We start from the raw sequence: 137,390 nt of genomic DNA, 5'->3' as shown, positions 1-137,390 counted from the left end.
TAGGAGTAAATTTAACATTCCCAATGACGTGGATGTGGCCTACTGCCATGAGAGCGATATTGAACTCCACCGAGGGCATGGTATAGCTTTCTTTCCTTTGATGTCCATTCTAGAAGGTGGGGTCAGGTTCCCCGTGGATCCCCTCTTAATAAACACACTCACTTACTACGGGCTTTGCCCGGACCAACTTCCCCCCAACTTTTACCGGGTAGTTAGTTGTGTCAGTAAGTTGAACCACACCTTTAACTTACAGTTAGACCACCATGACATTAACCAAATGTATAGGCTCTGTGGGAGCAAAGCCACCGGTTATTACCTAAAGACAAGGGATGCACGGGTACGGCTGATATCATGCCTACCTGATTCGAACAGGAACTCCGCCAATGAGTTCGTTAGGGTGAGCGGCAATTGGTTTGCCGGGGAGTTTCCTTGCCCCCTTAAGCCGCGTGAAGTGGGTTCGTTCCATCCCCTTCATATAACTGCTTTCTTTCGCCTCTCATTTTCTTCCTCTCGGTAAAAAGAATTTTTATGATTAGAGACTAATGCGTCATTTGATCTTTTGCAGACGGCAAAGTGTTTGTGCAGGACCTCAGAGTCGTCCACGCCAAAGACTTAAACTTCGTCCTCCGCTCTGAGATATACGTGCATTGGGACGGGCAACTCCGGGCTTCGCATTTGATTCTCGGTGTGGATCCGGTTTATTCTACTTGGCAGCCGTTCAAGCAGGCACTGATAGTTGACAGCCCCCTGCTGTCGTATATAGACGTTCGGTACGTGAACTTTTTACCGCCGAGTCTTACAACCGGGGAAGCGAGGGAATTTGGCCGGCGGCTTACTTGCGCAGACGAGCTAGCCCCTTTGAGAGACGAATCCGCGGAAAAAGCATCCCGGCGCCTCAGGGAGTTAGCCCACGAAGCCGTACAGCAAGACCAAGCGCAAGAGCAGCCAATCCCCGAGAATCCTGCTGCCGTGAACCAACAACAAGTGATAGAAGCGGCTGCCCTTTTAGCCAGAGCTGCCCGGCCTAAGGGAAAGATGGTATCTAGAAAAGTGCTGTCGGTAGAACGGTTTGTGCCCGGTGCCCGACAATCCAATCAGCCCCCTCCTCCCGAGGGCCGGGGTCAAGTGCCGCAGCCTTCACCCCCATCGCAGGCCGGACGTGCCCGGAAGAAGCAAAAGGTCACCGATCAACCTTCCACTTGCCCGGTCGAGGTCGCTGCCCAGACTCCTCCCCGTCCAACAGGTGGCATTGTTATCCGTGAGCCGCCGACTGAAGCCGGCACGGGGGGCGCGTCCTCCTCCCAAGTGGCTCCTGCGTGGGAGCCGAAGATCCTTCTGGACGGCAAACCATTGCCGTCAACCGCCTGCATTCGGATGTGGGATAAAGGCGAGGGCGGCCGTATTGCCCAATCTTTGGCCGAAGCTCTCCAACTTCCCGAGGATGTGCATGCTTTCGAGGATGGATCCGAGGAGTCGGTAGGGCGCCGGTTAGAGTGGCACGCCATTGCGGTAATTTTTTTTTTGTCTTTCTAGTTCTTCATACAGGTTTCCTTTTGCCTTTTTTCTAACTTTTGTCCTTGCTAGGCTGCCCAAATGGCCCACATTGTGGCTGCTCGGGCACGGGAGCTTGCTGAGGAGAGCGAGCGCGAGAAGGAGGCGCGCGAGGCGGCGGTGAAAACGGCTAAGGAAAAACTGAAGGCCGCCGAGTCTGCTGAGAAGAAGGCTGCAGCTGCCGAGAAGAACCGGTCCCTGGCCGAGAAAAGGTGTGCAGAGCTCCTAACCCAGCAGAATGAGACGGAGCTTAAGCTAGCCCAAGCCATCAGCCTAAACACCTCCAATGCCGAGGAGATAGCTGACCTTAGGGCAGGCTTGGCAGCCGCGGAGCAGAAATGGTATGATGTCGGCTTTGCTGATGCCGAAAACTCTGTAGAACCGGTGGTTGCTCGGGCTAGGAATATGGGCTTTGAGGCCGGGTGGTTTGCCGCCCTTCAGGCAATGGGTGTTCCTGAGGATTCGCATCTGAGAGACCCCGGCCAAATCCCATTCCCGAGCCCCGCCCCTGCTGCTCAGGGTACCCCGGTGGCGATTGACGAGGAAGAGACAGCCAGTATGAGGGAGCTGGTTGAGCAAATCGATGCTCACGCTGAGCCTGAGGAAATGGAAGCCACCAGTATCCCGACTGTGCAGGAGCTTCTCGGTGAGGCCCCGCCTTTTTCTTTGGCCGGCCAGCAGGAAGTGATACCGCCGAACCAACCTCCCCGCTAATTTTGCTTTTATTTTGCTTGTTCATTTTTATTTTATTGGTTTTACTTGCTCACGTCACCGAGATGCGGTGACCGAACATTTGTTTTATCTCGTTGGTTTTATTTGCCTATGTCACCGGGATGTGGTGACCGAACAATTGCTCTACTTTAATTAGAAGTCCGTTTTCTTTTTCCGTTTGAATTTGTCGAATGAAATTATCTCTGTTCGTGTTTTTGCTTGAACCACGCCAGTGCTATGGCTGCTTAATGTAATGGTACCCCCCGAGAACCTTTTACGCGGCGCTTAGCGTATTTTGAGAGCGCTTTTTGACTTAGTATTTGAAAAAAAAAAGGTCGGGTTAGGCTTTGGCTGAACCGGGAATCGAGCCGAGGGCCAGGTTTTTGTACTTAGAGAATTATTTGTAGGTTTCCACCTGCTCGGCGATAGTGATCGATCCGAGGATCAGGTTTCTGTCCTTAGAGAATTCTGTAGGTTTCCGCCTGCTCGGCGATAGTGATCGAACCGAGGATCAGGTTTCTGTCCTTAGATTATTATCTGTAGGTTTCCACCTGCTCGGCGATAGTGATCGAACCGAGGATCAGGTTTCTGTCCTTAGATTATTATCTGTAGGTTTCCACCTGCTTGGCGATAGTGATCGAACCGAGGATCAGGTTTCTGTCCTTAGATTATTATTTGTAGGTTTCCACCTGCTCGGCGATAGTGATCGAACCGAGGATCAGGTTTCTGTCCTTAGATTATTATCTGTAGGTTTCCACCTGCTCGGCGATAGTGATCGAACCGAGGATCAGGTTTCTGTCCTTGGATTATTATTTGTAGGTTTCCACCTGCTCGGCGATAGTGATCGAACCGAGGATCAGGTTTCTGTCCTTAGATTATTATCTGTAGGTTTCCACCTGCTCGGCGATAGTGATCGAACCGAGGATCAGGTTTCTGTCCTTAGATTATTATTTGTAGGTTTCCACCTGCTCGGCGATTTTGATCGAGCCGAGAGTCAGGCTTCTGTCTTTAGATTTGATGGTGATTCTTCCGGCGCACGGCTAAGGAATGATAAATAGCTTGTACAAAAGGATTCATCATGCTCTTAATTTCAATAGGATACAAGTAATGGCTTACACCGATGATTATGCGTAGAACTTCTTCAAGTTGTTGGCGTTCCATGGTCGGGGGAGTGGCCTCTCATCAAGGTCTTCCAAGTAGTAGGCCCCTGCACCCGCAATAGCTGTGACTCTGTATGGTCCTTCCCAACTCTGAGCGAGCTTCCCTGCAGTCAAGTCCCGCATGTTCCCCACTACCCTTCTTAATACTAGTTCCCCGGCAATGAACTCCCTGCTCTTTACATTTCGGTTGTACCTTTGGGCCAGCTTCTGTTGATACTCGGCAAGACGTATGGTCGCAGCCTCCCTGCATTCTTCTAGCCAATCCAAATGCTCCATCATCAGGTCGGCGTTCTGTACGGGGTCAAACCCGGCGACCCGTGCACTGCATAAGCTCACCTCGGTTGGTATGACTGCTTCCGAGCCGTAAGTCAGGGAGAACGGGGTTTCACCCGTGGATCTCCTAGGGGTCGTGCGGTACGCCCATAATACACTGGGTAACTCTTCCGCCCATCTTCCCTTTGCTCCGTCCAACCTTCTTTTGAGCCCGTTCAAGATAGTCTTGTTTACCGCTTCAGCTTGGCCGTTGCTTTGTGGGTATGCCGGGGTTGAATACTTGTTTTTGATGCCAAGCTTACTACAAAAGCTCCGGAAAGCATTGCTGTCGAACTGCAGCCCATTGTCTGATACTAGCGAATTCGGCACCCCAAACCGTGTAACTATGTTTTTCCATACAAATTTTTTCACGTCAGAATCCCGGATATTAGCCAAGGCCTCTGCTTCAGCCCACTTTGTGAAGTAATCTACAGCCACCAATACAAAACGGCGGTTCCCCGTTGCCCGGGGGAAAGGCCCAAGGATGTCGAGCCCCCACTGTGCAAATGGCCACGGGCTGCTGACAGGATTTAGCTGTCCTGCAGGTTGATGGATCATTGGGGCGTGCTTTTGACATTGTTCGCAACTTCGTACGTATTCGGCGGCATCCTTCTGCATCTGTGGCCACCAAAACCCCTGTGTCATTGCTCGGTGTGCCAAAGATCGTCCCCCGGCATGCCCGCCGCACACTCCCTCATGCAGCTCGGTCAGAAGCTCTTTGACCCTGTCTGGATGTAGGCACAAGAGGTAAGGGCCTGCAAAGGATCTTCGGTACAATTTCCGGTCTGAAGACAGCCAGTATCTGGGAGCCATTCGCCGAACCTTGTTGGCCTCGGCCTCATTCTCCGGAACTTTATCCTCGGCAAGGAAGTCTATGATCGGGCTCATCCAACTTGGACCAGCTACTGCCACCTGCGCAATCTCTACTCCGGCTTGGTCGGGAACATTCTTCACCTGGATGCTTGGCTCCTTTACAAGTTCTACCGTGATGAGCCTTGGCGTATCCTCGGTAGCCGATGAGGCTAACGTGGCAAGAGAGTCAGCGTGCTTGTTTTGTGACCGGGCTACCTGGGATATCTTTACCGTTCCAAACTGACCGATAATCTGCTTTGCCGCGCCGAGATAAGCTTTCATTCTGGGGTCCCGGGCTTCGAAGTCCCCAGTGATCTGATAAACCACCAGTCGAGAATCAGAGTAGATCTCTATGTCCTTTGCGCCCATATGTAATACTGCCCTTAATCCGGCCAACATGGCTTCGTATTCGGCTTCGTTGTTCGAGGCTTTGAACCCCAGTCTGAGGGAGTGTTCCAGTCGTATACCCTCCGGGGTGACAATGACAATACCAGCCCCGGCCCCCATAGCATTCGATGCACCGTCCACAAATAACCTCCATGGGCGAATCTCCGTACTACAGATTATCTTGCCTTCATCCTTGGGTGTAAACTCTGCGATGAAGTCAGCCAGAACCTGTCCCTTCACCGAGCTTCTAGGCCGGTATCTTATGTCGAACGATCCCAACCGAGTCCCCCACTTGGCAATCCGCCCTGTGAAGTCTGATCTCTTCAATAGTGACTGCAACGGATACTCGGTGAGGACGAACACTGTGTGTGCCTGGAAGTAATGTGGCAACTTTCTCGTGGCGTGCACCAGAGCCAAAACTAACTTCTCGAGAGGCAAGTACCTTGTCTCGGCATCGACCAAGGTTTTGCTCACGTAATACACCGGCATCTGCACTCCCCGGTCCCTTAGCAACACAGCACTTACAGCATGGTCGGTGACAGCGAGATACATAAACAGATCCTCTCCGGGATCCGGGGCCGTCAACCTCGGCGCCTTTGCCAAATATTCCTTTAGCTCTCGAAAGGCTTCATCGCAGCTCTCGTCCCATCGAAACCCCTTCCACTTTTTCAGAAGCTGATAAAAAGGCCGGCAACGGTCGGCAGACTTGGAGATGAATCTGTTCAGGGCCGCTAGCATTCCAGTGAGCACTTGCACCTATTTGGGATTGCTTGGTGGTTTGAGGCGGTTTACGGCTTCTATCTGGTCGGGGTTAGCTTCTATACCCCGAGTAGAGATCAGATACCCCAGGAACTTACCAGCCCCCACTCCGAAAGTGCACTTTTCGGCATTCAAGCGCAATTTATACCGACGTAATATCTCAAACACTCCCCGGAGATCTTCGGTGTGCTGCGACTCAATTCTGCTTTTCACCACCATATCATCGATATAAACTTCAACCGTGCATCCAATTTTTTCTCGGAACATTCTCGTCATCATTCTCTGATACGTAGCCCCGGCGTTCTTTAATCCGAACGGCATGACCTCGTAGTGATAATTTGCATTCGGGGAGATAAACGCAGTCTTTTCTCGGTCTTCGGGCGCCAAGGCAATTTGGTGGTAGCCCTGGAAGGCATCCAGGAAGCTCATCCTCGGATGCCCGTACGTTGCATCTACTAGCTGGTCGATCTTGGGCATCGGGAATGGGTCCTTGGGACATGCCTTGTTCAAGTCTGTGAAATCCACACAAACTCTCCATTTCCCGTTCTTCTTCTTCACCACGACAGTGTTTGCCAACCACTTCGGGAAGAATATCTCCTTTATGGCTCCGGCATCCTTCAGCCGCTGTACCTCCAGGTTTACTGCCTCGACGTGTTCCCTCGACGCTCTTCTCGGTTTCTGCTTCTTTGGGGGGAATAATGGATCCACGTTGAGTCTGTGGACAATGAACTCGGGATCTACGCCGGGCACTTCATACGGGCTCCACGCAAAAACGTCCACGTTTTGCAATAAGAACAGCAACATATCTACCCTTTCCCGGTCGTTCATGCTTGTACCTATCTGGAAATACTTGTCAGCATCTGGGAGAATCCTTACCTTCAGCACCTCCTCGGCAACGTCCGCCCCAGCTTCCCCCTGGGGTTTCTGTAATTGCTATGAATTTTCTTTCTCGTTCTCCTCGGTTTGACCGAGCTGTTCGTTCTCCCTCCGGACCGCGGCGACGAGGCACTGCCTCGCCACCTGTTGATTCCCCCTCACCACGGCAACTCCATTCTCGGTAGGAAATTTCACTTTTACGTGAAGGGTGGACGGGACAGCCCCCATTGCGTGAATCCACGGCCTTCCCAGGATTGCGGTGTACGGTGCGAATGATCGGACCACTATAAATGTAACCATAACTGTCTTGCCTTCCATGTTTACTGGGAGAGAGATCTGCCCCTCGGGAATTACAACCCTCCCATCAAACGAGACCAACGGCGTGTCATACTTCGCCAAATCCTGGCTCTTTAACCCTAGCCCTTCAAAGAGATCCGGGTACATGACGTCGGCTCCGCTTCCTTGATCAATCATTACCCTCTTCACCAGGAATCCGCCTATCCGGGCTGTCACCACCAAAGCATCGTCGTGGGGTTGGACCGTCCCCTCGAAATCATCTTCTCCGAACGAGATGGTCGGCCGTCCATCTTTTTTCTTCTTCTTGGATGATTCTCCTTCCGCGCAGGCTACAGTCAGTATCCTTTTAGCCGCTGCTGCCCTTCTTGGTGCGGCATGGATGACTTCGATTACCCCCAGGGGTGGTGGAAGGGGATTCCTTTTCTGTTGGGATCCCTGCCCGGTTTCTCGGTTAACGGAATCTGTTACAAACTCTTTTAAGTACCCGGCCCTTGCTAGCTGTCCGAGATGATCTTTTAATACCCGGCACTGTTCAGTCGTGTGCCCCTTGTCTCTGTGATAGGTGCAGTATAAGTTTTGGTTCCTCCGAGATGGGTCGCCCCCCATTTTGTTCGGCCACCTGAAGAATGGCTCGTCTTTGATCCGTTCCAGGATCTTGTGCACTGGCTCTTTAAACACCACATTGACCCCGTCGATCTGCCCCTCTGGTCCCTGCATTCTGAAGTCTCGTTTCGGTTTTGCCGGCAAAACGTTTTGCCGAGATCTCCCTACTAAAGGAGCTTTCCCCCTGCTTTGCAACCGGTCATCTTCCAGGCGTTTGTACTCCTCTATGCGTCTCATCAGTTGCCTCATGTCCTCGGGGGGTCTTCTCGTCAGTGACTCCCGTAATTCAGAATCCTCAGGGAGTCCCATTCTGAAGGTGCTTGCCGCAATTTTCTCGTTTCCTCCACCGATCTCGTTATAGAGTTCCCAGTATCGGTTGGCATAACTCCGAAGGGTTTCCCCAACCCTCATCTTCATGGAAAGTAGTGCGTCAACCGGCTGTTGCACCCGGCTACATGTCACGAACCTGCTGCCGAATTCCTGAATCAGCTCGGCAAAGCTGTGTATGGAGCCCTTCCGCAGACCATTGAACCATCTTAGCGCCGTGGAACCGAGACTAGAGGGAAAAACCTTACACATTAATGCATCGTTGTGCGCATGCAACGACATCATGTGGATGTAATGGCTAACATGCTCCACGGGGTCTGTCTTTCCCTCATACGAATTGAATGGTGGTCGTGTGAATCTGCTCGGCATAGGAGCCCGTTCAATTTCATCGGAAAACGGTGATCGGGCAGCCATCCGTAGAGCCCGGCTCATTGCGTCCATGGAGGCATTGTGGTGTAGTCGTTCTTCCGGTGATTCTGATCCTTGGTGATCATAACCGTGCGACCGTGAGCGGTTCCGCCGATTGTGTGGTTCCCGTGATTGCCGGTGCGACTCTTGGGAGCGCGACCGGTCTCGGGACCGATGCGTATTAGACCGGCTGGAGGCCTCACCCTGGTTTTTCCTTTGCTGGGAGTTGCGATTCCTTTCATCTCGCCGAACCCTTGCTTCCAGCTCTAGGTCCATTACCAGTCTGCGTAACCGTTCCAGCTCTCGGTCCCTTTCGTCATGCCGCCGATGCGCCGAGACGTCCGAAACCGTCCAGTGTGTCTGAGCCGATCCTTCTCCTTGTCCGGACCCTTCCTCCCTTCTTGAGTGCTCCCTATCTTCCCGCCTTTTTTGCCTTCTCTCCCTCCATGTTGACCCCCGAGAAGATCCCATGGAGCCGCTTGGTGCACGCTCCTCAGACATCCTCCTCGTTTGAGTCTCAGTCGAACCACAGCTTTGTAGGAGGGCCCCACGGTGGGCGCCAATTGTAAGAACCAAGTACGAGGCCTATGGGCCTTGGATTACTATGGGCTCACAATCTATTTGTAGTGGGCTTGAAGGTTTCCTACTATGGGTCGTTCTCGGCAGAGACTCAAAGCAACGCCCAGTTTGATGTTCACTCTGTCACTCTTTTCTCTCCAAGTTTCTGAACCCCTTCCTCTCCCATCTTTCTTCTATTTATAGCCTAGGTTAGTGGGACGATCGTGATTACAGCCACCGTTTGTGCTATTGAAGGTCCAATATCATTTGATTTAAGTGGATGTTTAGGTGAGAGGGCGGTGCTGCATTTATGATCTTGGAACTTGATTCCATCTGGACCGATAATGCTCGGCAGCTCCGTCTCCCGTGCATACCACATTTTCCCGGGAATGACTCACGTACATGACCGGGAACGTTTGACCGAGTCCACCTTGGAACTTAATACCCTACACTTGTTTGTTATTTATGAATTCCCGGGAATGGCGTAGGACGACTGGACCTTTCGGCTGGGCCTGTGGCCAAAACTAGTACGGGACAAGGCCCAGGGCCTGTATGGGCCTGGGATCACCGTACTGTACAATTGGGGCAGGGCCCGGGGTCTGTTTGGGCCTAAGATCTCGGTGCCGTACAAGGATGTATCTTTACTTGTAAAAATATTAATTAAGCTCATATAAATAGATAAAAAAAATAATGTTTTTAAGAATTAAAATGCTAAAACTATTACCATTTTTATAAAATAAAAAAATTAAAAAAATTATCTTCTTTTAATGTATAACTGACTGTGGGGCCCAATAATTTAAGGGCCAAGCCCAGTTGCTCCTGGAAGATCCGAAGGCCCAATCCGAGGAGAGCTGTGGCCCAAGCTCTACAATACAGAGCCCAAAACAGTTTTTGGGAGGCAGCCGAGGACAGTTTAGTCCTCGGCAGATCCAGAATCCCATCGGAATACAGGGGCAAAACTGGTATAGGGACGAATTTGTGAGGAGATCCAAAATATCTTGGGGAAGTTATCCTTACTACCCTTCCAGATAAGACCCAGCGCCTGACGGAGCCGTACCCTGCAGCTTTACCAAACCATCCCCAACAATTCTGGGATTGGACTGATGGGACAAATGTCAGTTTTTGTAAAGATTGACCCTACACGTGGACGAAGGACAACGAATGCAAGCTAGTATAAAATAAGAAAGTAAGTAAATCTGAAAGGGAGCCCATCCCACCTCAAAAGAGAGAGACTACATGGGGAAGAACCTCTCAACGACTCCGGACTTCACTGAAGAAAGTCCATCGTGGGGTAACCGGGAGAAGGCCTCAATAGTCTTCGGATCAACTCCGAGGAGATCCATGCCATAGGGCGCGACACCTTAGGGCTTAAATGTTCAAACCCAACTCCTTTTTTTACATGAATTCCTCTAAAGCCATGACCGGGCATCGCCCCTTGACCAGCGGCTAGCTTTTCAAGCCCACTCTCTACAAATCATATTGTGAGGGACCTTTATTGTGTGAGCCCAAAAAATGTTAGTGGGCCGCAAAGGAATCGTGTCCTTACACTGACTATTGGTTTTATTCATGCGAGAGTTTTAGATTATAGAACTCATAGTGTTCCACACATAGAAGCTAGAAAATCACTTACTTTCTCTCTCAACAAAACAAAATTGAAATCTGTAAATAAAAATAAAAATCTCAAACCTCATTTCTTTGGGTACATATTGCTGGAAATTTTGCCACTCTCTCCATTTAAAGCATAAAAGTAATTCAAGCTTCTTTGTAGCTACATTGGACCTTCTTTTTTGTTCCTTTCAAGTTTGGCTTAGCTTCAAATTTCTATTAAAACTCTCTCTCTCTATCTCGTTTTTATAGGAGATCTTTTACTTTGTGTTTGTTTTACCCTTGGTAGTGGTAGGAGATAAAGAAAGAGACCAATGTTTTATCCTGATAAAATATATTTATTCAGTCACTCTTGTTTAGCTTAGCTTTAAGCTTTTATATGGTCCATATTTATTATATTGTTCATCATTTACTGTTTTTGACATAGCCCATTCAGCCATTCATAGTTTGGGGGTGATGTAGCATGAGTTTTTATGGTGGTGAAAAAAAAAAAAATATATATATATATATATATATATAATATAGTAGTTGTTGACAAATTTAAAAATTGATTTTGTGAAAAAAATCAATTAAATATAACATTTTAAGAAAGATTAAGTAACTATATTATTAATTTAAAAATAGATGTTAGAAAACTTGAATAAAACAAATTAATTCATAATTTTTCATCTAATTAAACAAGAAAGTAGAATAATTTTATATATATATATATATATATATATATCAATTTAGTTATTGTCTTAAGCCCCAAAATACATGAAGCCGGCCTAGCCCTATTTTTAAAATTTTGGGGTTAAAGTCAACATTGCAAACATGATTCAAATGTTTAAATTTCAGGTGGGATATAAGTTGCATAGACCAACTCCCAAAATACATGAAGTTGTGTTATAAAGTACTCTTGGATGTTTTTGAAGAAATTGAAGAAGAGATGTGCAAGGATGGAAGATTATCTACTGTGTTTGTAGAGAGGGAAAATTCCCGACCTATCACAAGTTGACACGTCACATTACCAAGTCCACAAAATATAGCCAATTACAGAGCACCATGTATTGCTGCTAGGTTTTGCTATCACTATTCAGAAGCCAATAGAAATTTGCCAAGTGTCATGCAAGAACCAATCACGCATCAGCGCACGTGTAAGCGATGACTCAAGCAGTCTAACACGTGTAAGCGATGACACAAGCGAACCAATCAAGCTGTGACATGTGTTACCAATCAAGTTCCGCCACGTGTCGCTCACCCACCCCAAAACTCCTATAAATAGAAGCCTTCCTAAGACATTTAGGGGGACCAAGATTCAGAAGTGAAAAAACTCTGTTGGAATCAAGCCCTAAAGCCTCCAGCAACTTCAAGAACTTCAATCCCAAAATTGGAGAACATTCAAAGCAGAATCATCCAAACCATCTGCCTAGATCCAAAAGTTTGCGGGAATCAAGCTCAAAGGTCCGAAAACATCATCAAATCACAAATCAGTGAAGCTCTACGGATTCAAGCCTCCAAAGCCCCGAAGAACTTCCACCACAAACCCTCAAATACGAAGAACATTCGAAGAGGAATCATCCAAATCATCTTCGTAGATCTCAAAGTTAACTGGAATCAAGCTCAAAAGCCTCCAGAAACCTCAAGAAATCACAAATCAGTGAAACTCAACGGATTCAAGCCTCTAAAGCCCCGAAGAACTTGCACCACAAACCTTCGAAAACGAAGAACACACGAAGAACACGAAGAACGTGAAGAACAAAGGATTTCCAATAAGCTCATAGCCAGAGATTCATTGTAATTCTGTTTCAAAGATCTTCAATCCATTCTTCAGCCAAATCAAAGTACATTGGGTGTTCAAATCAAAATCACATTACTACAAATCCTTTTAAGAAGATCGAATCAGAGGATAACTTTTTTGTAATTACAGAGAATTGTACCACACAATCATAAATACAAATTCACATTTGTGAAACTATTTTACTTGTTTGATTTATTTCAAACTAGAAATTTAGTCGCTTACAGTGTTTACTACGCAAAAGTTGCAGTAAAACACTATTAATTCACTTGAAACCACTCTATTTTTTCCCATTAATTCTCATTTTATAGTTATCAATATTTTATATGTTAATGTAACTAGATGAAAAAACTTGTTCAAGCCTACTTTGAAGAAGTCGTATGGTTGAAAGAAAAATATATTCCCACAGTGGAGGAATATATGAGTAATGCACTAATATCTTGTGGTTACCTCACGCTTAGCACCATATCTTTTATTGTCATGGGAGATATCGCGACCAAGGAAGCATTAGAATGGGTCATCAAGGAGCCAAAGATTGTTAGAGCAGCATCAATCATATGCAGGCTAATGGATGATGTTGTTTCCAATGAGGTACATTTAGCACATGTTATATAGCACACATATTATTAGTGGATCTCATTGAGCATTGTGACTAAAATCAATGACCTTAATTATTCTATATTATTTTTTTTAAAAAAAAAAACTTGAGAAAAATCGTTAAGTCACATTTGTGCTACACCTTAAAATAATTAGTCTTGTCACAATTGAGTTTTTTGTTATTATTATAAATCCCAAATCAACCCAATATATGTCTAATGTGGGACTCAACACACACCTGCACAATACATAATCAATATCCAATCAATTCGGGGCATCACAATTTTCGTCCAATTAAAAAAATCCTCCTACATGCAATATGTACAAAAATTATAAATAAAAAAAATACAGAGAATATACAAATTCACTTGTAATAACTATGTTCTTTCTTTTTTCAGTATTTTTACTTCAACAGTGTATATGAGAGACTAGTTCAGTACTACAAGGAATTAGATCCACATCTACAGATTTATGACATGGTTCAAATTTTGTTTTTGAATCTAGTAAATAATAGTGTATATATTGTTAGGTCTTAAATAACGCGGTATTAGATACACCTATAAATTTTTACTATATAAAGCAAGAAATTGATTCATTTCAAATAGATCCACAAATCCATTTAGGCCTAACAAAAAATGACACTCATTACATATTTTGGGAATTTATTTTTTTACAGTTTGAGCAAGAGAGAGGGCACGTTGTCTTGGGCATCGAGGGTTACATGAAGCAATATGGTGTCTCAAAGCAAGGGGCACATGACGAATTTCGAAAGCAAATCATGAATGCATGGAAGGATAAAAACAAAGAGTGTAACACCCCATAATTTTGATACTAATTTAATTCTTATACGTAAATTAAAAAGGAGGCCTACAATTAAATGGATTTAATTGATTTGGGCCTAAGATATAAAAAATAAGATAAATGTTATGGTATATAAAGCCCAAGTGAGGTGGTATAAGTAAATATATAGGTCTTGATAAGCTTTTAAAAATTCTAACCTTTTATCTTAAGTTACATGTGTATATACATAAGAAGGTTACTTTTGTTTTAGCCGCAACACACAATTAAGGTTTTCTTTTCTTCTATGCGGCTGTGTGTGGAAACCTGCCGGTATAATTTTCTCATGCTCTAAATTTAAGAAGTTTGAATATTCAATAGCTAGCAATTGACATGAACCTAGACTATCATTATATTAATAGAAAAATGGCTCCTATAATTTTTATTATATTAGATTAGGAATGGTCAATATGGCTATATGTCAAGAAAGGGTACTCCATAGACTTTGAAATTGTACCTTATAGAGTAATAGGCTTGGACCTTATCAATTCAAGTTTGTCACCATGTGAAAGGGAAAAGGTTGCTTTATGGTTGATATTTATCTTCTTATCATCCTTCTAGTGATGTGTATTCAACTCTAAATTATTGTAGAAGGCAGCAATGCTTTTCAAGCCTAGAATATCTTGTTAGCCCCTATAATGTAGGAATAAGAAATTATATATTATTAAGTTAACCAATTTGCCATGCACGCACTACCATTGTTCAGAAAATTGACTAGCAATATCTTATGTTTTGTGGCATCAAGGGATTTATGGTGGTAGCTATAGGCGGACACTATAATTAGAATAGTTGTGAAAATTTTGGAAACCTAATTGACAAGTTCAGGAATTAAATGGGGCATTTCAATGCTCCCATTATCAATTTAATAACTGCAATCCCAAGTAGTGATAGCCATGAAATCAATAGCGAAGCCCACTGACAAAGCTGAAATGTATTTCAAAGAAACTAGACACCTCCGTAGGCCTTAATGATGATAGGTTAAACTATTTAAGTGTGAAAACTGATTTTAAGTGGGAAATTGTGTATTGATAGACCTATCTTTGGTGTAGCTAGGTTCTAATTCTACTAATTTTTTGTGATTTAAGGGAGGTTGGTTTCATATTTTTGTAACTAAGAGGTAAGTGGTGTTTACTAATTATTTTAGGGATTTTCTCAAAATAGTGTTGATTATTAAACTATTCTATATCAAAGAAATATGTTGATATTCTATAAATATATTGATATCCTATATATGTTTGATGTACATATTGACTATTCGTTTTATGAAAAACTTGTGGGACAACCTAAACTTATTTAAACTTGTATGTGTGAATATACCTTTATATTGTTGAGAATTATGAATGGATTATGTTTGTGAGCATATTGAATATGTTTTGAAAACCTATGACAAGTCGTGATTAGAAGTTCAGTATGGTATTTAGTCCTTAGTAAGGGACAATCATATTGCAGCTAGTCCTTAGCAAGGGACGGTCCCAGAAAAGAAGACAGCGCACATTTGATAGCTCCTTAGCAAGGGAGTATACTATTGAGGATCCAAAAAGGAAGCTCCTTAACAAGGAAGTGCACCTTTAGATTCCAAAGGAGTCATCCTTAAGAAAAGGGATGAAAATGAGGTTCTAATCCTAAAAGGGGACATCACAACCTTGTCAGCGGGGCTTAAACGTTGACCACGAGAAAATCCTAGGAGATTGTTTATATGATAGTATTGATATATATATTATGATGGCTCACAATATAAAGATATTTTTTTTATATGAAATATTTGATGATAAAATATTGATGAGTTACAAGTTATGAATTTGTTATAAGAGTTATTTATTTGAAAGGTTTGTTTCCACACCCCAATATTAGTGAATTCTACTTATTGAGTTATCTCACCCTCCTTTATTTTCCCTTACAGATACATTAGAGGGATTATTGGAGTAAAGATTCTTGGAAGACAACAGTTACGAATTATTTTGTAGGACTGAGGATTTTATTATTATTTTTATTGGTATTAAACATTGTATTGGAGAGTTATTTTGAGGATATTTTATTTTAGGTAGATTAGAGCTCTGACATTTGTGATGAGATTTTAGGTTGCTAGTTGCTTTTATTTAATATTTTTTTATGGATTATTTAGATTGAATAGACTATTATTATTTATGATTTTGGGGCATTACAAAGAGTGTATTAGACCTATTGAAGTGCCAGTACCTCTCCTTACACGTGTTGTCAATCTTGCACGAGTTATGGATTTACTCTACAAGGTTGAAGATGCATACACATCTTGGAGGAGTTATCACCTCAATGCTTGTTGATCCAGTACCAGTTTGAAGATATTGATGCCAGTGCTCATTATGAGCACAAAATTATAACTAAGTTGGTTCCTTAAATAAAGATTTGATAAATTGTCCTACGAAGTCAATATAAAATAAATGTGTAAGTGTCTAGACTGAAATTTTTACTTGAACTCCAAATTACTCTAAAAATTAGGAGCCCAATGTTTTTTCAGAGTAAATATTGTTTCAATAGGTGATTAATGGGTGAGAATTATTTCTACATTACCTTTCTCATACGGTTCCATTTTGTAGAACTCTGCTTTGTTAATCCGCAATAATTAATATATGTTTCTTGTGTATGTGTTCTAACAATGAACAAATTATTCAATGCGACAACGCACTCTTTCTATTCCACATTTAATATTTATCTTTTTTTTTTTTTTGGCAGTTTTAAACTTTTTTTTTATTTAGTTTATATTTGAGCTCTGAATTTCAATTGTAGATATTGAAAATCCCAAAAACCAAAGGTAATAAAAAAAAAAGTTATTTATTCACTTAATCATTATTCTAATAGCTCCTCACAATGTGGATTTAAACTCTCCGCACTAAGTGAGGCCTAAATTATGACATTTTTAATTTTTGAGTAGGAGGTAGAATAGAGACAAGATTCAACTGAACATCATTACTTCACTGGATCAAAAGTAGATGAAATATCAGGGAAAAAAAGTTGATGAAAATGAATCATTGAAGAAATTAAGGTGATTCCGTCACTAAAAACTACGTTCACAATATTTCATTGATTCTTGTAATCTTTTTAACATTAAGCACGTGATTTTTTTTTTTTTTTTTTTTTAATTTGGTAATGAACTAAACATGTGAATCTGGTCATGAAAATTGGAAATTTGACTAACTAGCTAATTGACAAGTACAAAAGTCATCAATACCAGCGAAGTGAATCATGAAGCATTGATAACAACAATTACCAAACTTAATTAGAAATGTAATGTATCCGAAGCACATGCACATTTATTTTTGAGATAGATATAATTTTACTTTAGTCTAATCTAAATGTATATATATATATATATATATATATATATGAAACTCCCTCCAAGAGACTTAAACCCTACCCTTGCCGCTTACACCCTGCAAGCACTTATACTTGTGGAGTGATCACCGCACTAAGGGTGCGCAATGGTGTAGCACATATACATTGACACTTAGAGATTGATCAATATGATTGAATGGGCGGTGCTATGTATAGTTTAGGGGTTCAAATTAACCCTTGAGCTGGCAATTGTATAACCCATAAGTTTTGCTCACATGCTTCAGGAAAGTCAGAAAATACAACTATATCGTTATCGTTAAAAAATTGTCCATGCAAGGAGCAAGGTTCCATTATTTAGAAGTACAAGCCTCGGTTGTAAATATAAGTACATATAAGCGCATAAGCTTTTTCCTTCATGCTAGAGTTTGAAGGACAAGAGGCATCCATTAAAGGCTTAAGCCAACTGCTCCTTATCTACACCCCCAAAATGCTGTGAGTCACCTGTGGAAGTGTACATAAACATGTCATCTCTGATTTTCATTGCGAGGCCATCTGTCGTTTTGTGCATGGGTTTTTGTCTATGTACATGTATAGGGCCATGACCTTTCAATTTGTGAGTAAAAATCTTCCAAGTTCCATGTCGACCACAATTTTATTGCCATAAGTTACATATGCTCACATAATTCTAAAATGTCAGAAAAATATGGTTATAAAGCTTTATTGTTGTGGACCATGCTGTGGTTAATGCAAGATACCTATTAAGGTGGATGATAAAAATTTCAAGAGAGAGAAAATGACTTCTTCTTCTTTTTTTCTTTTTTTCTTTTTTTTTTTTTTTAAGGAAAAGAAATTAAAGAGAGATTGAAACTCATAAGAATATTATTACCATTTATTTTTGTCGTTAACTTGATATAGTTGTTCTGATTACCAGATGAAAATTAGGTTACAGTTTTCCTTTCTTTTCCAATATTAATATTGAGGCAAATTAAGCTTGAGTTTGACGGGTTCTGAGTGGGAGGAAAATACAACTTGATAATCTGAAAGGAAAATATTGTGGGAAGGTAATTAATTAGAGCAAAAAAAAAAAAAAATCCATGCAAGGAGGTTCTAAGTACGTGCCTCAGTTATAACTTATAAATATCAGTGCATATAAGCGCATAGCTCTTTCATTCATGCTAATGTTTAAAGATTTTAAATTCTATAAGAATGTGGTGTAAAACTAAAATTTTATACCCTCCAATCCAAACATGTCATAACATTATCTTATCACATATTAAAAAATAAGCACAACCACATTTAATCAATTCTAATATCCATCTAAAAATCCAACTCCACCATGTTATCTTGACAACTCATATCAAGATTAGCTTAGATTGCAACTCAAATTTTAATTCACTTATCAAGTAATCAATGGACCATACGCTATGGGTTGGGTCAAACTGACTCAATTACTAACACTTAGAAATCAAATTGATCATCTTGACAAGAACTTTCTTAGATTTTTATTTTTTATTTATAATAATGGGAGAAAAATATTTATTCTGAATGTGAAATTGCACATGTACCTGTCATCTCCCACTTGCTCAGTATGTCCTTTTGTGCATGGTTTTGTCCACTTACATGTAGGGATTTGACATTTCAATTTGTGAGAAAAACACATAAGAAACATGGGCATATAATTCTAGATAAGAGAGAATGGCTTTTGTGAACTATTATTTTACACGTAAGAGCATCCACAACAGATGTGGCAAAAATTATGTCTTTTTGCCACACTAAAGACCTACTTTATTATTCAGCAAAAAAAAAAAAAACCTACTTTATTATTTTACCACATCTCATTTATCAGATGTTTTATATTCAATTCTATACATTAAAATAATATTTACTACACATTAAAATAATATATTATCCCCTCCCCCATTATCATCAACAACAGCAACAACATCAACGGCACAACACCGACAGCCACCACTGGCCATCACCCCCACAGCCCACCACCACTGCCACTGTCACCACCCATAGCCCACAGCCCACCACCACCCAGATCAACTGAACCACCACCTGCCACCTACAATTTAAAAAACAAACACAAATACCCACCATCACCACCACTACAACCCACCTCTACTGCAAACCAACCACCACAATTACTCACCAATATCAGATCAACCCAAATTACAGCAAAAAAAGAAAAAAAAAAAAAAAAACCCCACAACCAGAGAGAGGCAAAGTGAAAGGCGGACAGAAAGGAGAGGGAAGAGGGTGAGATCGACGGCGGCCTCGGGGTGAGATTGGCCAGTGAGTGAGATCGGCGAGATTGAGCGTGGCTGAGCGATATTGACGACGGCTGGGCGAGATCGGCGGTGGCGGCTTCAGAGGGTGAGAGAGATCGATGCGCATTTCCAAGAAGCTGTCCTCCAAGCCCTCGCCGGCGGAGCGTGCTGTCGTCGTCGAAGCTACGCTGTCGTCGCTATCAGTGAACATCCCGGACTGGTCGAAGATCCTGAGAGATGAGTACAAAGATAATACAGGGAGAAGAGAGAGGGAACCGGTGAGAGAGAAGAGAAAAGAAAAAAATGAAGAGAGAGGAGAGAGAAAAGAGAATAAAAAACTATAAAAAAATTTTGCAACATCTATCCATACCGTCTCATATTTAAGACGGTACTGTAGCCGTGTTGCATAATTTTTGGGATTTAGAATATCTGATAAACCTTCATTTTTGTGTTTGGTGTGGCAAATGTGCCAAATATTTGGCATTTGGCACATCTACCACATCTGATGTGAATGCTCTTAGGTGAGCTAGGAAGCTTATCTAATTTGCATTCTATATAGAGGTAATTAATTAATTAGCACAAAAAAATGGTCTATGAAGGGGAGGTTCTAATTACGTGCCGCGGCTGCATATATAAGTACCTAAGCGCATGATCTCTTTCATTCATGCTAGTGGTGTTTGAACTTTGTAGGACAAGAGGCACACATTAATAAGGCTTAAGTTAAGCCTCTGCTCCATTTCCAAACATTATGGGGAGACCATTTCCTCTCTTATTCTAATGGCTTACGTGAAAAATTATCATTAATTAAGTACATATGTAATATAGGCTTGATAACAGTTGTTTGTGTTTTTGGATAAAATAATAAGATAAGGTATGTAACCAAGACAAACTGTTTTGCATCTAAAAAATGAAGACGTTAAAAGTGACAAATTACTGATTGTAGAGTAAAAAAAATGAATCAAACTCAAGACTCTCTTGTTTTATTACCATGTTAATTTACCCATCATCTAAAAAGTTTAAGCTATTAGCAATAATTATGTAATACCCGAAAGAAAGAAAAAAAATTAAAAGGAGGGTATTTAAGTAATTTTCTTTTGTGGGGCCAATTTTATAATTTATAATTATAATGGAGTTTTTAGAAAATGAAGTTGAAACCCTAGCTATATATAAGTTTATTAAGTCAACGTACATGGAGAGATATTTTGAGAGAGAAGACTACCCAAAGGACTGAAGTAGAGAAGGATTAACTATACCCTTGAATTAAGTTTGATCAAATTTAGAATTTATGTGGTATTAGAGTTTTATTTATTTATTTATTTATTTATATATGGATATTTTGGCCAAGAAGTGAAATTATTTAAATATCTAATGAATTTTACGATCTGAACGAAAGAAGGGATAGAGAAAACATATGATCAGGAAGAAGTGAAACTATTTAAATATCTAATGAATTTTACTATCTGAACGAAAAAAGGGATAGAGAAAACATATGGTCAGGAGGTGGCGTAAAATAATGTTTCCATAAAAGATATTCTTTTCCTACGCCACTATTGCGTTAAGTATGGATGGATATCCAGAAAATTAGGCACGGTCATGGTGGTCCATTTCTACATAGTTTTTGCATTCAAAGGTTGTACTTTTGGTGAATAGGAAAGTCGATGCAGCAGCAGCATCATATTGATGATGTAAGTGTGTCGGTATAGATGAGGGCTAAAACAAGAAACAAGCCGCCTTACACTTCTTTTTATTATTATATTTTTTTTTAAGGTGATGTTAACGAGTGCTTTAAAAGTAATCATTAATAATCTGTTTTAAGAAAATTTTATTACCACTTTTATAAAAAATAAAAAAAATTATAAAAATATTAATTATTTTTTTATTTTTCATAAAAATTTTATTTAAATAAATTATTAATCAGTATTTTAAAAACATTGGTTAATATTTTTCTTTTTTTTATTTATTTTGATAAGAGTGAACAGAGAGTCAATGAAATCTGACAAGTCATAAATTATAGTGAAAAATAATAATAATAATAATGGCTGTTTTCCGTAAGGCACATGGCCTAGCTTGTACTTGGCGTTGTCTTTTCATCTCAAAAGATGATAATGGTGGCAGATGACAGAAAAAAAAAAAAAAAAAAAAAAAAAAAAAAAAAACGTGTATCACGTGTTGATCTTCTTTTACAAGTGATTTTTTTTAAAGGGAGACCTATAGAATAGCATAATGGTAGAAGTCACTTGTAAAAGAAGAGCAACACGTGGACTCTTCTACATATACACGTTTTTTTTATCTGCCACCTGCCACCATTATCATCTTTTGAGATGAGCTCTTCTTTTACAAGTGACTTTTTTTGAAGGGAGACCTATAGAATAGCATACGGGTAAAAGTCACTTGTAAAAGAAGAGCAACACGTAGACTCTTCTTCGTATACACGTTTTTTTTTTCTGCCACCTGCCACCATTATCATCTTTTGAGATGAAGGCAACTCCAAGTACAAGCTAGGTCATGTGCCTTACGGAAAAACAGCCATTATTTTTTTTTTCACTATAATTTATTACTTGTCAGACTTCATCAACTCCCTGTTCACACTTACCAAAACCAATAAACAAAATATAATAATAAAAAGAAGTTTAAGGCTGCTTGTTTCATCTATACGGACACACTTACATCATCAATATGACGCTGCTGCTGCATCGACTTTCCTATTCACCAAAAGTACAACTTTTGAAGGCAAACACTATGTAAAACCGGACCACCGTGACCATATCTAATTTTGTGCATATCCATCCATACTTAACGCAATAGTGGCATAGGCAAAGAATATCTATTAACGAAACAGTACAGATACCGAGAATATATTTTAATCCCTTCTTATGTTCAAATCGTAAAATTCATTACATATTTAAATAGTTTCACTTCTTGGCCAAAATATTCACATTAAAAAAAAAAAATTTCAATTAATGTATGCCTTTAAGTCATCTATTTTTAAAAATATTTTTTTAGAAATTAAAAAAATTATCAATACTTTTTTAATTTCTAATTTTTTTTCAAAAATGATTAATTATTGTGTGTCCTTAGGGCACACATTAGCAAAATTCAAAATTCAAAAAAAAAAAAAAAAAAAAACTCTAATACCATATAAATTCTAAATTTGACCAAAGAACAAGATTTCTTAAACTTTTACATTAAGGGTGTAGTCAATACTTCTCTACTTCGTCCTTTGGGTAGTTTTCTTTCTCAAAATATCTCTCAATGTACGTTGACTTAATAAACTTATATATAACTAGGGTTTCAACCTCATTTTCTAAAAATTCCCTTATAATTATAAATTATAAAATTGGCCCCCACAAAAGAAAATTACTTAAATACCCTCCTTTAAATTTGTTTTTTTTTCTTTTAGGTATTAGAAATTCTAACATCTTTACATTCAAATTCCTATACTAACTTAGTTTAGTATGAAATTCATGTAAACCATCTTCACATATATCATTCAGATGACATCAGAAAGGAGAAAACTACGATTCTCAACTCAAAGATAGAAGAGAAAAGGAGAGGAGCTGTCACTAATATATGTTTGTTCATTTTTCTTTTAGTCCAAGAAAAATTGAAAAAATCTCTTCCAAATTTCATATCGACCACAATTTTATTGCCATAAGTTTTGCTCACATGCTTCTAGAAAATTAGAAAATACAAAAGTCAATTGTATCATTATAAAGCTTTATAGTTGTGGTTAATTAATACAAGGTACCTACTTAAAGGTTGAAAAAAAAAATCAACCTTCATTAAAAGTTCCAAAATAACACCAAAGATAATCTATTTAAAAAAAAAAAATGAAGGAATGCATTCTCAAATAGACTTATCAAACGTAACCAAAGTGCATGCCTCAGCTATATCTATAAATACCTAAGCACATAAGCTCTTCCTCTCATGCCAGTCTTTTGAAGGACAAGAAGCATACATTAATTAAAGCTTTTGCTAATTGCACCATTTCAACACTAAGTTGTTCTCTCACCTCCCAAAATGTCTCACCAAATTTCCATGGCTACTGCTCAAACCCAAAATCCAGATGCTAAGGTACATCGTCGCTCAGCAAATTATCGTCCAAGCTTATGGGGAGACCATTTCCTCTCTTATTCTAATAAATCCGAGGTATATATGTCTTCCACCTGACATGTTAGGCTACATAATAAAATTAATATTCTAATATAAATTGCGGTTCATTTCATAGCCAATATTCAAATGTCATGGTCTTAAAATACATCATCTTTAAATGACAAAAGATGCTTATAAACAGTGGTAACATGTTAATTTTTTATTTCGATTTCCAACTTTAGGAAACCATTGATTACTCGGAGCAAGTCCAAGGGTTGAGGGAAGAAGTGCAAAGGATGTTGATGGCTCCCATCGATAATCTTCTAGAAAAGTTGGAGTTGATTGATGCAATCCAACGCTTAGGAGTGTCCTACCATTTTGAAGGTGAGATTGATGAAGTATTACAACAAATTCACAAGTATCATTATACGTGTGATGTCCAAGAAAGTGATGATGCTCTTTACACCGTTGCACTTCATTTTCGATTACTTAGACAACAAGGTTATAACATTCTAAGTGGTAAGCACTCTTTTGGTTGGTTATTTGTTTATTTAAGAAAACTTACTTTATGTTTGGATTGAGGGAGATGAGAGAAGGGAGCAGGTGATTGGAATTTGCTAAATTTTAATATATTCTGGCTTCCTTAAATCCTTCCCCTCTATTCTCCCCACCTCTCCCTCCATCTCTTTTCATTCCAAACATATCCTTAAACAAGCTAAAAGTTAATTTTTGTGATCAAGCATTCACTTCCATCATTATTTCATATCATCTACTAATGGCTCATGCTTGTCTTGTGCTGGGTGGTAAAGTAGATATCTTCAACAAATTCAAAGATAATATGGGAAACTTCAAGGAATCACTTACTAACGATGTGAAAGGAATGTTAAGCTTTTATGAAGCTACACATATGAGGGTGCATGGAGAAGATATACTTGATGAAGCACATAAGTTTACAACCACTCACCTTGAATCAATGGTGATTAATTTCAGCCCTCCTCTTGCCACACAAGTGAGCCATGCTTTAAATCGACCCATTCGAAAGTGCTTGCCAAGGGTAAGGCTAGGCAATACTTTTCTATCTACCAAGAAAATGCTTCACATAATAAAATTCTACTAAACTTTGCAAAATTGGATTTTAACATGTTGCAAAAACAACACCAGAAGGAACTTAGCCATATCTCAAGGTAAGTTCATTAACTAATTAGACATCATTTGACCAGCCAGTTTTTGTTGAAATTGTAATTTAGGTGGTGGAAAGGTATAGATGTTGCGACAAACCTATCCTTTGCACGAGATAGGGTGGTGGAGTTATACTTCTGGATTTTGGGAGTGTACTTTGAACCCCAATACTCTCTTGCTCGGAGGATACTTACCAAAACAATTTGCATGGCATCAATCATAGATGACATTTATGATGTATATGGCACACATGAAGAACTCGAGCTCTTCACAGACGCAATTAAAAGGTTTAATGCAAGCATATAGGATCATCTTCATCTCCATTTGAAATTGATTGATATCATGATTCAAATTAAACATTATAAATCTAAAGATGTATCCAATACGACATCACTTAAAATTTTAAATGATGGAGTACTCTATGCACTATCAAATTAAAAAAATAAAATCGTAACCATGAAATGGATTTTCTCAATTTCTATTAGAATGGAGAATATCATTTTTCAAGGTCATATCTTTACCAATAAGGATGTATCTTTACTTGTAAAAATATTAATTAAGCCCATATTAACCAATAGATGAAAAATAATGTTTTTAAAAATTAAAACACTAAAACTATTACCACTTTTATAAAAGAAATTATCTTCTTTTAATGTATAACTGACTATTGGTTTTATTCATGTGAAAGTTTTAGAGTATAGAACTCATAGTGTTCCACACACAAAAGCTAGAAAATCACTTACTCTCTCTTTCTCCGTCAACAAAACAAAATTGAAATCTGCAAATCATATAAAAAATAAATAAAAATAAAATAAAATAAAAAAATCTCAAACCTCATTTTTTTGGGTACATATTGCTGGAAATTTTGCCACTCTCTCCATTTAAAGAATAAAAAGTAATTTAAGCTTCTTCGTAGCTACATTGGACCTTCTTTTTTTGTTCCTTTCAGGTTTGGCTCAGCTTCAAATCTCTCTCTCTCTCTCTCTCTCTCTCTCTTTCCTTGTTTTTATAGGAGATCTTTTACTTTGTGTTTGTTTTACCCTTGGTAGTGGTAGGAGATAAAGAAAGAGACCAATGTTTTATCTTGATAAAATAAATTTATTCAGTCACTCTTGTTTAGCTTAGCTTTAAGCTTTTACATAGTCCATATTTATTATGCTGTTCATCATTCACTGTTTTTGACATAGCCCATTCAACCATTCGTAGTTTTGGGGTTGATGTAGCATGAGTTTCATAGTAGTTGTTGACAAATTTAAAAATTAATTTTGTGAAAAAAATCAATTAAATATAACATTTTAAGAAAGATTAAGTGATTTAACTATATTATTAATTTAAAAATAGATGTTAGAAAAGTTGAGTAAAACAATTAATTCATAATTTTTCATCTAATTAAACAATCAAGTAGAATATATATGTATATGTATATATATATATATATATATCAATTTAGTTATTGTCTTAAACCCCAAAATACATGAAGTCGGCCCTGCCCTATTTTTAACATTTTGGGGTATAAGTCAACATTGCAAACATGATTCAAACGTTTAAATTGCAGGTGTGATATAAGTTGCATAGACCAACTCCCAAAATACATGAAGTTGTGTTATAAAGTACTCTTGGATGTTTTTGAAGAAATTGAAGAAGAGAAGTGCAAGGATGGAAGACTTTACTGTGTTTACTATGCAAAAGTTGCAGTAAGACACTATTAATTCACTTGAAACCGCTCTATTTTTTTCCCATTAATTCTCATTTTATAGTTATCAATATTTTATATGTTAATGTAACTAGATGAAAAAACTTGTTCAAGCCTACTTTGAAGAAGCCGTATGGTTGAAAGAAAAATATATTCCCACAATGGAGGAATATATGAGTAATGCACTAATATCTTGTGGTTACCTCACGCTTAGCACCATATCTTTTATTGGCATGGGAGATATCGTGACCAAGGCAGCATTGGAATGGGTCATCAAGGAGCCAAAGATTGTTAGAGCAGCATCAATCATAAACAGGCTAATGGATGATATTGTTTCCAATGAGGTACATTTAGCAAATGTTATATAGCACACATATTATTAGTGGATCTTATTGAGCATTGTGACTAAAATCAAGGGACGTTAATTATTCTATATTAAAAAAAAAAAAAACTTGAGAAAAATCATTAAGTCACATTTGTGCTGCACCTTAAAATAATTAGTCTAGTCACAATTGAGTTTTTTATTATTATTATAAATTCCAGATTAACCCAATATATATGTCTAATGTGGGACTCAACACATACCTACACAACACATGATTAATATTCAATCAATTCTGGGCATCACAGTTTTAGTCCAATTAAAAGATCCTCCTACATGCAGTATGTACAAAAATTATAAAAATATATAGAGAATATACAAAGTCACTCGTAATAACTACCTTCTTTCTTTTTTCAGTATTTTTACTTCAACAGTGTATAAGAGACTAGTTCAATACTACAAGGGAATTAGATCCACATCTACAAATTTATGACATAGTTCAAATTTTGTTTTTGAATCTAGTAAATAATAGTGTACATATTGTTAGGTCTTAAATAACGTGGTATTAGATACACCTGTAAATTTTTACTATTTAAAGCAAGAAATTGATTCATTTCAAATAGATCCACAAATCCATTTAGGCCTAACAAAAAATGACACTCATTACATATTTTGGGAATTTATTTTTTTACAGTTTGAGCAAGAGAGAGGGCACGTTGTCTCGGGCATCGAGTGTTACATGAGGCAATATGGTGTCTCAAAGCAAGAGGTACATGACGAATTTCGAAAGCAAATCGTGAATGCATGGAAGGATATAAACAAAGAGTGTTTTAGACCTACTGAAGTGCCAGAACCTCTCCTTACACGTGTTGTCAATCTTGCACGAGTTATGGATTTACTCTACAAGGATGAAGATGCATACACACATCTTGGAGGAGTGATGGTAGAGGGTATCACCTCAATGCTTGTTGATCCAGTACCAGTTTGAAGATATTGATGCCAGTGCTCATTATGAGCACAAAATTATAACTAAGTTGGTTCCTTAAATAAAGATTTGATAAACTGTCCTACGAAGTTAATATAAAATGAATGTGTAAGTGTCTAGAGTGAAAATTTTACTTGAACTCCAAATTACTCTAAAAATTAGGAGCCCAATGTTTTTTTAGAATAAATATTGTTTCAATAGGTGATTAATGTGTGAGAATTATTTCTACATTACTTTTCTCATATGGTTCCATTTTGTAGAACTCTGCTTTGTTAATCCGCAATAATTAATATATGTTTCTTGTGCATGTGTTCTAACAATGAACAAATTATTCAATGCGACGATGCACTCTGTCTCTTCTATATATTAATATTTATCGTTTTTTTTATTTGCAATTTTAAACTTGTTTTTATTTAGTTTATATTTGAGCTCTGAATTTCAATAAGCAATTTAGAAAAAATAAGGATTAATTCTTTTAATTGTAGATATTGAAAATCCCAAAAACCTGAGGTGATAACAAAAGAAGTTATTTTATTCACTTATTCATTATTCTAATAGCTCCTCACAAATGTAGATTTAAACTCTCTGCACCATGAGCGGCTCTAGGTACAACCCAGGGGGTTCAAATGTACTCCATGAGCTGGGCCAAAAAATAATTTTATATATAATTTTCTAATTTTTTTTTATTTGAACCCTCTTAAAATAAAATTTTGAACACCTTGGGTTTATATTTTTTTAAACCCAGCTAAAATAAACTTGAATATTATCATCTTGACAAAAAATAAAAAAATAAAAAATAACTCATAACAAATCAATTTGATCTAAAATATTGGGTGGGCGAATAGTAAGCCTAACAACAAAAGTATATTTTTTCATCTTAAATCTTAAAAAAAAAAAAAAAAAAATCCATGTAGATCTTAACAAATTTGAAATAAGCTAATACATAAAATTGTATTGTATTTAGATCTCGCTTGGAGTTCACTTTATAACAATAATCAATATGTTTATTATATTTAAAAACGATAGATGATTTCCAAGATTTAATATTAGTAACAATAATTAGTATTTTCATTATAATAATAAACAATATATAATGAACTTATATTTTATCTTATATGAAAAACGATATGTTTACAGCACTTTCATAACAAATCCTAAGTGACAAATTATTACTGGTTACTATATGTTGGCAAAATAGTAATTTCAGTAGTAAGTTTAAATTAGAACTTATAACAACTTATCACCAAAAATTTGTTAGGAAAGTGTTGTAAAACTATTGTGGAGATAACACTTCTCATATTTTATTATCTTGTTAGTACGTATTATGGACAAATTTATAATAAAGAAATCATGTAAATCACAAGATTAATTTCTTTTTACCCAAAATGCATCTTCTTACTGACCCCCTAAAAATATATCCTGGAGCCGCCACTGCTCCACACTAAGTGAGACCTAAATTATGAAATTTTTAATTTTTGAGTAGGAGGTAGAATAGAGACAAGATTCAACTCAACATCATTGCTTTGACATAATAATGAAATATTAGGGAAAAAAGGTAGATGAAAAGGAATCATTGAAGAAATTAACGTGATTCAGTCACTAAAAACTACGTACGTTCACAACATTTCATTGTTTCATGTAATCTTTTTAACATTAAGCATGAGACTTCTTTTTTATTTTTATTTTTTGTTAATGATATAAACATGTGAATCTGGTCATAAAAATTGGAAATTTGACTAACTAGCTAATAAACAAGTACAAAAGTCATCAATGGCGAAGTGAATCATGAAGCATTGATAACAACACTTTCCAAACTAAATTAGAAATGTAACGTATCCATAGCAAATGTACATTTATTTTTGAGATAGATAGAATTTTACTTTAGTCTAAACTAAGTGTATATGTTTATAAAGCTCCCTCTAGAAGACTTAAACTCTGCCCTTACTCCTCACACCCTACAAATACTTATACTTGTGGAGTGACCACCACACCAAGGGTGCACAATGGTGTAGCACATGTACATTGACACTTAGAGATTGATCGATATGATTGAATGGGCGGTACTATGTATTGTTTAGGGGTTCAAATGAACCGTTGGGCTGGCAATTGTTTTTTAAAACATATAATTTATTTATTTAATTTTATTTAACCCTCATAAAATAAAAATTTTAACATCTTGGCCCTAATTTTTTTTTTTTAAGCCTAATTGAAATAAGCTTAAATTATATGATCTTCTTAATAATATTTTGGTCTTTTTAAATGCAAAATAAAAATTTCAACAACAAATCAATTTTATCTAAATTTTGGAGGGTAAAAAATAGTTAGCCTAACAATAAAATTAGAAATTTTTTCATCTTAAAATTTAGAAAAAACTCATTTAAATCTTAACAAATTTTAAATAAACTAATGAAAAATTCTTAATTTACATTGTATTATTGTAAGGACACGATTCGTATCGAACCACAACAGTGTTGGGTTCGCAAGTAAAAAGGCCCAAACAATATCATTTGTAGAGCGTGGATTTGAAAGGATAGGTCTTGGTCGCCAAACGGTGGATTTTACGTGATATCCATACATGGTTAAGTCGTCTTCGCCTTAGGAGTCTTTCTCCTGAAGGCGGGCTGGGAGGCTCTGGTTTTTGGCCATTTTTCCCAACCCCTTCTATGAATTACTTACCTTTCCTTTTATACTAGCCTGTGTTTTTTATCCTTCGTCCATGTGTAGGATCGACATTCCAAGACTGATACTTGTCCCATCAGCCCATACCCGGAGTGGTTGGAGGTGGTTGAAAAATGTGGAGAGTATGACTTTGTCAGGTGCAGAGTATTGAATGGCAGTAAGGGCAGCTTTCCCTGGTCGTTACACTTTCCAGCATACCCTTTTCTATTGGCACAAATATTTTAGATTTTTTCCAAATTGTTTCTATACCATTTTTGCCATTTCTTCCGGGGAGGCTTCGGACATGCCGAGGACTGAATCGTCCTCGGCTGTATCCCAAGGCTATTTTGTTCTTGTGTTTCCGAGCCTGGGCCATAACCTTTCTCGGCTTGGGCCTCTGGGCTCCAACGAATAAATGGAGCTGGCCCAAAAAATCGTTGGGCCCCTCAAAACCCTGCTGTCCGACCTCTTGGTTGGAGAGGAGGGTTTTGGTAATACCAAGCTTTTATTATGGCTCGTATAACTCAGCTTTTCATTTAATGCTGGCGTTTCTTTATCTGCCTGGGAAATGTACCGGTCTACGAGACATTCTTCTGCACTCATTTACCAGGCGTTCCTACCGTTTGGTTATCCAAAAAATGTGCTTTTAATGACTTACCATTACGAGACTATTTAAATTCGACGATTTTGCTGACGATGTGGGGTAGCGGAACGAGTATATTCTCGTTTACAGATTTTTTGGAAATCTGGACGAATTAAATACCTTCCGCTCCACCCTTCACATAAGAAAGAAGGCAAGAGTTTATTTCTTTTGTACAGAGTCCCTTTTAACCCTTCTGAAGTCTGAAACCTTTAGCTTCCTCCAGAATTTACTTTATTCACTAGTTGTATCCTAGCTCGTGATACACTCGAGATAAGCGCAAATAATGAAAGAACCATGCCCCTCCCAGAAACTCCACATTCTTACAAAGTTTAAAATGGCTCAGTCAGGGCAAGGACGGCGGAGACTCAAAATCCTTTTTACCCTCCTCTCAGCCAAAATCTGAAGCAGGGGCTCGTCACGTCAAACATTCGGCGTGACTGAGCTGGGGTCACCCATTATCAGTACCAGCCGCTCTCTCATGAGCATAACTAACATGACACCAGTGTGTTAGGAGTCAAGACTGAGGCAGGGACTAAGTGCCCCTGCTTCTTCCTCTCTTCATTCGCTGGTGTCTCCTTTTGCCTCTCTTTCTTCTTCTTTCCACCACCAGATTCATCCTGGTGCTTTTCCTTCTCCCTCTTTTGCTCCTCTTTCTTTCTTTTCATCTCCTCCCTCTTCTTCTCCTCCTTCTTTTCATTCATCTCCTCCATCTTCTTCTGAAGAAGGTCCTTCTCTCAATATGGGCGCTACTGAGGCAGAGTTTCGAAGGACTTCGGAGACGAGTTTAAAAAGGCATCTGACTGTTTATTTGTCTGCATTATTGTTGTTTGTTTTTTTTTTATTATTGTTTTGGTGATCCACCTTTTGTATAGGCTTGTTTAAACCCTTCTTTGTACGTTGTAATATCTCTTTATATTAATAAAAGTTGTTATTGCTTTATTTCACACACTCTATCTCTTCATTCCTGAAATAGTTATGCCGTGAATAGACATACTATCTTGTGAATTCTTCTTATTTTTACACTTTGACCGATGTCTAAGACCAAAATCCCAGCTAATGAAAAGATCTTACTCCGTGTTTATAAACACTATCCGACTTAATACTATTGAATCGAATTAGTGATACTTAGGGTTGAAACCCCTATTAAGAAGAAAAAGAAAGGAACATTATGTGAACTTATTAAGGCGGCCTGGCACAATATTGCCGACCCTAGAGCATAATACTCAGGGCCGAAAACCCTTATCAAAGAAAAATGCACTATTATGAACTTACGAGTGCCGTTCGGCGCAATAATACAGACTTGAACTAAGGACAATTAGGGTCAAAATTCTTGCTAAGGAAAAGATGTTATTACGACTTTAATAGAATTGTTTGGCATAACAATGCCAACCTGCGAAAACAACACTTACCCCAAAATAGCTGAGACGACAACTGAATGCTCGGTGCGGTGTAGGAAGTAATCATCCGAAGACATACAACCCACAAAATGAACAGCCCCTCCAGGTTGCCGAGTAGTGGGGCGTTTCACCATCTTCTTAACAACTTTAACAGTTTTAACCTTTTATGGTATTTGAGCCGAGGATTGAATAACTTAGAATTTTTGTTAAGTAACCGACCTTACAAAATTCAGTTTTTCTTCCCAAACTCAGTTTTCTCATCCAAGTAGTTGGTTTCCCCATAGGTTTGAGTCCTAGGACCATGTAATACATTGATTCTGTCCAAAACCTAATTTTGATATTGATAAGTAGTTGGTTTCCCCATAGGTTTGAGTCCAAGGACCATGCAATACCTTGGTTCTGTCCAAAACTCAGCTTTCTCATCCAAGTAGTTGGTTTCCCCATAGGTTTGAGTCCGAGGACCATGCAATACCTTGGTTCTGTCCAAAACTCAGTTTTCTCATCCAAGTAGTTGGTTTCCCCATAGGTTTGAGTCCGAGGACCATGCAATACCTTGGTTCTGTCCAAAACTCAGTTTTCTCATCCAAGTAGTTGGTTTCCCCATAGGTTTGAGTCCGAGGACCATGCAATACCTTGGTTCTGTCCAAAACTCAGTTTCTCATCCAAGTAGTTGGTTTCCCCATAGGTTTGAGTCCGAGGACCATACAATACCTTGGTTCTGTCCAAAACTCAGTTTTCTCATCAAAGTAGTTGGTTTCCCCATAGGTTTGAGTCCGAGGACCATGCAATACCTTGGTTCTGTCCAAAACTCAGTTTTCTCATCCAAGTAGTTGGTTTCCCCATAGGTTTGAGTCCGAGGACCATGCAATACCTTGGTTCTGTCCAAAACTCAGTTTTCTCATCCAAGTAGTTGGTTTCCCCATAGGTTTGAGTCCGAGGACCATACAATACCTTGGTTCTGTCCAAAACTCAGTTTTCTCATCCAAGTAGTTAGTTTCCCCATAGGTTTGAGTTCGAGGACCATACAATACCTTGGTTCTGTCTAAAACTCAGTTTTCTCATCCAAGTAGTTGGTTTCCCCATAGGTTTGAGTCCGAGGACCATGCAATACCTTGGTTCTGTCCAAAACTAAGTTTTTTTTGGAGTGGGATCTTGGCTTTAGGGGAATTATCTCCTCGGCCAAGCCCCTAGAACCATCCATGCAATTGACGCTACTAAACGTAGTCCCTAATCAAGAACCATAGCTCCTAGCAGAACTTTACACTAGAACTCTATAACCAACTGTTAGAAATGACAAGAGAACTCTCTCGACCTACCGCCTATGCCAACACACAAGCCTTCCCCACAGACGGCGCCAATTGTAAGGACACGATTCATATCGAACCACAACAGTGTTGGGTTCGCACGTAAAAAGGCCCAAACAATATCATTTGTAGAGCGTGGGTTTGAAAGGCTAGGCCTTGGTCGCCAAACAGTGGGTTTTACGTGATATCCATACATGGTTAAGTCGCCTTCGCTTTAGGAGTCTTTCTCTTGGAGGCGGGCTGGGAGGCTCTGGTTTTTGGCCATTTTTCCCAGCCCCTTCTATGAATTACTTACCTTTCCTTTTATACTAGCCTGTATTTTTTATCCTTCGTCCACGTGTAGGATCGACATTCCAAGACTGATACTTGTCCCATCAGCCCATACCCGGAGTGGTTGGGGGTGATTGAAAAAGGTGGGGAGTATGGCTTTGTCAGGTGCAGAGTATTGAATGGCAGTAAGGGCAGCTTTCCCTGGTCGTTACACTTTCCAGCATACCCTTTTCTATTGGCACAAATATTTTAGATTTTTTCCAAATTGTTTCTATACCATTTTTGCCCTTTCTTCCGGGGAGGCTTCGGACATGCCGAGGACTGAATCGTCCTCGGCTGTATCCTAAGGCTATTTTGTTCTTGTGTTTCCGAGCCTAGGCCATAACCTTCCTCGGCTTGGGCCTCTGGGCTCCAACGAATAAATGGAGCTGGCCCAAAAAATCGTTGGGCCCCACAATTATCAATGTAAAATTTACAGTGCCTCTAAACAAATATGTATAACTTTGTACACTTTTATGCAAATGTGTATAATATTGTACACTTTTTGCAAATGTGTAAAAAATTGTACACATTTATTTAATCTATAATGTAAATCTTACATTGATAGTATAATGTAAACATATAATTGTCCTAAACTGATATGATTAATTTAATTTTTAGTAACAATAATCAGTATAGTCATTGTATAAAGAAACAATATGCTTAATGAACTTGTAGTTTATCTCTTATTCTCTTGCTAGTACATTCTATGGAGAAATTTGTAATAAGAAAACCACATAGACTGTAAAATTTTTATATCTTTAACCTAAGTTTCATTTTCTTACTGGCCCCCTTAGGAAAAAAAAAAAAAAAAAATCCTAAAATCACTATCGGTTGATAAATGAAACCTAGTGTTTAATCGAACTCTTCACTTTCAAAAATGTAAAACATGTGTTTATATCATCTACTAATGGTTAGTGCATGTCTTGTGTGGGGGTGGTAAAGTAGATGTCTTCAATAAATTCAATGACAATATGAGAAACTTCAAGGAATCTCTTATTAAAGATGTGCGAGGAATGTTAAGCTTGTATGAAGCCATATGATGGTGCGTGGAGAAGATATGCTTGATGAAACACTTGAGTTTACTACCACTCACGTCGAATCAATGGTGATTAATTTAAGCCCTCCTCTTGCCATACAAGTAAGTCGTGCCTTAAATCGGCCTATTTGAAAAACCTTGCCAAGTGTAGAGGCAAGACATTACTTTTCTATCTACCAAGAAATTGCTTCACATAATGAAGTTCTACTAAACTTGGAAAAATTGGATTTTAACATGTTGCAAATTAAAAAATAAAAAAATAAAAAAAGATTTTAACATGTTGCAAAAACAACACAAGAAGGATCATAGCCATATTTCAAGGTAAGTTCATTAGCTATATCTCACTATGTTGGTGTTGTAATTAAGCTTTTTGTTGTGAAATTTTAAAGTATTCACAAGTGTACAAATTGTACCTAAATATAGTTTGACAAGAACGAGGTTGAACCCACAGTGACTTGTATGAACGTAGGAAAATTAATCAAATCTTAACCAAATTAATCCTAATCTAGTTTAATAAAAATTGATTGTTTTGAAATTAAATAAAGCTAAGCAAATAATTAAACTAAGCAAAATATATAATACAAAAGTAGTAAAGAGTGTAAACAATCTAAAGAAATTAATTAAGGTTTTATTTTTTTTTTTTTGAAAACGCCTCAAAACTTTCATTCATTAAAATTGAAGGGAGTCAACATACAATGCCTCCAAGGCTGGTGGAGGAGAATCCTCTAACCAAACTACATCTTCAACAATATTTTTTGCATAACGTGCTAAGGAGTGTGCTGCACCATTTGCATTTCTATTTACCAGTTTGACTTCTACCCACAGTAAACCAGCCATCAAACATTGAATATCATCAAAAATATGACCAAGCCGAGACAGATTTGTAGCAGTGGACCTCAGTGAATTCAGCACCTGCGCACTATCTCCTTCAATCACTAGCTCTGAAAAACCAATATCAATGGCAAATTCAAGAGCTCTGCGGCAAGCAAGTACTTCGGCTTCAGTGCTGTCCAGTACCTGTTGCTCCTTGGCGGACATGGCACCCATCACTTCACCTCTTTCATTGCGAATAATAGCTCCTATACCAGAACACTTGAGGTCAGGGAAAATGGCTGCATCAAAGTTAAGTTTAAACCTTGAATTCGGTGGAGGACACCATCTGCTCACTGTGCTGGTTCTGCTAGCTATTGTTAGCTGTTCTTGTGCTTGTCGAAACTCCGTTAGAAGATCAAATGCTCTTTTGTTCAGTTGGGTTGGTGACTGAAGCTTGCCTCCATGTGAAATCCTGTTCCGTTGGGACCATATGAGCCAGGCCTGAACTAAAAATAGCTCCAGTTCTTCCCTGGTCAGCCGGCCTTGCATCTCTTCAAATAATTGCATTGAGTCTTGTTGACCTCCAGCACACTTTTGTAGCTTCACAAGGCTGCTAGCCCACACATCCCTCGCCTTGTAAGTCATATCAACATAATTTATGATCATTAATTTTTCTCAATTATTGCATGATAATCTAGAAATCAATCTTGCTATCATGGAAAATATTCTCATTAAAATTCTTATTTAAAAAATCTCTTTTTTGCTTCCTATATATAAAATCAAATCATCAATTGTATCTGTAGCTAAACAAATCACAAAAGATATCAAATTTTATAATCAAGCAATAATAAACCAAGCATTCAATTTATTAAGATAAATCCAAAATCATGAGAAAGCATGATTGAACTCATATTAAGAATCATATCTTAGTTGATTGTAATGAAGCAAGAACAATTTAAATCATTAAAGAACAACTATTTTGGGAAAAATCAAATCACATAAATAAAATTGATAATCCTTAAGAAGGTTTCATCCTCAACTTTAATTAAAACTTTAGCTACTCATGGTAGCTGAAATAAAACACAAAAAATAAATATTGAACATTAAACTAGACAATTAAACTGCTAGCTAGAATGAAAGAGAAAAATTACAGTGCTAGCATAGAGAAAGGGTGAAGAAAAAAGCCACATGCGGCTCCTGCGTTTTAGCCTTCGCGGTCCTCTGTTTCAGCTTTCTTCTAGCCTGCGTTTCAGCTCTCCTCTAGCCGCCCCCAATATTTCTTATTTCCCTCTATTTATACTAAGACCTAAAAGCTCATTATCAAAACCAACGTGGCCCAAAAGTAAGTACTCCCTAAGTAGGTGTTATGGTGAACAAATCAAGAGGCCCACAACAACAATACAATTACTGATTTGGACCCTAAAGCCCACCACGTTGACTGTGCAAGAATTGTTTGATTTGAGTTTTGTTTCCTTGCACACTTCATCCACGTTGGATTGAATCTTGGGCTTCTTTTTCTTTTTTTCTTTCTTTGTTTTCGTCTTCTCTTGAATTCACGCTTGGGCTGGATCTTTACTTTAGGCTGAATATTTCCTTCGTGCTTCACATCTGGGTCATAAGTTAGCTTGACAATTGGCCTGGTGTCACTTTGTATGTAAAGTCTTTATTACCTATAAATCAAATACAACTTATAATCAGTCACAAATTAGTATAAAAGTGCAGCTAAATATGTAAATATGAGAGTATTTTATGTATTTTATTGTATATATTTTATGATCATCACTTTCATAAGACATGATTTGACTAGACAATTTTTGTTGAAATTATAATTTAGGTTGTGTAAGGGTATAGATATTGGGACAAACCTATCTTTTGCACAAGAAAGCTGGTGGAGTTATACTTTTAGATTTTGGGAGTGTACTTTGAATCCCAATACTCTCTTGCTAGGAGGATACTAACTAAAACAATTTGCATGACATCAATTATAGATGACATATATGATGTACGTGACACGCATGAAGAACTCGAGCTCTTCACAGATGCAATTAAAAAGTTTAGTAAAAGCATATATGATTCTCTTCATTTGAAATGGATTCATGTCACGGTTCATAAATATTATAAATTTAAAGATGTATTCAGTGCCATGTCATTTAAAATTTTCATTGATGTGGCATTCTATATATACTGCCAGATCAAGAAAATAAATTATTAACTATGACAAAGATTCTCTCAATTTCAAGTTAACTGGGGAATATCATGTTTTTATATTTGGGAGGGGGGAGAGGGGATCGTGGGGTTAAAGTCAACATTACACACTTCATTCCAACGTTTAAATTATAGGTGGGATATCAATTGCATTGACCAACTCAGAGATTACATGAAGTTGTGTTATAAAGCAGTCTTGGATGGTTTTGAAGAAATTGAGGAAAAGATGTGCAAAGAAGCTATGCAAAAGTTGCGGTATGACACTATTAATTCACTTGAAACCATTTTTTCTCCATACATGTTCATTTTATAGTCATTATATTTTATGTTTTAATGTAACTAGATGAAAAAACTTGTTAAAGCCTACTTTGAAGAAGCCGTATGGTTGAAAGAAAAATATATTCCCACAATGGAGGAATATATGAGTAATGCACTAATATTCTATTGTTACCCCATGCTTGGCACCAAATCTTTTGTTGGCATGGGAGATATCGTGACCAAGGAAATGTTGGAGTGGGTCTTCCAGGAGCCAAAGATTGTTAGCATCAATCATAAACAGGCTAATGGATGACATTGTTTCCAATGAGGTATGTTAGTGTATCATACTCTCTGATATCACAAATGTTATTTAGCATGTATTGTTAGTGGATCTTATTGAGCACATGTTAGCTCTTGATTGTGACTAAAATCAAGGAACATTAATTATTGACTCGAAGAAAATAGCTAGTCATTTCTGTGTTGTACTCTAAAAAGAATAGTCTAATCACAATTGGAGCCTTTTGTAGTTGTTAATGAATCTCATATTAACCCAATATAAGCGTGATGTGGGACTCAACAAAACCCTATACAGTGCAGAATTTTATTCCAGTTAAGAGATTCTTCACATACAGTCTTGTCACTGCCACATGTACTGAAATTATGTGTGTGTTTGGGTTCGACTTTATGTGCGTTGCGTTGCGTTTCTGTTTTTTTTTTTTTTTTTTTTTTTCACGCGTTTTCATTTGGAGTATTGCGGTTACTGTTCAATGAACAGTAACCGCAATTGTTGACTTTCTGCAGTGAACAGTGCACATATGCACTGTTCACGGACCCACAAACTCCACTTTTTATCAACTTTTTCATTAAAAATGGGTCCTACGGTACTATTTACACATTTAAAAATTATTTAGCTACAGTGTTTTCAGTTTTAAGTTTTCAGTTTCAGCAAAATAAGTTCTATCCAAACAGACCCTATATATAATATAGAAGATGTACAAATTCAGTCAAAATAATTATCTTCTTTCTTTTCCCAGTATCTTTACTTTAACAAGGTATATGAGACATTAGTTTAGTACTGCAAGGAATATGATCCTTGTCTATGGACTTATTTCATGGTTCAATTTTTACTTTATTGAATCTAATAGTGTATAGAGTGTAGTGTATTTTAAAATTTTAAAAAACATGTTATTAGATACCCCTTTAATTTATACTATTTAAAACATGAAATGGATTCATTTCGGACCCACAAATCCATTTGGGCATAGAAAAAATGACACTCATTATATATTTTGGAATTTATTTTTTTTACCGTTTGAGCAAAACAGAGAGCACGTTATCTTAGGCATCTAATACTACAAGAAGCAATATAATGTCTCAAAGCAAGAGGTGCATGCCGAATTTCAGAAACAAACTGTGAATGCATGGAAGGATATAAACAAAGAGTGCATTAGACCTACTAAAGTGCCAGTACCTTTCCTCACACATGTTGTCAATTTCGCACGAGTCATGGATCTACTTTACAAAGATGAATATGCACACACAACTTGGAGGAATGATGGTAGAGTGTGTCACTTTAATGCTTGTTGATCCAGTATCAATTTGAAGATATTGATGCAATGTCTCAATATGACTTAAAAATTATAACTAAGTTGGTTCCTTAAATAAAGGTTTGATGTCCTACCAACTCAATAATAAAATAAATGTGTGACTAGAGTGAATCACAAATTTATGTGAGCTCCAAATTACTCTTAAAATTAGGAGCTCAATGCTTTTAAACTTTTAAGTGTTCCATGGATTATATATGTATGTGTTGGCACTTTAAAAAAGGTATAGTTTCAATAAGTGATTAACTTACGAGTATTATTTCTACATTACTTTTCACTTGTGCATGTGTTCTAACGGTGAAGAGATTATTCAATGTGCCAAGGCTCTCTCTTCCACATATTTATATCTATATTTACTTTTGTTTGTAGTTTTAGCTTTGTTTTTATGGGTGAGGTTTGGGTCCAGTGTTCAGTTGCACTAGACCCGTTGAGATTATAACACGTGTTCACTTTTAAATATATGTCATCATCTTAATGGGTCTAGTACATACCCTGTTTTTATTTACTTTTATTTTAAGCTCAATATGAATATGCAATCTAGTTTTTTTTTTTTTTTTTTAAAGGACTAATACTTAAAATGGGAAGTATCGCTAATCCCTAAAGCATGATAAAAAGTATGAATTTAATCACAAATCCTTGTTTTAATACTCCCTGACACGTGGGTATAAGCTTCACTCACTAAGTGAGACCTAATATGCGAAATTTTTAATTTTTAAACGAGAGGTAAAATAGAGACAAGATTCAAACTCAGTATCATTGCTTTGATACAATGATAAAGTGAAATATCCTGGGAAAAAGAAGTAGATGGAAATGGAATTGAATAAATTAATGTGATTTGGTCATTAAAACCTAACACCAAATTTGGGAGATTGATACTACTGACAATATAGAAAAATGGCAATACAGGTTGCAATTAGTGAACGATGATATTTAGCCAAAATGATTTAATTCCAAAGAATATAAATTTCTTTAGCATCCCTTGACATCCACCCTCTGAACTTCATGTAACTAACAAGAGAAAGTGAATAAGAAAGCGTTCTCCATGCATCAAGAAAATGAGATCTCATATGTTGAATAAGTATTCAACTCAAACGAATATTATGAAAATGGTTCTCAAACCACAAACCTGCCTAAACAGCACCAATAGATGAAACTAAGGGTCCGTTTGAGAGTTTATAAATGAATGAAATGGAATGATCATTAATTGAATGGAATGGAATGATCATTAAAGAAAGGGAATGGAATGGAATGGATTTAGTAAGGAAAGGAATGGAATGAAATGAAATTTAAAAATCTTGTTTGGATGTTATAAAATAAATGAATGGAAAGGAATGTAAAGTAAGTAACACCGTTTAGAAGTGACATTGGAAGGAAAGGAATAGAATCATTTTATAATAACATTACTATTGTACCCCTCATTTTAAAGAACATAAAAAATAATCAATGAGAACTTATAATTGTTTTGAAATGTTTAGTATTTAGTGGATGATGTGAAACTAGTTAGCCACAATTGGGTCTGTGTTAGATTATTGAATTACAATATAGTTTTGTCAAGGTGAATAAAAATAATCACGCTAATTAATAATTTAACAAATGAAGATAATGGCATGAAAATTTGACAATGGCACAATTTCTTTATTTCGATTTGAAAATTCCTTTTAGGGGCTGCTAGTTTTAGATTGAATCTTTCTTGGCTGGTGTGCTTTACAATAGATTTGATAATTTAATACATCTCCATCTCCATCTCCCAATTTCTTTAAAGAAAAAAGAAAATTTTATTGTAGCTAAAAAACAAGTTATGTATATTTCTATGTTGTAAAGCAATTCACGCATCACATGTTTATTCTCAACAAAATAAATATTGTCTAACAATGCAAACAAATATCTTAAAAAAAAAAAAAAAAAAAAAAAAAACTCCGGTAATTAGTCTTGCCAAAACAAAACAAAATAACATAATCCATTCCAAAACTAAGGTTGGCCAAAAAATCCGACACTTTTTTAATTTTTAGGCCTAGACATTAGTGTCAATAAGACACATTTGCACTCATGATCTGGGTAACCAAAGAACATCTCCTTATATGTTGGATTTTCCATCAAAAATATGTAGACCTCAGTCTTTGATATTGGATCTAAGTCCAATAGGCCCAAAGCTGCGTCAACTTCTGCTCCATATGACTTTGAAAAGAACTTTGTCATAACCTCAGTCGCCCTATCAATTGCCTTTGATACATTATCAAATGACTGAGAAATTACATTTCCGAGCTCATCATCTTCAACCAGTCGTGTAACAACCCAAGGAAAAGCACTAGCCACATTTGCGCTATACCTCAAAAGGACTAGTCACAATTAAAACTCCTTGTAGTTGTTAATAAAACCCAGTTCAACCCAGTAAATACCCGATATGGGACTCATTACACACCCACACACATCATACAATCAATCAAATTGGGGCATTGCAAGTCGTCTTTTCTTGCTTTTAGAAGACATTGCATCTTGTGATGACACTCGAGAACGTGCAACATTAATTTCTGGTGACCTTTGATCATCTTCCACTTCAAAGTTCTCCAAAGAAACTTCATTTTGAGATATCAAATTATCAATCTCATCAATAGTGGTCGATGCAACATACCTAGCACATTTCTCTTTTGCAGTTTCAGCATGATCACCTTTTACTCTATCTTTAGCCCAAAGTTGTGCCATCTCAGAGTAGTTGGGTATAGGTGTTGTCATCTACTTTTTGGCTGCAGGTTTAGACTGTTACAAACCAACAACAGATATAATTATGAAATACAAAATTAAACTCACAAAAAATGGTAATTTACCGTTATGAGTGGCTCCCAAACTTCTGGTTCAGCTGTCCACATATTTAAAGAATCATTACATCCAAAACTACTCAATCCATCTTTAAATATGTCATAGCATTCATGAAAATTCTTCTTCAGTATCTTTTGTCGATTTTTCACCTTATCCTTGTTAATTTCCATGTCAAATTTTTCAACCAACTCTTTCACTATGTCATCATATGCCTTAGAGGTAAAAGTTCCATTAACTCTACCACCTATGATCACCTGATGTAAAAAAGCATCCACTAAAGCATCATCCATAACACTACTTCATTGTACTTCTTTGTTTGGATCTCCACCATTCTTTTTTTATATCTTACCCATACTATAATTAATAGAACAAAAAGCACATGTAAAATATTGTGTAAATATTAATATTAATTATCAAAAGATAGAGAGCAATATCAAAATGAAAAGAGAAATTTGCATAACATTTAGGTCTAAGTAATTGAAACATAGCATATTCTTAAACGACATGACAACAATAAACCCAAAAGCTATCACATTTGGACATAGTTTTGCCACATGGCTAATGCTATAGAATCTCTTATAATATCTCATTGCCTAGCATCCTCATCATCTTCTCTTAGAGTAGGGGCTACACGTTCACGATGAGAATGCAAAACCTCTTCATCAACTTCAACAATAAGACTTTCATCAGGATTGACACTCATTAAATAATTATGAAGTATGCAATATGCTAAAATGATTTCATTTTGGGTGTCAACACAATAATTAGGCTCTGTAATACTTGCTATGATAGAAAATCTCTTTTTAAGTACACCAAATGCTCTTTTAATAGCAGTGCGCAATGACGCATGTCGCAAATTAAACAATTCTTTAACATTTTCAGGAGGACGAATAGAGTACTCTTTTAAATGATAACGCACTCCCCTATAAGGTGCAATCAGACGATTTCTATTCATGTATCCCGCATCAACAAGATAATATTTACCTAATAAACAATAACAACCATTAATTATATACTACAAATTTTTTAATTATAAAGAATACACCCTAATACGTATTTGAATTAAATTTACCCTGTGGGATTTTCAAGTTGTCGTTTCTAGTTAAAGTATTCTTTATTATTCTTGAATTTGAAGCAGTTTCTTCCCAACCTGGTAATACGTATGTAAATTTTAAATCAAATGAGCATGCCGCCAACACATTTTGTGTTGTGTAACCCTTTCTACCCCGATATCTTGGTACATCCTCATTTGAAACTTTGACACGAATATGTGTTCTATCAAGTGCCCCAATACAATCCTGAGATTAATATTATCTGATTATCTCTCAAAAACATTTACCTTAAAATATATTTGTATTAAAATACTATCAAATATAAATTATATGCATGATATATTTACCTTAAAATATGGGTTGAACCTACTACTTTGTAGTATTTCAAGTGGCACTTGAGTTCCATCAGGTTGTCAAAGGAATTGATCCTCTAACATAATTATTGATCTTAACACGTTATGAAAATGGCGACTAATGGTCTCACTGGAACGACAAAAAAAGGACATTGTACAAGTCATCTGATTATGTGCTAGCATGTGAAGAAACTTGCCAACTTGCTCTTCAACCGTGGCACGCTGTGTGTCTTGAAGATCATCGTCTTTCCGCAAAATGTCACACAAACCTTGAAAAGCTTGTGGACCCATGCGTATTACATCATAGCATTTTTCACTATTCCTAAGTCGAGACATTAGTTCATCGTGAACTTTTTGTCTTTCTATGGTTGATTGTGCAGGAATGTGGGAAACACGACTTCTTTTTAGTTGTTGCCTTTGATGGATAATGTAACACAAATAACGGCATGTAGCATGAACCAAGACTAGTTTCCGCATAAAGTTCGAAAAAATTATGGTCTTAAGTACCTCATCATTGAAGTCCATCTAAGTAAAAAAATAGTTATGTTATTAGTCCAACTTAGAAAATAATGGGTACATGTTCTAAAAAATAGTTACGTTATTAGCCTAACTAATTATGAGTTAGGATTTTAGTTCGGGGTGGCAAGGTTACAAGATAAGATTGAAAACGAAATTAATCTAAAAAATATTAGTTTGCATCAATAAATAAAAAACTATATAATAAAAAAATAAAAAAAAATAAAGATAATTAATTCATATTAAATAAAAATTAATTGAAGACATTAATCAGTGTATTTATTTACAATTCAAGAAATTAATCAATGTACTCAAAATAAACTATGAGATTAACTCAATGAAAAAGTGTAAAAAATATAACAACATATTTGAAAAGTTGTATAATGACTCGTTGGGCCAATGGCTACGGACCTACTGCTTTGAGCTGAAGTGGTGAGAAAATTTTAAACTTGGTTTTGTAGAAGATTTTAACATTCATCCCATTGCATGTTAACGTTGAAGTGACATGTTGTGTGCTCTTTGATTGCTGGCATTATGAGTGTTGGACATATATTGGCTTAAACTAAATTCATTAACCTGAGAGGAATATCATCTAACAAAAACCCTCTCTCTAATCCTCACCCTCGCCTAATGAAAATATGGCTGACTTAAAAATACTCTGTTTCTTGACCAAAAAACAGAGCATATCTCCTAACATGAAAGGCAAATAACACTATTTGGATAGCCCCGAACTTATGTAAAATTTGTAAACTAACTAAAACCTTTCCTCTCTTACTCACTAACATGTTATGCTTATATCTTTATCAGCAACAATTATTTTAATTATGCTTTGAAGTCTAGCCCACAAAACTCTTGCCAGCACATTAAATTCTAAAAACAATATACGTACTATTGAGTCTCCATGATTATGCCACGTCTAGAGTCCTCGACAAAAACAAAATAAACGGTGACTAATTTATAGTACCATAATCAAAAAAAAAAAAAAAAATCCCTTCCAACAACTTCGGTTTCCACACGCTCTAAAATAATTTCTATCTTCCAAAGACTTGATAAAGAATAGATCTTCCTACACCACTGACAATGCCAACAAAAATGCAATATTAATGACATGATTTATGAGCACTACCAATGCTTATAAACACTCAACTTTCGTTCTCTCTTTTCTTTTTTGGTTTTGTCCATTTGTTACCCAACTGAAATCTTTCAAGTGTCAGTTGTCTTTCTTCCATGTAACGTATCCTTTCCTGTATGGATTTTTTAAGCATAGTTTCGAGCTTTAAAGAATGGGTATGAGCTTTGTATCGGTTGTAGCAATGAAGGTACGGCAATGAGTTCGTATTTACATCAATCTCAATCCACAATCCCAAGACATCAATGTATACATTGGCATAACATGTTTCTACGGGTTTTTATTTTATTTTTTTTTTAATGAATCATTCTCAATCCACAATCCCAAGACATCCACCCTATCTTGTTTTCTATCAAGTCCAAACACATGCACACAGAATCAATTATTCATTGGGGAACGAGGTGTGGAGAAGAATCAATGATTCATTGGAACACTTAAAAGCAATAGCAAATTGAATTTTAAGTGTCAGACCAAAAATAAGATTATCCAATAAGTTGTATACATTGGCATAACGTGTTTCTACAGGCTTTGAATTTTTTTTAATGAATCAATCTCAATCCACAATCCCAAGACATTAATGAAAAATATTTCCTCACACAAACCCACAACATATTCTTTGAATAACCTTCTCCTAATGTAGAACTCTCCTTGTAAGAATACTGCTTTGAGCCAAAGCAATATAACCCGTAGAAACAGTGATACATTCCTCAAATTTGTTCATAAATTTGGAGAAGATTGTTCACGAAACAAAGATAGAAAATATATGACAAGACATGAAGTAGGAAGCAAACATAACAGAACCGGTAGAAACATAAGAAAAAGAAAGACTTACTTGTGAGCAGTAACCAAAACTTGCAGCAGTCAAAGAATAAACAGCAGTAGCTTCAATGGTGTCTCACGAAACAGCAATAGCTTCACTTTGCAGCAAATAGGCAATAACGTGTAGCTATGTTTTTTTTCTTACGGCTGATTGAGAAAAGAATGGTTGATATTAAAGGGGTATTTAGGGGTTTTAACAAAAATTTCATTAAACCTAAACCTATTCCCTTCCATTCCTCCCAATTTTGAGAGGAACAAAAATTTGAGGTTTGGAGGGAAAAGGGAGGAATGAGCATTCCCTCCTAACCATTCCATTCCCTCCTACTTAAACTCCCAGACAAGGGAATGGATTTTCCATTCCCTCCATTAAAACTCCCAAATAAGAGGAGGGAAGAATATTTTAAAAATATTCCTTTTTTTCCATTTAATTCCATTCCATTCCCTCCTTCCAAATGGACCCTAAAACCCAGAATGATTATCTGCTTAGGATATCCACTAAATTTATAGCTCTTAGGTACCAAAAGAAGAACCGTGAAAGCACATGTTTGGATAAAAACAGAAAGAAAGATACGTGCACCACACACTTCAAGGATTGTGTAATTTATCGTGATTATCCATGAACAACCCCTACATGAAAATTGCCCAAAGTTCTTCGTGGCCATAGTCACTCAGTGAATATCATCTTCTTCACAGAACTTGGTGTACTTATCTGCATCCATCAAGCTCTTCAATTCACCCCTATCGCTCACCTCAACCTTAATTATCCATCCTTTGTCATATGGGCTTGAGTTAATCCACATCAAGACAGATACATCAGAAATAATCATAATAGAAATGAAGGAAAAAACATATTCTTGATGGCAGAAAATATGTCAAACTTCACCAATTAAAGGAAACTGGAATTGTGAATGAATTTTTTAACACAATGAAGGTGGTTAACCAAGATTTTCAGTGACATATAAATGTATTCAGATGACTACCCGTATCAACCTTAAGCTGAATAAGTTTAGTAGCATGAGAGTTTCCCTTATATGATCTATTCTGCTCTTGATTGTTCCAAATATTGGCTACTAGGGACATTGCGTAACAACTTGCATACTAGAAGGAACTATATATAACTATAGGCCATTTAAGGTGGTAAGGTGAAATAGAAAAAGAAGGATTTTTTTTAGGGGAGGCAATTAAAAAATAATAATTAAAGAAGAAAATGAAGAAGGAAACTTGACTTAGAAGCCCTACCCAAAAGAAAGGGAAAGAAGAACCATGAAAAAGCGCCATGGGGACAATGCGGGGCAAGATGAAGACAACAAAGAGAAATAGTAAATATGCCCAGCTTTAATAGCTAGCACATAATTCAGGAGGCAAAACTTGCTCATAGTCAGACCTCTCTGAATTCAGAGCATTCAAACAGAGACAAAATTTGAGCCTCTGACATGTTTCATTTAAGCATAGATGTCAAAAGTTGAAGATTGGACACGGTTCAAATCAGTTCATAACCACCACTCCCCAAAATCTTAACTTTTTAAGTGCATTAGCACAAAATTCAATTTTGAAATTGGAAAACCAGATTCCTTTTGTTTTAATAGATATTTTTTAGTTATCTTAAAATATTATCAAAACCACTTTTTGCAAGTTCTAAGATTACGAATATTGAACATTAGCTACATTAAATAAAGCCAAACTAGGTATTTATCAGAACCACCAATTAACTGTTAGTAATTTATCACAAGAGAAATTAAGAAAACCAGAAATGAAAGGCAGAAAACTTAATTGTAAGATTAGTAACATTTTAGGGGCAGTGGTAACTAGCACAAACATGGAGAAAACTAGTGTCGGATTGACCTACCACAAGCAATTGCAGCCCAGTGGTACCTCCTCCCCTTAATGGGAAGGCTATCGATAGGAAAAAGGCATGGGCACTTGCATGTACAATAAACGAACAGAACATCAGGTATCACAACCTTAAGAAATGCAAAAGGAAGTTCAAATTGGCTGGCACTGTACTGAAACTCTAGTGTAGCTCCTAGTCTTAGATGATCCACAATATTGAGACATTCAGTTTCAGTCAACCATGAAAAAGAAAATATGGTTATCTTTTCTCTCCTGTTCCATTCTGACTTGTTAATCTAGACCCCCAAAAAAAAAAAAAAAAAAAACAAAAACAAAAACAAAAAACAAAAAACAAAAAAAAATAAATAAATAAAACAAAAACGAGAACGAAAAACATACAGGACTGAAACTCGAATTAGAAAAGGAGACTCACCGTACCAAGGGAGTCGTTGAGCTCTTCGTTTACTTCAAGCACTTTCCCTGAAATGGGAGAATTAATATCATTAGTAACCTTGACACTTTCGACCACACCAATGCTGCTGCCCTGTGATACTGGAGCTCCCACATATGGTAATTCAACGTAGACAACATCACCTAAATGATTGTGAGCATGGTTGGTTATACCAACGGTAGTAGAATTCCCCTCAGCTTTCACCCATTCATGAGAGTCAAGATACTTAAGATAGTTCATAACTGCATGTAAAATGGAGAAAGCAGATCAATTTTCTAATAATCCATGAAAAATCACATCTCAACAATTATTTTTTTGAAAGACAAGAATAACTTATTTTAAAAAAGAAAGCATAAAGTAGCCAGAAGAATTACGCCAAAAAAGCAGAAGCTATGTACAGCAAGAAAGAGGCTCTAAAAACATGGGAATGTAGTCACTAGATGTGAATCCCTAAGCATGAGACCAATCAAAGAAAGTGCCTACAAATGAGACAATGAGCCTGTCCCCCGTACTCTCCAAATCCTCAAACGTATGCTTGTTTCATTCCCTCTGGATAGTCCATGTCAAGCATAATGGCACCAAGTTCCAAATACCTGAGGAAAGCTTCCCCAACCAATTGCACCTCTCAAATGAAAGGTCAACACTCTCTCAGGTAAAACCCACGAGATGCCAAAAGATCTCAAAGCAAAACTCCACAATTGGTACACAACCTTGCAGTGAACCAAAAAGTGATCCAGTGCCTCCCCATTACACCAACACACACAACACCACTCCACTATAGTAAAGCCTCTTCCCCTTAAGTGATTCTATATATAGAAATGAAAAGATATCACTGCATACTGCAAAATCAATGAACTAGATTATCATTTGTTTGGGAGAACCATCTTTATTCCATATGGATATATCAATTAGAAATTTGATCAGATAACTTCATATGAGAAAACAGAACTCGAATAAAAGAATTGAGAGAGAGAGAGAGAGAGAGAGAGAGAGAGAGAGAGAGAGAGAGAGAGATGAGAAATGCACTGACAAATTAAGAATTTGGTGTGTTAAGCTTGCAGAAGCATTTATAACCCTTATACAGCTATAAAATTCCTTCTCTGTTCTTAGAAATTATCTTTAAAAATGAGCCACTTGTATCTTAGTCCCATGACATTTATTTTTTGATGAGTAGTCCCATGACAATTTTAAATCTCAAAGAAGTGTGTTCAATAAGTCAAATAATAATCTTGGTATTAGTGTGTTCAGCAATCAAATTACGTTTGAGATATCACAAATCCTTATTTAATTAAACAAATATGCACCCCACTTTTCACCACTGTAGCACCACAGATTATCGTCCAACTGACAACTACTTCCAATCAAACACACCTGGACTTCATTTTTCAACCTGGAGATGTTGGCTTGTTGGCAAGGAAAGTTTGGGAGGCATCGGAATTCTACCATTTGGATGGTTGTGTCGCATTGTTTGATGTGGTGCATTTGGAGGGAGAGGAATAACCAGCATTTTGAGGATTTAGAGAGATCAGTTTCAGATCTTAAACTCTTCTTCCTTAAGACTCTTCTGGATTGGGTTACAGTGTTTGGCTTTCGTTTTTTTTCTTCAGTCCATGGTTTCATGGACTTTTGTACTTTATGCACTTGATTTGTTTTTGTCCTTGATGTATACTTCCTATATACTCAAGTGGCTCCCCTCTTCTTTTAATATATTCTTATTACTTATCAAAAAAAAAAATTCAACAAATTATATGTGACAGACAATGGCTTAGGTTTCATTTTCATTATAAAGAAAGAAAAAATTATAGGAATAATTGACCTAAGATTAATCACAATTCCAGCACAACAAGAAACTGACCACACTATAAAAAGTATAGATTTCACATACACAGAATATATTGATTTATGAATGCCCAAATTAAAGAATCCATTGACCTCAGCAGTGATTTAAAAAAAAACTTGGTAAATATGATACCAATAACAAAAACAAGCCAAGCCAATTTCCAAAAACAAAGTACTCTGATCAAACAATCATAGATCACCCATTTTAACTAACTAATATATAAATGAGAGATCCAAATCCAAATCTCAGATTTTCTAATTAATATATAAATATAAATAAATAAATAAAGAACAACCCATCAAAGCAAAGTCTGATATATACCAGAAGAAAACCTGTGGAACACTGAGACCTTGAGGTATGAGGCAACCCTTGAAGCACACAACAACCTTGAAGCTATGTTGGAAACTTCGAAGTTTAAACAAAAAAACCCTGCCTTTTTTTGTTCTCTCCCTCAACACACAAAACACACTACAAAAAAAATTTGTTTCTCTTATAAATTATAAAAATACTTAGTGGGGTTTGGACAGTTGGTGGGGGTGTTCCAAAATTCCAATCACTATATTGTTAAGCCACAGGCAAGAAGAATTTTGGAGACTGTTGAGAATTTTGGGTTGTTTAGAATGTTCAATAAGGATGGGGAGACCATCGTCATCGCCCTCAATATGTGCAACTCTTCAATTCTGAGTCAGGACATCCTTTGCCTCAGAAAAACTTTCACTTTGGCTTTGGGCTAAAGTTGATGTTGGGGAACCCGTAACTGCAAGATGGTAGTATATCATTCAATTTGATGGAACAGACGATATAAGAGGCAATGCCCTTGTAAACAGACACAAACATACAGAGACTTGCTAAGATCTACTCCTAATGACGGCAGTCGCAATTCCTCTAATACAACCCTAAAATTCAAAAATCACAAAATCAAAAAGAATAATAAAAAAATAAAGCCGATTAAACTAAATGGTAAATGAACTAAATTAACCCCAGAAACCCTCATACAAAACCATCTAGCCGAACCCAACTGCATGATAAACCCATAATATTATTCCTTTAACTGCTAGTAATTTATCATGAGAGCAATTGAGAAAACAAGAAATGAAAGGCAGAAAACTTAATTGTAACATTTGTCATGTATTAGGGGCAATGGTACCTAGCACAAGCATGGAGAAAACTAGTGTTGGATTGACCTACCACAAGCATTTGAAGCCCAGTGGTACCTCTTCCCCTTAATGGGAAAGCTATAGATAAGCAGAGGGTTTTGATAAAAAGAAGATAGGTGTTGGATTGAGCTACTTGCATTGGAGAGAGAGAGAGAGAGAGAGACAAGGGGTGGGGGAGGAAATAACAGGCTATCAGAAAGCAACCGTGTTTCAATGGTTCAACACGTGAAGAAAAGAACCTCCAAAAGAATAAATGATGAGAGAGAGAGAGAGAGAGAGAGAGTCAGCTTAATGTGGTAAGTAAAGCTTGTTGACTGACTCTACAAGCTTTTATTGTGAAAGAAAAAGAAAGGCTCAGGAGCACTTGTGGTTGGATTCTCATGCAAAATAAACAAACAGAACATCAGGTATCACATCCTTAACAAATGCAAAAGCAAGTTAAGATTGGCTGGCAATGTACTGAAACTCTAGTGTAGCTTCTAGATGATTGGCAATATAGAGACATTCAGTTTCAGTCAACCATGAAAAAGAAAATATGGTTATCTTTTCTCTCGGTCAACCATGACAAAGCAAATATGGTTAGCTTTTCTCTCCAGTTCCAATCTATAAATTTACTTGTGGATCCAGACCGCCAAAAAAAAAATCTACAAAACATAAGGCACTGAAATTCAAATGAGAAAAGGAGACTCACCAGACCGGGGGAGTCATTGAGCTCTTAGTTTACTTCAACCACTTTCCAAAATATGGGACAATAAATATCACTAGTCGCATTGAAACATTCAACCACAACAAAGCTGCTGCCCTGTGATACAGGAGCCCCCACTTCTAGTGTTTCAACACAGACAACATCACCTAAATAATCCTGAGCATGGTTGGTTATGCCAACAGTAGCAGAATTCCCCTCAACGTTAATCCACTCATGAGAGTCAAGATACTTAAGATCCTTCACAACTGCATGTAAAATGCAGAAGAAAAGTATAAGCACGATAGGTAGGTCAATTTTCAAAGAATCCAAGAAAGATATGATATCCACAATTCCCAAAATCAATATTAAATAAAGTGATTCTGTAACTAGAAATGAAAAGATATTGCTGAATGCTGCAAAATCAATGAACTAGATTATCATTTATATGGGAGAACCATCTATATTCTATATGGATATATCGATTAGAAATTTGATTGGATAACTTCATATGAGAAAACAAAACTTCAATAAAAAAATTGAGAGAGAGGGCTGAGTAGTGCACTGACAAATGAAGAATGTTGCTAGTTGAGCTTGCCGAAGCATTCAAAACCCTTTAACATTTTCTTTACAATACTCTTGATACCCCACATGCTGTTGGAGCATCATAAATAATAGTAGTTTATGGTTACATTTTCATTAAATAAGCTGTTTTTTCATATAAGCAAATACTTGAACTAAGATGGAGAGGTCCTTGAAATAAGAGTATGACCACCTAAAAAATAACAGCCTATTGTCTTTACATAAGTTTATCCAAACACTCGTGTGTGCAAATGATGAAGTGAGATGAACCAAATTGTAAGCACACTGTACAACCTGAGCATCCATATAGTATTAATAAACTATCAATCAAGACAAATATCCAAAAATCATTATTTTTTAATATATTAAGATACAATCATCTACCAATAAAAATAAAAGACACGAAACACTATTATTTTTTAATACAATCATCTATGAAAAGGGAACTCAATCATCTATGATTGAATCAAAACTAAATGTCGAAACTATATCCTTTTCAATGTATAACTTGAAAGATTTCGTCAAAAAAATTATTTTCCCTACCCACTCCCACTACCGACACTATGTAAACTTTTCCTAACTTTACCATTTTTTTTCTGTCACTTGTCCCTATTATTGCCCAACTACCAGTCAATAAAGAACAAACAGATAAACACTACAGTAATATATTCTCTAATCTCTACAAACTTTGCTCTCTCTCTATCTCTCTTATCTATATAATATAAGAGAGAGAGTCACAAAGCCAAAAAAAAAAAAAAAAACGCAGATTTAATTCACAATCAACAACTCAGTTCATCACTCATCAATAAACACCACAAGTCCACAAGAACAGGTTGTTAGATTCTGAGATTCACAAATATTATATTAGGATAGATTAAATGAAGCTGGGCTGGGCAGATCGAGCAACCGGCGGCAAGATAGGTCTCGCGTGGGCGTGGCAACGGTGGCGGCGTGAGGCGTGGCAGTTTCCCGTTAGGGTATGCTACGGGAAGCAGTGGCGGTGTGAGGCGTGAGCGGCAGCGTGGGTCCCTCTCACGTGGTGTCTGTCTCACCTCTCTTTTCTTTTCTTTTTTTTCCTTCGTTTTTGCTTGTTCCGTTTGCTCCTTTTGCGGGGTTTTAATTTTTAATTTTTTTTTTATGCCCTATTTGTTTCAGTATTAATATTTTTTGGAAAATAGGTCATTTTCCAGAGAACATTTCCAACGTGATTTCTGATGTTTTTGTATACAAAACGTTTGACAATAATTACAGTGACGTATAATTGAATAATGGCTACCATTGAAGATCTGGATAGGTAATTGAAATCAAGAACCTTACCGTGGGAATACTGCAAGGAAGAGTTGTTGACCGTGAGAGACAGATAGAGAGAGATCCGTGAAAACTAAAAAGAGGAGAGACCAGAGGGGGAGAGACAGTGAGAATATGAGAGGAGAGAAAAAGCCAAGAGAAGGGAGAAGTGACAGCTTATCATGAGACTGCGAGACAGAGGCGCCAAAATAGTTGTTTCCCGCGGCTACAGAAGGTAAAGAAAAAAATAATATTTATAAGAGATGTGATGATTGAAGATTGTTTTTCAAAAAAAAAAAAATTTGGAAAACATCTTAGAAAATATGTCTTATTTTTATTAAGATTTTTTATTGATTAAAGATAATTTTTTATTAATTAGTTTTTTTATGTTACTAAATACTGAAAAATGTAAAAAATTACCTAGATAGTTTTTCAAGAAAACAAACAGAGCATTACAGTATTTTTTTTTTTTTTAGACTTACATGTGCTCTCGGGGTCACTCACAAACTGGCAGGTCCCACACACTGTGAGGCCTGCCTAAGTGTGAGACACCCGACGTATACGCCGGGTACAACATATAATTTTCGATGCTCTTGACAGGGCTGACCGGCTGGAAAAGAGGCCCAAGTCTTGTGAGAGACCCTCTGCCTATTGTGGGACCCATGAGTGTTCATGTATTTTACTCAAATATTTTCAGCACTGAAAATTCTCAAAAAGAGGCTTTTTCTTCTACATCAATCTCTGAAAGCATGAAACAAAGTGAATATGAGACTAATTTTCCACCATTGACAGAGCCTTCAAGATCTTCGTCAACCCATTTGAGTAAGCTACCCCATTTCCATGCTTCAATCTCTCTCTCTCTCTCTCTCTCTCTCTCTCTCTCTAGATAGATAGATAGATATATAAACTTTTCTTTTTCCTTTTCCTGACAGCTCTACCAAAGAGTATATCAGACAACAAAGAAGAAAGGAGCAGAGAATAAGAAGAATGAGAAGAGGAGTACAACGACACTACAAATAAGCTAAGCTACAAGTCTACTTAGAAGAGCAGCTAAACGGCATGTAGTCTTGGTTGATTATTTAACTCAGATTATGTCACACGTATTGTAACTAACTCTCACACGTGTTGTAACTAACTCCATTAGCTCCTTCTCTCTTTTCTGTTATTCTTTCAGTTATTCCGTTGCTCTCTGTTTTGGGTATTTGATTTCAGAGATGTATATAAGCTTGATGTATGTACAGATTCATTCAATATAAGAATTAGAGAAAGTTTCTTATCTCTTCTCTCAATTTCTCTCTCTGTTCTTCCTGTGTGTTTACACATTTGTTTCTTCCTTTATTTCTATTTTGTTACATGGTATCAGAGCTCGAGCCTTCTTCAATGGCGTCGAATACTCAAGCTACTCAGGCTACTCAGATTTTCTCATCTCAACGAGAACTGACTCCGATGGAGGATCCACGAAGTCCATTTTTCTTGCATCATGGTGAAACACCAGGTGCGATTCTGGTTACTCAACCATTAACAGAGGATAATTTTCCTATGTGGTCCAGAGCAATGAGAATGGCTTTGGATGCCAAGAGTAAGCTTGGATTCATTGATGGTACTGTTAATGCATCAATGGCGATCACACCGTTAGAGAAGCAAGCCTAGTCCAAATGCAATTCAATGATCTCCTCTTGGATCTTGAATTCCGTTTCTCCCAACCTCACTGCCAGTGTAATTTACAGAGACACTGCATTCGAAGTGTGGAATACTCTCAAGAAACGATTTTCTCAAGCAAATGGACCTAGGATCTCTCAACTTCAAAAACAAATCTCCACTATGATGCAAGGTGCTGCTACTGTCACTGGTTTCTTCACTGATCTTCAAGCTGCCTGGGATCAATTATTGAATTTCAGGCCTTCACCTTGTTGTTCATGTGGAAAGTGCACCTGTGGTGTGAATGATAGGATCACAACCTTTCAGCATCAAGATTCTCTCATGCAATTCTTGAACGGGTTGAATGATTCCTATTCTCAAGTGAAAACACAAATACTCATGATGGAGCCTAGTCCTTCCATTGATAAGGCATTTTCTCTGGTGATTCAAGAGGAAAGGCAAAGGTATTCAGGATTTTCTACTGGTCCTTCTATTGAATCAACTGCCCTTACAGTCAAGAATCAAGGATTCAATCAAGGGATTCCATATCCAGGATACAACAAGAGCACTAAAGGAATCAATGCAAAAGGGAAGCCTGTGTGTAGTCACTGTGGCAAGCTTGGACATGTTGTAGAAAAATGCTACAAATTGGTAGGATATCCTCCAGGTTACAAGCAGAAGGGTAGAGTGGCCATGGCCAATCAGGTCTTGACTGAAGATGATCAAGGAATTTCTAACAATTCTGGCAATCAACAGGTCAATTCATTTCCCTTTACTTTAGAGCAATATCAACAGTTAATCTCAATGCTCAGCTCTCATCATGCATCCACATCTGGTGCTGCCAATGATGCATTGCACTCAGCTAATTCTGCTCTTTCAGGTAATTTGTGTAATACTTGGTCAGATTGTGTTTCCTTAGACTTGCAACATTCAGTTTTTGCTGTTAATCCTGTCAATAAGAATGCCTATGGTACTAATGTTTGGATCCTTGATACCGGAGCCACAGACCACATAGTGCATTCCTTATCTTTGTTTACACACATCACTAGCTCCATTTCCACATTTGTTCAATTACCTAATGGTGAAAGGATCACAGTTACACATGTAGGTACAATTCAGGTTACTTCAACTTTAAAACTTGAAAATGTGTTGTGTGTTCCCTCTTTCACCTTCAACCTGATTTCTGTTAGCCAATTAACCAAAACACTTTCATTTTGTTTCATTTTTCTGTCAAATTTTTGCTTTATACAGGACGTTACTTGTTGGAAAACGATTGGAGTGGGTGAATTACATGACAATCTGTATCTGCTGCACACTGCATCTTCTTACAAATCTGTTTCAGAAGATTCTTCAACTCTTGAGTCTGTTTTGCAATCTTTTGTCAATTCTGTATCTGGTTCAATATCCATTCCTAGAGTTAGCAAGTCTTATCTTTGGCACATGAGGTTAGGACATGCCTCTGATAATAAGTTTCAGGCCTTACACAGTCATATACCTGATGTACAAAATTTTCATAGCAATAAAAATTGTGTTTTTTGTCCAATTGCAAAACAGAAAAGGCTTCCATTTCCCTTTCTTAATCATGTTTCAAATGCTACTTTTGATTTGATCCATTGTGATGTTTGGGGACCATTTGCCAAGCTCACTCATGATGGATTCAGATTCTTTCTTACCATTGTGGATGATGCCACAAGATCCACTTGGATTTATCTTATGAAATCAAAGGCTGAGACTAGACCTTTGCTGATTTCTTTCTATAACATGATCAATACTCAATTTCATGCAAATATCAAGACCATTAGAACTGATAATGCCCCTGAATTTTTCTTAAAAGACTTTTATGCAAGTAAAGGTATCATTCACCAACATTCATCTGTTGCCACTCCACAACAAAATTCAGTTGTGGAGAGGAAACACCAGCACATTTTAAGCATTGCAAGGGCATTAAAATTTCAATCTAATGTTCCTATTTGCTATTGGGGTGACTGTGTATTGACTGCTGCTTATATAATCAATAGGTTACCCTCCAAACTTCTGAACCAGAAAACTCCCTTTGAAAAACTCTATGGAAAGCCTCCTTCCTTTCTTCATTTAAAGGTATTTGGCTGTCTTTGCTTTGCCTCTACCTTATCCCACAACAGATCCAAATTTGATCCTAGATCATCCCCTTGTGTCTTCCTTGGTTACCCGTTTGGAGTTAAGGGTTACAAATTACTTGATTTGACTACCAAGAGGATTTTCATATCCAGAGATGTTCATTTCCTTGAGACTGTTTTTCCTTTCATTTCACAGCCTCATTCTTATTCTCCAAACACTAATATCCCTTTATCTCACCTTTTTCCTTCAGTGGCTGAACCACCTACCTCTTTCTTTGATTTTGAAACCTCTGGCACTTCTTCTTATGTCCCACAGGTTCCTCTCACTGATGCTATTCCCAATCATGATGTTCCTTTAGCTCCTTTACCTACTGATATCTCAGTTTTAGCTCCTGCAGATTCACTTGTTCCCAATACTGCAACCTTACCTGTTGAAGATTCTACAGAATTACATGTTACAAATTCTGCAGATCCTTCATCTTCTCAATCTATCCAACCTATCATTCCTTCTACTCTTCCATCCTCTATTCCCTTAAGAAAGTCATCCAGACTCTCCAAACCACCTGCATACTTAACAGATTTTAAATGCAGCACAGTTGTTACTGATAATCCACCTTCCCTTCCTGCCAATAAGTCAGGTATCCTCTTTCCCTTGTCTCATTATCTTAATTCTTCAAAATTATCCTCCAATTATGCACATTTCTGCTCCCTCATCTCTGCCATACCTGAACCTACATCTTACCATGAGGCAATCAAAGATTCTAATTGGCAGGATGCTATGGCATCTGAAATTGCTGCTTTGGAGGCTAATCAAACCTGGTCCATTACACCTTTACCTCCTCATAAAAGGGCCATTGGGTGCAAATGGGTCTATAGAGTCAAATACAATGCTGATGGCTCCTTGGACAGATACAAAGCCAGGCTTGTTGCCAAAGGTTTCACTCAACAAGCTGGCTTAGACTTCACTGATACTTTCTCACCTGTTGCTAAGCTCACTACTGTCAAAACTCTTCTTGCCATTTCTGCTGTGAGAGGTTGGCATTTGGTTCAACTTGATGTGAACAATGCTTTTCTTAATGGTGATCTCCATGAAGAAGTCTATATGCAGTTACCTCAAGGATTTCACAGCAAGGGGGAGAACCTAGTTTGCAAGCTTAACAAGTCTTTGTATGGTCTCAAGCAAGCATCAAGGCAGTGGTACTCCAAGTTCTCTTCAATCATTTTAAAATATGGTTTCAAGCAATCCAAATCAGATTACTCCTTGTTTACTAAGAAGTGCAATCAGACTTTCATAGCATTACTTGTTTATGTTGATGACATTCTAATTGCAAGTAATGATGTCCAAGCAGTTGAAGATCTTAAAACTTCTTTGAATCAGGAATTCAAGTTGAAAGACCTTGGTAATTTGAAATACTTTCTTGGTCTTGAGGTTGCTAGATCAGAGAAAGGAATTTCATTATGTCAAAGGAAGTATGCATTAGGTGTTCTCAAAGATGCTGGAATGACAGGTTGCAAACCCAGCAAAGTACCAATGGAACAAAACTTAAAGCTAAGCAAATTTCAAGGAGAATTGTTGACTGATCCGGGTGTTTATAGGAGATTAGTTGGAAGACTGCTTTATCTAACCATAACAAGACCAGATATTACCTATTCAGTTCATAAACTAAGCCAATTCATGGCTAAGCCTAGAAAGCCACATCTTGATGCAGCCTACAAGGTGTTGCAATACATTAAAGGATGCCCTGGCCAAGGCATTCTACTATCATCAAAATCAGATTTGCATTTGAAGGCTTACACGGATGCAGATTGGGCCTCTTGTGTAGATACCAGAAGGTCTACTACTGGATTTTGTGTGTTTTTAGGAGACTCATTGATCTCATGGAAGTCTAAGAAACAATCCATAGTTTCTAGATCCTCAGCTGAAGCTGAATATAGGGCAATGGCCTTAAGTGTTTGTGAAATGACTTGGCTGTTGGCTTTGTTAAAGGATTTTGAAGTTGATCATCCACAACCGGGCATGCTTTTCTGTGATAACCAGGCAGCAATCTATATTGGTGAGAACCCTGTCTTCCATGAACGTACAAAACACATAGAAGTAGACTGCCACTTGGTTAGAGACAAGGTACAAGAAAAGGTGATTCGTTTATTCTTCACTCCCACACATACACAACTAGCAGATCTATTTACCAAGGCATTATACAGTCAGCAGCTGAAGTTCTTAATTTCCAAGATGAATGTATTAAACATACATCATTCTGAGTCTCATCTTGAGGGGGAGTATCAGACAACAAAGAAGAAAGGAGCAGAGAATAAGAAGAATGAGAAGAGGAGTGCAACGACACTACAAATAAGCTAAGCTACAAGTCTACTTAGAAGAGCAGCTAAACGGCATGTAGTCTTGGTTGATTATTTAACTCAGATTATGTCACACGTATTGTAACTAACTCTCACACGTGTTGTAACTAACTCCATTAGCTCCTTCTCTCTTTTCTGTTATTCTTTCAGTTATTCCGTTGCTCTCTGTTTTGGGTATTTGATTTCAGAGATGTATATAAGCTTGATGTATGTACAGATTCATTCAATATAAGAATTAGAGAAAGTTTCTTATCTCTTCTCTCAATTTCTCTCTCTGTTCTTCCTGTGTGTTTACACATTTGTTTCTTCCTTTATTTCTATTTTGTTACAGAGTACTTTGCCAGAACCTGTAGTGGTAAGATTTCCTCTCTTATGCTCCATTACAAATGTGGTAAGATTTCCTTTTTCATGCTCCTTTACAAATATGGTAAGATTTCGTTTCATGCTCCGTTACAGATTTTTTTTTTTTTTTTTTTTTTTATGAGAGATAAAATTTCATTAGTACATAAGTTGAGAAAGATATCATTCTTTTCTTCTTCTTTTTTTATAAGTATTTATTTAGGTAGATATATGATTGATTTTTTTTTTTTTTTTTTTGGGGGTAGGAATATATGATTGATTTTGATATGCCTATTACAGTTAACATAACTTTTTTTTTAATAAAACTAGTTAACATCACTGATGCTTCAATAATTACTCTATGACACCATATTGGAAACAAATTACACATTCTTATCTTGCATGGAGATAAAACATTTACCTTAGCTTACGTCTCCTCTCCTCTCTGTAGGAGCCCTTCCTCTCGTTTTAACGAGCTCTCCCTCCCCTAGATAAATTCTAAGGGTATTTTCTCTTTTTCTTTTCTCTTTTCTTTGTTTCATTCTTTCTGTCACTAGTGCTCATGGCGGACGATGTGATTAATGGGTTGGAAAATATGAAGCTAATAGTGGATGAAGAAGAAGTAATTGAGATAACAAAAGAAGAATGTACGTTTTTAGACCCCTTAAAAACACAACTAGATTAACTTAGTTAATTAGCCAAGGGATTATTTGGTCAAATTATCAGATCTAGGTTAACACAAATATATCATATCATTGTAAAGTGCGGAAAATAAATAACACAAAAGTATGATAACCTAAGAAAACTAAATCAGTAAAAAACCTGGGGAGGATCTAACCTAACTATCCTCAAAATAAAACAGATCCACTATGAAAGAATTGAAGTTTACACAATAGCAACTTAGACCACTAACATCCTATTGCTACCTCGAGTAAGAAACTTACTACTATGATCACGTGACAACTCCGAGTCTACGGACTACTTCTTTCTTGTATTCACAGCAAGTACAAACACTTCTGCTTGTATATCTTTAAACTCTTGAAACAGCAATTGAAACGATCATCAAGCTTTAGACATCAATCTAAATCTTGATAACCTTAAGAGCATCTCCAACAGTCTCTCTAAATTTTTGCCTAATTTTTACCTGTTTGGAGAATGAACAGTGACATTAGCTTTTAGCTACCCACTTTTTCAAATACACTTTTCAACAGATTCTCTATCTCATTCTCTATCTCATTTAAATATTATTTCATCATTTATTGTTTATTCTTTTTTTAATCATCATTTATTCTTTTTTTAACAACTATATTTTTCAATAAGAATTGCTATGTTCACAACATTTTACGTAATACTTTCACAACAAAATTTATGTGGAAAGTTATTACTAGTTCTAATTTAAACCCACCACTGAAATTATTTTTTTACTCGCCAATATTAACTAATAAAAATCTGTTACTTAAAATTTATTGAGAAAATATTGTAAAAATATTGTGGTAGTATTTTTCAATTAGGATTTTTTTTTTCCTTTTATCTCTTTTTTTCCTCCACACGTTTCTTTTCTTTTCTTTTTTCCTCTTTTTTTCTCCTCCACACCTTTCCCTTATCTCTAATCTTCTCTAGCACTTTCTCTGGAGCACCTTTTTTTTTTCTTTTCTTTTCTTTTCTTCTCTAGCAGCGGCTGGAGCACTTTTCTTCTCTAGCAGCACTTCGGCTGGAACACTAGGAGCACTTTTCTTTTTTTCTTTTCTTCTCTAGCAGCACTTCGGCTGGAGCTCTCTCTCACACATGAAGATCGTCCGCTTGTCCTTCTCCCACCACCGCATATCCTCCTCCCCACCGAGGCTCAGATGGGTCAGTTTTTTTTTTTTGGTTCTTATTTGATTAGTTTTAAAATTGTGATTTGAGTTTGTATTTTGATTGAGACTGAGTTTAGAGATGTTTGAGAGAAAAGATCAAGAATAGTTCTGTTGTTACCGTTGTGATTATTGAGTGAAAATTAAAAATTTTAATCGGTTGTGATTATTGAGATTGAATTAATTATTTTGCTCATGAATAGGTCTCTCTCTTTTCTTTTTCTTTTTTTTTTCTTTTACTTTTTTTCTGATTTCATTTGGTTTATGAGAAAAATTGTTTTCATGTTTGGATTGTATTCTGCGTTTTGTAGCCGTTGAGATAAAGAAGAGAGAAAGAGAGTGAGGAAGAAAGAGAAAGGGAGGAAAGAGAAAAAAATATTTTTTTAATTCAACCGGTATTAGTTTAATGAGAAATAATCTTTGCAAAAGCTACAGTGATTGCTACAGTGCTCTCCAGGCCTGGAGAGCTATTGTAGCAAATCTAAAAAAAAAAATGGAGATGCCGAGGCTATTGGACTTCATTTTGGGCGTGAATAGTGGCTTTTTTCTCCAAAATTTAGAGATGCCTAGCCCTGTTGGAGATGCTCTAAGTGTGTATGAAGGTAAACACCTCTAAATCTCACAAGAGATTCACACACATAGCATAAAGAGCAACCTAAAAACGTGGTTACGGTTTTCCCTTTTATTCTTAAGGCAAAACATAAAACTTTACACGTCATATAGGCTTGGACTGAGTTGGAAAAATTATGTAGAAAAACAATCTGCATAAGTTTCGATCAATCGAGTCTAATTCTCGATCGATCGAGCTAGGCAAATTTACATAGTAAATCTTGCAGTACACTCAATTCCAACTTTACACAAACATACTTTAAGCAAGTCTAAAACAAGACTAAAACGTTTTGATCATGGTTTGCCAACATTATAAAATGAAGTTCTAATACATTTAGACCTAAAGTCTTAGAACCCAACAAACTCCCCCTTTGACAATCCGTGACAAAACTCAAAGTTTACAAGAAACAGCCCATTACAAAAACATTGCCCAACACAACAAATTCAACCTAACTACTATCTATCAGTTGCAAATGTAGACAGCAGCACGACTAAATCAACCTGTATATTCCTGAAACATTCAACAAACGCATAAACGCATGTGTGAAAAATACAAGTAAAACAGAATAATTTCTTGATTTCACATAACATAAAAAATAAAGACATATATTATAAATAACTCATAAATATAAATCAATAAACAATGTAAAACAAGAAACATATATAATCAAAGTATCTCCCCTTATCATGGACAACTCAAACAAAAGCAAAAATACATCATGAGCCAAAAACATAGATACAAAATGAAGTACCTAGATACAATGTAAGGCTCCACAGCTCCAAAACAACAAAAATCTCCCCCTAACAGCAAAATCTCCTCTCCAAATGTACTCCCTCTTTTTGTGATGAATTGCCAAAGGGCAATCATGACTCATCAGCAAAAGGAGGTGGCGGAGGTGATCGTCGAAGACTCGCCAAATCTACTCGCAATGACTGAAGCTCGGCAAGCACATCCACCAAAAGTTGACCATGAGCCGCCGGAATGGTCATGACAGTCTTCAACATACGACAAATGCTCAAATCATCCAAAGTAGAAGGTGGAGGAGCAGCAACAACAATCGGATCCATATACGCCTCAGTAGAAGGATCACCTGTAGAAGAGGGAGGAGGATTTCCTATTTGCTCTAGTCTTCCTAGACATGATGCTAAGGATGGAAAGGACAGACATAAAAGAGACAAAGAAGAAAAAAAACAAAGAAAAACCAAGGGCAGACTTTACCCACATACACGATGGGGGTCTTTCAATTGCCATTGAGATTATGTGATAAATTTAATGTCTTGTGTGCAAAGTTTTGGTGGGGCCAAGCTGGTAGTGAGAGGAAGATTCACTGGGAAAGCTGGAGTTTCTTATCTAGGCCTAAGAAAGAGGGTGGAATGGGCTTTCGCGACTTGAGGAGCTTCAACCTTGCTATGCTTGCTAAGCAAGGCTAGAGACTATTACAAGACCAAGACTCAATCTTGTTCCAATGCCTTAAATCTCGATACTTCCCACAATGCCATTTCCTTGATGTTGTGGAGTCACAACACTGCTCTTATACTTGGAAAAGTATAATGGTAGCAATGTCGATGTTGAAGCAAGGATGTTGCTGGAGGGTGGGTAATGACTCATTAATTAGAGTAAAATTGGATAAATGGATACCCAACCACCCTTCTAACAGAGTGGTGTATCCATCTCGTGGAGGATGAGGATTGGAGGGTTGATGAGCTTATTGATCCGGACCTTAATTGGTGGAATAGAGAACTCATCATATCAAGATTCCATGGAGAAGACGCTGAGGCGATTTGCAGGATTCCATTGAGCCATAGACAGGTATCGAACTCTATTTTCTGGTTGCATACTAAGGATGGAGTGTATTCTTGTAAATCTGGGTATCAGGTGGCAAGGCAATTGTTGAGACAGAATGGCTGGACAGAGTGCTCTTCTGGTCCTAGTGGTCAGCGAGTCTGGTCGAAATTATAGCGCCTTAGAGTCCCTAATAAAATCAAGGTGTTTGGGTGGTGAGCTTGCCTGGAAATCCTTCCAACCCATGTGAATCTAGCTAAAAGAAGAATCATACCTGACAACATGTGTCACTGCTGTAGACGATGCCCTGGAACAGGTGTGCATATGCTGTGGGAGTGTGGTGCTGCCAAGACATGTGGGTGGGGAGTTTGATCAGGATTCAAAAAATTCCCAATGGCCAGAGTGACACTTTGCAGCTGTTTAAGGAGCTTATGGACAGGCTTTTAAGGTCGGAGTTTGAGCTCTTTCTAGTGCAGGCTTGGCTTATATGGAATCAAAGAAACACTATGATCCATGGTGGGAGCTTCAAGGAACCAGGCTGGCTTAACAAGAGAGCAATGGAGTTCCTGGAGGAGTTTCATAATTCTCAAGTGCAGCTATCTATTTCAACACCCACATTGTCGAGTATCAACTGGCAACCCCCTCCAGTTTCTGTGTATAAAGTGAATTTTGATGCTGTTGTTTTTTCTAAGTTGAACTGTTCAGGTTTTGGTGCAATTATTCGGAATGACAGAGGGGAGGTGATGGCAGCTATGTCAGTCAAAGGGCCACCTGTCACTTGCAGTGAGGAGGCAGAAATTCTTGCTTGTAGGAAGGCATTGGAGTTCTCAGTTGATGCAGGTTTCTCAAGCGTAATTATTGACGGAGATAACGAAACTGTGATGCGGGCTGTTTCTTCATCGTCTTGGACTCACTCTTGGCTGGGCAACATTTATGAAGATGTTAAATGGCTTATGTGTAGCATGCAGGTGGTCTCTGTCAATAGTGTAAAGAGGGGGGGAAATGAGGTAGCTAATGTACTAGCTAGACATGCTAAGAATATTGTTGATGAGGTGTTTTGGATAGAAGAATCCCCTCCCCCAGCTGTTACTGCTTTGTACCATGACTCTATTAATATTTAATGAATAATACATCACTGAGGTGGCTTCAAAAAAAAAAAAAAAAAAAAAAAAAAACAAATTACTTATAACAAATGTATTAAAAATGAATTACCCCTAAATGTAAGACTATATACAAATATCCCTTCAATTTCTAAAACACCAATTATTTTTTATTTTTTATTTTTTTTGGGGAAACTTTGGGGATTATCATAAATTTTACAGTTGACATTTTCACCGTCCCCATTTTGTAAATTAAAAAAAAATTATTGAATTACACTTCTTCTTCTTCTTCTTATATGCATGTGTGTGATTTTACTTTCATTCTTACTATACATCAAAATTCTGAAGTGAAATGGTAGTTTTTTTTTTCTTCCTCTTGATAAAGTTTTGTTTGGAAATGCACATGTTTGTAACTCAAATTTAGCCCACTTTCATATCATTGTCCACCATATTGATCTATATTTCTATTCATATCAAACCAAAATGCATATCTAAAAAAAAAATTCATAATACATCTTTCTTTAAATGCATATTGGTAATTATTGATTAACTTATCTTGTGCTCACCACACTAGGTAAATTGTTGCTTTGCTTTCTATTTTAAATTGAAAGTTGTGTATTTCTCTCTATTTACTACAGGAAAAAGGTACAGTAACACTTGAGTACGAAATTTTAGACACTGGTGAAAATGTTTGTCATGGTACCTTGAGTGGGGATTTTGTATCATTTATTCGATATGATACTATTGAAAATGCACAAATGAGCCGAAGTTTTCTCCAAAGACTTGGCATGGATGAATTTGTTAATCCTCTCATGGTTATTAGTAGTAAACCCAACGTTTGGCTAGTGGTGCCGAAAATAGATTACACGTTAGACCAATTTAAAATGAAAAATACCCGGATTTGGTCTCGTGATGATCTATTTCTATTGGATGATAAGTACAAGATCATTGTCAGGTATGAAAATAGATAATTAATTATTTTCTTGATCTCTGTAAAATTACCATGTGATATAATGATTATTGGTCACTTTTTTTTTTTTTAATTTCATATTTGAAGGGACATTATTGTTGGTGCTATTCAATTGGTGAATCAAGGATATAGTATGAGAGAACTAACGATTCGAGACATTGCTATTATTAATGGCTGTGCCAAATTGATGAGAATCTCAAATAAACTTGGAGTGAGTAAGCTAAGGGACCAATTATATAATATATTGAAAGAATTATTGGGAGATGATCGTGACAATGAGGAGTTGCAAGATTTCCACAGTCTTACGAACGGAAAGCAATTGTCAGATAAAAAATTGATCAGAATGCCAATGTAAGTACTCATTTACATTTAAACCCGTTTGGCTTCGTATATAGTACTGTATTTTCTTGAAAATATTTTTCTTATTTTTCAATATTTGGTACACTGAAAATCATAGTCAACAAAAACATTTTTAGGATTAATTGAAAACACCAATAAAATCTTAGAAAATGGTAATAAATTTTTTTTAAACAGTGATCTTTTATCTTCGTGTTGTAAAATTTTTCAACCAAACAAAATCAACTAAAACTCTTCTTACACTTGAGAATAACATATTTTCCTCATAAAATTTTAGTTGAAAACTTTTTTTGAAGGGAAATATTTTATGTTGAAACAAATAGTTTTTCTTTATGTGCATAAAATTATGTATTCAATGTCTAAGTCAATTTCTTTTCTGATTATTTTTACCTTTTACTTTCTAAAGGTGCCAATTCTTTCATTTGATAAATCATCCGATATTGTTGACGTCTCAAGAGAGATTGCAATTCCCAGTATTATTACTTCAGTTGCTAAATTATGAGGAAAAATCGTCAAATTGGAAAGCTAACTATGATGCTCGATATGGAGAGCTAGAAGATGCGAAAGTGAAACGACTTAAGAAAGATAAAAAATATAAGGTGGTGTATAGTGACCAAACGGGGGAAGTTAATTACATTGCAACAAAAGTTGAGAAAGATAAAGCATATAAGAAAGCGTACTGCCACGAGAACAGAGTTTACCCAAATAAAGCATCCAGCCAGATTACTTTCTCTCGGAATGTCATAATACACATTAACGATGATAGAGAATATGTATGTGTTCTAATATATCAATCTTTTTTTATTCATTATTAAATGCACGTTAGTTGATTACCCTTTAACTTTCTTTCATCAGTTTCTTTTGTAGAAGTCATATGTTGGTTAATATTACATGTGGGGCAAAATTTGCCAAAAAGTGAAAATTCTGAAAAATTTTAGCTGGACAGCACGCGTTCAAACTTATTTAGTTAGTTAGACTGTTTTTGAAAGTCGAGTTTGGCAAACTCGACTTTGGGCTGGAATAAAGACATAATAGTGACGTTTTTTTTAGTGGCGTTTGTTAGAAACGCCACTATAGGTTCCCTATAGTGGCGTTTTCTATAAACGCTGCTATAGCCACTAAAAAACGCCACTATAGTGTCTGTTTTCCAGCCCAAAGTCGAGTTTGCCAAACTCGACTTTTAAAAACAGTCTAACTTACTAAATAACTTTGAACATGTGCCGCGCGTCTAATTTTTTTCCAAGAATAGTCTGTTTGGCAATTTTTTCCTACATGTGGCAATGACAGTGAGAGAAGTTCTTCAATTTTTTTTTTTTTTTTGTTAACTAAATGCATATTATGTGAGTGTCCTTTAACTTTCTTTCAGCAAGTTCTTTTGTAGAAGTCATATGATAGAATAATATTTCATGTGTCAGTGAGGGTGAGAGAAGAAGTTCTTAAATTTTTTTTTTTTTTTTTTTTTTGTTTGCTTATGACAAAAGTAGATAGAATACTTATCAAATTTCCAAGAGATGTCCAGGTTGATTTGGGTGCGTGTGGAAGGGTTATAATAAGACTTTATTTGGGAGTTCATAAAGGAATGAAATGGAATGATCATAAAGGAATGATTTATACTTGGACTATTTTTAGTAATAATATTTTTTTATCATTTTTTAATGCATGTTTATCACTTTATAAATACTATACATTGAAGTTTGCTTATATTGTTACAGAGAACTTGTGAGGATGTTGGGAAAAAGTTGAAGAATTTCTTCCCAGATTTGTGGACGAGATTGTTCTCACTTATGATTTGTGAGGGAATAGATGTTTGGGATCAGCGCAAGTAAGTGTTCTTTTAATTAATTGTAAGAAACATGATTCAATATTTGTAGATTTGTATGTGTATCAAAAGTGTTTTGTAATGTATATGGTCTCTTGAAGAATACCTTCATAGGAGATAGATAAATGTACCCACTGTTGAAAGAACAAAATTAATAAGGTGTTAAATCCATCAGATTGAGTTATGAGATATTCTTTAATAAAAAGCATTTGTTTTCTTGTACTAATTAATTGATAATTGTTTATTAATATATTAGTGAGAAGTATGGAGGAGATCTTCTCAGCCATTGGAGAGCTACTTTGAAGCTTTGTATCTTGGAAAATGATGATTTGGCAACAGAGCATTTCTTGAAAATTTGCAGATCATTTTTCTCCCTTATAGGTATGGTAGTTCATCTCTTGATGATACTTTGTGGTGTGTGTGCCATGTAAAACATCATCTTTGAAGTGCGAAAGATGCAATGACATTTAAGTAATCTTTTTAACCCAAAATGGCCTACTGGGAAAATGACAAAATTAGGAAGGACAAAGCCATGAAACAAGTTATTATAGAAAACAAACAGAATTGAGTTTATTATGGTTTGCTTGATTAATCTTCCTTCACCAGGTGTTTGAAGTTTGAACTTATAGGACAAATAGTAAAAGCGAGAAGTAGAATCTATCTATATCTATGCATTTTGGCGTATGAATTCCTTGAGGTCAGTTTGCATTGATTATTCAAACTCTATCTATATCTATATGACAGTTATGAAGGCTGATGAAGTCGTAGCCCTTTCAAGTCTTGTGAACACGATCAATGAACAAATTAAGGTAAGTTCATCCCATTGACTACTGAAGCTCAAATTATGGGTCTAGATTTAACGTTGTTTCATATGGGCCAACTCATTTTGCATAGCAATTTCTCATCTAGCATATGATTGGTCCACCTTCCCTCTATGAGAAGCATCAAACCATATCATGCCAAATACATCCTATTAATTCTTATTCCAAAAGCCTTCTATTAATTTCTTCTTGTATCAAAGTCAAAATCTTCCATCAAGCATACTCATCTCTTATTTTTGGTACCAGTCATATCCTACATTAATTAGATCAGCTCTAGCAAAATGCCATTGATAGAATACAAATGAACAATCCAGTCAACCACCAGTGGAACTCCACTAAACAAAATTGACCCTGTCATTCACCGTTGGAAGAGTTGAGTATTAGTGTTCTTCCTTATTGCAGACAGTGGAATTAAAGTTTTTCCAAGACAAATTCAAATACAGAAAATTGGAGGGGATATTCAAAGATGACAATTTCTGCAGCACATCCACAAAGTTAGCGGAGAATAGTTGTACAAATTGCATCAATTTTTTAATGAGGTAACTATGATTGGTAAATTGTTTCTTGCCTATACACGCTCATATACCACTCATAATAATAATATCTGTAAAATATTTCAGGTTTTTAGAGTTCATAGCACGTCTTCTAGACTCCTATTCATTATCTCCTCATGACAATGTAAAAGAAATGTTTGAAGTTACCTATCGCAGCATATTAGAGGACGATCCAGACTCGGAAAGTCTAAAGAAACACACAGTATGCTTCCATCAAAATTCTATTCCTATCTGTCCTCTTTCCTTGTGTACCTCTCTAGCATTTGTCTTATAATTTTATATATATTGACTTTGCAGAATTTACTTGAAAATGTTCCTAGTAATGAAGAATTCAAGTCATTGCTAGGCAATCCTAAGAACAAAGAAGATTTTGATCGTGTACATGTTGTAGCATTATCCCTTAAGACTTTGACATATCGTTGGAAGAAGTTATCGGTAAGTCCTACTTTATTGTAATAAGCATTAATTCTGTGCAGTGTCCTGTCTCTTTTTTTTTTTTTTTTTTTTTTTACAACATAAAAAGCGTTTGATCTGCTAATAGCGGCATAAGAACAGCATTATACTGGCATTTGCTTCAATTTAAGTGTATATATGTGTAAAATTATTTTATCTCTACAATTTACGAGCACTTATTATTTAGGTGATTTGTGTTTTAACAGTAGTATCGATGTTTCACTTTTAAAATAAATGAAACTAGAGAATAAATAATTTTTTGAGAAATTACATTTTCCAAACACATCAACCCATTTAATAATCCACTTAATATGGGTAAATCTCCCAATCTTAAAACAGTTAAAAGCCTAAAATGTAAAACCTAACATGCAAAAAAAAAAAAAAAGCTAACCAGCCGTCACTTTCTCCACTTCTTGCATCTAACGGAAACTTTTCTCCTTCATCTTCTTGGGCATTTTCTCAACTACCAAACAGACAAAATCTAAACCCCTTTCTTCGAACACACCACAAAACCTCACTCACTCACACAGAAAGAAGGAAATCATAGAATGAAAATCGTTGGCAAATCATTGGACTATGATTCGGATTCCATGACGTCAAAAGCGACATTGGAGGGATCCAAAACGTCGTGCTCTGATTCAGACACTCAAATCTGCTTACGAATCTGTAATTACTCTATATTTTTCTTAATTTTTTTACTAATCCTATGTTTGGTTGCCGAGAAAATTTAGGGGAAATGGAAAAATCGTTAGATTAGGTTTTGTTTGGCGGTTGTGTATTTGCTATTATGCTCTGTTTTAGGGCACAATTTGTACTGAGGAAAACTATTTTCTGGGAAAATTTGAAATTGTTTTGATTGAAAATTTTACGTGGTTTGCACATTTTAGATCAAGATAGATAGATTTGAGAATATTTCCTCAATTCTTATGATATAGTTTTTTTAACTTATGCTCTGTTTGGTTGCCAAGAAGAGTTAGGAGAAAAGAAAATCTGCAAGTTAGATTCAGTTTCGGTGTTCTTATTTTTGTTCTACTAGCTTTGGTTGTTTTGAGAGAAAGGTGAATTAGTTTTGCCTAGAAAAAAAAAACTCATATGATTTGTGTAGTACTGAGAAATTTTATAATATGAATTTTATAATTGCTTAAATGGGTGGGTAGTGGATTATTTAAATTTTTTTAAATGGATAATAAATTGTTAATTATAGACCCGACTCATTTATGACCCAACCCAAAAGCTACCCATCCTGTCCAATTGCCACCCCTAGTTGTAGTATATTGTAGGTTTAATAACAATAATGCAATTGTTATAATGCATGTTTAATAGTTAATGTGATTGTTGTTTACTCAACTATAACTAATATAATGTTCTGATGCAGAATGAGAAGAATGCTAACAAAAAGCAAGGTGCTGGAGGTGGGATTGTTGCTACTACAAGTGCTGTTGCTGAAACTGAAACAATTGCAGGGGCTGGAGAAGCAAGGGTTGTTGGTGCAAGTTCTGGAGATTCAATGGTTGCTGCTACAAGTGTTGGAGATTCAATGGTTGCTGCAAGTTCTGGAGATTCAACGGTTTCTGCTACAAGTGTTGGAGATTCAACAGTTGGTGATGGTACTAACAGTCAATGTGTGGTGGTGCCGGAAAAGGCCATTCAAAGGGTGCAGTCCAAGGAGAAGAAGAAGAAGAAGAAGAAACCTTAATTTGAGCACATATAACTAGGCATTAACAATAATATGTTTTATGTAATCCACATACATTTGGTAGTGATAATTCTGGAGCTTTAAGTGATATAGATTCTGTAACTAAAGATAATTCTAGAATTATTTTTTTGTCCTGAATATAATTCTGCAGCTTTATGTGCTGCTTGTTTGCAAATTGCATATTTAGGTTATATATCTGCCTATTGCTAGAGTGAAATACATCAATAGCATGGGCAACTCTTATGGGAATGCCTATTTTGTTAGACTTGAAAATATAAGTCATTGCAGAGTGAAATACTTATTATGTCAAAGCTTGATAAAGAATTTTTTAGAAACAATTCTGGAATTTAGATTATGTACAGTGTTGTTGTTGTTTGCCTTAATAACTGGGATTTAGATTATATAAAATGCAGCTGTGTGTTGTTTACCTACCTTAATCATTGGTGGTGTTGTTGATATAGATTTTGTAGGTGGTGGTAACCAATGTTTATCAAAGTTAATAATAAGCTAAATTGTCTGGTAAACCAAAAGCTAACATAAAAAGGTTACATTTTTTTTATACACCAAAAGATAACTTAAAGCTACATTTTCTGAGACACTCGTACATTACTATCATTGACATCAATATCCAAAGAGTTACATCAAGGTAGCATCATATAGGCTGCTTTTGTTTTGTCAGCATACATAAACACACCAAAACAAACTACAAAAAAAATCCAAGACCCTATTGATGCTAGCTTCAGTTTCTTCACAACTCCTTTGTATAGAGCTTCAATTTATCTCATTGCTTCATATTTTACATCTTCATCCTTCTTCATCGCTTCTAACCTCGCTTCTTCTCTCACAAACCTTTCATCAAGTAAGTAATTTATCTCGGAATCTTCATCAAAGAGGTATGTCCGTGGAATCTTCATCTAGTCGTGAGATCTCCACAAAGAGGTATGTCCACAGAATCTTCACAAAGAGGTATGTCCACGGAATCTTCATCAAGTAAGTTACTCCAATCTCTCTTCAAGTCGTGAGATCTCTGCCCTAGATCATTTTATGGATTTTAGCTCCTTGGAAATAACTTTGACCGCCTGTTTACCTGTTTTGGATCCTTGTCCCCCCACAGAATTAAAAGTACAAATTTCCAAAGTACAACAATCTATTTTGGCAGCTCAGGTTAGCATCTTCATCTGAGCACTGCTATCATTAGTGTTCATAATTTTGACATATGATATATCCATCTCTACTTAGGAATCTTTTGAAACAATGCAAGCAAACATGTTTATTGCTTTAGATAAGCTGTTTGCTCTACACAATGCCAAGCTGCTTGAATGGCGATAAATTAAAGCTTTCTTTGTGTATTATCTATCAATCTTTATGATCTACATTTTCACTAGCACAAAGCAAAGGCCAAATTTGCCAAATAACACAATTTTAGCAAAATTTTAGGAAAAAAATCACCCCAATAAAGTTATTTAGTTATGTAGCACATTTTTGGAACTTGAATTCCAACTCAAAATGGAGTTTGGCAAACTCAAAGTTCCAAGTAGTATGAGTTCGATTGCTTGGCGCACTATGCGAGTTGCTTGGAACTCGAGTTTGACATACAAAATCGAGTTCTAAAAATGTGCTGCATAACTAAATAACTTTGTCTGGATGCATTTCTCCTAAAATTTTGTTAAAATTGTGTTATTTGGAAAATTTGGCCCAAAGCAAACACGCAAAGTCAAAACTTGGCTATATAACTGTATCTCTACTAGTCTTATACCTTTTTTTTATTTGGAAACCAATATTACCTTAAAATTAACTAATTTTTATTTTTTAAGGGCTTTGTGCTACAATCGTCATAGAAATTGACAAGTGATAATATCAAATGAAAATCATGGATAATAAATTTGTTCAGGTCACTCTTTGTGCTTATTGCCTTAGTTCAAATTATTCATGACATATGCACATACATGTATGTTGAAATGAAGAATCATGACCTGAGAAAACACGAAATCATTGCTCCACACAAACTGGAAATGAGGGAGAGACCAAGTTCAAGTTTTCAATTTGGGTAATTTCAATCTAAGTGTTTTTTAGGACTGGGATATGGAATTGAGGGAGTGAGCCAAGAAGATGAGAGGGACTGAAGGAATCGAGAGACTGGAGAGGAACTAATAAATTACTACTTCTGTAGCAGATGAAAGCAAGAGATTGACAAATGAGGGTCAAATGATGTTTTAAGAGATTAAGATGTGGGTCATTCAGTCATTTGATTATTGTAGTGAGTCTAAATTAGCTAACTAAATGGTGGGATGTAAATTTTGCAGAAATAATAGTTTAGGGGGATTAAGTATAAATTCTCATTGTTGTGTAACCATCATACTTGTGATGCACCAACACTTGTTGTACTTGGTGTAGGTGTCTGCTGAAGTTCTGACCATTGATAAGATAATGTATCCCACATTATAACAAACAAGACAATATATACATATGCATCAAGAAATTAAACATAACATAGAGAACAAAACTTTTACACTCAAATTCAACCAAATCTCAGCATCATCATCATCACAAACACAAATACAAACATAATCGCTACAACAATCCCTTTTTCCCAACCATAGAAAAGTGGAAGTGAAAAGTGGTATAATTAGTGAAGCAAAGTTTGTGTAATATCACCAGTATTAATAGAACTTTCTTTCATTAAGAATTTCTTTTGTGTATTTTGCTTGAATGTTGTGAGGTTTTTTTTTTTTTTTTTTTTTTTTTTTTTTTTTTTTTTTTTTTTTTTTTTTTTTTTTAGTGTTGGGAAACTAATTATAAATTATTTGATAAGATATTTTTCTTCCAAAGTTTAAAATTTATTATTTTGAAAATTTTCTGTACTAAAAATTCTCAACAAATTTCTCATCAAGTTTCAATGGCTGCTACCCAATCCCAAAATTCAAATGCTACCGTACTTCATGGCTCAACAAATTATTGTCCTACCTTTGGGGAGAATTTCCTCACTTATTCTAATGACTCCAAGGTATATGTCTCCCACCTCACATTTCAAACCATATAATAACACTATTTTTCTAATATAATAAATTCATTCATTTCATATTCTATATTCAAATCTCCTAGCCTTATATATCATCATTAAATGACAATTACCAATTAACTTAATTAATAAAATCTCTAATGGTTGAATAAGAGATTTAGGATTCAATTCCAATTTACACTAAAAACCGATTGATATCTTAGTCTGATATTTTTTTTAAAAAAAAAGGTTATATATTCTTAGCAATAAACCATCTTTTGGTTGGTTTTGTTTTTATTTACTTTAATTTTAAGGGTGTTCTCAATTTGAATTCACAATTCAGTTAAAAAAACAAGGATGTGTATTCCAATTAAAATAACAAGAATTAATTTTTGAAATGGAAGGTAGCGCCAATCCCAAAAGCTTAAGGTGGTAAAAAAGTATAAATTTAAGAATGGGAGGTAGCACCAACTTCATTCAATATCTCTTTTATTAGATGTGAATTTTGACAAATTCACCATTAGATTACATTTTTTTCATATATTTTCCATGCTTGCAAAAATTTCAAAAGATAAAAAATTAATAACTATGTCATTAAATGATCGTTTAAATTGCAAATTATTGTTGTATAAAATTATACATAAAAAGTAAGTTTATAGATCATATAGTAAATAACATCCAATTGGCGTAAAAATTGACATGTGTATTAAAAGTGTAAAAAACATGTAATCCAACGATTAAAATTTCAAAATATATAGCAATGTTAATTTCTTTTAGTGAAGTTGTAGCCTTAAACAATTAAGTTGGTAGCCAAATTTTGTCATAAATTTAATCACCAACCATTGTTTGGATTGGTTGAAAATAGAGAGGATGGAAAAGATAGAGAAGAAAATCGAGGAGAAAATTCCATCTGCCCTTATTTGGTTGAGTTTAAAACAGGGAGGAAAGAAAATGGTGGCACCTGGTAATTTTAATCCAGGCCCACCAAAATGTATTGCTCCGAATTGGAGAGAAAACGTAGAAAATGAGAGAAGAAACCCAAATGGTAAAGTGAAATATCCTAAGAAAAAAAAAGTAGATGGAAATGGAATAATTGAATAAATTAATGTGATTTGGTCATTAAAACCTAACACCAAATTTGGGAGAATGATACCACTGACAAGACAGTAAAATGGAAATACAGGTTGCAATCAGTGAACGATAATATTTAGCCATAATGATTTAATTCCAAAGAACATAAATTTCTTTAGCATCCCTTGACATCCACCCTCTGAATTTCCATGTAACTGACAAGAGAAAGTGAATAAGAAAGCGTTCTCCATGCATCAAGAAAATGAGATCCCAAATGTTGAATAAGTATTCAACTCAAACGAATATTATGAAAATGGTTCTCAAACCACAAACCTGCCTAAGCAGCACCAACAGATGAAACTAAAACCCAGATATCCACTAAATTTATAGCTCTTAGGCAACAAAAGAAGAACCGTGAAAGCACATGTTTGGATAAAAATAGAAAGAAAGATATGTGCACCACGCACTTTGAGGATTGTGTAATTTATCGTGATTATCCATGGACAACCCCTACATGAAAAATGCTCAGAGTTCTTCGTGACCAGTCACTCAGTGACTTCCATCTTCTTCTTCACAGAACTTGGTGTACTTATCTGCATCCATCAAGCTGTTCAATTCACCACTGTTGCTCACCTCAACCTTAATTATCCATCCTTTGTCATATGGGCTTGAGTTAATCTACATCAAGATAGCTACATCAGAAATAAGCATAAACGAAATGAAGGAAGAAACATATTCTTGATGGCAAAAAAGACGTCAAACTTCACCAATTAAAGGAAATTGGAAATGTGAATGAATTTTTTAACACAATGAAGATGTTTAACCTACATTTTCAGAGACCTATAAATTTATTCAGATGGCTACCAGTATCAACCTTAAGCTCAATAAGTTTAGTAGCGTGAGAGTTGCCCTTATGGTCTATTCTGCTCTTGATTTTTCCAAATATTGGCTACTCGGGGACATTGCCTAAAACCTTGCATACTAGGACTAGAAGGAACTATATATAACTATAGGCCATTTAAGGTAAGGTGAAATAGAAAAGGAGGATTTTTTTGGGGGAGGCAATTAAAAAATAATATATAAAAGAAGAGAAGAAGAACGAAACTTGACTCAGAAGCCCTACCCAAAAGAGAGGGAAAGAAGTACCATGCAACAGTTGACAAAGAGAGCCATGGAGACAAGTCATGCAGGGCAAGATGAAGACAAAATGAGCAATGGTAAATTGCCTTCAGGTTGCAAGCACACAAGTCAGGAGGCAAAATTTGGTCACGGTCAGACCTCTCTGAATCCAGAGCATTCAAACAAACAGAGACAAAGATTGAGCCTCACACAAGTTTCATTGAAGCATTTATGTCAAGAGATGAAGATTGGACCCAGTTCAAATCACTTCATAACAACTCCCACCCCCCAGCCCCCTCTCCCCTTACCCCCAAAAATAGCTTAAGTGCATTAGCTTAAAATTCAATTTTGAAATGTGAAAACCAGATTTTTTTTAGAATATCGTCTATCAAAACAACTTTTAGCAAGTTCTTAGATTATGAAAGGGCCACACAAGATATTTTATCAGAACCATGAAATTAACTGCTAGTAATCTTTCACAAGAGCATTTGAGGAAACCAGAAATGAAAAGAAGAAAACTTAATTGTAAGATTAGTAACATTTTAAGGGCAGTGATACCTAGCACAAGCATGGAGAAAATTAGTGTTAAACCTACCACAAGCATTTGCACCCAGTGGTACCTCTTCCCCTTGATGGGAGAGCCATGGATAAGAGGAGGGTTTTGATAAATAGAAGATAGGTGTTGGATTGAGCTACTTGCATTGAATATATATATATATATATATATATAGAGAGAGAGAGAGAGAGAGAGAGTAACAGGCCTTCAGAAAGCTTGGGCTTGAAGCCGAGATAAATAAAGATGGCTGGGTTTCAAAGTTTCAACACATGCTAAGAAATGAAGAACCTCCAAAAGGTTAAAAGATGAGAGAGAGATAAAGAGAGTCAGCTTTATGTGGCTAGTAAAGCTTCATGACTGACTCTACAATCTTTGATTTGGGGAAAAAAAAAAGCTCAAGAACACTTGTGCTTGGAATCTCATGTGCAATAAACGAACATACCATCAGGTATCACATCCTTAACAAATGCAAAAGCAAGTTCAGATTGGCTGGCAATGTACTGAAACTCTAGCGTAGCTTCTAGATGATTGACAACATTGAGACATTCAGTTTCAGTGAACCATTAAAAAGAAAATATAGTTATCTTTTCTCAACTGTTCCAATCTATGAATTTACTTGAGTTGATCCAGACCAAAAGAGACACTACATAACATAAGGCACCGAAACTCAAATTAGAAAAGGACACTCACCAGACCAGGGGAGGTATTGAGCTCTTCGTTTACTTCAACTACTTTCCCTGAAACGGGAGAATTAATATCACTAGTAGCCTTAACACTTTCAACCGCACCAAAGCTGCTGCCATGTGATACAGGAGCCCCCACCTCTGGTAATTCAACATAGACAACATCTCCTAAATGATCCTGAGCATGGTCAGTTATACCAACGGTGGCAGAATTCCCCTCAACTTTCACCCACTCATGAGAGTCCAGATACTTAAGATCCTTCACAACTGCATGTAAATTGGAGAAGAAATGTATAAGCACAATAGGCAGGACAATTTTCTACAAATCCAAGAAAGATCTGATCTCCACAATTTCCAAAATCAATATTAACTAAAGTGATTCTATATCTAGAAATGAAAAGATTTTGCTGAATAATACAAAATCAATGAACTAAATTACCATTTATAGGGGAGAACTATCTTTATTCTATATGGATATATCAATTAGGAAATTTGATTGGACAACTTTATATGAGAAAGTAAAACTTCGATAAAAGAATTGAGAGAGAGAGAGAGAGAGAGAGAGAGAGAGGGTGAGCGAGCAGAGCAATGCTCTGACAAATCAAGAACGTTGCTTATTGAGCTTGCAGAAGCATTCAAAATCCTTTTTCATTTTCTTTACAATATTCTTGACACCCCACATGCTGTTTGGTTGTCATAAATAATAGTAGTTTGTGGTAACATTATCATTAAATAAGCTGCTTTTTCATGAGTAAATACTCGAATCGAGATGGAGTGATCCTTGAAATCAGTATGACCACCATAAAAAAATAACAGCCTATTGGCTGTACATAACTTTGTACAAACTCTTTCGTGTGCAAATGATGAACCATAGTACTAGCATACCGTTCAAACTGAGCATAATGTATTAATAAAATTAAAAAGAGGACAACTTTTAATTTTATTGATTTTTTTTGATAGGTAATTAGAAAACTTATATTAAAGAGGAAAAAAAAGAAAAGAGAAGTACAAGATGTTCATGATGATGAACAACAACACAACACAACAGCAATAAAACAGCAACACAGCACAACACTACACAACACAATAGCAAGAGAGAAGTCAGGAAACTAAGCTAAGGGAAGGCATAAACTCAGAGAGGGAAGAACACTCAGTAAAACCCCAACACTGAGACCACTCCATTAGACTGCGTTGGCATAAAATCTTTAACTCCTCCAATGTTTTCTCTTTATCTTCAAAAGATCGACGATTTCGCTCCAGCCACACAATCCACATTAAGCACCCTGGAACCAAGTTCCAAATTTCCGAATTATGCTTCCCAAGCCATTGATGCCAACTAGATAACAAACCCACCACCGAACCCGGCATAACCCAATGAATACCAAAAGCCTGAAGCATGAAAGCCCATAGGGAATGTATAATAGGACAATGAAGAAGAAGGTGGTCTACCGACTCTCCATCAGAGCAACACATACAACACCAATTAGCTAGAGGACGACCCTTAAGCATTAGGTTATCCAAAGTGAGGATCCGACCATGGGCAGCAGTCCAAAGAAAAAAAGCCACGCGCTTAGGAATCTTTGGTTTCCAAACACCCTTCCAAGGAAATAAAGAATTCGAGGCACCCCGAATCTCATGGTAGTAAGATCGGGTGTCGAACTTCCCATCCCCTTTCAGCCCCCAGCAAAGAGTATCTCTCCTATCACCTCGAGGAATACGAGGATGGATAAGCTGAAAAAGAGAGTAAGAAGCAGCCAACTCCCAATCTTCAAACGCTCTATAAAACCTTAAATTCCACACTCTAACAGAACCCCCTTCTGGAGCCCACAAAACCTCAGAGATGCAAGCATCCTTAACTGCTGAACATGCATAAAGCACAGGATAGCGATCTTTTAAAGAATTCTCACCAATCCACCTATCATGCCAAAAGCGGATACGAGTACCATTTTAATTTTATTGATAACTGATAAGTTACACAAATTCAGTGGGTCTACTCTTAAACCCACAACCTTAACCTCCGTCATGACCTTACAAGGGGAGGAGGTGTCATTTGGGCTAAAGTTCTTTGGGCCAAAAGAAAATATGACACCTACTTTAGTGCAGGAAAAAATAATTACGTTTTGAGAATAGCTGAAAGTATACAATAAAAAAAAAAAAAAATGCTGCAAGTTCCACTTTTTCTTGGTGAGGACCATTTAGATTTAGAGGAACAGAGGAATCGGTGAAAGAGTTGAAATGGGGCAAAGCTTATTATCAGAAAAATTACAGTTTTTCAGTTTTCACAACAATTTGTACAGGAAATTTCAACTATGATTTTAATATAGATGATCATAACAACAACAACAATAATAGGAAGATTATAACAATATGCAAACATATAGTTCTGTTCACTGTTTGTGCGACAAAATCTATCAAGTACAATGCATGCCAATAGAAAATCATTCATTACTAATAAACAAAAAATGTATTGATTACGAAAATATTATTTAAGATGAAGATTTCAGATTTATTACATCATTTTGGACACCCTTTAATGTTGAAACTTATTAAAAACTAGTCAATATATTTCTCCACAGACAAGCCAAGTTAACTTTCTGAATTTGGTAGTATTTCATAATCATCCTCCTCTTTTCTTACAAAAATAGTGTGCGGAACCCTAAAATATTGTCCATATCAATTGTTAATAAACAATAACCCAATAAAGTGCATTACTTGAAGTTGAAGGTAATTAAAATTATTTGATTTGAAATCCCATTCCATTTCTTGGTAGTCATATTATACAAGATTCTAAGCCAACCAAACTTGTCAACTGGCTTTTATATGAATAAAAGGATATCTATGCCGGAAATAAAGATTGCAGCTTAAATTCTGTCTGGAAAATCTCACCATTCAACAATGGTAAAGAGTAAACAATTGCCTCATTAACGACAAATAAAACTCTCTTATAAGTTCTAATGGTACACCTAAAGGTTATTCTATGTGCTTCTCTATTCTTGTACTGGTCTATGATTGTGAATGTGAAATCATGCAACAATGTGAAAATGACCAGAATGCATTAATTTGTCACAAATTGTAAGTCCAAATAACTCCATATTGGAACCACAGTGTCCACCACTGTAGCACAGATCATCGTCCAAACTGACAGCAACTACTTCAAAACAATCAGACTTGGGTTTGAATTTTCAACAAATTATAAGTGACAGACAACGGTTTAGATTTCATTTTCATTAATATAGATATATATATATAGAAATAATTGGCCTAACATTAATCACAATTCCAGCACAACAAAAAACTGACCACACTATAAAAAGTATAGCTTTCAGAGAGAGAGAGAGAGTATATTGATATATGAATGCCAAGATTCAAGATCACATTGATCTCTGCAGTAATTAAGTCCAAAACGTTGAAAATATGAGACCAATGACAACGACAAACAAACCCCATTTCCAAAAACCAATCTTCTGATCAAAGAATCATAGATCAACCATTTTAACTAACACACACATAAACGAGAGATCCAAATCCACATCTGCCTTTATGATTGATACATACATATAAAAGGCAAATAAAGAATAACCCATCAAAGTAAAGTCTGATATATACCAGAAGCAAAGCCTCTGTGGAACACTGAGATCCTGAGGTATGAGGCAGCCCTTGAAGCCCACAACAACCTTGAAGCCATGTTTGAAACTTTGAAGTTTGAACCCAAAAACACAAAACCCTGCTTTTTCTCTCTCTCCCTCAACAAACGCAGACACACAGTCACACACTACACTAACTTTTTTGTTTCTCTTATAATAATACTTGGTGGGGTTTAAGGGGTTGGTGGGGGTGTTCCAAACTTCAACTCACTATTTTTTTTTTTTTTTTTTTTTTGTTTCTCTTTATATATTTTTGGTTGTTGGTATCTCAAATGATAACTAAAACATAGAAGGCCAAAATGTGGGACAAAATTGAGAATGGAAAATAGTTTAAGGTGGTGGGTCAATGTGTCAACAAACCCATTAGGCAGAAGTTGGTGAGTGGCCCTGTGGTGGCTTTTGATGGCGATGTCACGTGGTATAATCACAGTTTAATGGAATTTTCAAGGTACCTATGTTCTATTGAGCCAAGTTTTATAAGATAAGCAATTTCTCTATCATTTCATTTAGAGTTTTTTTTATATATAAAATTTAGAATTTTTTTTTTCCTTTTTTAAAGTTAGGTGCATTAGAATTTTAAAATTAAAACTATGACCTTTGTTATGTGATGATTGATTTTTTGTGTTTATAAATTGAATTAATTGAAAATTTATATTTAATGTGATTTTATTGGTTGAATCAATTGGAACTTGAATTTAAATATATTTTAAATATTACCTATTTTGTAAAATTTCAACATAAGATTTGGACCATTTTTCTTTGATTCTTCAATAAAATGGTTCCAAACTCTTCATAAAAAATATGAGATAAAACCCAAGGGCGGCCCAACATAATTTGGGGCCTAAGGCGAAAAATTTATGCGGGGCCTTTAATATATAAATATTAATTAAACATAATTATTTAATACTAATCAAATTAAGGTTAATTTGATACATTAAATACATAAATAATACCAACTAGACTAATGTTAATTTCATATAGAGAATTGAATATCATAGTTGAATTATAAATATTAATAATAAAAAAATAAAAATATATTGCGATTAAAAATAGATAATTTATTTTGGATATAAGACGATGCATAGTTCAATAAAGTTATAATCTAATTTTTAATTTTATATTTTGATTTTAAGAAAGAGAGATAGATAGATATTATTTGGTGTGTGGCTTTGTAAGATATTAGTTTACAAAAATCAAAGTCTCAAACTATTAGGGGAGATTAATCTATAATTGATGATTTAACACATTTGCAACATCTTTTTGAAATATTTTAGGGTTTCAATTGAGTTAAGGTTCTATTAGTCTCGTAATTTAAGAGTATTAATAGAAATGAAAAAGAAAAATGGGCTAATTAAAAGTACTATAAAATGTTTAAAATATAATGTGACATTATCTCTCATTGATGAACTTCATCAATTTAACTAATAAATGTTTATATCAATTTTTTGCGATTAATAATATGACAATTTGTAAGCCAATAATAAAATTTGTAGTATCCTTAACATCACTAATAAAAAAAATGTACAACCTTTAAAAAATATATATAGTTTTATAAATATTTGCGTTTTTAACTATGGAAAGTGTGGCCTTTTTTCCTAAAAAAATTTTTGTTTTTTGGTGGGGCCTTAGGCCTAGGCCTTAAGCCGGCCCTGAATTAGAACCAATATATCACTTTCCATACTAACTCTTTTGTTATTTGAAAAATCAATACTCATTTCAAAGGTAATTCCTAAATAATGTTCCTTCCAAGAGTTGAAGTGGAAAAACCAAAATGGAACTAAGAGAAAGAGAATAATTATTAATTCACTTTTTCCTTTAAATAGGAATGTTAATGAATAGAGTTAAAACTAATGCTAAATTCTCAAATTAGTTCATTATCTTACAGTTAGTATTAGACAATGATCAAGTTGGTCTCCAATCTAGGTCAAGTTGATCGCAACAAAGTGATAGATTATTGATTTGTTTCACAAGCTAAGCACATCCTTTATGCTAGACTCCATGGTTAAAAATATATATTTTTTATAATTTTTTTTAACAAATGTACATTATACATTTTTCATTATACTTATATAAAAATACTTTAATTTAACTGAAATTTTAATAGTCTTTATCAATATATATATATATATATATTTTTTTTTTTTGAGAAGAGTATTTATCAATATTTTAATTATTTATTATGTCAATTTTTTTTTTTATAAATAAATAAATTCACTAAAAGCAACAAAAGCACAGAAACTCTATAGTGGCAAACACATGGTACAAAAAGCACACATGTTTAGAGCATCCGTAGCAAATGTTGCAAAAATTATGCCATTTTACCACACCAAATACCTACTTTATTATTTTACCACATCATTTTACAACATCTCATTTATTAGATGTTTTATAATTCAATCCTATACATTAAAATAATATTTAGTACACATTAAAATAATATATTATCCCCTCCCCATTATCATCAACAACAACCCACACCGCAAATCAACTGCCACAGCCCACAACCACTGGCCACCCCCACAGATCAACCACCGACCACCAATATCAGCCACTGCTACAAAAAAAAAAAAAAAAAAAAAAAAAAAAAAAAACTCAAACAAACACTACAACCAATATCAGCCCCTACACCAAAAATTAAAACAAACAACCACCAAAAAAGAGAGAGATCAGCGAGAACGGAGCAACGTGACGATCGGCGATGACGATGGCGATGATCAGAGTGGCCTCGCCCATGCCGCTTGCGCCAAAATACCCATGAACACCAACCAATCTTAACACCAATTCAGCCCAAGCCAAAATACCCATCACCCGCAACCGATTCAACCCAAGCCCCAACCGATTCAAGCCACGACTCCACCACTGAAACACCAACTGCCACCGGAACTGAAACCCAAACGACTGAAGAGGGAGAGACAACTAAAACCCAAAACCGGTCTCAAACACAATCTCCACAATGACCAATACTTAAAACCGATCTCCACCGTGACCCAAACCCGATAGCCCCACAGCCCACCACCATTGCCACTGTCACCGCCCATAGCCCACAGCCCACCACCACCATCAAATCAACCCAAATTGCTGGAGCGTGGGTGAGATCGAGCGTGGCAGAGCGCGCTGTCGTCGTCGGAGTTACGTCGTCGTCGCTGTCGGTGAATATCCCGGACTGGTCGAAGAGAGAGGGAATTGGTACAGGGAGAAGAGAGAGGGAACCGGAGAGTGAGAGAGAAGAGAAAAGAAAAAATGAAGAGAGAGGAGAGAGAAAAGAGAATATAAAACAATATAATTTTTGCAACATTTATCCGTACCGTTGCAAATTTGTAACGGTACTGTAGCCATGTTGTATAATTTTTTAGATTTGGCACATCTCATAAAGCATCATTTTTGTGTTTGGTGTGGCAAATGTGCCAAATATTTGGCATTTGGCACATTTGCCACACCTGCTGTGGATGCTCTAACCAAAAACCTATCTAGCACGTAGTCACACTGGCTTGACCTCATCCAATCTCTAACAAAATTATAGATATATTTGTTTTTGAGAAAAAAATTATAGATATATTTTAAGGTAAATTTCACTAACATACTCTGAGGTTTGAGTTAATGTCAATCAAGTTCAAGACTTTTCAAAATTAGTCAATTTAGTCCCTAAAACCAACTTAGTTTCTAAAACAGTTAGTTATTTTTTCACAACTATTTTAGGGACTAAATTGGTTTTAGGGACCAAATTGGTTAGTTTTGAAAAGTTTTGGACTTAATTGGAATTAACCCAAACCTCAGGAGGTGTAAATGGAATTTACCCTATATTTTAAATTAGAGCACCAACGGCAAAAGTATATCTTCTCTGCAAGTTGCAACCAATACATAAAAGGACACCCATTAAAAAAAAAAAGTTATATTTTCATTTACAAATTAAGTTAACATTCTTTTTCTCAAAAAAAATAAGAAGTTAACATTCTCTCTATCTCATTTTATTTCACTTTTGGAGTGAAATCTTCATGAATTGCTCTCTCTCTCTCTCTCTCTCTGAGTAAGAAATTTTTTCAATCGAAGATTCAGCAAGTAAAAGACTAATCAAAACTACAAAAACAACAAAGTCATCAGTCGTAATCTAGCTAAACACTTCGGAAAAAAACTCATCAACTCCAAGCCTCCAGCTAGCTAAAGTGCTTAACACTAATTAGAACTTAATTAAGCAACTTTCAAATACAACATAAGGCTTTATTCTAAATTTAGTTTCTAACTGCTACAAATATTGAATCATGCTGAACCTAAATAAGTATCTTCATAGCGGGTTAAGTATCATTTATAACAAAGAGTTATGACTCTTGATGAAAGGGTGTGACACATTTGGTGCAAAAGTGCCACTCTTGAAGAGGGGTTACAACTTTAGGTTGTAACTATAAGGATGAATGCAAGCATCAAACGTTCTGAAAAATGCTATTTTGATACATAAAAAAGTTACTTTATCTATTTTAATACACAATTTTACAATACATCTTAAATCACATCTTCTATTATTTTACCATTTTATTTAAATATTATTTCTTTCTTCTTTTTTAATTCTTTTTTTTTTTGAAGTCCCAACGGTCATACAAGAGAGAGAGAGAGACTTTGAGTAAATGTCCAACTAGTCAGTTAGTGACAGAAGAGAGAGAAAAGTTTGAATAAAAAAAAATATTTATAGCACATTTTTCCGCACAATTCTTGGAACATTATTGTAGCAAATGCCATATTTATTTAGCATTTAATACATCTCATGAAAGTGATTTTTTGTGTTTGGTAGGCTAAATACTAAAAATTTAGTATCCAGTGCTCTAACCTTTCATGAAATGATGGATAGTGCTATAAATAGCACATTACACATTGCTGTTAGATAATCAATTTTTTAGTGGTATTTTCAAGAACAATACACAAGAAAATATCCCTCTCTCTGTCTTTTCCACAATTTCTATTAGTGCATTTTGATTGCAGATATTGTGTGTTTTGTTTTTGTAACAAACACCACTGTGTAATAAAGAAAACCTAACAAGTTGCTTGAATAACAATGAATGTACTAGCTAATAATCTTATGCCGCTGTGCGATGTATAGAAATTTTTGTGAAGTGTATGTATATAATTAATATGTAATTGATAATATTAATAAATGAATATTTAAACAAGAAAATTTGTAGAAAAGAGTAAATGTAGTATTGGATTACTTTAATAAGAACTTTCAAAGGTGATGTTGCAAAAAATTCCAAGAAAAAATATAATGTGTTGTGTACATGAATTTTATTGGTTGCTTTGAGGGAACTCAAAGCTTCTTAATTTAAGAAATTGACTTTTTCGAGGGAGTCCAAACCTCCAAAATAAAAACTCTCAAAAATAATATTTTTTAGCTTGTTTATTGTTAAATATCAATCCATATAATTTATGGTCTTACAAGATAAAGCTAATATTTAAAAAAAATTTGTTAATAAATGCCCTAAGGGCAATGTTAAGGTGCATTAAATATTTAATTAAATAATATTTTTATACATTTTTCAAAAAATAAAGTTTAGGGTGGTAAAGTGTAACCTTGGCTATAGTTTAGGGTGGTAAAGTGTAATTTTCCCAAACTGTTTAGAATTTGTGCATGCAAGTTAATGAATCATTAACAAGTGTATTTTCTTCTTTGAAAAATATGCATTATAGTTCATAATTGAGCATTTATTAATCTTTAACTTGTGCCCTTTAGGCACTTGTTAACAAGCCTTATATTTAAATTCAAAAGAAACCTAAGTTTTATCTACTACAATTCAAAATAAAAAAAATAAAAAACTAATCTAACAATTTATCCCACCATATCAATTAACCCAAACTAATAACAAAAACACAATTTTAAAATGATAAAAAGGCATAAGATAAAAAGCACATACCATCAACTGCTTCCATTGAATAAATTAGTTGATCCAGATCCTATAAACAACACTGCTTTTGAATCAGCCTTCTCAAGTCCAATCCATTATAATCATTTACGGGTTCTAACCAGGGAGCATGCAAATCCTAAAAACGCATAGTTTCTCCCTCAAAAATTACTTGTCTTCCATTTCACTAGTAGATTATGGTAGTATAATTTGACTTTCTAAACCTATGGAACAAATTAAAATAAACTAGAAATTGGAAAAGGAAGAATGAGTGATCCATACATATTTAATGATTATATTATGAGGTCGCTTTCATAATACATTCTTCATCAAAACTCAAAAGCACCATATAGAAGAGTTCCTAGATCCTATAAGTTCAATGGTTCTATTCTATTGGTATTTTACTTTTTAGTCAACTTTATATCTCCTATAAAGTAATGAAAACTTTGGTTTGCCTTAATTCAGCATAAAATCCAGTAGTATAAAATATTTGGGATCCTTGCTCTGTCATGATGTAGCAAAAATATTTGTAAGTAATAAATTAAGCTGAAACTGAAAGAGTTCGTCTTAACCTACAAAACAGCAAGGCTGTTTCAAGAACTATATCCGCTACACTCTACAGTAAAGCAATGCAAGAATGCAATGTTGATTGCTATCTAACAGCAGTATTTAACAAGTAGAAAGGTTTTTACAGGTTTTAACTTTATCTCTTTATCTAAATGAAAACTTTCATTGAAATACAAATAGATGGCCATAATGTTTGGGGAACCTGCTGGCTACAGAACTGTAATACCTATTTCTTTGATCTAAACCTAAAAACAAGCATCCATCAAAGAGGCAAAGCAGTTTTCATATTCTTGTGAATTGTTCTAATTACAGTAGTAGCCTGCTCAATCTGTTCTTGGCTTGAACATGCCGAGAGGAGTACTTTAGCAGTGCCTCCATCAGGATAACAACCAGAATCAATCATTTCTTCAAAAATTTCAAAGCACCTTTTGTATAGTTTCTTTCTTGAATATGCTCCAAGCCGAGAAGTCCAAGTAATCACATCAGGTTTCAAACTCTTTGTGGGAAGTGACTGAAAAAGCTCTTCCATTCTGTCCAAAAACCCTGCACGTCCATATACATTTATTAAGATGTTATATGTGCTGATATCAGCTACATATGGTCCTTTATCCATTGCAGCTAAAACTTCCTCCATCTTTCCAAATTGGCCTAACCGGCCATACAGGTTCATCATGCTGTTAAACACAAATGTGTCAGGTTCAAGCCCGGATTTTTGCATTTGGTTCACAATGTCTTCACATTTAGCAACATTGCCAGTTCTGGAGTAGGCGGATAAAAGTAGCATGTGGGATTTCATGGTTGGACTTATCCCCAGTCGCACCATCTCTTCAAATACAGCTTGTGCATCTAAACGGATAGAAAGAGGAGTTATTTAAACAGGGACAAATAAACATGATGGAAGGATGAGAATGCTAAGGCAAATATAGCATAAGAAACATATCAGCACTGAATGAAATAGGCTTTGGTCAGAAGACTCAGAAAGGTGAAGTTGTCATTAAGCAGTTGTTTTAACTTCATCTTAACTCCATCTGTGGTGCTCATAAATTATAACTAAAATGTGGAGAATTTGGACAGGAATGGAACAATATGTAAGTAGAATTGTAGGCAAGAATGTTAAGTGGTAAAACAGAACACCTTGGAAGATAGATGTTAGAAATTGCCTTAGATGCAACATTTTTTAATCTTCTAGCCTCTCTAATTAGTAATCCCCTAACATCCCTCCCTACCCACTCTCTTTTTCTTTTTCTTTTTTCATCTCTTTGTATGTCATTAGATCCCAAGTCTTTGGTATGATGCCAAAAGACTTAACTAGATATTATAGTAAAGATTCTACTGTAAGGTTTTTGTATATTTTCTCATAAGACAGCCTAAACATGTATTTGAGTTAGCATAGTAAAAGAGGTTTGTGACATCCAAAATGTCCCATGACAATGGAATCAGTTCATCATCTTTACGTCATAATTCCTTTACGAATATTCAAATGAGCTACAAAATGCAGAACAAAGTAATAATAAAATAAAAATGAAAAACTAACCATCAAAACAATTTATTTTTATAATTTTATTTTGTGCCTCCAAAATACGCAGCATTTTTGCTGCATACGATTGTCCAAATACTGCAATATTCAATCCTTATATTATAATTATATACTAGTAAAAACAAAATCAACAAAAAGAACAACTCCATCTATGGAAATACAAGCATGTACTGAGTTTTTACACTAGGTATATATTTTCATTTCTTGGTAGTTAGTTAATTTTGTTGGATATATTTATGAATCATATAATGGTCAAATATAACATAATATAATGTTGAAAAGAATAAAATAGCATACTGTCAATGAGAATTCAAATTGAGTAGGTTTTTTTTTTTTTTTTTTTCAAAAAGGTGTCTATTGGTCTATAAATAGAGATACAAAAAGAGAGTTTAAGGCTTTTCTTTTTCCTCTCATATTGTTTTACTTTCTTATTTGTTACTTTTAAGAAGACAACTGTTTAGTGCAAGTGTGCAACCTTAATTGTTCTTGTGTTAGGCATTGTATCCTAGAGGTAGTAGTTAGATCTATCAGCTTTCATAAATTATAAATAAAAAAGGAAAGTCAGATTAGATTATGACAGATCTTAATAAGTATTGAGGACAGATATCATAGATATCGGCAACAACCCACAAGCATGCAAATTGATTTTTGGCAGTTAATCTAGGTAAAAAATAAATGCTGATCAATTTCTTAATATTAAGTATTTACCCTCATGAAGACCAGCTCTCCCATATGCATCTACCATGATATTGAATGAAGCTCTATCTGGTTCACACCCCATGTGCTGCATGAGTGAAAAGATTTCGGCTGCCCCATAAGGAAAACCTGCACGACTGGTGGGAGAAAGAAAGTCAAAGAAATTTATGTGCACCTCAAAACTATTTCTAGGAAATTTTACTTTAACGGCAGCTATAGCAATTTCTAGTTGTCCATTCTATAGCAAGGATGAAAACATATGGTTTGAGCATTTCCAATTGCCTTCTTCTATCATTGGAATGAGCCAAAAAGGCAATACATGATCCTTTTTTGGAAAACGTTTTCCACAGTTATCTCCAGTTAACCCTTTGAAACACCGTTTCCAGACAATTTGGAATACTATTTTCTGACTAAAGTGAATTACAAGATTAGCTGGCCATAGACTCCCTAAAGAAATTATAGTCAACAAATTTTTTCATTAATGGATTTGATGCGTTTAACGTGGCATATAAATTAGTCTATTTCTTTTTTATCACTAAATGTTTAGAATAGTCCTTTTTTAAAATTAAAATAAAAAAACCTTTGGTGAATTTTACAGAAAGAACATCACACACCAAAATGTCTGATTTGGGCCAATAATTTCCTTATGAATCTTCCTATTTGATTGTGTCTCCCTATGTCACATCTTAAAGAAAATTGTTTTACTTACTCATAATGAATGCTACTTGGTCCCAACCAAGTATTGCATCAATTTTTCTCATTTCTTAATCTGCATTTCAGTGTAAAACCAGTATGACTGTCCATGTTCCAATTCTCATTATAACTGTTACAGTAACAACAGTACCAACTGTTATTCCAATCTGTGCATGCCTGGTATGCCATCCATCATTGGATAGCTATTATTCTCAAAAGCTCAATAGCCCATATATCCTCCTAGACCATCAGAACAACATTGCCAAGTGCCGCATATCCTACTAGACCATCAGAGCAACATTGCCAAGTGCCGCAGACTCATCAACTCGTGTCTTTCTAGTTTTCCTTCATAATGGACCTTCTTGGTCTTAGTTGTAGTCTCAGATATGCCGCAACCCTCTCAATAAAACAATTTTTAGTTTTGATTTTGTTTTTATTTTTGGGTTCCACAATAGTTCAAGAAAGATGAGTAACCTCACTGAAGCATTTAATGACACCGCGTTGGACCACACACCTTACCTGTAACAGCAGCACAAAAAGCTACAGAGAGCCAATTGTTTCTAAATTCTTAAGAGTTTCTTTATCTCACATGTTTGTTGAAATTCAAGATGCTACCCTCACTGCAGCTTAAATCTATATTTTAATTTAAAATTGGTAAAACTTCTATTGATGTTCTAATACTTAAAAAATAACTTGTTATCAAATTTCTACTTTTGATTAAGATTCTTATATTGAATCCTTCCCATGGAGCTTCATCATTAAAGTTTTCAAACTAGGAATCCAAAGGCTATTTTATTCACTCCATTCCACGTTTTACTCCACCAATAGTGGAGAAATGCAGGTTCCTATCACACCTTGGCATTTTGAAATTAGGTCATTCATACTCCAAGGTTCACCTTTGTTAGGTATATATGTACATGACCGGACAAGTTTTTACTGAAATCTTGGATATCAATAGAGTCGCTAGCTTTATATGGCTAAAAATAAAATAGGTCCTTTTATGTCTCATTGTCTTCTAGCATGCCATTAAATCTTATACAATCTGAAGGGTGGGGCCCTAAGTTACATTGTTTTTCATTTCATTCCCACAGTATGTTAATGACTTCAGTAGATGCACATAGTTGGATAATTTAATGTCCCCAACAGGGCATGTTATTAGGGAGTGGGTCAACAATATATATCAAGTTCAATTCAAACTCACAATTCTCCTCAAATGCAATCTTGCCCACGATCCCCAACATGATGGGGGCATTACATATGCAAAATAGAAGGATTTACCAAGGGGATTCCAAGGATTTGAACTGAAGACCTCAAAGGCAAATAGGCTTTGATATCTTATAACAACTAGGAGAACATTTCTAGAAATTTCATATTATAGCAACTGAGCCAAACATGTTTTTGAAGCTTGACACACTCTTAATGCACCTTTTATCCTTTAAATCTAAATTGGATGCATTAATATACGCAATGCTATCACGGCATGATTTGCAATTATGGCCTCCTTTCCAACTAATTATTACCACTCTAGTGATCAAAAGTCATATTGATTACACCCTTTTTCCATCACTAAACTTTCTCTATGGCTCCACAATAATAAAGACAAAAATTCCAAACTTAACTCCCAACTAAGCCAAAGTTAAAAAAAAAATAATAATAAAATAAAATTGTTCCCCATTTGCCACAACACTTCAAAACAACCAAACCAAATAATTAATGATTTTGATATATTATTAAAAATATATCCTTCATAATAATAAACCTGATAACTATAGTAAAATAATTGAAAGTCACATATTTGTGGAACATCAAGTTAAAAGATATTTACCTGTAAGCCTCCATGAGGGCATTATAAGCATACACATCTGGCTCATGTCCAGCTTCTTGCAGCTGCTCAAATATTTCTTCTGCTTTCTCACAATTTCCCTCTCTAGCAAATGCATTCACCAAAGCAGTATATGTGCAGATATTAGGTTTACACTTTTGACTTCTCATTTCATCAAACATCTTCAGGGCCATATAGGATTTATTTCCCTGCATAAACATCATTTTGAGGAGGGAAAACACCGATAAAAAGATTAGGGGAAACAATGGAAGTAAGTTATTTCAATTGGAGATTGTCTTGATTGATTTCCAATGACAACCTCAATTGAAAGGATTGGGAAGAATACAAGCAAAGTATTTAGAAGGTAATGCATACATTACTATAATAAGGTGCGATAATCTGATTAAGTTGTCAAAATGGTGGAATATGCTTCCTATATAAAACAGAGAGAGACAAATCCACTTCAATCATTTTAAGCACTCTTCTTCTGTTAAACATGCTCATAAGTAAAGAACCAAAGCAAACAAAAAAATATCGCACTAAAGAAATTTTCATTTTGAAAATTTTAAAAATAGTGGGATGACCAAATAATATTTTAAAGTTAAAATGGAAAATTCTTCATATAAGAAAATCCAATATTCATGGATCATTATAGTTGGCACTAGTAGCCTCCCAAATAGAATGGTGCAATCATTCTAGTTATGTTGCTTGAGTGTTAATTCTTAAGGAATGAGTTTCCCTTGCAGGTTGAAGGAGTTACAACTTGGACAAGTTGAAACTGAACTGGTCTAGGTCCAGCCAGACCAGTTCAATCACTTTCATTTAGTAAATGTGGTCAATGGAACTTGCACAAAGGTAGTACCCAACCTAGATTCTAGCCCAAGCTTGAGTTGAGCAACTCAACCCATGCTAGGATCATGTTTTCTTTTGGTTGGCTTCATATGTACCAAACCCAAAGCAGCTGCAACCTAATACCAGGTGTCTTCCCTAAGTTATTGACAGCATTGATGACATTCTCTAAAGAATCTGAAGCATCACTTTCCCTATTGGAGTTGTCAACATTAAATACCAAAACACATTTCAATTTGAGTCAAAAAATATATTTGAAAACTTGATACTTAACTGTCCAATCGAACTGAATTGAGGGAAACGGCATCTAGGGTGATAAAGAATATCAAAAAATAAGAGATTAGAATTGATGATGAATAAATACTTTTAAATAAAAAAATAAATAGATGATGAGTAAAATTGAAAACACCTTTCCATATAAGTTGATCAACAATGTGTAAGTATCAACAGATGGTTCGCAGCAATCTTTCTTCATTCTTTGGAAGATCTCTTCTGCTTTTTGAGGGTTTCCTCCCTTCATTAATCCATCAATAAAAGCATTGTAGACAACTGCACCTGAATACATTTAAAGATATTTCTGCATAAATTCACATTCTATATAGTCTAGGTGTAGGCATATCAATTGTGTCCATTGAAAACAGCAGAATGTAATCTAATACATTCAAATAAATTACCCAGGAGTCAGGACCTAATTGCAAAAGAAAGTGAGTAAATCAAGTAAACATACAACAGAATGACAGGGTTTGGCAGTGTGCCTAGCCAGCATAAGATCACAATTATTCTCTTACATGATCTCTCAAAACCCATAAAGGAATGTCTATGATTTTTATCGAATTCAAATCAATGTCCCCCGCAGACAAATGCCTAAAAGACATGGCATGAAGTAGTTAGAACTCTCTTATGACAATGATATTACCTCTATTAATTGAGCTCTGTCAAAAAGGAGGAAGCCCTGCCCCCAAGCAACTCAACTCAACAAAATGAGTTGAAGAACTTGAAGGTAGTGCACAAGTATACAGTACACCCTTGGTGAATTGATATACTTTTTTTGACAAGAGAATAGGTATACCGTACATAAGACATAATTCACAAGAATCCCTCCCATATTGCATTGCAAAACTTGGGAAGGTAGAATCCATACATATAAGAAAACGCTCTTCTACTTAGCGTACACTTTTGGAGTCACTGGTTATATCTACTTATGAAAACGGAAGGCCTAATAACAGGGAGTTCACTTAGCAGAACTTTTCTCAAAGAAAAGTGACCACCTTGTATATTTTGTAATCTAGCCATACATTTCAATGGAATTTTGCCCCTTTCTATGCAATAAAGGCATTGGGCATACTTCTTAATTTCTCTCATTGTTACTAATTTTAATAATTTACTATAACTCAAGAAGGACATAAAAATTTAATAAAGGAACTTTTTAATCTTTCTTTTTGAGTGTAGGGGAACAGACTCTTGGTCAACCTATAATTCCAGAGTAACAAGCCAGGTCCAATGGGTGATTAAGTTACTAGTCATAGTCTCAAAATCATGTGGTTTAAATCTTGTAATAATGTACTTCTTGGCCTTTTGGTTAATATGAATAGTAGTTGTAATATTCATGACTGAAATTCCATTAAGAATTTTAGGTTTTTTCTTCATGTATAGGGTATCCACCAAATATATTATTTATATAGTATTAAGAATACAACTGTTAAACATACATCAAACAAATATTTTGAGCACCCAATACACTGATATGATGTTAAACAACTTTACTGAATAGTTTTGATTAGAAACAATAAGCATATTCAAGTATCAGTGCATCACAGATAAGATTTAAACTGGACATGATATTCCTGAGGAATTTCAGAGATTTTAAGGATATTTACTCCTTTGAGTGTACTTTATAGTTGAAGTAGTTATGATGCAAGTTTTTTGTATGCAAAGTTATTAAAGATATTGATTATGAACTCATTAATTAAATTCTCAAAGTTCTTGACAATTTACAAAACCATCTCTCCTAAAAAATAAACAGCTATAAGTCGATACAGAAACATACTTGGGGGAAGACCATATTTTCGCATTTCAGAAAATACAGCTTCAGCTTTCCCTAGTAGCCCAGATTTGCAGTAGGCCTTTAGAAGAAGGGCATAAGTGTCTTCAGTGGGGATGCACCGGCTTTCAATAAGTTCTAAATATGCAGATTCTGCATCCTTACACAGTGATTTCTGCCCATAAGCATCTATAAGCAAATTGTAGCACATTACATCTGGTTTGAAGGAGCTCTTGTGCAAGATCCATTCACATATCTGAACATGAGTTAATTATTTTAAAGTTAAAAATGTCAATGAATAAGCCAAATGTCATTTAATGTAATTTAGCTATGGATAGGAAGAAACAGAAAGGGCATGCCCAGTTGTATTATGACAATTGAATTGCTAAAATTTTATTTCATTTGGTATCTTATGTCTTATGCAAGTATTCAGTTGGAAAAACATGAAGATTTCAATGTGGATTTAGCTTGACAATACCCACCTAGAATAAAGAGCTAAGAGATATCAACTAAAATGACAGTTCTGAACTTGAAAGAAATATTATCAACTTGTTTCTGTATCAGTTTGAAGAATGGAAATACTTAGGCTTTTAAAATTCAACCACATCCAAACCAAAAGAAGGGGGGGGGGGGTGGTGAAGAAATCAACCACGCAAATGTGTTTTTGAGTATTTTGTTACCAATTTTAAAAAGTAAGGGAAGAGGTACTACTTTCTCACCAACACAATCGAGTCCCACTTTTTATTTAGCCGAAGCTGAACAACTACATTGATGATATCATCCCATGTGGTATAAGTGGCAGGGAGAGTATCAAGAGAACGCCAAAGTTGATTGGGATCCAGGTCATTCAGGGAAAAGTCCAAAATTTGCTGAGCAATGGGACTCAGTACTGGAAAAATTCCATCAACAAAACCGGATCCATATTTCCATCCTCGTCCTCTTAAAGAACCACCTATACAAAGACAACGAAGACCTTAATACTTCAACATATATCATGAATCAAATAAAGTTGAGTTTAAAGTTTTGTATTACATCGTTTCCTAGACAACTTCTTTGGTTCAAAGCTTCTCCATTTGCCATCTTTGTCAATATAAAATCCTTCATGCTTGCGCTTCTCAACAGATTCACCACTTAAATTTTTGTCAATATGAAGCTCTTCACGTTTGCTCTTCTCAACAACCTCACCACTTAAATTTTTCTCAATATAGAGCCCTTCAGGTTTGCTCTTCTCAACAGCCTCACCACTTAAATTCTTGGCTTCACATCTGAAACCACTCCTATAGCTTCTTGGTTCTACGAATATATATTTAAGTGTGCAATCAATAATCGACCTATAAAAGTTCAGCCAAGATTAATACAAGTGATCACCATTCCTCAAAATCTCCCAACATGTTCCTCATAATGTATACCTTTCATCAAAAGCCATTAACTAAGAGGAGGCAACGACAGTGCAACCATATAAAGAATGGTCTATGCTGTACAAACTGAATTGGAAAAGGTTGTGAAACCTCTTTCAAACTAAAAGGCAAACATGTGGTATGAGACACTATAAAACATGGTTCAAGTCTCTTAGGCAGCATTTTGGGGCTACTACCAAGGGTATTCCTCTCTATAATTACCAAGTGTGTGCAATCTCCCATCTCACACACCTAGTCAGGTGCTCAAAGAGCCTTGGACACTCATGTTAGCCAAAACAAAAAACCCTATAAGATCCACAAATAGATAGAGTACACATCACTTATTAATTGTTTTGAGAAATCAAAGTAAAAGGCTGCTAAAAAAACAAAAAACCAAACCTGAAGTAACACATAAACGTATGACCAAGGTAATTAAAGAAGATAAATTCTTGAAATTTTATATTTTGTGTGCTGGATTTTGTGACTATTATGAGAACCCAATTCCTGAAACAAAGCAAAATGCTATTAAACTTAACAAAAACAATGCAATACATAACCAAAGTTCCCATTAAGTCAGTATTGTGTACCTCTCAGTGTGTGATGAAATTATAAAGCTTACATGGACTAAGCACAAAACCCACTAAGCAAATGCCATAAAAAAAAAAAAACACATTTCCCAGAACAGAGCAAATGCCATAAAAACCAACAGACTAACATGACAAACAAACAGCAAACTGCGCAGAAAGAATGAGTGAAGACGGAGAACTAAGAATACATTACGAAAAAGCGGAAACAGAATGCATGGAGACTGTACTGAGAGAAGAGGGAAGGATTAGAGTCTTACATGAATGCATGGAAGAGTAGTTTCCAGCTGGTTAATGTGTGTGAGCCTTAGCGCATTACAAACCAGAAAGATATATGTAACTGATAATGTACGGAAACAAAACAAAAACAAATTCAAAATATCTTACGCATGTAGACAACATGGGACAATTATGATCTATTCTAGTTTTGCCTTTTTTAATATTAAGAAAATTAATGTAACGTTTATCATAATAACACTTAAATTTTTTAGGTAAATTGCAAAATCCGTTTAGAATTATTTGGATTTTATACTTTAAAATTTGAAAAACCGTTAATTTAAGCCGATAAGTAGTGACATGTTATTATTATTATATTTTTTTTGGGGTCAAAATCAGTTCTAAAAGCGATGCCGTTTCAAAGAAAAAGGCACTGTGAAGTGAACCATCCAGGTTTTATGACGACACCGTTTTGGATGCAACTCAATTCCTAAATCATTCAACTCACTCAAAAGTCTAATCGACAAAATCCAAAGAAGGAAACCCACGAACCCTTACCTGCTGAAGGACCCAACGAACCCAGCCCATGCAGCTCAAAATCCAACCCAGCCCCCAGAATGTGGATCTGCCACAGCAGTCTTCTAGTTTTTACTATTACGAGAGTTTTGCTAAAGGAACCAATTTTTTTTTTTTTTTTTTTTTTTAGAGGGGTGCAACACGAGGACTTACCTGGAACCAAATTTTATAGTATAAAATCCAGTTTTTTAAGTTTCTCAAAAAAAAAAAAAAAAAATCCAGTTTTTTAAATGTTAGGACATAAAATTAAAATAAACTTTAAACTTTAGAGATATACTTTACAATTTACTCTAATTTTTTTTTATAGATAAATAATTGGAGAGAAAGAGGTGGGTCTAAACGATTACACAAAAAATATTATTATTGAACTTTCAATTGAGCCATATAATACTTTAATTTATTGAATGAGGGGAAAAAAGTTTCATGTTTGGACAGGAATAGAGCCAGAACTTTGAGTTAAGGGAGGCGACTCTAACCTCTAGCTTGGCGGATTCTTAGCTGCTGAGGGGTTTTTTTTTTTTTTTTTTTTTGATGTTTGTGTCTACTAGTTAAAGACAAAATTATTCTGTTTAAAACTTTTTAAAGGGCCAGTTGTTTGTTTAAATGAAATTAGTTAATTGGACTTAATTTTTTTTTTAGCTTTGCTATTAGTGATTTTTGTTGTTGCATAAATGTTTTTGGGCTAGTATATATTGTTTTAATGGCCTTTAAATTAAGGAAAATGCTAGAGGTATATTGCTAATGTAGTAAGTGATTATTAATAAGTAAAAAAGTGATGTAAGTAATATGCTTAGATGCAAATCAATAAGAATTTGTACCTCAACAATTTGTAAAAATGTTGTAAATAAGTTTGTAACTGTAACATTACTCTAAAAAGAATCAATGATATTGTTAAGGAGGGAAAAATGTAATTTTATAAAATAAAATTGCTAAAATTAATGCATAAATATATACTAATATATATATATATATACACATTTTAAATTGAGGGGGGGCCATTGCCCCCTATGGTCAATGTATGCCTCCGTCCCTGTGTCTGGACAATTTTTTTTTTCTTATAGCATGCAAGTAGGAGAAATTTAAATCCAAATTCCTTTCTAGAGGAGTGAGAACAATATCCAAGAAATCTTCGGTTAAGAGAATAAGAGTGTGTTATGGTACATAAATTTTAGGGATGGCCATAGATCGGGTTTGAGTCAGGTATACCCAAAACTGACCCAAACATTTTAACTATGGATATCCAATTCTAATATCCAATTAGCACCCATATCCGAAATATATTATCTATGAATATCCATACCCAATCCAAACCCTTTTTTTTGGCTTTTTTTTTTTTTTTAAGTGATGGAAATTTAAATTGACACTTTAAAAAATGATAGTAATTTTAACCCCCTCCTTAAAATATTCATAAATAAATAAATAAACCCTCCATTTTTACATTACTTTTACTTAGTTGTATCATAGGGACAAATTAACAATAACCCATTAATAACTCTTATGTGGGGCTAGGGCTGTGCATGGGTCGAGTTGAGGAGTTTTTTCAACCTAACCCACCATGGTTTGTTAAAAAAAATTCAATCCAACTCAACCCAGCCCAACTCACGTGGATCGGGTTGAGTCGAGTTGGCCAGTTTTTTTTAATAATAATAATAATTATTATTATTATTATTATAAAATTGAACATTAAAATAACACCATTACAAATAAGAGCAAATTTATAACCAAATAATCATAAGCATAACACCAAACAAACACAAACTATATGAGGAGAACTTAGGATTTGGGTTTTATTTAGGAAGAAGGGAAAAAAAATAAATAACAAAATTGTATAATATATATTTTTAATTTTAATATATATTAAATATAGGTGGGTCGGGTCAAGTTAGGCAAATTTGTGAATCTTATGACCCAACCCAACCCATTGTTAAACAAAATTCATAACTCAACCCAACCCACCAACCCTTTAAAAACTGATCCAACCCGACGGGTTGGGTTGGATTAGGTCGGTTTTGGTGGGTTCGTTACAAACCTCTATGTGGGGCAAATATTGTCTAAAAAGGTTTCATTGTTTGTTTAAAACATTTGATTAACCATCTATTTTACATTGACATTTAAAATTTCTAAGCTATAAACAGAAATTCTAATTAAAGTGTCTAACAAACTAATTTAAACCTTCTAAATATGCACAAATGATCAAATAAGTTAAGGAAATAAAAAATACATGATTGATGCAATCTTGCAAATAACTTCAATATGCATCTTATAGGAAGGTTGATATGCACAAACAAAATCAATTAGTAATTAATAGGAAGATTGATATAATATGTTCTTATTTAACATATTTGTGTTATTAAATTTTTCTAATAGATTATTGATAAAATTACATTTTTCTAATGTTATTAAAGTTTTGTATTTGTTTTTACAAATATAAGTGATGGATTTACTTATATTTACTTCTTCTTTAGGCTATTCAAAATGTATAGAAGATGAATTGTTTGTAAGGAGCACTATAAACAAATTTCACCCACACATTACAATATATTTCCTTGGGAAACAAAAGAATTACAAAATTTAAATATTTTCAAATAACAAATATAAATAACTTAATTTAAAAAATCTAATAAATTGTATCAACTATACTTTGTTAAAAAGTAATCACATTATTTTAAGAAGAGTTCGAGACTAAAACACTTATAAGTCTCATCTACTATTTTTATTTTTCATTTAATAAAAAACAAATCATCAAATTTTATGTGTATCATGTTGGTCTATGACTAGTATAAGGATAAAAGCTAGCTATTACACAAGCACTATTACAACGTGTGTTCAACTTACGATTTTAGTTCAAAAAAATGTGTACCTTAAATATAATAAGATTTAAACCTTTGAAGTCTATAATGTTGATATTATTCTTCCTCCCACATCCCTTGAGCATATAAGATATGAACACAGTTTGTACAAATTCCCTAATATCTTTTTATTTGATATGAATTTTGACAAATTCACCATTAGATTACATTTTCTTATTATATCTTCTATTCTTGCAAAATTTCAATAAGATCAAGGATCAATAAATATATCATCAATCAAATATATAAATTTTATGTTTTTGTAGTCTTAAATTAGGCATAAAAAATAAGTTTATGAATCGAATGGTAAATAACATAATATTTGAACGAAATTTGACATGCATGTTAAGAACATAAACAACATGTAATCCAATAGTTAAATTTTTTTAATATGTAGTCATGTTAAAATTTTCAATAGTATAAGTCCTTTTTTTAATTAAATTCAATTTTGAAATATTTATTTCGATATTTTTATATATAATGGTACTGGTATTTTATATTGATTTTAATGTAATAAAATATCACCACATGATTAAACAATTAGATAGAGATATACACTGTGATAATCCTGCGACAAAAATTTCATAAAATATTCAATCATTTGTGAATAAAAGATTATAACTCATCAAATTAAAAAATAAAAATTTTCTTTCTTAGAGTGCGTTTGGGAAGCGCGTTTTGCGCTTCCCAGATGCGTGTTTACGTTTCAGAAATTTTTTTTTTTTTTTTTTTTTTGTCAAGCCGTATCTTTTTTACTTTTCTTATGTGAACAGTGCTTTTATGCACTGTTTATGGATCCTACAAAATACATTTTTCAGCAACTTTTTCATTAAAAATGGGTCCCACGATACTATTCACACATTTAAAAATTATTTTGCTACAGTGTTTTTCAGTTTTTCAGTTTCAATTTTCAGTTTTCAGCTGTATCCAAACGGACCCTTAATGTGAGACTCACTTTTCATATTTCTCTATCAAAGGGAAGTTTCTGCTCACCGTCCATGATAGAGCTTTTGCCATAACTGTTGGTAAAAAATACAAGAAAAAAACAAAACAAAATAAGAAAGCAGCATTTGTTACATGAAAAAAGGCTACACATTGATTCATGTAACAAATGCTGCTTTCTCATTTGACCAACTGCAAAAGGAGTTGGTCATAAGGGTGATAATGACTTGAATAATTTGGAAGCTAGCATTCAGAGAATTTTTTTTGTCGGAGTTCTCATATGCTTTTTAGACCGTTTGGTAACAATTTATTTAGCTAAAATTGAAATTTTTTTATTGAAAGTACTCTAGATAAAACTAATAAAAAGTACTTAAAATAGTATAATGAGACTCATAAATAATATCAAATGTGCAATGAACTCATAAATACTAATAAAAATAAACTAAATAGTCAAAAAAACTGACTTTTTAAGCCAATACCAACCACACACTTAATTAATTAATTTTAATTTTTTTGCCAAAATAATTGAATAACCCCATTATACGAATTCTGTTACATGTACCCATAATATCAGTAGGCAGTAGCTTTAGCCTAGTCAATGGTAGAGAATTTAAGATTCAAGAATGTAATAATGTAGTTGGTGCTTTAGCCGAAGAGGCAGAACAGAACACCATGGGTAGCAGGAGTTTGGTGGGCGTTGATTATCTTATTCTCACAGTAAATGTTTAGTATACAACGTCCGTTCATATCATTCATTTTATATTTTTTTAAATGTAGATATATAAAAATATAAATTAAACATAAAATTATGGAATTTTTTTTTATAGAATTAATGTACAACAGTGCCGTGTCAACTATTGCTTTACTTCCAAAGAAAAAAAAGAATATTGGAATAGATTTGATTAAATTTAGGCTCCATTTATTTTGACAAAAATGTTCTCATTTTCTAAAAAACTAGCTTTTATTTATTTATTAGTATTTGGTTGTAACCTTGCAAATGAGATAAAAAAACATTTGTAGTGAAATCTATTTATAGTGGTGTGTTGAGTATGTAACATTTTAGAAGACATTTTTCACTCTAAAATGGAGGAAAATGTTTTACACTCTATAAGACTTATTAATAATTATCCACTAAATTACAATTTGTTCAGCCAAACACCAAAATATTTGAGTGTACTGGCTTCCTTTTAAGTTTTTGAGCTATTCATGGGCCAACTTGTTGGTTGTTGCCCTTGCTAGTATAAGTATTAGGCTGAAAAAGGAAGTCGCAACAAAAGGCAACTTCATTTTGTGAAACTTTCTTTCATTTCGTCCTGAGAAATTGCAATTTGAAATAGAATCATGAGCATGATGATAAAAGGACGTAAATTTCATCAAATACTGTTGTATTTTATTCGGCTTTATTGCATGGAAATGGCTTTGACTCGTGGTAGGATGCATGGACAGTGAACAAACAGCTCTTCTCCAGATCAAAGAAGGCTTTAAGAGTGCTTCAGACCCCTTCTCTTCGTGGACGGCCGAAGAAGATTGTTGCAAATGGAGAGGAGTTGGATGTGACAACACAAATGGTCATTTGACCTGTAATAATACCCCGTATATTTTTTTATTTGAGATCGTTACTTTTCTTTTACATATAGTTTGATAGTTTTTAGACCCCTTAAAACAATTGATTTAATCTAGGTAATTAGCCAAATTGTTACTTAGTCCAATTTAACAAATCTAGGTTATCACAATAACAAAGATCATATCATGCAAAGTAGCGGAAAGATAAATAACACAAGACATGATCACCTAGGAAACCAAACCGGTAAAAACCTGGGGAGGATTTGACTTAACTATCCTCAAGGTAAAAAGCAAATCCACTAGAAAGAATCGAAGTTCATACAATAAGACTTACAAGCCCCCACGCTCGACTTCTTATTGCTACCTACTAGTAGAACTTACTGACACGACCACGTGCAAGCTCCTAATCCACGGACTCCTTCTTTTTTTGGCCTTTGCAAAATACAAACACCCCCGTTTGTGACTTTGAGATCCCACTCAAAGGTTTAGCAACACAAACTCTCCTATTTGTGACTCCAAGACCACATTTGAAGGTTTAGATCATCAACACCTTTGATGACAAGAGAAGGCAGCAACTTCTACAATACCAGATCTTGAGATTTTTCAAGGAATAATACTGGTAGAAGACATAAGAGAGCTTTTGGGTACAAAACCCTAGATCTACAAAAGAGGCACAAGATGCACTCTAATCTCTCTAAAAAACTCTCAAAACCCCACCTAGGGTTAGCTTATAATGTTCTTTAAATACTGGAAAAAACGGCTCGCGATTTGGGCTTCAAACGAATAAATTATGGCCTTTTTACGTTTGCTGATTTTGCTGAAATTTTGGATCAATCGAATCTGTCTTTCGATCAATCGAACCAACCATCTTGTAACTCATTTGTTTTTATCCCAAACTTGAGTTTTTTGTCTTGGGCTTCAATGTAGACCATTCTAAACTAATGAGACTTAGTTTTTGTCATGTTTTGTCATGGTTTGTCAACATTACAAACTCAAAACCTAACAATCTCACCCTTTGACAATCCGTGACAAAACACACATACAACATAATGCCCATATACAATAAAATGTCCAAATACATCACAAATCCCAATCTAAGATTCCAAACCTAGAAGTTGCAAGAAGAGGTAGAAGGTCTTGATCAGAATGTACCCGTCTTTCCAGAAACACTCAACAAACACATCACCGCATGTGTGGAAAAAAAGACATATAAACAATAATATGAAACAGAATAAAAAAAAAAATAAAAGTAAACTAACTCTCCCCCAAGTTAGATACATCAAAAAGTTTTTATATTCTCCCCCTAAACAAAACAAACAGGTCATCTATGTCTCCTCCTTTTTGTCACGTATTGACAAAGACTACCTAATCAGAAAATAGACAGAAAATATACGCAACAGAGTAAGAGAAAATAGAGACAACTCCCCCTAAGAACCACAAAGGTTAAAAAAAATTTCTCCCCCTATAAAAATAGGAAAAACAAAACAAGTTTTGGGAAAAACAATTTTGGGGAAAAATAAAGGGGGTGGGGATAAATAAAAAGACAAAAACCAAGTTTTTAAAAAAAACGAAGTTGAGGATACACATGAAGAAAAAATATTCTCTTTTTCAATAAAATGCAAACATGGCACTATGTGACCCATAAACAGTTACATGAGTAGAGAAAATATTTACACATTGATTATCCATCACATTTTTTAAGAAAAATATTTTCTACAGTTCACGCATAAAAAAGGCATATACTAGAAAGTACATAGCTCAAAAATTAATCAATCAATTTTTGATCAAGTTGAGTACCCAATGTAGCAAAGTGTATGCATGTTATATTTGAAAAAAATGAGAGATATGACTGCAAAACTGTAAGATGGATACAAAAACAATGCAATGCATGTGAATCCTAAACACAAATGATGCATGGAAAAATCAAATTTTTGAAAGAAACAGAGCAATTTAATGCAGAAACTCCTCAAAACACAATATTTCATGAATGAAGTGCGTGAGTATGAGATTAAAAGTTTTTCAAAAACACATGAATTTAACCTAGATCTTCCAAAAACAAGATTTTCAATCAATTTGTCCTCAAATCTCAAACTTTGAACACATTTTGCATCAAAATCCAGGAACATGTAATCTTGGATGGCCACAACAAGATCACACACAATATAATGTACCAAGTTTAGCAAAGAGTAACTTGTGTAGTGTGTGCAATTAGCAAAAGCTTGAAAGACATGTGAGGTGATATGTAAATAAAAATCAATCACAATTTCTACAAAATTCATCACATAGAATTTGAAAGAGACTATCACCTTAAAGTTACATCATATAACTCCCACATCTCTTAGAACACAAGTTTGCAATCATGTAAGTTTCTTGATTTGCCTCATATTGTACACACCAATTTTATTTGTTTGATTTAACATTAAGTCCAATAATGTACATACCAATTTTAACATTTAAACCAAGGCTACACCTTATGTTCTTTTCGTGCATGTGCTACACTTTCTCAAGTACAAAATCTTATGATATGCACTAAGGTGTTCATGATTGGCTAGTGAACAGTAGTGAGATGGTTATTTATGCCTTTCTCTAAAGGTTCAAGTCCGACAGTCAAAAACATGTGACTTCAAGATTAAGACAGAGTAATCAAAAACTATAAACATCTCCCACACAACATGCACTACAAAACTTCAACTAGTAAAGTGCAATAAGTAAGCTCATCAAAGTTAAATAAGATACATAAACTTGTTATGTAAAGATAATATGGTCAATCCTTGATTATAAATCCAAGATGTGAAATACAAAACACAAAAATCTTTTTGGTTTTAAAAAATTTATGACCAAAAACAAAAAACACACATTATGCTAAATGAACAATGCAAATGCAATGCATGATAGTGCTTAACTAAGCTATAGAGGGTACACAAATAAGAAATATCAATTTCTTAATTAACCCATGAGTACATGTACAAACTAGTACATACTCATACAAAATTATAAATAGCTTAGCACTTATATAACACATACTATTCAAGTTTCTCCACAATGTCAAGCATGTTCTAAATCAAGAGAGATATCATAATTCATGTAATCCTCAAGAAAAATAAAACAAGACACAAAATAAAATATTTTTGTCTTTTTGAAAATTTTTTCAATGTTTTTGGATTTTTTTTTATATATAAAAAAACTGAAAAACAAAACAACAAAAACAAAACATGTCCACAATCAATTGAAAGAATTAAATCAGGGACAAGTCAGCAACACTCACCTTGGAGAATCTTTTCTCACCCATCTAGCACGAGTCTTCGACTTTGTAGGTGAAAATCCATGTGAAGCAGAGTGTATTTGAAGAATTAAACCAATCTTCTAAGAGAGACTGAAATCTTGCAAATTCCTTTCGCAAGCCAACAAACTCAAATTTTTCAAAAGAATATGAAACAATTTATATGGACTTATGGCAGGAGAAATATCATCACAAATCCTAGACTGAAACATAGAATGCTTAAATTTCAATTTATGATAATTAGGACAAATGTGACCATGGACACCATAAAAGTGGCAGACAGGAACAAATTTAGGAACATCAGTATTCCTAGTGGGGTTTCCGGTCACAAACTTTGGTTCTTTCCTTAACAAAGAACAATTTGGTCTAATATGACCAACAACACCACAAAGGTGACAAGTAGGCACAAAAATAGATTTATTATGCTCTCTAACAGTAGGTTTAGACATAGGTTTAGCAACATCAGTGTCAACATCAGAACTTTTACCTTTGTCTAACCTAGCAAAATAAGCCTTTTTCTTTATTATTCCTCTTGAAAGGAGGGATATAAACTTTCTCAGTTTTAGGCTTAAGAGAAACAGAAACACTTCTGTTATCAACAGCAGGCTTGGTACTAGTCAAATTTTCAATTTTGGTCCTGGATTCAACTAACTCTTGTTCCAAGCTTTTCATCTTCTCATCTTGAGAGGAAATTTGATTTCTCAAAAATTCATTCTTTTTATTAGATTCATCTAATCTAACAATCAATTCTTCTTTTTCAAGATTAGCCAATTTTAACTCTTCCTTGAATTTCTTAGCAATTTTCATAGATTTCAATAATTCCTTACGAAGAGTTTCACAGGCATCAATAAAATCAACAAACATGAGCAGAAACATGATCAGAAAAACACTTCAAATTATCCATGACAACAGGGGTCAAGGATTAGCTCTTAGATCAAAAGATCTAAAACAAAAGAGCAACCAGCTCTGATACCACTTGATAGTTTTTAGACCCCTTAAAACAATTGATTTAACTTAGGTAATTAGCCAAGTTGTTACTTAGTCCAATTTAACAAATCTAGGTTATCACAATAACAAAGATCATATCATGCAAAGCAGCGGAAAGATAAATAACACAAGACATGATCACCCAGGAAACCAAACCGGTAAAAACCTGGGGAGGATTTGACCTAACTATCCTCAAGGTAAAAAGCAAATCCACTAGAAAGAATTGAAGTTCATACAATAAGACTTACAAGCCCCCACGCTCGACTTCTTATTGCTACCCACCAGTAGAACTTACTGACACGACCACGTGCAAGCTCCGAATCCACGGACTCCTTCTTTCTTTGGCCTTTGCAAAACACAAACACCCCTGTTTGTGACTTTGAGATCCCACTCAAAGGTTTAGCAACACAAACTCTCCTGTTTGTGACTCCAAGACCACCCTTGAAGGTTTAGATCATCAACACCTTTGATGACAAGAGAAGGCAGCAACTTCTACAATACCGGATCTTGAGAAGACATAAGAGAGCTTTTGGGTACAAAACCCTAGATCTACAAAAGAGGCACAAGATGCACTCTAATCTCTCTAAAAAACTCTCAAAACCCCACCTAGGATTAGCTTATAATGTCCTTTAAATACTGGAAAAAATGGCTCGCGATTTGGGCTTCAAACTAATAAGTTATGACCTTTTTACGTTTGCTGATTTTGCTGAAATTTTGGATCAATCGAATCTTTCTTTCGATCAATCGAACCAACCAGCTTGTAACTCATTTGTTTTTATTCCAAACTTGAGTTTTTTTGTCTTGGGCTTCAATGTAGACCATTCTAAACTAATGAGACTTAGTTTTTGTCATGTTTTGTCATGGTTTGTCAACATTACAAACTCAAAACCTAACATAGTTGATGGGCCATAAGTACTTTTGTTAATAATTACGGCCCACTACTTCACTAAGCCCATGTCTCTGATACGTTAACTACAGGATAAAAGAAGAGATAAATCAAGGTTTTATCACTAAGCCCATGTCTATGATTTTTCATTTGTTAGAAACAAAGAATTAAAGGGTTAGAATTTTATCTTGAAAACATTAGTGATATGTAGATTTGTTTAAAAGAGATATTTTTCCTAGAATATGGTTTACACTTTACGTTAGTTTCCTACGGATTGCATTATAAAACAAAGCCATGGATTACAATCTTAATATATGTATAGGACTTTTACGTTTTCATTAGGGTTAATATGTATTAAACCCTATGTTGTCCACTGTGTGCATTCTAGTACAAGCCGTGAATTTAAAAAGGTTATGTATAAGGCATTACGTCTTCTTTCGGTTATATGTCACTACAAAAAAACAGGTCTAAAGCTGCGTTTGAAAAACGCAGCTTTAGACCCCAAAAACACGGCTATAGGTTTTTAGCCGCGTTTCCTATGGCCGCGTTTATAAACGCGGCCTAAAGTCCGCAGCTCAAAGCCTATAGCCGCGTTTTCTAACCGCGGCTATAGGATTCGACCTATAGTTGCGTTTTTGGAAACGCAGCAGTAGACCCCAACCTATAGCCGCGTTTATTAGAAACGCGGCTCAAGGAGAGTTTTGAGCTGCGGTTATTAACGCGGCTATAGGTTGTTTCAAGCAGCTGAATAAGAGTCTATAGCGGCGTTTTGAACGCAGCTCAAACCTAACCTATAGCAGCGTTTCTAAGAAACGCGGCTATAGGCCCAGTTTGAGTCTATCGATCTTTTCCCAGCGCCGTTGAACAACCTATAGCCGCGTTTTAAAAATGCGGCTATAGGTTTTTTTTTTTTTAATTTTTTTCCCCTGCTTTCTCAACTTCCTGCTATATATACACACAACTTCCTACTTTCACAACACATCCCAAGAATCACAAGTTCTATAACAACTTATTACATTCCAAGATCACAAGTTCCATAAACATCACAAGGGAATTAAACAAGTTCTCATTCCTATATCACAAGTTCCATAAACATCAAAAAGAAAATAAACAAGTTCCATAAACTGAACATCCCAAGATCACAAGTTCCATAAACATCACAAGGAAAATAAACAAGTTCCCATTCCTACATCACAAGTTCCATAAACATCACAAAGGGAAATAAACAAGTTCCATAAACGTCATTACATCCCAAGATCACAAGTTCCATAATAAACATCACAAGTTTCATAAACATCACAAAGGAAATAAACAAGTTCGCATTCCTACATCACAAACTGAACATCCCAAGATCACAAGTTCCATAAACATCACAAGGAAAATAAACAAGTTCCCATTCCTACATCACAAGTTCCATAAACATCACAAATAATGGTCACCTTAAAATAATGGTCCTCCCAAATAACATGTCACCTTAAAATAATGGTCCTCCCAAATAATAAAATACTGCTACATTTTTTAAAATTATTGTGTCAGATCCTAGTTAGAGTAGTTCGAAAACTCTCATTTCCCATTTTATATTAGGGCTATTATAACAATTCACAATTGCTTAATGCCAACAGTAGAACACAAGCAAACAGTAGGATATCGTAAATCATATTTGCATGTACGGGCTAAAATATTACCTTAGGAGAGCTTGTGGATAGTGGCAATTTAATGAAACTTCCCAATGCAAAGCCAAGAAAAATAGAGAATCAGAAAGTTGAAGTCTTCATGCCAGTGCTTCCTCTCACCAAAGCTTAGAAAGCTCTCCCTTGTCCACAGAACTATCTTCCTCTGAACTCTTCTCTTTGAGCTATGATCATCCACCTGTAACTGGCAAGTTTCTGCCCGGTAAGGATCTATTTTTATAAATAACAATTACACTGGTGACTGATTGTAAAATATTAAAATAATGCTTGGGATATTCCTCTAGCTACAAATAGCCACCTAAATGTCAGATATGTGCAAGCGATCGTGCACACAAGTTTATTCTTGCTGCTATAATAATGCAGGGAATACATGTTATACATATGTAGCTTTTGGGCTAGCTTGTAAAGTTCAACTTCCTAATGATCAAGGAAATAATTCTTGTAATCATCCTAATCAGATTCCTATTACTATAAGTTAATTTATTCTTCAGTTCCTGATTTTTAGATAAGTGATAATTGGATTATTAGGTCTGGATTCTGTCTAAAAATCATGATATTAGTATCTTCTCCATTTAAAATGGATCTATTTAATGGTTTTAATGAATTTAACAAATTTAAAGGTGGATCTAATGTCATATCATAAACTGTTAAATTTAAAAAGTAAAATATTTCCCATAAACTAGACTATCTCAATTTTGCTAATATGAGGCTATATATATATAATATGAGAAAGATTATACACTTTCTTGGATTCATATTGGATGACACAAATGGTGTTAATTTGCACAAAAATGTGATACTTTATGTGCACCATAAGCAATGCAGCAACCAAAAACATTTCAAGGGTTAGGTACGTATATACAGGGCATATTCAATTGAATTTATCATTACACTGATGACATGGTATGATGGCATTAACCATTTCAAATGCAACTACCTCAAAATATAGAAAAAATAGGCTGGTCCATACAGCTATGCAAGTCGAAGGAACTAAAATATTTAGGACATGTTTTGTACATGGTAATAGATCTTGCAATGAAATGGTTATTATGTGTTATATATATTCGGTTATTTGGTGCATCCGGGAATGATTTTTACTTAGGAATAACTCATTAAATTGAGAATAGTTATTTATCTTTAAAATGATTGTAATAGTTATTCCTAAGTATGTCTAACAATTTTGAAATTAATATATTTTCAAAAAAATACAAAAGTTCCACGTGCATCACATTTTACAAATATTTCATATGTAAACAATTAATTTTTACAACTAAACAAATGAACAGTAATAGTTATTCAATTACAACATCTTTTAATCCTAGTAATACAAATTACTATTCTTATCATAATCTCTATCTACTGTAACAAACATACACTTACATGATGAGACATTTATTGGAGTCCCAATTAATAAACTCAAAGCATACATGTATAGAACAGTTTATGCATTTCTCTCATGCATTTGAAAATAATAATAGTAATAAAAAACAATTAAACAATTTAGACATGAATTTAGTAAGAAAAGTTTAAATATTCTTTCTCTAATTCATTTAATAAATAGGTTGTAGTGTGTGTGAAAGGAAAGAATCAGTGGCGGCTCAAGGCCCCATTAAAAAAAAAGGTTATACCCCTTAAAAAAAATTTCTCACCTAGTTATAAAAAGGCCAAAAATGGTAGAGTAATGTTAGGGATATTGAGTTAATATTACTTTGTCTCACCAATCAAAAAATCAAATCAAATCAAATCAAACATTCATTTATAATTACATAATTGAATCTCAACAATATTATTGTCACATTAGTTTGTATGTTTTATATAATAAAATTTGTACCACCTTTAGCATTTTTTTTTTTTAAGAAAATTGTATGATAATAAATAATTTAGACAATATAAAAGGGTTGTGCACTATTTTTTGTTTCACCTCCAAAAGGGTTTAAAACATATTAGACCAATAGAAACTCAATCTAACAAAATCTAAACTGTCGAAGGAAAAAAAAAAAATGTTTTGAGACTTTCCAATACCTTATAACATATATCCTCAACATTATATACCTAATCTTCCACACAAACACACATACAAAACAATCTCTATCACTTTGTTAACACTAAAATTAAAATTGAAAACTAGATTACAGATTTACTTAAAGAGGCATTTTCTTATCCACGATAAAGTAAACTTCAATTTGATTATTTAAAAAAAGGAAAGTAAACTTCAATTTCTAAAATAAAAATGAATAATTTCATTTATTTTAGTTACTTAACATTATTTCTGATTCTCTATATAAAATTAACATTATTTTGGTTGGTCTTCATTTATTAAATTATTTATTTATATTGATAGTTAAATACAGAAATGTCAACTTAAATTTAGGGCTTTAAGCTCCAAAATATATGGCGCCAGCCCTGGAGTGAATCATACCCTTGAATGGTGAAAAACGTGTGGCTGAAGAATGTAGACTTGTGATCAATGGAACCAGTGATTAGAGACCTCCGGTTGGGAGTGTATGATCGACGTTCTCCAACAATATCAACATGCCACCGCGCGGAGGATTGGAACCTTCGGTGGAAAAAGCTAGACAATCAACACTGCACAGCCATGAAGGGGTAGATCTAATAAGTTAAATCCGGGGTGTTTTGAGGGCATTCAAGTCATCAAGAAATTCACGTATATACCCCCCAATTTGAGCAATTTCCATCACATTAACCATATATGATTCTATAAGTATTTAATTTGTTATATCAGAATTTCAGATTTATAATCTTTTTAGTATTTTGTTTGTCTAATGTTCTAGAATTATGTCTACTAAATACTAGTAACTACAAAGCAACTATAAAGGAAATTGAATCTTAAATCACATTTTAAATTCTATAGTTTAAGAGACGTATCAAATTGAATCTTATAGTTTCAAATTACATTGATATGTTACTTTTTAAAACTCCATGGATTTTTTTTTTTGACATATTAAAGTTTCATTTGTTACTTCTTTAATATATAGTCCACCATATTATACATTCTAGTATACTTCAGTCGTAGTGTTGATTCAGTAAAATTGTTTTACAGCATGAGTTACCAGTGTTTAAGTTAGAGGATCAGTACGGTCAGTCTGTATACTCTGTATAAAAGAGCCATTGATTCAATAACACATGCCACCATTTCAATTAATAAAGCTTTATATCAGGAAAGTTCTAATATTATAACTTTACAGCAAAAACGCATTCACACAAACAAGAAATTAGTAACATTACTAAAAGACAATGGAACATACAAATGTGGAAAAAACTCAAAACTCCTAAGTCTCAATCACTAGCTAGATCATTCTCCATGCTTAATTTATTTCAAAATTGAAATAGACTTCTTTGATTTATAGAAATTTACCAACGTTCAAAAACATGAGAATAGGAACACCAATAACAAATCAGATACTAGCTAAAAACAAGGTACAATACTTGATTGGCCTAACAACTCAATCATATACTCCCTAAAGATTGTGAACTACGTACTTTGATATAAACCAAATCAGAATCTGATATGGTCAAGCACCCACGTCCACCATCTCTGCACGTACTGCTTGCATCAGACAACAATGTTAGATGTGGTTCAATTAATTCCTTGAATACAACTTTGGACGACTCCAATTGATTGAGATATTCCACCATATACAATTGCTCTTAATGAACGAAATTCAAAGGACAAAAAAAATTGAATCTTTTTTTTTTTTAAACAAAAAACTTTTAATTTCAATCATTAAATTTAAAAAAAATTTGAAAAAGAAAAAAAAAGTAAAGAAGTAAAAAAAATTTGTGAGAAAAATAAGGGTAATAGTACCCCCACACAATACCGTAGACATTGCATGTGGCACTAGGGTATTGCATAAAATCCTAATCCGCCAAAATCCAATATTATTAACAAAATGGATTACAAATGGACACTTAAGCACGATTGAAATATTATAAATAAAGACAAACAAAATCAACGACTAAGAGCTCCTTCATAATATATATGAAAATTTTTTCATATACCCAGAATCAAAAATTTATACCCAAAATTGAATATTTATACTTAAGCACAATTCAAATATATAAACTGAACATTTATACCCAAAATCAAAACCCTAGATGGACGGCCGAAACCCTAAACCTAAAATCGACACCCTAAACCAAAAGTAGGAAGCCTAAAACAAAAATCAAAACAAACAATTTTCAAAAACTTACTGTTAGTCAGCCTTGCGAGAGTGTGTGTGTGTGCCATCGATCGATGAGAAGGGAACGGAGAGGAGGAAGAGTGGAGGGAGGAAGGGGATTCACATAGGTTGGAAGTGAGTTAGCTTGAGATCGATGAGAGTGGTCTGAGATCGGTGAGGGTCGTGTGTTGGATCGGTGAGAGTTGTCTGAGATCGGTGAGGGGTTGGATCGGTGAGAGTAGTCTGCGATCGATGACGGGGTTCTGCGATTGGTGAGGGGACTGCGTTGGATCGGTGAGGGTTGTCTGCAATCGGTGCTAGGAGGGTGTTGGATCGGTGAGAGTGGTCGATCTGAGAGCGAGTGTGAATTTGGGGAGTTAGGGTATTTTTGTGTTTGGATGAGGGAATTTTTTTTTTTTTTTGTTATTTATACTGAAACTTGAAGCTGCGTTTAAAGAAACGCAGCTCCAAACATGTAGAAGCTGCGTTTTTTAAACGCAGCTCAAGCTAAATGTCTAAGCTGCGTTTTAAACGCAGCTCCAGACTTGTAAAGGGTATTTGAAGCATGTTTGGAGCTGCGTTTTTTAAACGCAGCTCAAGCATTACTTTAAAAGAAATAAATAAAAAACCCGGACGGGACTGAAGCCGCGTTTTTTAAAAACGCGGCTTCAGTCCTAGGCAGCTAAACGCAGCCTGACCGGGAAAAAACGCAGCCGAACCAGGGGTGGAGCCGCGTTTTTTAAAAACGCGGTTCCAGCCCTTCCTTTGAGCCGCGTTCATTAAAAACGCGACTCAAGGGAGAAGCTGTAGCCACGTTTTCCAAAAACGCGGCTTAAAGTCGCGTTTTTTGTAGTGTGTATATTAGATCCTAGGTTGCCATGGTGAGTATTTTAGAACAAAGCCATGGATTACGAAACTCAATTCATTTATATAGCTTTACGTTTTCATTGGTTTATATATATTTATATTAAATCCTAGGTTGCTACTGTGTGTATTCTGGAACCAAGTCATTGGATTACAAATATTTATTTAGGTAAATGGCTTTTATGTTTCATTGGGGTATATATTAAATCCTAGGTAAATGATATTTTGGCTACTGCCTTCCTCATGTAAATATGAGTTTCAATTAATGCAAGGGAATATTATTGGTTAAAGAAACTTTAATTTAGTGTTAAAAGTGTTATTAGTTCAGCAAAGTATAATTCTAGTGAGTTAATTTGTATAATTCAATAAGCTTTATATTTTGTGGAGGATATTAAGTAATTTTCATGGTTAATTATAGGTCCTACTTAAGAGTGTTTTGAGACTATTTGGAGGGTATTTCAGTTGGGCTTTCAGAGAAATTCAAGTACTGTAAGTAATAATGCATAATGTGCACAAGTTTTGTTTTGTCCTTTAGGTTCTTAAAAGTCAAAGGTTTTCAAAAGTTATATTTTTAAGCTTACGTTTTCTAAAATTTATCGAAAGCATTTTTACATCATTGAAAGAAAAACTTCGACTTTTAAATAATGTTTTAAAGAGAAACCTCAAATTTTAAATAACGTTTTGAATGTTCAAGTCTTATTTTAAAGATGATTTCTAAACTAAAATATTTTCTGAAAAGAATTGAGTTTCAATGTAAGTTTTCTAAAAAGGTTCTTGTTCTTTAAATTTGTTTTAAACCAAGTGATTTAAAGTCATATTCCTATTTTCCAAATGGTATTTAAAACGTTCTTTTAGCAAATTGAATTTTCAGATTTACTCAAGAATTGTAAAATACTTGTATAAACTCCTCAGTTCCTATTTGTTCCCTAAGAGAGTCAAGTATCCTTTGATTTATATTTCAATTCGATATTGTGATCTTCGATATGCCTCTATATTTGGAATAATTGTTAATATTAAGTAAATTATTTTATTTTGTATAAACTTTGCTTTTGTGATATGTGACTCAAAATAAATGTTTTTAGAATTGATCAGTATATGTGTAAGCTCGCTCACAGGGTTGTATGTGAGAGTAAGTGTTGATCTCTCACTAGCAGAGGTTTGATGTTGGTATCTGCTCATAGTATTGTATGTGAGAATATGTGATATGTGTATATGTAACACTGTGCTTTGATAAATTATTTGCATATGTTTTTGAATGATTTTAAGATTTGATTACATATGTGTTAAGTAGTTTATTATATGTTTTGGAAAAAAAAAAATTTGATATCATTGCGTGAGTTTGTGAAATCAAAATATTTGTATTTTGCTTGACTTTATTCTGTTGTGTATTGTGTGTAATTACTTACTAGATGTGTGACTCACCCCCATCAATTACAATTTTTAGATTAAAGTTTAGTTGGGAAATAGAAATTTTGGATCTCTTCATAAGGTGCAAAGTAGGGCGTGGGAGTTTTTAGGTGGCGTCAATAATACTTGAAGCTTTCAAGGATTTTTAGTTTTATTTATTTCACTTAAGATTTTACAGTATTTGGAGATTATTTATAAATTGTGGATTTTAGTATTGTAAGAGATTTATTAAGAGCATTGTTTATTTGGATTTTACTGAATTATGTTTAAATTAATTATGTTTATTGAGTTATGTATGACTAACTTGCTGATCTTACATAACTTAATAAACATAATTAATCTAAAATAAATTAAAACTCCAAATAAACAATACTCTTAATAAACCTCTTACAATATCTAAAATCCACAATTTAGAAATAATCTCCAAATACTGTAAAATCTTAAGTGAAATAAAAATAACTAAAACTCCTTAAAAGCTTCAAGCATTATTGGCGTCGCCTAAAAACTCCTACGCTCTACTTTGCACTTTATGAAGAGATCCAAAGTTTATGTTTCCCAATTAAACTTTAATCTGAAAATTGTAATTAATGGAGTGGGCAATAAATCTAGTAACCAATTATACATAGTACACAACAAAATAGAGTCGAGCAAAGCACGAGTATTTTGATTTCAAAAATTCACTCAATGATATCAAATATAGTTTCCCAAACATATAATGAACCACTTATTACATATGTAATCAAATCTTAAAGTCATACAAAAACACATACAAATAATTGATTAGAGCATAGTGTCACATATACACATATCACATATTCTCACATACAATCTTGTGAGTGGATATCAACATCTAACCCCTACTGGTGAGGGATCAACACTTATTCTCACATACAACCTTGTGAGTGGGCTTACACATATATCTGATCAATTCTAAAAACGCTTATTTGAGCCACATATCACAAAGCAAAGTTTATACAAAATAGAATAATTTTCTTAATATTAAAAATTATTCCAAATATAAAGACATATCGAATATCACAATATTGAATTGAAACATAAATCAAAAGATGCTTGACTCTCTTAAGGAATAAATAGGAACCGAGGAGTTTATGTAAGTATTTTACAAATCTTGAATAAGTCTGAAAACTCAATTTGCTAAAAGAAACATTTTAAATACCATTTGGAAAATAGGAATATGAATTTGAAATCACTTGGTTTTAAACAATTTTAAAGATCAAGAACCTTTTTAGAAAACTTACTTTGAAACTCAATTATTTTTCTGAAAATAGTTTTGTTTCGAAATCATCTTTTAAATGAAATTCGTACATTCAAAACATTATATGCAATTTGAAGTTTCTCTTTAAAACATTATTTAAAAGTCGAAGTTAAGATATATGCTTAAAAAAAAACATAACTTTTGAAAACCTTTGACTCCTAGGAACCTAATGAACAAAATTGTGCATATTTTACATAATTTCTTACATTACTTGAATCACTCTGAAAGTTTAGCTGAAACATCCTCCAAATAGTCTCAAAATACTCTTAAATAGGACCTATAATCAACCATGAAAAATACTTAATATCCACTACAAAATATAAAGCTTATTGAACTATACAAATTGTTTCAAGAGACTTGTACTTTGATGAACCAATTAATAATACTGATGCAAGGAATCTCTACCCAAAAAAGTTTCCTTGAATTTATCAAACCTTAGAGGCAGAAACCAATATGTTGTAAACTCATGATTTGATAAATGTTCCAACGAAAAGTAAACCCTTATACATGATTTAAGCTTTAAAGTCTTGACTTTTGTTCTAGAATACAAGCTGTAGGCACCCTAGGATTTAATATATATATATATATATATATAACCCAAAGAAAACGTAAAAGCCATGTACATAATCAAACTTTGTAATCCGTGGCTTTATTCTAGCAAGTTTTGTGATCCATGGCTTTATCTAGACCGCACACAGTGGCTTGGTTCTTAAATGTAATCCGTGGCATTATAATCCCAAAGTAAAAAAAAAAAAATAAATAAATAAATTAATTAAAAAAAAAAAAAAAAAAAAACGTTAAGCCCATCTAATCTATATAACCACAAGGAAATGTAAAAGCCATGTTTTCCTTGAATTAGGATTTGCAATCTAGGAGTTAATATATAAATATATATTATATATATATACATATATATGTATGTTATAACCCAATGAAGAACGTAAAAGCATCTACACAATTAAGATTTATAGTGTAAACAATCCCCTTGTTAGAAATACAGAATAAGTGTATTGTATTTCATAAATTAAAGAATATACATCACTGCCTTTATATAGGAGGCATATGTGTGCAGTACAAGTAGAGTGTAGTACAAGTACCAGTGTGCTATACAAGTAACCTAATTGGGCCTAAAGCCCATAACATAATATACATTAACAGCCCCCCTCAAACTCAAGGTGGATGTGAGACCAACTTGAGGTTGTCAACCAAATCACGAGTGCGTCCCTTAGGAAGTGACTTGGTGAAGATATCTGCAAGTTGATCTTTGGAGGAGATGGAGAAAAGCTTAAGAGCACCATGGACAAGATGATAACGGATAAAATGACAATCAATCTCGATGTGTTTAGTCCGTTCATGAAAGACATCATTATGAGCAATATGAATGACACTCTGGTTGTCACAATAAAGGGGAGTAGCAGAGGAGGTGGACACACCCAAATCCTTAGGGAGCCATCGTAGCCAAAGGAGCTCAGATGTAGTATCAGCAAGAGCACGATATTCTGCTTCAGTACTGGAGCGGGCCACAAAAGTTTGTTTCTTGCTTCGCCAAGAAATCAAAGAAGAACCAAGGAGAAAACAGTAACCTGTAGTAGACCTGCGATCAGTAGGATCTCCTGCCCAATCAGCATCAGAGAATGCACGGAGTACAAGAGGAGACTGAGCTGAGTAGAAAAGGTCATGAAAGAGGGTGCCCTTCAAGTATCGAAGAATGCGCAGAACAGCAGCATAGTGAGTTGATCGTGGAGCAGACAGATACTGGCTTACCTGATGAACAGCATAGGAGATGTCTGGACGAGTAACTGTGAGATAAACTAGGCTGCCAACCAATCGTCTGTAAAGAGAGGGGTTAGACAATGGTTTTCCCCCTGAGGGAGTCAGATTTACCTGATGAACAGCATAGGAGATGTCTGGACGAGTAACTGTGAGATAAACTAGGCTGCCAACCAATCGTCTGTAAAGAGAGGGGTTAGACAATGGTTTCCCCCCTGAGGGAGTCAGATGCGCATTAAGCTCAACTGGAGTGTCAACAGTCTTGCTATCAGTGAGTCCAGCTCGAGACAAGAGTTCAGAAGCATACTTAGCTTGAGTAAGATAAAGTCCATCAGTAGAATGAGTGATTTCAAGACCCAAGAAGTAGCTGAGATGTCCAAGATCTTTCATCTCAAATTGCTGACTGAGAAAATCCTTGAGTTCTTGAATGCCATTGAGGTCATCACCAGTTATGATCATATCATCCACATACAGGAGAAGTAAAATAGTGCCTTTATCAGTGCGACGAAGAAATAAGGCAGAATCATAATGACTGGCCATGTAACCCAAATGAGAGATGGTAGAGCTGAATTTGGCAAACCAAGCTCGTGGAGCTTATTTAAGGCCATAAAGTGCACGTCGAAGGTAACAAACCTTGTTTGAGTCAACAGAGAGACCAGGAGGAGGTTGCATATAAACTTCTTCATGTAAATCCCCATTAAGGAATGCATTTTTGACATCCATCTGAAAAAGATCTCATTTACGGGCAGCAGCAACAGCTAAGAGGGCACGGACAGATGAGATACGAGCAACCGGAGCAAAGGTCTCTTCATAATCAATCCCATACTCCTGTGTAAAACCTTTTGCAACAAGACGAGCTTTGTAGCGCTCAATGGACCCATCAGAGCGAGTCTTAATCTTGTAGATCCACTTGCAACCAACCACAGATTTCCCGGGAGGGAGTGTCACCAAATTCCAAGTATGGTTTTTAGATAATGCATCAAGTTCCTCTTTCATTGCAATCTGCCATAAAGGGTCAGTGGAAGCCTCACGATAGGTGTGAGGCTCATGTAATGTAGCAAGAGCAGTGTAACAATGATAGTCAAGTAAATGTGTAGGAATAGATCTTACTCGAGTTGAGTGACGAGGTGGAATGTCTTGTGCAAGATCCTCAGGCGGAGCAGGAGCAGGGGACCCAAGCTCAGGGTTGGGGTTGGGTAGCTCGTCTTCAACCTGTTCATCTTCCACCTATTCATTAAAGGGTGAACTAGGAAAGGGATCAGTGATATCTGGTGGTTGGACAGAGAAGTCTACAAGAGAATCAGGAGCAACTACAGGAGGATCAGGAACAGCTACAGAAGGAATATGTGCCTCATCTGGAAAAAGATCTAAAACAGAGGAGGAAGATAGGGAGGCACGAAAGTGAGAGAGCTCAACAAAGAGGCGATGTTCCCAAAAGACAACATTGCGGGAAACACGAAGACGATGAGAGACAGGGTCATAACACCGATACCCCTTTTGAGTTTCGCCATAGCCAAGAAAACAACAAAGCCTTGACCGAGGCTCAAGTTTGTTATGCTCATGTGGCTGAAGAAGAACGAAACAAGCAGAACCAAAGGAGTGAAGGTGGTGATAGTCTGGAGATGACCCAAAAAGGCGCTCATATGGAGTTTGATTTTGAATAACCGGACTCGGAATGCGATTAATAGTATGAACAGCATGAAGAGCAGCTTTGCCCCAAAAAGGAGCAGGAACTTTGGCAGAGAGAAGAAGAGCACGAACAGTGTCAAGAATATGACGAAGTTTCCGTTCGGCTCTACCATTTTGCTGAGAGGTACCTGGACAAGTTAGTTGATGAATAGTGCCATAGGAATGTAAAACAGCTTGGAAAGCATATTGAGTATATTCGAGAGCATTATCAGATCGAAAAATTTTGATGCGTTTGGAAAACTGAGTTTCAACCATTTTTGCAAAATTAGAATATACTTGCAATAATTCAGAACGATGTTTCATATTAAAAATCCAGCTATAGCGAGAGTAATCATCAACAAACACAACAAAATATCGAGACCCACCAATACTAGAGACAGAAGAAGGGCCCCAAACATCAGAATGAATAAGGTCAAAGATATCAGTGGATATTGATTCACTAGTATTGAAAGGCAAAGCTGGTTGTTTTCCTAATTGGCACGAAACACAATCAAAATTTTTTGTAGCCACTGAACCTAACAAACCTCTAGAAGCTAATTGTTGTACCCGAGAGGAAGATGCATGACCAAGTCGAGCATGCCAAAGTGCAAGGGAAGGAAGTGAAGAAGCTGTAGCAGCTGCAACAACAGAAACAGGAGCAACAAGACATTCCAACCCTGAGCTTGGGTCCCCTGCTCCTGCTCCGCCTGAGGATCTTGCACAAGACATTCCACCTCGTCACTTAACTCGAGTAAGATCTATTCCTACACATTTACTTGACTATCATTGTTACACTGCTCTTGCTACATTACATGAGCCTCACACCTATCGTGAGGCTTCCACTGACCCTTTATGGCAGATTGCAATGAAAGAGGAACTTGATGCATTATCTAAAAACCATACTTGGGATTTGGTGACACTCCCTCCCGGGAAATCTGTGGTTGGTTGTAAGTGGATCTACAAGATTAAGACTCGCTCTAATGGGTCCATTGAGCGCTACAAAGCTCGTCTTGTTGCAAAAGGTTTTACACAGGAGTATGAGATTGATTATGAAGAGACCTTTGCTCCGGTTGCTCGTATCTCATCTGTCCGTGCCCTCTTAGCTGTTGCTGCTGATTCTCTTGTAGACTTCTCTGTCCAACCACCAGATATCACTGATCCCTTTCCTAGTTCACCCTTTAATGAACAGGTGGAAGATGAACAGGTTGAAGACGAGCTACCCAACCCCAACCCTGAGCTTGGGTCTCCTGCTCCTGCTCCGTCCTTGGATCCTGCACAATACACCCAGAATAATCAAAGATAATGCGATAACCTAACTCAGCTAATTGGCCCACAGAAAATAAATTGTAAGAAAGGTCAGGAACATTAAAGACACTAGGAACCGAGAGATTGGCGGTTGAAACAGAACCTATATTATGACCAGACATAGTGGAACCATTTGCTGTGTGAATATTAAGAGGGTGTGGTGCAGGTTTAAGTTCAGAAAATAAGGACGAGTGAGGAGTCATGTGATTGCAACAAGCAGAATCCATAAGCCAAGAGGAAGGAGACATACCAGATAAAGCTGAGAGAGAAGAGGAATAAGATGCATTACCAACCATACGAATGACATTGGCGATGATGTTTTTAAGGTCATCTGTGGACATGGTGAAAGTGCGTCCTGAAGACTTAGACTGTGCAGAGATGGGAGTCATTGGTTGGACACTCTCAGTGTTAGCAACAGTAGCAGCGGATACAGACACAGCTGGTTTGTTGCGACGATAGCAAGTCTCAATATTGTGGCCAAAACGTTTGCAAAAACTGCAAAGACGTTTGCTGGATTGTTGGCGACGATTATTGCAAGAAGAAGACCTGTCCTTATTTCTCATTTAGAAGCAAAATATGCAAAAATGGAGCGCAAAAATGAAATCTACGCGAAAAACTGGGTAAGGAGGACCCGGACTGCAAAAAGTCAACTCTGGTCAAAAGTCAACGGTCAACGGTCAGCCTGGTCAAAGTCAACAGATGACGTCAGCAGATGATGTGGCGCTGACGTATGCAGATGACGTCAGCTAGGGCTGACGTAAGCAAACAGATGATGACGTCAGCGGAAAGTCTGGCGCGTGGTGGCGCGTGGAGGCGCGTGACTGACACAGGAGGCGCGTGGCGGCGCGTGACAATTTTTGGCGGCGTGTGGCGGCGCGTGCAGATGATGCCGAGATTTCTGGTGGCGCGTGGAGGTGCGTGGAAGGTCCGATGAAGACGAAATTTTACAGAACGGCAGATCGGAGAGACTACTTTCCAATGATGCTATCTGTGGTCTGATCGGAGATGCGGAAGCGGTGGTGGCGGCAAGGCAGTGGTCTTTGATGTACTGGAGTTGCGGTGAAGGCAGCGGTGCTGCTCACAAAAACGGCTGCAGAGGACACCCAAGAAGACAAGACTGCTTAAGAGCGGCACACCAAAAGATTAGAGCAGTGGCTCTGATACCATGTTAGAAATACAGAATAAGTGTATTGTATTTCATAAATTAAAGAATATACATCACTGCCTTTATATAGGAGGCATATGTGTGCAGTACAAGTAGAGTGTAGTACAAGTACCAGTGTGCTATACAAGTAACCTAATTGGGCCTAAAGCCCATAACATAATATACATTAACACCCCTTTTAAGCAATCTACCCATCACCACCAATTCCATGATAAGGTTCTAACCTTTTAATTCTTTGATTCTAACAAATGAGAACTCATACCTGGAATTCTTTGGTTGTCTCTCTCTTCTTCTTTTTTTCTTCTTTTTTGGGTAGAATTTGGTTCTCTTTAATTGTATGTGTTCTAAATTTCAAGGGAAAAACACATTTTCTAGCCTCCTTAGTGATGAAACCCTTTTTATGAAACCCTGATTTATCTCTTCCTCTACCCTGTAGTTAACGAATCAGAGATATGGGCTTAATAGGGTAATGGGTTGCAGTTACTAACAAAAGTACTTATGGCCCATCAACTATATATAAAAGAAATGTAATAACCTCAAATAAAAAAAATATGCGGGGTATTACAATGTAAGTTTTTAGTTTTCTAAACTTACATTGTTGATCTCCACAGTAAAGACCCAATCAACATATTGCAAGGTGAGATAAGTCCTTTGCTGGACTTACCATATTTGAAATTCCTAGACTTGAGCCTCAACGATTTCCACCAGGATTCAATTCCAGAGTTTATTGGTTCTCTTCAGTATATAGAATATCTCAACCTATCTAATGCCAATTTTCGAGGAACCATTCCCACTAATCTTGGAAACCTCTCACACTTGGAGGTTCTGGATTTGAGTGGAAACTGCTTTTCTTTAAAAGCCGACAACCTCAATTGGGTTTATGGTCTTTCTTCTTTGAAAGTTCTTTATCTGGGTGGTGTTGATCTTAGCAATGCAGATGATTGGCTTGATGCAGTAAATATGCTACCTACTCTGGTAGAGTTGAGTTTATTCTTTTGTAAATTTCACAAACTTCCTCAAAATTTGCCTCATGTGAATTTTACTTCTCTTAAAATCCTTGATCTCTCATATAATGATTTCAGTTCTACAATACCAGATTGGTTGTTTGACATTGGCCATAGTCTTGTTTACCTTAATCTTTCAAGATGTGAGTTACAAGGTCTGATCCCGGATGCTATTGGGAACCTGACTTCTCTCACTTGAATCACTTCTCTTGATCTCTCAATGATAATCTTGAAGGTCCAATACCATTAACTTTAGGCTTGTTTCAAAAGAAAGGCCTGCCGCTTAGCACTTCTTCATCACTGAGAGAGTTGTATCTTTCCAACAATCGACTGAATGGATCCTTAGAGCAAAGTCTTGCACAGTTCTCGCAACTCGTTGTCTTGAATATGGCTGGGAATCACTTGGAGGGTAACATCACGGAAGCTCAATTGCAAAAATTTAGAAGCTTGCAAGTGTTAGATCTATCTTCAAATCGGTTGGTGTTAAAAGTGAGTCCAAGCTGGATTCCACCCTTTCAGCTTGAAACCATAGGTTTGGGGTCTTGCCAACTAGGCACAAAATTTCAATGGTGGCTTTGATCACAAAAGAATTTCTCTTCCATTGATATCTCTAATGCTGGAATTGTAGATATCGTGCTAGATTGGTTTTGGGACCTGTCTTCTAGGACCAAGAATATGAATTTGTCTTTCAATTTCTCCACGGATATGTGCCAAATTTATCATCGCAACTCCAACTTTCACCACTAGACTTGAGTTCCAACAGCTTTAACAGTCCCCTACCTGGCTTCTCTGCCAACTTAAGGGTACTGGTTTTGGCTGCAAATTCATTTTTTGGAACAATTTCACACTTATGTGCAGTATTGTCTGTAAATAACTCTCTTTTATTTGGATCTATCCGGAAATAATTTATTAGAAGAGATTCCAGACTGCTGAAAATATGGATAAAATTTGGTCATTTTAAACTTAGCCAATAACTCTCTTTATGGACAAATCCCGAACTCAATTGGCCAATTAATACATCTTAGGACACTGCAATTGGACAGGAATCGCCTTTCAGGAGAACTGCCTTTATCATTGCAAAATTGCACTGCCTTGGTGTTTTTGGATCTTGGAAAGAACAGACTGTTGGGTAGCATACCCACATGGATTGGTGAGAATTTACAAAACCTAATGATTCTTGCATTTCAATATAATGAATTTAGTTGAATCATTCCGTTGCAGTTGTGCCAACTAAAATATTTGAAATATTTGAACATTGCTTCAAATAATTTATTTGGAACCATTCCACGATGCGCCTTTGTTGACACTTCCTTTAGGGACAATCATTCCTTCATGTATATTCCTCATCAGATCTATTACCATTATATATTCCAAAATTTCTTCCTTTTGCGAAATCACTTGACCTTTCATCCAATAAGTTAACGGGACAAATTCCTAAAGAAGTTATGAGCGTCGTCGGATTGAAGGATTTGAATTTGTCAACAAATCATTTGATCGGACCTATCCCACCAAACATCACTGAAATGATAGAACTAGAGTCTCTTGATTTATCAAGGAATCAACATTCATGCACCATCCCAACTCGATTGCAATTTTAGACATGACACATAACAAGTTGTCAGGGGTAATTTCTGGTGGTCTCCTGCTCCATAGATTTGATAACGCATCCTACATAGGGAATCCTCAACTTTGTGGAATTCCGCTTTCAAAGATATGCTCGAACAATGAATCATTCGGAGATCCACAATGTTCGAGAGGAGAAGAAGAAAACCAAGATGGCTCTGCAATAACTTCACTCTATACGAGCTTAGGACTTGGATTTATTACAAGGTTTTGGGTATTTTGGGGTTCTTTACTCTTGAATAGATCTTGGAGGTATATCTATTTCCGTTTCTTGGGCAACATGAACGATAAAATTTAAGTGATGGTTGCAGTTGGAGTAGCCAAATTGAAAAGGAAGTTTCAACGGCGACAAGCTCCCCAAGTAAAGGGTGGTCAATAATTTTGCTCAAAATTCATCTATTGTGTGTAGCTTCTATATTTCTTAAGTATTAAAAATGTCAAATAAATTGTACTATCTTGGAAGATGCTTCCATGGCTAGCAGTGTCATGAATTCTACTCAGTTGAAGGTGGTTTTTTAAATTCTAATAAGAGCAATTTGCTTCAAACTAGAATGGCAATGGCACTTGCTCCTTTTCAAGAATCAAGTCTAAAAGCAAATCACGAAGAAATGTGTTAGCACCATAATTCAGGTACCATTCCTTCTTCTAAAGTATCTTGTAAGAAAGTTCTGTTTTGGGTGAGTGAAACTGTGAAATAATACAAAACCAAATAGTATATTCAAATAGAATTTTCTTATATTGAAAATGAAAATAATCCAAAGATTAAACTTACAAGGTTTGACACAGTTGAAGCATGGGAATAAGAACAAATTGCTTGAATGACTTGAAAAATATTTAGTTATTTCTACTAATATAAGCCTACAATTATTATTTTTTTTATTCTTGATTGCGTGTAATAAAATTTAATTTTATCTTTTGTTGTGCTTTTTTTTTCAATTGCTGTCAAGACTCAGAACAATACAATTTATACCATATTCTAAATCCATTGTTTGCAATATAAATCTTATAAAAATAATCACTATTCATTGTACATAACTAATTAGCACCTTCTCAAAAAAAAAATAATAAAATAAATAAAAAAATAACTAGCACCTATACATTCCCATTAAAAAAAAATTAGCACCTATACATAATTAATATATGAAAATAAATGAATTTAAAATATTAATATCCAGTTTAATTACATAGCACAAATGACAAATTTAGACTACTATAGTCTAAGTTCTATATATTGTATTTTAGTATTTGATGCTATTTGAGTGCTTTTGTGTGTGTGTGTGTGTGTGTGTTAGGACTCATCCAACTTTCAGCTATTTCAGTGATTGGTAAAGGCATAAACCTAAATGCATAAACCTTGAATTGGGATGAATAGAAGATTTTGACATTAAAAGTAAAATAAAAAATAAAAAGCTTCTAAACACTTGTTGTTACTACATGATGTAGAAAGTTAATTATAAAGATAATGGATTAAATGATCATATCTCAAATTATTGATGTGAGGAGTGGTTATTGGTAAGTAAAAAAGTAGTGCAAGTGGTGAGCTTATATGCGAACCAATAAGAATTTGCTATCTCAAGAATTTGGAAAAATATTATAGAAATATTTGTAGCTATAACATCACTCTTAAAAGAATTATCACTATTCAGGGGGCAAAGTGTAATTTTATATAAAAATTTGCTAAAATTAATACCTAGTATATACTCTAATATTTTTTTAAAGAAAAAAATTTTTCGAGGAGTTGCCCCCAAGTCAAAGGCTACCTCGATCCTTGTTGTGAAGGAGGGCGACAGGATTCATGTTTAGTCGCTTTGACCACAATGTAACAAAATTTATAAAAAATTAAATATTTGTGAATTCACTAAAATTAGTTATAATCATTTAGATTTCCTAATTTTCTTTTAGTGACATTATATATATAACCAATGTTGTAGTATTTATTCTATATAACTAAAAAGATTATTGATATTTTTCTCAAAAAAAAATTACTAATATGATAAATAAATATATTTTCTTATATTAATTATTTTAAGTAATTCAATAATTATTTCAGTATAATGAAGTTTTGATGTCAATTTTATAAGATTTATATGAGAAAAAATTGATTAGAAATATGGTATTTTTGCACAAATTTAGTTACTTTTGCAATATATATATATATATATATATAGAGAGAGAGAGAGAGAGAGAGAGAGAGAGAGAGAGAGAGAGAGAGATGGTTTTAAGTTACACCTAGTGTAACTTTACAAAAGATATAAATTTTATCCACCATAGATCTCTAAAAAACCTAACAGTTCAAAAAACACTATCTTAATTAATATAACATGTTTTAGTTTCCTCTCTCTTATTTATTACTATAAATTATGAAATTTTATCATATTTTAGTATTTTCACTCTCTTGTATCCAAAAAAAAAAAAAAAAAAAAAAAAAAAGAAGAAGAGTATTTTCACTCTCTTGTAGAACCATTGTAAAAGAAATTCTCTCATGTTTTCTTATCCTGTGGTTTCCTCTTGGCATATTTAAAAGAAAATTAATGTTAGAGACATAAACAATTTTACAAACAATTATTGAAGGATATTTGTTGATTTGTTTATCAAAATGATATTTGTACTTTTTTTTTAGTAGACATGAAACAAGCCTATCTATGTTACTCACATTATCATGCAATTTTCAATTTTGTAAACACATATAGTATGATCAAATTACTACTACTCCACTTTTTGTCTTTTTATTTTGTCCATAAAATAGAACACTAAATGTTACATTTTTTAAAAAGTAAAATTATTGAAATATTGGAGAAAACTAACTCTATCAAAAATATCCATTGGATTCAGAAACTTTATCACGCTGAAAGAGATTAAGAAATTCAAGAGGTACAAGAACCATCATATTTAGCACAAATATTACCCTATTATTATTATGGAAAATTTTTCTGTGATGGATTTTTTGGGTTGGGTTTTACAAAGGGATTTGGTACGGTTGGGGTTTTATGGTGGATTTTTTGGAGTATGTATTTTTTTGGGGTTTTTAATAGTTTTTGCTTTTAGAGTTGATTTCTTTTTTATGATTTTCTTTTCTATGATGCATCTTTGTTGATGATGATGGAAATGGGGTTAGAGAAGATGATGGTTGAAATGAAATGTTCAGTATGTTGTAAGGGTGGTTACTTTTGAGTGATTTGATTTGCGTGGGAGAGAAAGCTCTCTATGCTAGAGCCTAGAATCGGTTAAAGTGTATTTGACAGTGGCATTTTGCTCAATTGTTTGGGCCTCACAAAAACCCAAGTTTATTTTCATTTAGTGATTATTTCTGTTTTATATATATATATATATATATATATATATATATATAATTTGTACCTCACCCACAAATTTGATATAGTAACACTTTCTAAATATTGCTGTTCTTCTACAAGTTACAACCACAATTTGTGTTCAATATTAAAATAAAAATAAATTAAAGCTACAACCACATTTGTCAAAAAAAAGAAAAAATGATTCATCCATTTGCTAGCTTTTTTATTTTGACACCTTTTATGCGCATTATGTTAAAGGAAATTCTGAGTCTAGAAATGGAGAAAGGAAGACTGGTTTTGAGTTAAGTGATTCGAAGAAAGAAGAACCACCAAATTCAAATGTGTTGAAGAAAGAGGAAGAAGAGACAGCTGTAGCAACGGCTAGTAACCAACAGTCATCTAGATCAAAACGATGACATTTGGTTTAGCTGCAAATGGCGTCGTTTTGCACAAGCTTAATTCACGAAGTTAATACACTAGCCAGAAACGGTATTGTTTGAACATAGTGTTTGAATTCTCTTCTTCTCTCTTCAAAGTGCCTTAGTCTGGATTTGTTTTGCTTAGGCAGTTCCACAAAGCTCAAATCCTTCCACATTTCTTCAATACAGTTATAGAGTAGTGCTTAGCTAGATTGTTTGTTATGATCCAGTTAGAGTAGGGGTTTCTAGAACCTTTCCTACTCTATAAATAGAGCTTAATATATTTTGTAAAAATTTAGAGCTCGGAAATACAATTTTAGTAATACTCAAAAATTTTATTCTTTATTTCAGTTCGCTCACTAGCTTTCCTTCATTGTTGTACATATTCCAAGAACAAAAACTCACACATCTATATATTACTAAAAGCTGAAGTATAGCGTTTAATATTGTTGCTCTCACGTTGCGCTACATCAGCTGCCACGTCATTCTTTTTTTTATTTTCTTTTTTAAAATATAATTTGTCCTACAATTTTAAAATGGTTTTTACAATTTTCAGCCTTATAAATGCAGCTCACTACTTATTTATTTACTTCCTCTATCACCCTATAATAAATCTGTATAATTAATCCAGCCTACCTCTTATTTATTTAATTCCACTATCAAGCTCAACCCAAAGCTTTTTCAGTTCAGTTTTAGGGTTTTGTGTGAGCCTTTTCAGCTTTAAAAAAAAAATGATTTTTTTCTTTAAATTTTCTTATAATTGTTTTTAACATTTATTTTTTTAATATTTACACTTCTCTAACCTTTCTCTCTCCCTTACCATTTCATCTCCCCACTACTTCTTCAATCTTTCTCCCTCCCTTACCTTTTCATCTTCCCACTACCCTCTACATTAATATCATTCTTCCTCTTTCCCTTCATCTTCCTTTATTTTTGGGTCTTATTATTCACACCCTCTTACTATAAATTTGTCATTATCTCTTCTATTCTATACATAGTTTTCCCTCACAAAAAAAAGGTTCCCTCTCTCTCTCTCTAAATTTTTTGATGGATTTTTTAATTTTTCTTCCATCTCTACTTTAGGTTGATAATTTTTTATATTCTTTAAACTCTATTTTGGATTAATGCGATTTAGTTTTGTTTTTTAAATTGTGATTTAGTTTTATTTTTTAAATTGTTGTTGTTGTATTTATTTTTTATTTTTTATTTTTTATTATCTTTGATTGTTAAATGTTATCCTATTGCGTTCTAAATAATTAAATATAGCATATAAAAATATAATATTATTCTATTACATAGCATGATTTGGATAATTTGGTATTTATTCTGTTACATAGCATGATTTTTTATACTGCTCAATTTAGATGTTAAAATATAAGACTTTACTAATTTTTGTTTATTTTCTAATCCTTTGTGGTGGACAAAGTACTCTTAATAGTTGTATTAGAAGTACTCTATAATGCCATTTATTTAAAGAAAAGCAAAAGTTAGCCAAATGAAAATAATCGGATAGGTGACAAATTTTAACTTTTACAATTTTATTTTTATTATTATTATTTTATAACAATGCATGTATAGAAATTTAATTCTTAGATTTTGCTAATAATTTTTTATTTGATAATATGTTTTGGGCTGCTGAAATTAGAATTTCTACAAAGAAAATAATCTTAACAGATTATCAAAAACAAAATTTTATCCTAATATTGGTTCAATTAATCATTGTTAAGTTTTATTAATTTTTTTAGTTTATGTTTTTTTGGTGTTTTGGATTGTTCCTATATTACATTTATGATTGTTCCTATAATAAATAAAAATATAATTACGAAATACATTACTCATTATTAGATTAGTTTAAATTGTAAAAAAAAAAAATTTAATAAAACCACCATAAAAATAATTATCACGCGCAACACACGGGTTCGCGGCTAGTTAGAATAATAATCATTTCAAATCAATGTATTAATAAAACTTAAACCACCCATAAATTTCATTAATGGAGAAATTCTCTCAATTTTATACCTTCGTCCAAACGAACGATAGATGAAATTGAAGTTTAGTTCCAAAGTTTTTAAAATCCAAACCACCCATTTCAGACTGCAGTTTGAATTTCCTATCTCCCTAACCATTCCACCTACAGGGCTTCTCCTCTTTAAAAGTGGAAAGAATTAGAGACTCATCAACTACTGAGAACTATAGCAGTAAATAGTAATATATCCATTGACTACAAAAAGAAGTCACCATAACCAGCAAAGACCTTTATCTCTGAGTATTGAGTTATAATATTTTATTTTTTTATAAAAAATAGAGGATTTCAAATCTTCACCATAAGTAATTATCGATAATAAATTGGAGCACATTGTCATTGTCATCAACCTATATTAAAATTGACTTCAACGCCTGTGTCAAATTCAAGGAGAATTGCGGGAAACCAATAGAACAGAAAAATAAATAAATAAAACTTTTTTTTTTCACCACCATGGAAATCAAATATGTCCTTGTCCACCTTCAGCTTAAATGAATGTTTACACAGTGTTGAAATATAATCAATTGATTATTTTATCGACTTGGTTTTTGTTCTTCTAAGTTACCCTTTTTCTTGCCCTTTAGTTCAAATGAACTCAATCAAAGCATGAAGATTGAACAGATTTAGGAATTGGACAAGCTAGGTGAGCTCTAATTCAAGTGACACTTTCTCCCCTTGTAAGTTGTAAGAGCAAATTGGTGAGATCATGGGTTCAAGATCCACTGGTTGCGTTTGTAACTTGCCAATAAAAATATGCATATGATACCTAAAATGATGAGTTAAGATGATAGCTTCGCTAATTTAATGGTTTGTTAAGTACCATGTTTTCTTATTGACCCAGAATTTGTTGTTATAAGTTATAACAAGTTTTCCTGTAATTTATCTTATTAGTGATCTTTTGTTTTCTAGAATTCAATAATATCCAAAAGTTATGGGTTCTTGCACATTAATGGTACCACAAACTGACAAAAGCTAGTGATAGAATAAAGATTGTTGATGTAAGTGCTGTATATCAGTATATAATAAAGTGGTAAGATTTTCTTTTTGTAAAAAAAAATAATAATAATTTGTGGTTCTCATGTTCCTTTTATGATTTTATCAGTAAGATTTCCAAAAATAGTGTTGGAGTTGGTGTGTGTTAAATAACAAATTTTATATTAACTTAGGGTGTGTAGATTTTTTCTTACCAACGGTTAGATTTTTTTTTTTTTAATAAAAAAAAAAACCCAGCACCTTCTTCTTTTCTGTTCAAACTCTACCCGATCATTTTTAATTTCAACTTGACCCGGTCCATCTGATAAAGAAATAAAATCGAAAGTTCCAAACCCGTTAACTACAGTAACTACCTGACCCAGTCAAAATAACAAACTCATTGTAGACACAAGCCCTTGACCCGACCCATTTTGTTAACAAGACCACAAGCCCAACTTTATACCCAAACCCTTAGCCCCAGTTTAAAATATATAACTAAATCAACACAGAATTTAATTGACCCGGCCCAATCAACAACAGAAGCCTAAAATAAATCCTTTATCTAACCCAGCCCACTTAAAACCTTAGGCACCATCGGCCCCCCCAAGCCCACTAATCACCAGTGTTCCAACAGTCAAGTTATACTTGGTAAGACCGCAGCAGTACCATCTTTAGTGGGCCATACTGTACTTAGCAAGTCAAGTTGACAAAATCTTTTCATGTCCTCAGTGTACTCTTGCAACAATCTACCTTTCCTCAAGACAACAAATTATTTAAAAGGCTCCGGAAAGGTGTTCAAGACGTTTTTTTCTAAATTGAAGCGAATGAAGACTCAAACTGATTCAATTAGGAAACCAAGGATGATAAATCATAATGAAATTATTGTTGCCCCATAGAAGACAACATTGATGATGAGATCTTAGTAGTGGAAAAACATCAAGAGAGTATTGAAGAGCAACAAGGTGAAGAGATAATTTCTCGAGTGAGTATTATGTTAGAGGGTGCACATGATGAGAAAGTTGAATTTGTTGAATGTGCTATTAATCAACCCTCCATAGTGCTATAAGATTTGCAACTTGGTGAAGTTGAAGAGGTCAAAACCACAGTGCTTCCTATGGTTCATAAGGTTCAAGATGAGATTATGCTAATTTCACATATTGATTTTGTGATTCCAAAAGAGTTTGATGTAGTGAAATTCAAGATTCTTCTTTTCTCAGTGCTCCTTAAGGTGATTCCAACCTTGAGCAAGTGTTACTTGTCAACACCCTAATCCTTCAAAGTTTTGAAACTCGAGGTTAAGTTTTCTCCACCCAGAGGAGAATGATTTGGAGACGCAGGAAAATTTTTATTTAGTATTATTTATGTTTTCAATTCAATTGTATTTTTATGTTTTTAGGTCCTAGTAGTATTTTAAGTTGGAAGCAATGTTATTTTCCTAACAAGGCAATTAGGGTTTCCTATGCCAATTAGAACTAGAGTTTAGCAATCCTTTATAAGCAAACTATTGTACTCCTTTTGGAGATAGTTGATATTTTGATAAATGAAAAAAATAAATAAATAAATAAAAGGCATTTTGGTCTCTCTTTGGTCTAGTGCTAACTCTAGTTCCACCCTAAGTGCTGACTCCTAGTGGTTTTCTTCTTGGTGCTGACTTTAAGTCAGGCCTAAATGTTAACTTCTAGGTCATATCCCTTTATTTTTCTATTGTTTCATTTTGTTCTAATTGTCCTGCATCACATAGCCAATACAGTGAGTAGAGAAATGTTTCTGTGTGTGCCTTTGGCATCAATTTATTTAATTTTTTGCATATTACTTTTATAAAAAATGTGTTAAAGTATACTTGTATTTTAAAAATATGAGAAAATATGAAATTTTTAAAAACTATACATAAAAGTTTAAAACTAAAAACTAAAGGAAAAAGTTGTAGCAAATGCACAACACTCTCTACAACTGTTTAAATTGGAACTAACTTGAACATTGTAAACAACCCAACAGCAACATGGCCTCAAGTTCTAACTTCTAACTCAGATTCCACACAAAAATCAATGGGTCATTGACATCTTCAAAATCGAAGATTTTGATTTTCTTATTTGTGTGTTCCGTGTGCCCGAAAATCTATGGGCTTCCATGCCAGAAGCCTACTTTCCAGAAGTAATTGGCTTAGGACCATTGCATCATTGACATTTTTAATAGCATGTGCAATTGCTATTGATGCTTTGTTTTTATTTCTATTGTTATATAACTATAGCCGTGACAAAGGGACTCTAACCTCTCAAAATATTTTGCGTTAGTTGATTCTGCAATAACGAGATTGGCCAAAGATGGGATAGTGGGAAATTAAATTCTTGTCAGAATAAGATAATCTATGGTTTTTTTTTTTTTTTTTAAGATAAAATATAATTTGAATTTATAGCATACATTTTATGATAATTGTTCTTTATCAGCTACTAAATTTCTTTTGGTGTAAATGGGATTTGATCTCAAGTTCATTATTGGACCACAAAAGACTTTACTAGGAACCCATCACTCTAGAGATTTCTTGTCATAACAAATTTTATCTTAGGAAAAAAATATGATCTATTGTCCTTGTTTCAATATTGGATAATCATGTGGGTTCCAGTTAGCTCAGCTAATAA

General features: G+C 35.0%; 5 protein-coding genes, 2 long non-coding RNA genes and 2 pseudogenes across 15 annotated transcripts in view; 6 read left to right on the top strand and 3 right to left on the bottom strand.

Moving 5' to 3' along the window:
• The window catches only part of LOC115966472 ((-)-germacrene D synthase-like), a 16,857-nt gene extending 3,254 nt beyond the window's left edge, over positions 1-13,603 (top strand). The window contains exons 5-8 of the mRNA XM_031085704.1: positions 11,244-11,367; positions 12,526-12,774; positions 13,179-13,259; positions 13,457-13,603. Of these exons, the coding sequence (XP_030941564.1) occupies positions 11,244-11,367; positions 12,526-12,774; positions 13,179-13,259; positions 13,457-13,603 (601 nt within the window). The remainder of the gene's footprint in view (positions 1-11,243; positions 11,368-12,525; positions 12,775-13,178; positions 13,260-13,456) is intronic.
• A 9,475-nt stretch (positions 13,604-23,078) lies between these two features.
• On the top strand, positions 23,079-27,768 carry LOC115968177 (annotated as a pseudogene).
• Positions 27,769-36,766: 8,998 nt separating this feature from the next.
• On the top strand, positions 36,767-39,857 carry LOC115966471 (annotated as a pseudogene).
• Positions 39,858-42,103: 2,246 nt separating this feature from the next.
• On the bottom strand, positions 42,104-51,942 carry LOC115967241 (glycine cleavage system H protein 2, mitochondrial-like). Of its 8 annotated transcripts, XM_031086305.1 has the most exons (5): positions 51,652-51,942; positions 48,808-48,906; positions 48,647-48,693; positions 48,230-48,509; positions 46,785-47,166 (listed from the first exon to the last, which is right to left on the bottom strand). In XM_031086305.1, the coding sequence occupies exons 1-5, from the start codon at positions 51,662-51,664 to the stop codon at positions 47,144-47,146; spliced, it is 462 nt and encodes a 153-aa protein (XP_030942165.1). In that variant the 5' UTR covers positions 51,665-51,942; the 3' UTR covers positions 46,785-47,143. The 8 variants fall into 8 exon arrangements, 6 of the variants coding, with proteins under 6 accessions (XP_030942163.1, XP_030942164.1, XP_030942162.1 ...); XR_004086407.1 differs by lacking the exons at positions 46,785-47,166; positions 48,230-48,509; positions 51,652-51,942 and adding exons at positions 42,104-43,180; positions 49,039-49,498; XM_031086303.1 differs by lacking the exons at positions 46,785-47,166; positions 48,230-48,509 and adding exons at positions 42,104-42,441; positions 42,523-42,768 and having other exon boundaries at positions 48,647-48,906.
• A 17,089-nt stretch (positions 51,943-69,031) lies between these two features.
• LOC115967245 lies at positions 69,032-69,939 on the top strand. The gene is made up of 3 exons (XR_004086409.1): positions 69,032-69,134; positions 69,388-69,512; positions 69,876-69,939. It is a non-coding gene; the product is annotated as an uncharacterized LOC115967245 (long non-coding RNA).
• Positions 69,940-71,324: 1,385 nt separating this feature from the next.
• Positions 71,325-72,745, top strand: LOC115967244. Its single transcript, XR_004086408.1, has 2 exons — positions 71,325-71,625; positions 72,335-72,745. It is a non-coding gene; the product is annotated as an uncharacterized LOC115967244 (long non-coding RNA).
• A 4,080-nt stretch (positions 72,746-76,825) lies between these two features.
• Positions 76,826-82,929, bottom strand: LOC115967243 (glycine cleavage system H protein 2, mitochondrial). Its single transcript, XM_031086306.1, has 3 exons — positions 82,689-82,929; positions 79,090-79,349; positions 76,826-77,402 (listed from the first exon to the last, which is right to left on the bottom strand). Exons 1-3 carry the CDS (start codon positions 82,765-82,767, stop codon positions 77,274-77,276), a joined length of 468 nt encoding a protein of 155 aa, XP_030942166.1. The 5' UTR covers positions 82,768-82,929; the 3' UTR covers positions 76,826-77,273.
• Positions 82,930-89,169: 6,240 nt separating this feature from the next.
• Positions 89,170-99,160, bottom strand: LOC115968222 (pentatricopeptide repeat-containing protein At2g35130). Of its 2 annotated transcripts, XM_031087541.1 has the most exons (9): positions 99,055-99,160; positions 97,846-98,144; positions 97,533-97,765; positions 96,820-97,069; positions 95,182-95,327; positions 95,047-95,079; positions 93,927-94,132; positions 91,421-91,545; positions 89,200-90,021 (listed from the first exon to the last, which is right to left on the bottom strand). In XM_031087541.1, coding segments are annotated over exons 1-9 (1,878 nt in total). In that variant the 5' UTR covers positions 99,057-99,160; the 3' UTR covers positions 89,200-89,437. The 2 variants fall into 2 exon arrangements, with proteins under 2 accessions (XP_030943402.1, XP_030943401.1); XM_031087542.1 differs by lacking the exon at positions 95,047-95,079 and having other exon boundaries at positions 89,170-90,021.
• A 25,434-nt stretch (positions 99,161-124,594) lies between these two features.
• LOC115966470 (receptor-like protein 50) lies at positions 124,595-127,089 on the top strand. The gene is made up of 4 exons (XM_031085703.1): positions 124,595-124,697; positions 126,103-126,567; positions 126,660-126,900; positions 127,053-127,089. Exons 1-4 carry the CDS (start codon positions 124,595-124,597, stop codon positions 127,087-127,089), a joined length of 846 nt encoding a protein of 281 aa, XP_030941563.1.
• The last annotated feature ends 10,301 nt before the right edge of the window (positions 127,090-137,390 follow it).

Source organism: Quercus lobata, chromosome 11 (assembly GCF_001633185.2).
Source record: "Quercus lobata isolate SW786 chromosome 11, ValleyOak3.0 Primary Assembly, whole genome shotgun sequence".
Classification (NCBI taxonomy): Eukaryota; Viridiplantae; Streptophyta; class Magnoliopsida; order Fagales; family Fagaceae; genus Quercus; species Quercus lobata.
This window is presented reverse-complemented; position numbering and strand designations above follow the sequence as displayed.

Bases quoted from the DNA above. Each gene is read 5' to 3' on its own strand.
- LOC115967241 (XM_031086300.1), bottom strand. The intron at 48,510-48,646 runs GTGAGTCTCCTT...TTGGGGGTCTAG, and splicing joins TCAACGACTCCCTTGGTACG to ATTAACAAGTCAGAATGGAA. The intron at 47,167-48,229 runs GTAGGTCAATCC...GATTAACTCAAG, and splicing joins CTGGGCTGCAATTGCTTGTG to CCCATATGACAAAGGATGGA.
- LOC115967243 (XM_031086306.1), bottom strand. From the start codon at position 82,767: ATGGCTTCAAGGTTGTTGTGGGCTTCAAGGGCTGCCTCATACCTCAGG. The intron at 79,350-82,688 runs GTATATATCAGA...ATTTACATGCAG, and splicing joins CCACAGAGGCTTTGCTTCTG to TTGTGAAGGATCTTAAGTAT. The intron at 77,403-79,089 runs GTGAGTGTCCTT...ATCTTGATGTAG, and splicing joins TCAATACCTCCCCTGGTCTG to ATTAACTCAAGCCCATATGA.
- LOC115968222 (XM_031087541.1), bottom strand. The intron at 95,080-95,181 runs GTGTTTTCAATT...TTATCACCCTAG, and splicing joins TGATCAACTTATATGGAAAG to ATGCCGTTTCCCTCAATTCA. The intron at 94,133-95,046 runs GTTAAGTATCAA...ATGTTTATGCAG, and splicing joins CAATTCAGTTCGATTGGACA to GGAAATAAATCCTATATGGC.
- LOC115966470 (XM_031085703.1), top strand. From the start codon at position 124,595: ATGGTGAAAGTGCGTCCTGAAGACTTAGACTGTGCAGAGATGGGAGTC. The intron at 124,698-126,102 runs GTTTGTTGCGAC...TGAAATTCCTAG, and splicing joins AGCGGATACAGACACAGCTG to ACTTGAGCCTCAACGATTTC. The intron at 126,568-126,659 runs GTGAGTTACAAG...ATAATCTTGAAG, and splicing joins TTACCTTAATCTTTCAAGAT to GTCCAATACCATTAACTTTA.